Raw genomic sequence first — 144,179 nt, forward strand, 5'->3', positions numbered from 1 at the left:
ACAATCCTTACCAATTAGTTTGATGTAATTTTTGTTTATCTTCTTAAAGTTCTCGCAATACTCCAGTCTAATTACAATTCGATAAACTAGACTGAATTGTCTAAATTATCACTGACTATATTAGCACGTACCGACTGACCAGAATACGATATGGGACACTCACTTTTACCATGTAATGAGAAAGTGTAGTGACAATGTTATTTAAATAACCATTGTGTGTTTCCCCATTCTTTTGCACTTCGCAATGAAGTTCAATCTAAAACACTATTAAATTTAATAAGGATACTGCTAAGCAAGTAAATGTGACAGACACCACAATGCGAGCTAATTAAGAATTTCTTGAATTTTTATGTTTGTGCAGTAAAATAAATAATACAGACGTATATCTCTTTCAAAAATAAAATAAAATGTATATATACTTTTAACATATGATACACATTTCATAATTAATTTGGTATTGTGATGTGCATGATAACTATATGAAAATAAAGGAGAATTGTTTAACTGGATTTGTGAATAATCCTGAAAATGGGGGTGAGGGGTGGGGAGAGGGTTTATTTAATAATTTTCACTTTAAATAATCTAATAACTTACCAAGATTTGTATTGGTCATATATATATATATATATATATGTGTGTGTGTGTTTGTATATATTCACAATAGATAAGTTACGTTGATTACTATATGTCAATTCGAATTATTCATCATTGACTAAAACTTAAAAGCAAATATATATATATATATGTATGATTTTTTTCACAATTTGCTTGTTGATGTATTAGGGGATAAAATGATGTCATTATTGTTTAAAAAGCAAAACACATGAACATCTCAAAACCTATAAATCAAGTAATAATAAGATAACACATAGAAAAGCTTGTGATATATGACAAACTTTAAGTAGTTTGGATAAGTTTTTATTTTTTTAATCGTAGAGGTTATTGAAAAAGGTGTTGTGGCATAATAGAAATAAGATTCCTTTAAGATTTTCCCGTAAACTAAAATGTTAGACAAAAATATGTGTGATCGAGAGATCACCTTCAAAATAATCCTAGGAAGAATTTACAGGCAAGAATTTACGTTAGAAGACTTTACAAGGTTATGATAGCTGATCCTATAAATGTGAAAGACTATATTTTCGTATAATAAAATATTATAATGCTGATATTGTTGACCGAGAATTCTTAAAAGGTGAACTGTTCAGACATTCGAGTAATACATTTGTAAACGGTGCCCCATCAACGTGGATAGAGTATATTCTAATTGCTCCGGACAAAAATAGACAACTGAGCATGAGTCACGTGGATTCCGCTGGAGCATATGACGTAGAAAGAGGTTGGACCCTTTATATTGGATCGGGAAAGGACCAGGATCTATCATACCTATGGCAGCACAAGTGAGTCTTCATTATCATTTCCGTTTTAATCAAGCCCTTTAATTATTTCTAATTGACTCGTAGATAAAAACACGAAACACTAATATTAGAATCACTTTAACATGGATATTAATGGTTACCTTATAAATGTCCTTGTTTTCTTTTATTTTTAGTTTTTCCTAGGCAACACTTTTGCTGAAGATGTACGTATTGTGGTTGAGGATGCTTATTCCCCTTGCATGTTTCATGCGACAGTTGGTGGATATGTTAAAGGATGTGTTGCAACAATACAACATTTTTTATTTTTTTTGACGTATCAATACATATTTATAGGGATACGTGTATCCATACGGCCAATACGGCTAAATCCCAAGTTGATAATCCAAAAGTTAGATAAGCTTCACAAGGAAGCAACAACTGTCTATAGATCCTATACTTTAATAATAAAAAGTGAGATATTTTTATCAAATATTTTCTTAGAAACGGTTGTCTTTACCTCCTTTCAATACTTATCTCTAACTTCCTCTGATACCTCCTTCTCTCTAACTTTCTCTGATTTATCTCCTCCAAAACCAGTAGATACAAAATCATTATTGCACCCAAATCCTATTTATCTCAGAAACTGAAATACAGCTACTATGGGAAGTTGAGCTACAGGTATGCAACTATAGCTACATTTTAGTGAGACCAAGAAAATAAGTGCACAGTTGAATTTTACGTAATGGCTTTTTGACTTTTTGTACTGACCATACAATTATGCATGTATTTTTCTAAGTTTGCTAACTTATAGATGTTTTAATCATGCAAACACATATAGTATTTTGTTAAGTTTATATCTTATATATAATATATATTTATGTTAAACATACTGAGTATGTCGTATCGCCGTATTTTAATTTTTCAAGTTGGTGTATCATAGTAGCGTATTGGTATCATGTATCCGTATCGTTGCAACACAGGTTAAAGGTAATGAAAAAAGAATGATTAATTATTTCTTTTTCTTGATCAGCAAAATGATTTACTATTAATACTGATGTTGAGGATTATAATATTTTATTGTAAAAAAATGTAGTCTTTCTGTCGCGGCTCTTTTGTGGAAAACTTGTTCGATTGACAATTGTAATTTCACTCTCTTTTACTTCACACAAAATTCGAATGACAAAGCAATATCGAGATATATGAAGAACGAAGCAAAATGTTTGTCTTCTTCTCACTAGGTCAGAGTGCTCAGATCTTATCCTTAATAAGGTTATAGTAGTTTTTGACCAGTGTTAGCAACAGACAAAAAAACAAGAAATCTGTTGTGACGCATTTGTTACCGTAATAATAGTAATAATAATACATCTGGAAATGTAGTGTTGTAGTGGTCATTTCATTTCATGTCATTGTGATTGTTGATTGTTACCAATCCAGTGACTGAAGCGCTTTCTCTTAATTCCAATACTTTTAGTTTTTAACATTGGGATTTACTTTTTTTTGTTGGATGATATATACTTAAGTTAGAGGTGGAGAAGTTTGTAGCATGGACTCGCATTTTCACACCTAGCTCAGTTAGACCAAGATAAAATTAGGTTTCCGTCGAGATCGACGACTAGTTTTAATTTTTTTCGAGGAGTTCCTTGGTTGATGATGATGGTATATTGCCAGTTTGATGGATCTCTCTCAAGATCAAAAATGATAACATGATGCGCATAAAAAGTTAATATAGATTTGAGCATTAGAGAAAGAAAATAAAACGATGCAACAACTGTTTTCGATGGTGGAAAAGTGAGGGAGTTGGCACTAATATCAGGTGGTCACCATGTGGTGGTTACAGTGCACTATCGCACCTGTTAAGTAAGTTTCATGATTATGAAGTTATTGTATATGTTTGGCTAGTAAGATTTGGAAATGTGAGGGTACTTAGTACACCACCAACTTTTCCACCCACTGACCTGTATGTACAATCCTTGTACAATCAATATGTTTTGTTCTTTAACAAATAAGATCCTTATTCCTGATTGTAATTGCCAGGTCAACCTAGTATGTAATTGAACCTTTAAGATCTGAATTCAAACAAGACAAAGTCTAATCTGATCCATATTTCAAGATTTGAATTCAACAAGAGATAGCCTTGTTAAATCTTTACTATCTAGGTTGATTAACGTACTACTTGTGATATTTTAATTATAAAGATAAACAGTATAATGCTAGAAAACAAATAACACAAGGCACCAGAAATTTTGTTAACGAGGACACTTGCTGGCTAGCAAAAATCTGGTACCTCGTCCATTTTGAACACCAAACTGTATTAAGCCGTTATGTACAAACATTAACCTACTATCAGACCTTGATGTAGTTGAGATCGGATAATCGTAGTCGTATTTCTTACATATTTTTGGATCTCACAAGACCCTACACACTTAATTCATTTAACTGGTGTCATTTATAGGTTTAATTGTTTATCCATAATCCTTCGTGAAAATTAGTGCTACCCTTTCTCCAACATGACACCTATTTGATTTCCTTTAGATGAAATCTATTTGTTTTGAGGGATCTTCAGGTAAAAAACCAAACCTCAAATAATTAGGACTTAATCTCTTAAACCATTATAGAGATGCCTACTTGATGTTACCTTAGAAGATCTATCTAAATCAAGTTTAGATCGTAATATTGTGGAGCTAAGAAGGTTAGATATGATAGTTTCTAACAATCTTATTCATCAATCAATAGTTCTTAAATGGTCGAATAACAGAAGAGAATAACCTTTAGAATAGACAAGAACCATGATAATCAAGATAAGATTATGGATAACAAATATCTATCAGGTAAAAGGTTGTATGGCCAGGCTTTACGAATCCCAAGTGAACTTCATAGTCGTAACTTAATTATGTTTCTCGAGGAAATCTAGGCTTTTGTAGGAGGACTCTTGCAGTAACAAGATGCACATTGTGTGGGGATTCACTACACGAAAGCAGGGATTTTGTAACGTTGAAAAAACGTTAGTATCTATATATTGTAACGTCAAAAAAACGTTGGAAATGTGCCGTTATTATTAGTGTTACAATATTTTCTCAACGGTTCATTTCGTTACAGTAAAAATTTATTAAATAACGGTTTCGATCGTTGGAATAAATACACCAACGGTTATCTAGTCAGCACAAGATTTATCTGATGTCATTTTGTTGTAACAGATAGCCATTATTGTGCGGATCGTAACGGTTGGTCTGTAGCAGTTCGGTGTAACATATACTGTAATGGAAACTTTATGTGTACCGGTTGACTTACTGCCACCTGTCCTTCCTTGTGACAGATACATCAACGATTTTAATCGTTGTTTAGTTGATTGTAACATATTAGCTTTAACAGTTATTGTAACGATTCGGAACCGTGATAGCTAAGTGTAACGGATGCCGGACGACACGTGTCAATGTCTTCTAACGTTTAAAGTAACGGCTTCAAACGTTGATGATTGATTATAAAATTTCGGATATAACAGCTGGCTGTAACGATTCGATTCGTAACAGTTGACTGTAACGTTTGCCGTCTGCCACGTGTCTATCGCTTGTAACATATAGACTAACGGCTTTAGACGTTGACAATTCATTGCAACAATATTGAATTTTCCAGGTGTGCTAATTACTAACAGATATTATAACGTTGATTCGGCGCTGGTAAAAAAAAAGTTTTCAAAAAAAACAACAACGTTTTTTACTGTTATAAATAAGCTCCCATAATTGGACCCTGCAATGCAATCCATTTCTGAAGCTGCAATACAATTAGTTTATGAAGCTGCACTGCAATTCATTTTTGAACCTCCAATACTGAATCTGAAACCCATAATTCATTTCTCATTCCACAATACATACATTATCATTCTAACAGCATAAGGAATTCATTCATTCACAAATCCATACAACAACCAATTGAACCATGGTTTGTCTCCTAATTCATTCACATACGCGAGTATATACAATTGTCATACTTACATTGAAAGAACTGCTTTAGCCTAAAAAAATACATGGTTCTCTATATGGTTATTATCAAATGACCAGAGTTGCATTTTTGATCAGTTTCTAAATATAAAAGTGTTGTTCTGCATTATACCTTGGCTGAAAAAAGTTGTTATCAGCCAAAAGAAGTCATCCTTTGACATCAGAGTAGCCTTAACTATCTCATGGCATCAGCTATTGCCATCGACTCCAGTATCCTGGCAAAATAACAAAAATGAAACAGAAACTCAAATTAGAAACATCTCTCGTAGGAGAGAAAGATTCATTCAGTAATTTCGGCAATTCACTTACATGTTCATTATCATTTTGCAATACATGTATTCTCATTATAGACCAACCAATTGAACCAAGATTTTTCTCATCATTCATTCAGATACCTAAGTATATGTGAGTGAAACAACTGCTCGAGGAAAAAAACATACATGGTTCCCTATGTTATAAAAAAATGACAAGGTTGTGTGTTTTAGCAGTTTCTAATATAAGAAAGTTTCTAATGCATACATTCTCACTGTTTTTATATGAACATGGCAACCTAAGCATTAAAAGTTTATATTTGACAGACTTGTCACCGGGAATTTATATACATGGTTTCATATGTTAAATTAAGATGACAACAAACAATGCATTGATATAGCAAAACTTTACTCACAAATTAATAGAAGTAGAGAAAAGAATGTCTCGCTTGGTACAAGTTCTTTCCCTCGCTTGGTACAACTTTGCAAGGCCAACACCGTCTCGCTTGTTTAATAAGCTTCATGATTGACCCCCACACAGTGGGACTGATCCGCTTCAGGTGTTCGCATCAATGAATTCTCGAAAAACAAAGATAATGGTACCATCAGTCAACCAAATTTTCAGTAAGTAATGCAAGAAACTCTAATGTGTCAAGAGTTTACCCACCAACTGTAATTACGGTGGTAAGTTGTACCTTCTTGGCAGGAATCATGTGAAACACATACTCAAAGGGATCACAATAGGTAAAACAAACAAACCTGAGATTAAAATGACTTTTCAACTCTCTGCAGTAGGTATTCTCCAGCTTCAAGTGTTAGCATCAGTGAAACCTCACAAAACAAAAAGAGAATTGTAGCATGTAAGTGTATCAGCTGGAGGTAGCAAATGATAACAAGGAAACTAATAATTATAATAGTTCAGTCACCAGTAAAATTAGAGAGGATAATGTTTTGCTCGTCAGGTTAGCTGCATTAATCTCCTTCAATTACAGCAAACCTAACGACCAACATCCCCACTCCAAAAAATCGATGGTAGTAAGTTGTTCTTTTTGGCAGAAATCATGTAACACACATACTTGAAAAGAATGAAAAAATGTAGCTTGAATAGATCATAATAGGTAATGAAACAAACCTGATATTAAAATAACTTTCCAACTTTCTCCATAGTAGGTAATCTCCATCTTCGGGTGTTAGAATCCATGAAACCTTGCAAAACAAATAATTATCGGTCAGATTCATGGCAGCTGAATAAGAAAATGACATATTTGAAGAGATCATAATAGGTATGGGTAACAAACCTGAGCTTAAAAAGGTGACCTTCGGTATCCCATGCTAAGGGGGTTTGCATATATGAAAGAAACACAACTGATAAACTTCTGTATCAACATTCTTGTCCACACCAAAGTTCCTGAAAACAGACAAAAAAACGATATGAAATATTAGAAGAGGATACAAGGTTTCCCCTCTTCCTTCTTCCTTTACCCGGGCTAGGGACCGGCATTTAAAATGGCGGAGTTAAAAAGGGGGGGGGGACAAATAAAAGCAAGTAAATAAAAGACATTCGTATATAGATACACACAAAGGAGTACAACCCGATACACTCGGAGAAGTGTATTTTTAAGAAATGTTTAAAGTGACAGAAAACTGAAAGGAACTTTTCTGGGGTACACTCTAGGTAAAGAGTGAAAAAAGACTCCACAAAATATAAGCAACAGTATGTATGTGTTAGTTTAAGGAAAGGTGCACATAAAACTATGTTTCGAACTGATTAGTCTAGATCTTGCAGGACCAACCAGTTTGTAGGCAAGACTAAGAAGCTTTCAGAGTTACACTCTAACTAAAGAGTGACTAAATCAAAAGAACACAACATAATATAAGCAGCAACATATGTATAAAAAGTAAGGAAAGTTGCACCAAAAGATAAGTTCCAAACTGCTTAATCTACCGGTTGCAAGATCGACCGGTTTGCAGGCCAGATTAAAAATCCACCTACAACATAATCATCCAATGTGAAGCACAATTCCGGTCCTTGAGGAGCATCGGGTACCTGATGGTGCACATCATGAACATCCTCAATGCATACCTTCCTCTCGTCATGATTAACACTCACCCCGTGACATATTTCTCCATGCAAGCCGGTAACCACATAACCTGTTGCCACTGTCTCCCTTTTTATGTTAACAAGACGAACTTGAGGCTCTCCTTCAGCATGTATAATATCAGCAGCAGCGCCAGGTTGAACGACGAGAGAATGGATATCAGGGACTTGTGGTATGCTTTGACAATTGTCATTGTTCTGTTGGCTTGCCATGAAACTTAAAACAACCTATGACAAAAACCAACCCATTCAATTCAATAGTTCATTAAAAAAATTATAATCTCTAACTATAAAAATTAAGGACGTAAATGAATTACAGATTGAAGCTCACCTTTGAGAGAATACTTAATTCCTCTTGGATCATGTCCATCCTGCCTTCATTACCAGGTGGAGTAAATGAATTGGCTTTAGCACTCGCGGATATTGAAGAACCAAATTTTCCTTGTATTGCTTGCTTCTTGGTAACAGTCGATGAAAAGCCTCGGCAATAACTTCGATTAGATTCATCACCAAAAACTTGATTAACTGGATCATTGGTAATATCTACAACAGTCTCAAAACCAGCTTCGGATTCAACCTTTCTCTTTTATACGGCAGCCTTCACTTTTTCCTGAAATCCAAAAGAACCAAAACTGTAAACAATTAAATTTATTTGAACTCTGAACAACATATGATGGTCCAATACTCACATATGCTTCAACTGCACTTGGATGTATAACTCCATTTTTCCCTACATGAGCCATCATCCATCTCTCACCACGACACTCGATAACCCTACCTTCTTTTTTGGCCTGTACAATTAATATGGTCGGTAGTGGTTGTCTAAATAAAATATTTTCACAATTTAATGTTAAGACCAATATGTTAGAAAGTACTTACAACTCTGTAGGATTTGTTGGCATGGGAGAGTCTACCTAAACAATGTCGAATCCTTCTCTTCCGCTGGTTCTCAGCAGATCTAGCATACTTTTCCTGCATGCCAGGTTGGTACTCATTATGCACAAATCGTTTCCAAACGTCATCATTAACACCATAAGGGCATGCTGGATCTATTTCTTCCCGAGTCTCAAGCTTTTTTAGAATGTTAAGGCGTAACTCCCATTTTAATGAACGAAACTTCTGGGGAAATATTTTTTGGACAAATGGCCTGACAAGAGACTCATCATATGTGAAACAAAATTTGCCCTGAAACGACGAAGTATTTTTGTCAGCCATAAACAATAACTAGGTAGTTGGTCTATAAACACTGATATGTATAAGTGGAGCAAACCATAGAATGAAATGTATAGGAGATAATAAGTTACCATGAGCGTGTTCCAGACTTGGTCCTTGAAGGCTGCAAGAATGAGCCTCCAGTCTTTGTAGTCAATTGGACAGTGAACTCGAATGAGTTCCCCTGCGCGAGTTGCAAACTTTGATGCATATTCGCTAAATGGTCTTCCACATTCATCTATTTCCACCAAGATCCTGGGTGGAAGTCGTGTCTCCTCCAAGTCAGAATCAGATGGAGTTTCATCATGAGATAGAGAAGCTTCATGAGATAAAGAACCATTTTCATAACCACCATGAGATGGAGTAATACGAACATCAGATGCAGAACTAGTTTCATTGGTAGACACAACATGATCTGAAGAGTGAGAATCTTGACTTGACAACATCTTCATACCAAACAAACCAAACAACAAGCAAACCTAATAGTGAATGAAAATACAAAACCCCAAATTCTGTTTGAAATCTATGGAAGGAGATCACAACCAACAAAGGTATAATTTTAAAGTAATAAGAACAACCTATGAAGAAAAACTTCATAACCATGTAGAAACCCTGAGTTTGCTTGTAATCTATGAAAAGAGATAACAACCAAATACCAAGAATTGCAAAGCAGTAAATAACAACATACAAGTAAATCTAAAAAGGAGATACCAACCAACAAAAAATAAACTCTAATTTGAAATATATATTTGAAAGTAAAAGCTACATAGATTACCTCTGGAGAATGAACGAGGTACAAAGATGTATGCGAGGTAAGAAGTACGGAAGTAAAAAGGAGTCTAAGTGAGAATCGAGAAGGAGGAGGGTGAGAATGAAGGGAAAGAAATTAAGATCTTCATCTCCTGCTGTTTATAGAATAGGCTTAAATTTGAAATATGATCGGGTTTTTAAAGTTTTAGTAATAAAGATTCGAACTCTAAGACTTGCTAAGATTAAATTTAAATATTTAATAATAAAGGGAGAGTTACTGGGTCTATGATTCCACCGAATTCATATCATCAGGCTCAATTATTTATTCTTAACAATTATCGCTCAAAAAATAAAACAACATCAACTCTGGTTTTGCCAAGGTAGATTCTCAAAATATTAGTTATAAATCGTAAGCATGGGACATCAAACATGTAAGCAAGAATGACCCATCAAATAAAATAATAACTAATTAATTCAAACCATAATTCTTTTTTACTTAGTGCAAAAGTCATATAGAAAATAAAATAAATTCACCCATGTATGAAGTTCGGCTTCCTCCATCGACCCAGTGTTGGGGTTTAGCTTCTCATGATAAAAACACACTCAAAAATATAATTCATAGCTCAAACAGTGTTTTTGTTGAAGAAAACTAATAATACAATGAATCTGCAACGGTGTACTGGCGTTACAGAAGTCATTGTTACAAGAAATTGTTGCAAATTCAAAACAAGTGTTCCAAACTGACTGTTGCGAGTACTGTTAATAAACGACAATTCTCAGCGACAGTCAGCAGGCGTCAAATGTTCTTCTTCTTCTCTGCAGCAGCAGAGAAATCTTCTTTGCGACCCTATGTTCTTCTCCCCAACTCTCGATACCCCTCTCAGCTTCCTCGGAATCGTATTTATACACCACAAGAACTCAAATCAGGTGAGTTAATTCCCACTATCTTCTTTCCTTTTTCACTGCAAATCCCGGAGATTTTTATTCTCCATTCTTTAATTGTTGCACGTAAACATGTTGTCAAGAAAAATATTTTAATCAATGCAGAGTAAACTTCCAGGATATTATCTCTTCCAAAAAATATTTGAATTCACTTCGAAATATTCTGTTCTTACTTTGACATAAAGTTTTGATATTCTGTTGATTCCCTTTCCTCTTACGCGACTTCTAGTTCAAACCAAACTCCTCCAGGGATACAACGAAATCTCAGAGAAGATATGCTTCCATTATTTCCACGTAACTTCCAAAACTAATCCATCAGAAAACCCGTAACACTAACCTTCCCCTGTTAACATCAAATCACGAAGATATCCTTCCTTTTTCGAAACAAAAGAAATTACCAGTCCTGTTTGAGTCGAACAAGACCAATCCAACCGATTTCCGTGATTTAGTCTGACTTAAACTCCACACAAATCCAAGAAAAACTTTTCGGGATAAACCCGAGAATAACATTCCCTGTTTTCTTCCAACGGTGATTCCAACCAATTCTAATCGAATCCAAACCCATTACCAGGCCTGTGAGGCTCAATCAAGTCATCCCAATAATTTGTAGCCTTTTAGTCTCCCTTAAACGTCTTCAAATCACGAACCCTAATTTCACAGTCTGACAAGAGTTTTTTCCGCCATTTTCTGATTTTGAATTTGGGAAGAAGATGTTCTCCCCATAATCCTGTAGGGTGTCCCTTTAGCAGTTGCCTTACGGGGTGCAAATAGTAAAGAAGATGCTCCTTATAAATTGAGGTGTCCCTTAGTAATTGAGGTGCCCCTTATCCAAAACTAAGAGTACGAATAACACGTGTCCTCCGGGTGCAAATAACATTTGTCGAGTTAATTCTCCACAAGAGCTTATTCCTCCAAAACCAACTAAGAGTACGAATAACACGTGTCCTCCGGGTGCAAATAACATTTTTCGAGCTAATTCTCCACAAGAGCTTATTCCTCCAAATAAGTTTATTAGTGATAAAATGAGTCTCAGCTAATGTATTTATGGGTGAAAATGCGTCGCACTTTCGTGCTCATCAGATTCCCCCACACTTACATTTTGCTAGTCCTCGAGCAAAACATAAAATTGAGCCGCTACACAGCTGGTCATATAATAAGAGAGAAAGAGACCCGCTACACAGCTGGTCATAACCCTAGCAATCAAAATTTTTTTTTTCTTTTTCATTTTTTTAGACCTGCTACTCAGCTGGTGATAATATACCTACAACAACAATAGACCCGCTCAACAGCTGATCATGATTTGCAAGGAATTTCCTGAAAAAATAAAGTAAAAAGTTAACCGCTCCCCCACACTTAAACATTACATTGTCCTCAATGCAATTGAGTCATCCAACGCAAAATTTAAGATGGGAAATTCATAAGATGCAAAAAATAAACGAAAATATAAAAAATAAAATAAAAATACACCTACTGGAATATACAAAAAGGATCCACATAAACTAACAACCTGAAAATTTGGGGATCAACCCAAAATACAACATTTACAAATGACATCTTCACACTTATGTTATCACGATGCGGAGACACTGAAACTATCAAAAATAGAGACTTACCTCCAAACCAAGTTTTTACAACACAAGGAAGTGTGTAATGAACATAATATGGGGATATTATTGGGACTGGGAAATTTTCAATTGGCTCATGCACGGTATCAGAAATAGGCAAATCCTCTGGGTATTTAGATGCAAAGTATTCCAACAACACTTTAGAAGCACGCAATTCTAACCCTAAATTAGGCAACTTTTGGAAGTCTAGGGGTCTAGAAACAACCTCTAAGTTGGGTGAATTATCTTGTGGGATGGATTCATCTATGGAATTAGGCAAATCATCCACACAATCATCCATAAGGTCATCTATATGTTCTGTTTGGAACAGAGAGTCACTGCAAAATTCATCATCAGCATATCATCTTTGACATTCAAGAACTCTCAATCTTTGTTCCAAACTAGGCGGTGTGTGTTTGTAATACTTCTCATATATTGTTAAAGGTGATTCTTCACTTACCACATGTGGAGTAGAAACTCCATACTGTTGCCTACGCTTATATTCAGCAAGCGTCATCTCAGATGAGATTTCCTGATAATTTGACTTTCTACGCTTATATTCCGCCAGCATCATCTTAGGTGACGTCTCCTCAGAAGAAGTCATCATCCTCAAAAAGTCCCTGAAAATAAATACAAAAAGAAACGCATAAAAAGGAAAAAATAATAAATAAAAAAATCTAAAACGAAATAAAAATATTGTACAAAATAAAAATAAACATAAAATTTAATCTAAAAACAAAACCACGTCGGCGGCGCCAATATTGATCGGGTTTTTAATGTGTTGTAGTAATAAAGATTCGAACTCTAAGACTTGTTAAGATTAAATTTAAAGATTTAATAATAAAGGGAGAGTTACTGGGTCTAGAATTCCACCGAATTCATATCATCAGGCTCAATTATTTATTCTCAACAATTATCGCTCAACAAATAAAACAACATCAACTCTGGTTTTTCCAAGGTAGATTCTCAAAATATTAGTTATAAATCGTAAGCATGGGACATCAAACATGTAAGCAAGAATGACCTATCAAATAAAATAATAACTAATTAATTCAAACCGTAATTCTTTTTTTACTTAGTGCAAAAGTCATATAGAAAATAAAATAAATTCACCCATGTATGAAGTTCGGCTTCCTCCGTCGACCCAGTGTTGGGATTTAGCTTCTCATGATAAAAACACACTCAAAAATATAATTTATAGCTCAAATAGTGTTTTTATTGAAGAAAACTAATAATACAATGAATCTGCAACGGTGTACTGGCGCTACAGAAGTCACCGTTACAAGAAATTGTTGCAAATTCAAAACAAGTGTGCAAAACTGACTGTTGCGAGTACTGTTAATAAACGACAGTTCTCTGCGATAGTCAGCAGGCGTCAAATGTTCTTCTTCTTCTTCTTCTTCTCTGTAGCAGCAGAGAAATCTTCTCTGCGATCCTCTGTTCTTTTCCCCAACTCTCGACACCCCTCTCAACTTCCTCATAATCGTATTTATACACCACATGAACTCAAATCAGGTGAGTTAATTCCCACTATCTTCTTTCCTTTTTAACTGCAAATCCCGGAGATTTTTATTCTCCATTCCTTAGCCGCTGCAGTAAACATGCTGTCAAGAAAAATATTTTAATCAATGCAGAGTAAACTTCCAGGATATTATCTCTTCCAAAAAATCTTTGAATTCACTTCGAAATATTCTGTTCTTTCTTTGACATAAAGTTTTGATATTCTGTTGATTCCCTATCCTCTTACGCGTCTTCTAGTTCAAACCAAACTCCTCCAAGGATAAAACGAAATCTCAAAGAAGATATGCTTCCATTATTTGCACGTAACTTCCAACAGTAATCCATCAGAAAACCCGTAACACTAACCTTCCCCTGTTAACATCAAATCACGAAGATATCCTTCCTTTTTCGAAACAAGAGCAATTACCAGTCCTGTTTGAGTCGAACAAGCCCAATCCAACTGATTTCCATGATTTAGTCTGACAAGAAAATCCAAGAAAATCTTTCCGAGATAAACCCGAGAATAATATTCCCTGTTTTCTTCCAACGGTGATTCCAACCAATTCTAATCGAATCCAAACCCATTACCAGGCCTGTGAGGCTCAATCAAGTCATCGCAATAATTTGCAGCCTTTTAGTCTCCCTTAAACGTCTTCAAATCACGAACCCTAATTTCACAGTCTGACAAGAGTTTTTTTCCGCCATTTTCTGATTTTGAATTTGGTAAGAAGATGTTCTCCTCCTAATCCTGTACGGGTGTCCCTTTAGCAGTTGCCTTATGGGGTGCAAATAGTAAAGAAGATGCCCCTTATAAATTGAGGTGTCCCTTAGTAATTGAGGTTCCCCTTACCCAAAACTAAGAGTACGAATAACACGTGTCATCCGGGTGCAAATAACATTTTTCGAGCTAATTCTCCATAAGAGCTTATTCTTCCAAAAACAGCTAAAATAAGTTTATTAGTGATAAAATGAGTCCCAGCTAATGTATTTATGGGTGAAAATGCGCCGCACTTTCGCGCTCATCAAAATACAGACCCAGTGTTCTCGTCCGGGTTAGGTATGAGAAGTCAAATATCAGATTCGTGGATTCTGAAACCTGTTATTGAACTCAGCTTGCAAGATTACCATATACAGACCCAATGCTCTCGTACAGGTTATGTTTGATAAGTCAAATATCAGATTCGATGGATCCTGAGTGGATTCTGCAACCTATTATGGAATTAAGCTTGCAAGATTACCGTATACAGACCTAGTGTTCTCGTTCGGGTCAGGTTTCAGAAGTCAAATATCAGATCCGTGGATTCTACAACCTATTACTGAACTCAGCTTGTAAGATTACCATATACAGACCCAATGTTCTCGTCCAGGTTAGGTTTGAGAAGTCAAATATCAGATTCGATGGATCCTGAGTGGATTCTGCAACCTATTATGGAATTCAGCTTGCAAGATTACCGTATACAGACCCAGTGTTCTCGTCTGGGTCAGGTTTGAGAAGTAAAATATCAGATTCGATGAAACTTCAACCTATTACTGAACTCAGGTTGCAAGATTATCATATACAGACCCAGTGTTCTCGTCCGGGTCAGGTTTGAGAAGTCAAATATCAGATTCGTGGATTCTGCAACCTATTATTGAACTCAACTTGCTAGATTACCATATACAGACCCAATGTTCTCGTCCAGGTTAGGTTTGAGAAGTAAAATATCAGATTCGATGGATCCTGAGTGGATTCTGCAACCTCTATGGAATTCAGCTTGCAAGATTACCATATACAGATCGAGTATTCTCGTCCGGGTCAGGTTTGAGAAGTCAAATATCAGATTTGATGGATCCTCAGTGGATTCCGCAACCTATTATGGAATTCATCTTGCAAGATTACCATATACAGACTGAGTGTTCTCGTCCTGGTCAGGTTTGAGAAGTCAAATATCAGATTCGATGGATCCTGAGTGGATTCTGCAACCTATTATGGAATTCAGCTTGCAAAATTACCATATACAGACCCAGTGTTCTCGTCCGGGTCAGGTTTGAGAAGTCAAATATCATATTTGTGGATTCTGTAACCTATTCCTGAACTCAGCTTGCAAGATTACCATATACAGACCGAGTGTTCTTGTCCGGTCAGGTTTGAGAAGTCAAATATCAGATTCGATAGATCCTGAGTGGATTCTGCAACCTATTATGGAATTCAGCTTGCAAGATTACCATATACAGACCGAGTGTTCTCGTCCGGGTGAGGTTTGAGAAGTCAAATATCAGATTCGATTGATCCTGAGTGGATTCTGCAACCTATTATGGAATTCAGCTTGCAAGATTACCATATACAGACCCAACGTTCTCGTCCGGGTCAGGTTTGAGAAGTCAAATATCAGATTCGTGGATTCTGCAACTTATTATGGAATTCTGCTTGCAAGATTACCATATAAAGACCCAGTGTTCTAGTCCGGGTTAGGTTTGAGAAGTCAAATATCAGATTCGTGGACTCTGCAACCTATTATTGAACTCATCTTGCAATTACCACATACAGACCCAATGTTCTCATCCAAGTTAGTTTTGATAAGTCAAATATCAGATTCGATGGATCCTGAGTGGATTCTGTAACCTATTATGCAATTCAGTTTGCATGAGATTACCATATACAGACTCAGTGTTCTCGTTCAGGTGAGGTTTGAGAAGTCAAATATCAAATTCGATGGATCCTGAGTGGATTCTGCAACCTATTATGGAATTCGGCTTGCAAGATTACCATATACAGACCTAGTGTTCTCGTCCGGGTCAGTTCTCAAAAGTAAAATATCAGATTTGTGGATTCTGCAACCTATTACTGAACTCAGCTTGCAAGATTACCATATACAGACCGAGTGTTCTTGTTCGGTCAGGTTTGAGAAGTCCAATATCAGATTCGATGGATCCTGAGTGGATTCTGCAACCTATTATGGAATTCAACTTGTAGGATTACCATATACAGACCGAGTGTTCTCGTCCGGGTCAGGTTTGAGAAGTCAAATATCATATTCGATTGATCCTGAATGGATTCTGCAACATATTATGGAATTCAGCTTGCAAGATTACCATATACAGGCCCAACGTTCTCGTCCAGGTCAGGTTTGAGAAGTCAAATGTCAGATTTGTGGATTCTGCAACCTATTACTGAACTCAGCTTGCAAGATTACCATATACAGACCCAATGTTCTCGTCTAGGTTAGGTTTGAGAAGTCAAATATCAGATTCGATGGATCCTGAGTGGATTCTGCAACCTATAACGAAAATACCCCTGATGGAGCAGGTGCATCAGATTTTCCTTGATTTCAAATTTACGAAAATACCCCTTACGGAATAGGTGCATCTAATTTTTCGATGGCTTCGAAAATTACGAAAATACCACTGACAAAACAGGTGCATCAAATTTCCTTGGTTTCAAATTTACGAAAATACCCCTTACGGAACAGGTGCATCAAAATTTTCGGAGACTTCAAAAATTACGAAAATACCTCTGACGGAACATGTGCATAAAATTTTCCTTGATTTCAAATTTACGAAAATACCCCTGGCGGAACATTTGCATTAAATTTTTCAGTGACTTCGAAAATACCCCTGACGGAACAGGTGCATCAAATTTTTCTTGATTTCAAATTTACGTAAATACCCCTGCCGAAACAGGTGCATCAAAATTTTCGGAGACTTCAAAAATTATGAAAATACCCCCTGACGGAACATGTGCATAAAATTTTCCTTGATTTCAAATTTATGGAAATACCCCGGACGGAACAGTTGAATTAAATTTTCCGGTGACTTCGAAAATTATGAAAATACCCATGATGGAACAGGTGCATCAAATTTTCCTTGATTTCAAAAAATCCTAAAATACCCCTGCCGAAACAAGTCCATTTCATTTTTAACAATCACAAACACACACACACACTCTATAATAGTAAATATATATATATATATATGTTTTACACAGCACACACACACTATATAATAATAAATAAATAAATAAATATATATATGTTTGACACAGCACACACAAAATGTTTTCAAAGGGTGTGCTACAGGAAAACAGAAAAACAGAGATCACATCCACATAGCGACCCATCAGCAAAAAATGTACCATCGCCGTATTATCCACATATCAATTTTTCCTGTTTTGTTAACCATATACCAAAAAGTAAACAAAAAAATATATCCCTATGTATCACCACTAAGTATATATATACCAAAACATACCCGCAAAAAGTTAGTTCATCCATCGGCAGTTAGAATCCATCATCCTCATTTATCATCATCTGTATAATCTTCCTCGTACTCGTCATATCCATTCAATTCCTCAGATTCATCTTCATCATCCTCTTCTTCCACATCTTCATCCTCTTCTTCCTCATCTTAATCTTCATCGATGACTTCACTTGTCTTCCTCATAGTCTTCATCATCATCTTCTTTATCTTCAACATCCACTAGTGCTTGAGCATACTTATCCTCTTCTGGATCAACATGCCTCATGAGAAAGTCATTCCAATTGTCTTCTTCTATTTCTTCCTCCAAATCAGCTTGCGGTAGCTGCTCTACCTCTTCATCTGGTGAGTATGGCTCAGGAACATGCTGAAAAGGTTCCCAATCTGGTTCAGCCTCTGATTCAGCATCAGATGCCATCAAATCTACTTGTGGAGGATATCGCGGCATACTTGCTGCAAGTAATGCATGTGCACGACGAAACTGTTCGTCTCTGAACTTGTCATACTCCTCTTGCATAGCAGCTTCTTCAGCAGCCTTCCTCCGGTGTGCCGCGTCGTCCTCTTTAACTTTGAGCCTATTTCATGATATGTGACAAAGTGAGCTGTTTCAACTGTTCTGGCGTCATGAGATCGATCAGTTTATAAGACTCAACAAGAGGATCCTTGGAGATGCCTGCCTCTGCTTCATCATCCGAACAACAGATCTTAGGCTTTTTTCCTTTCCTGTCTCTGTCCCTCTCATGTGACGAATCAGGACTGCGGTTCCTCCTTGACGCCATACAGCAGTGTATAAAAATTATTTCTACAAAACAATTACTTTGGTGTTAAACATAACCAACTAAATTGCAAGAGAGACAACAATTTGCATTTTCAATCAGAAACAGATCAAACCCTGGAAAAAAAAAGTTAACAACCACCACAAAAATTAAATCAAACACATCTGCATAGTAGAATAATGTAATTCAAACAAAACCCATATCATGATTACACTTAATTCTTAAATCAATCACACACCACCAACACAAAAAAATTGTTCCCACTAGGTAGTCTACCATAAAACAGTGTAAAAATAAACTAAAATAATAAATTAAGTGTTATTACACTTCTTTGCATTCTCTTTGCAGCAATAAAAAAAAGGATCATTAAAAAGAGAATCCATTTTTATGCAATCATGCAGAGGAAGATGAAGAAAAACAACACTTAAAAGAATACAAACCCATACCTGTGTAGATGAAGATTGAAGAGTATGGTTTATTCAAAGATTCTGAAGAAGCTAAAATTGAAGATGATTTTGTTGTTGTTTTCCCACTTACTTCAGCTTCTGAACTATTGAAGGGCAACTAATAACTGATGGCTTTTTGTCTCTGAGTAGAAAACACAAACTACTTTCCCAAAGAAGATGATTTTGTTGGGAAAGGGAGTTTTTGTTTGGTAGTGATAAAATGAGATGTTAGGGTGGAAACAACATCTTCTAACTAAGGGCGGCTAAAAAGTGGGGCAGAAAATAAAGTAACTTACACAGGAATCTGTAAGCAAATATATGTAAAAATGGGGAGGGGGTGTGTGTGTGAAAAAACAACAAATTGTTATTCAAGACCAGCATTAATCTGATCAAATTCAAAGTATCTTGCAATTAGAATCTGCATACATTCAAGAAAAACATTATAAAGGAAACTTACTGATCGCACATATATTGGAGATTTTTCATTTCTTTGATCTAGGTAGACATTTTTACTCCAGCAATTTACGTAGATGTGGTTCCTCTTCTAAAATATCTTGAAAACTGTAGCGACCTGGTATCTCTGCTTTGTCCACATCTGGAGTCATTCCTCTCGGCGTATGAATAACAACCCACCAATTTGGATGTTTTACGTCTCTGGAGTAGAAAACTTGGGCATCCTCTTCAGCGAGAATCACGGGCTCGTCCGAAATATTGGAAGTTGATAGTAGTAATAGAGGCGCTAATAGTAGTAATGGAGGGTATCAATGTAACTTGGCATTTTAAGTTGAGGATAGGAAGGTAATTACCCACAACCCTCCCGAAACTCTGTAACAGGTTCCAATTATTGCAACGATTATCCGACGTTACAAAGTTTCCAACGTCGATACGACGTTACTTAAAAAATATCCGTTAGAAATTCGGCTATTACAAAATCCCTGATTTCATGTAGTGATTTGGAATGTTAGTTGCAAAGAGTCCTCTATTAATAATGACGAATAAAGCTAGGTTGTTTAAGGTTCAAGCAACTATTACTTGTTCATCTTTAGAATTCCTTTGATCCCAAGTAATATCTTACTGCTTAGAATAACTTTTTTACTTTGTTTCCAAGTAAGATTTGTTTTCTTAGTTAGAATACTCTAGAAATAAATTTTTTACCTTTGATAAAAGCCGTAAGAATGAAAACAAAGTACTTATGAAGGAAAGGTACTTCTGAAATATATCGTCTACTCAATTAGGAAAATAACTAACTTACTTTCAATAGGTGGTACCAAAAAAAAAACCATTAAGCGTGCGACAAGTTTAGCTTGTAATACAAACAAGAATGTGCAATTGTATATTTGTCAATTAAGAACCGTGCACAGAGTAGCTCACAAGTTAACCACATGGTATTACACCATCAATTAAATATTCAAGTTTTTACCGAACTTATCTAGCATTGCGCATTTTGCTAATGTGGAAAATTTGTTGGGAAACTCAAGTACAATTTGGATTCAACAGAAAACTCATAAAATTACGTAGTTCACAAACCAACGATTTCAATACGCTAACTCAATTCCAATTTGGATGTCAACTAAATACCACCTATTGTATAGTTTATGAACCAACATTTTTAGTTCGTGAACTCTAGTGAAAATTGGATGTCAACTGAAAACCTCTAGAATTAGCATTTTTCAGTTTGCGAACTCTAGAGCAAGATCGATTTCTCAAACATAGTTTGTTGAATAAAAGAAATATTTTCAACCTCAAATGCGGAAATTCCCTGAACATTGATTGTTTGAATTTGTGTTTCGAGATCAGTCAAGTAAAATTTTGAACTCAAAACTTCTTCATTGTATCACATCATATTCTACGACATCGTCCCAAAAGATAGAATGATAGAAACAATGAGTAAATATGATAGTCGGTCTTCACATACCTTTGTTGATGAAGTTTTTGTTGATGTATTCATGATTTCTATCTTCAAAGGTTGTGATTTATGATATTAATCTACCTAAATCTAATCCTAGTCCGAGACTGATTTTAGTAGATGATAAATCATGAAGTACGTAATTTCGGTCAACTAACATTGACAATAATCTTGACGTACCAATACTTGTGGGTTTAACTAAGAAATGATTTAACAAACTCTTTATCTACTTTTCCAGACCATGTCTAAGTTCAAATGTGACACTTACTCTCCCTTTTGAGTCTAACTAAGATTATTTTCGTAGTAACCCATATATTCAGAGTCCTCTCGAAAGAATATGAGGTAATGATTCCCTTTCTATCTTGTCCCCAGAAACTCCATCACCTTTTCCTGCTTTTCTTCCAGTATGATGCGTTCGTTCTGATATTCTCTTGACTTTTTCATTCTTAAGGTGCTCTTGATTTTAGATAACTGTACATATAAGTGATCTGACGCATTAAGAGCATTCACGAATGCAAAAATCAAGTCGTCTTCTGATGTCCAATCTGCGAGCTCCTCGCACAGAACTTCCCAACGCGCTATCAATATATTTAAGCTTTCTCCTTATTTTCTGTTCAGATTAAACAAAGATTCGACTTTCTTTGTGACTAAATTGTTCGATGTCGCACGATTGAGACGTTTTTTGCTTATCAATTTGGTCTGTCTCTTCTCTTCCTCCAGCTGATCCTGCCTTATCACCATTTGCCAATCCTTGTGTTCCTGTATTTGTTAGAGCACTTCTTGGTCGAACTCGCAAGCGTTGCTATCTCAATCTTGTTTGTCAAGTTTAGTTGCCAAAACTATAAGTCTTGATTTCTAGTCTACTTATAGCTAAGTCTCGGACTAGGATAATAAGTGTAGTCGAGCTCTAGACTCCACAACGTTCATCATGCAAAGACGAAGAACTACTCAAGGAACTGGTAGAACTTCATTGAGAAAAAGGTATGTGGAGATTTGAACTTATCTATCACTTAAAAGTCTATCTACTCTATCTTCTATCTTGAGACAAAAGTCGTATTGCTATATAGACTTCGGTTATACACATTTTCTATTTCGAACCGAGTTTATCTCGCTTATCTATTTCTCGAAATATGTGTTGGTAAGGTTTCGCTTTGGCCAAGTTCATCTTTACTCGTGACGGAAGTCATGTTGATTATTTCAATATCTTGAAAATCGCTTTGATGAAAAATAGTTTGTGAATAACAATTATATAACATCCTCTAAGAATGTTTCAATGATTGAAATGAGAATTTAGAACATGTAACCATCTTCGGATATAAGCATAGTGTGTTCTCACATTTGTGTAAAAGGCCAGAACCGGGAATCCAAAGTATGCGTACCCGTACGCGTACTGGCAGTTGTTGGAAATCCGGGACAGTATGCGTACCCGTACACGTATTGATGGAAAGTTCAGGTCCGTGAATTTCTGCTGGAGTTTGGAAGTGAAAACAAACTCAATCTGGTTACTTAAGTACACGCACCTGTTCGCATACTTAGGTAGGTTACTTTCTAAAATCGGTTTTTTCATGAACTAAAACATTTATATAATATGGAATGCAATCTTTGCAAACCTTGGCTATAATGTTCATGAATCGGTTCGAGTGAATCAAAACCGATTTTGCTTCGATTATGTCTTGTATACTTCTATGAGATCTAAGCATTTTAACAACTCTCTAACTAGTTCATTTGAGTCATTTGAACTAGTTATGGTGAAGATGAATAAGGTTGATATGAAAGTGCTCATATGGCTAACCATTGGTTAACTATTATTGAACCAACTAAGTGTACACGTTTAGGTATGGTTACTCAAACCTAAATGAAGTTACATTCCATTTGTGTATAACAAGCTAAGTCCGATCTAACGGTTGAAAGATATTAGCTCGAATCTAATCAGGTTTTCATCTAACGGTGAATATTGAATGCTTTGTTACCAAGGTAACTTAGATTGCAAACCCTGATTTGGATACTATATAAAGGAGAACTCTAGCAACTGGAAAACCTAATCCCCACACCTTGTATGCGATACTAGTTGTATAATCTAGAGTTGATTCTCTTTTAACATTATGTTTTTCTAGAGACCCTGTAGGTTAACAACTTAAAGACTTCATTTGGATTATGAAGCCAGACCCAACTATTTTGTCTGTAGTTGCGTGATTTGATCTTGTTGTTTCTATCGTGATTGAGTGCAATCGTAAGATTGGATTGAGATTTATATCTCCGATAGGCAAGATAGAAAAGTAGTCACAAACACCTTCGTCTCATCATTTGTGATTCCACAATATCTTGTTTCGCTAGTCGATTAAGATTATTGTGAGGTGATTGATATTTCTAGGCTGTTCTTCGGGAACATAAGTCCGGTATATCAATTGGTTCCTGTTCACCTTGATTTATCAAAAGATGGAACAAAATTCATAGGTATTTCTGTGGGAGACAGATTTATCTATTCTTGTAGACTTTTCTGTGTGAGGCAGATTTGTTTATTAAAGTCTTCGACTTTGGGTCGTAGCAACTCTTAGTTGTGGGTGAGATCAACTAATGGAATCAAGTGCGTAGTATCCTGCTGGGATCAGAGACATAAGGTGCGAAACTGTACCTTGAATCAGTGTGAGATTGATTGGGGTTCAACTACAGTCCATACTGAAGTTAGTTTGTAGTAGGCTAGTGTCTGTAGCGGCTTAATACAGTGTGTGTTCAATCTGGATTAGGTCTCGGGTAAGGGTGCACAGGAACCTGCTGTGTGTATGGAGAGGGTTCGAATCAATCTTCTTTGTGTTGTTAGCGTGTGTTTGAAGCATGCAAGATATAAAAAAGTTAACCACTCTCCCACACTTAAACATTACATTGTCCACAATGTAATTGAGTCATCCAACATAAAATTAAGATGGGAAATTCAAAAAGTAAACCAACATAAAAATAAAATAAAATAAATATACCTACTGGAATGTACAGAAATGGATCCCCAAAAATTAACAGCCTGAAAATTTGGGGATCAACCCAAAATACAGTATTTACAAACGACAGCTTCACAATTATGCTATGAAAATATGGTGACATTGAAACTGTTTGAAATAGAGGATTACCCCCAAACCTAGTTTTTAGTTCACATGGAAGTGAGTATAGAACAAAATATGGGGATACTATTGGGACTGGGGAAATATCAATTGGTTCATGCACGATATCAGGAATAGGAAAATCCTCTGGGTATTTAGATGCAAAGTAATCCAACAACACTTTAGAATCACGCAATTCTAACCCTAAATTAGGCAACATTAGGAAGTCTAGGGGTCTAGAAACAACCTATAAGTTGAGTGAATTATCTTGTGGGATGGATTCATCTATGGAATTAGGAAAATCATCCACACAATCGTCCACAGGGTTATCTCTATATGTTCTGTTTGGAACAGAGAGTCACTACAAGATTCATCATCATCAGCATATAATCTTTGACATTCAAGAAATCTCAATCTTTGTTCCAAACTAGGCGGTGTGTGTTTGTAATACTTCTCATATATTTTTAAAGGTGATTCTTCATTTACCACACGTGGAGTAGAAACTCCATATTGTTGCATACGCTTATATTCAGCAAGCGTCATCTCAGATGAGATTTCCTGATAATTTGACTTTCTACGCTTATATTCCGCCAGCGTCATCTTAGATGACGTATCCCCAGAAGAAGTCATCATCCTCAAAATGTCCCTGAAAAGAAATACAAAAAGAAACGCATAAAAAGGAAAAAAAAATCTAAAAAAAAATGAAAATATTGTACAAAAAAAACCCTTAAAAATTAATCTAAAAACAAATCCGCGTCGGCGGCGCCAAAATGATGAGATTTTTTGAAGTTGTTGTAGTAATAAATTCGAACTCTAAGACTTGTGAAGATTAAATTTAAAGGTTTAATGAAAATAATAAATAAAAGAAAAAACAAAAGCGAGAGATACTGGGACTAGGATTCCACCAAATTCATAACACAAGGTTCAATTATTTAATTTCAACATTTATCGCTCAATAAATAAAATAACATGGACTCTTATTTTTGCCAAGATAGATTCTCAAAACATTAGTTATAAATCGTAAGCATGAGACATCAAAAATTTTAGCAAGTATGACCCATCAAATAAAATGATAACTAACTAATTCAAATCATAATTCCATTTTAATTAGTGCAAAAGTCATATAGACAATAAAATAAATTCACCCATGTATGAAATTCAGATTCCTCCATCGACCCAGTGTAGGGGTCTAGCTTCTCATGATAAAAACACACTCAAAAATATAATTCATAGCTCAAATGGTATTTTTATTGAGGAAGACTAGTAATACAATGAATCTGCAATGCTGTATTGGCGTCACAGAAATCACTGTTACAAGAGTTGTTGCAAATTCAAATTAAGCGTGCCAAACGGACTGTAATGAGTACTGTTTATAAAAGACAGTTCTCTGCGACAGTCCGTGGACGTAATATTCTTCTTCTTCCTTTGCGACTGACTCAGGAAGTCCGTTCTTCTTATTCTTCCCTGAAAATGCAAAACTCGTCTGCAACTTCTTTTATGAACCAGAACTTCACCCCTAACTCTCCATAACCCACAGGCATCCTATTTATACCTAACAGAATCATTAAAGCTCGCCATTAACTTCAGAATAATTCTCTTTTACTCCCCTGCCATTTACGTCGATTATTTCCTTATTCTTTCTCTTCATGCGTTAACTGTCTTGAAAACTTCCCAAACTCTGTTGATATGATAAATATATGCATTCTAGGAGAATATCCTCTCTTAACTGCACTTAAGTTCCGTATAAAACTCACCAGAAACCCAACCATAAACCCGGAGATATTTCTTCCCTCTTTTATAAAAATCGTGAATATATCTTTCCTTCTTCGGAATTATGCACCTTACCAGTCCTATTATGCCTCTATAACTTCATCAAAATCCATTTGCACGAATAAATCACATAAAATCTTACCAAAAATCATCACAGAATCTTTGTGTATATCTCCAACAATATCTTCCACAATAACTCCAACAGAATCTCCAAACTATGTTTTTCTCTTCCACGTACCTTCATCTTCCCTTTTTTTTATATCTCGCATGCTTAAAACACACGCTGACAACACAAGGAAGATTGATTCGAACCCTCTCCATACACAGAACAACCTTAGTTATACTCGATTAGCATGCGAAAACCCAAGATATTATCATGTGCAATCTTCTTTTTCTTCGATTCAAAGTCACTTACCATCCCTGTTTGGTTAAAACAGGTTAGTATCAAACAAAATTCACGAAGAAGTCGCATAAAATTACGTCCAAAATCAACCCTGAAATTTCTGTATTTTGAAAGTCATTATCCGCCAAAATCTAGTAATTCCGTGAAGAAGAGGGTGTAAATAGTAAGGAAGGTGCCCCTTATCCGTTGAGATTCCCCTTAATAATTGAGATGTCCCTTAACCAAAGCTGGGAGTCCGAATAACACGTGTCCTTCAGGTGCAAATAACATTTTTTCGAGCCAATTCTCCACAAGGGCTTATTCTTCCAAAAAAAACTAAAACAAATTTATTAGAGAAATAATGAGTCCTCGCTAATGTATTTATGGGTTAAAATGCGTCACACTTTCGTGCGTATCAGAACCGAGCCAAAAACCCGGACCGTGCCGGAACCAGTTGAACCGTACCTGGTTTTATACCGAACCGAGAAAGGGGTACAAGTACCGGTTCAAAAACTAATAAACGACCTCTAGGGATACAGGTACACGATCATATTCATGTCCCGTCCCGTTCCGTCCCGTTTGTACCGAATAAAACTACCATTTCTTCATCTTTCAAATAGATTATAAAAATAAACAAAAACACGAGGCTAAGGTATAGTCATTTAATCAGTGGGACTATGTAACACGTATATATCCTTAGGGCGATTGTAGTGCGTGAGCTGAAACAAAGCTAACTTGTCTTTTACTTTGTCACACCAACCCTCATCAGAGCCAGATATGCGATAAGTCTATAGAGAACCAGCATGACAAGCATTGCTATGACAGAGCTCAATTGACCTTCAAGGCCAACCATCTGAATCATTGGGAAGGTACCCACTCTGCAACTCACATTCGGTCCACATGGATAAGTATCATTCTCTGCGTATTGAGACCCAAACAAGATCTTGAATTGGTGATGAATAAGTGATACATACTTGATCCAAGCAATGAACTTGGATACATGTTGTACTGTACATAGTATCCACCTACTAGAAGAAACGCCAACATAAGAACTCATCCAAGTGTTGTTGCAGATTTTAGGTCCATTACAAGTGCACCAATAGCCAAACCGAGGCCTTGGGAAACCAAAACACTGTAAAGAAGAACAAACAATATACAGAAGAAGTTTATTGGCACATGCTTTAGCCCTGCCATCCAGTAGGTTATGGTTACAAATACTGTGGGTAGAACAAGTACCGACTGGTACCGGAACCGTCCCTGGAACCGTACTTGTCCCGAATGGTACCAGAACCGAGGAACAAGGTACAAGTACCGATCCAAAAACTAAGAACCGAGACTAGGGAGGTACAGGTACTCGGCTCCGGCAAGAATCGGGCCGAACCGTACCGTGTGCACCCTTAGTCCCGGGGTTTTGTTATATAATTGAAATATCACAGGTTGTGCGTTGAATCGATCGATTGGTAAATCCAACATTTGGTTGTTGATTGAAATTGATTGATCCTTGAACATTGGTCTTTGGTACCGTTCAAGTTATCTCTCTTATATTCAATCGGGCTCGCAAATTATTATTTGTTTGATTGCGGATTGGATTGAGAGATTGAGATATAACTCTTTGATATACTTTTCGTAAGATTGAGTCTGACTGTCTAGTTGATTCTCTTGAAAGTATGTTGGAGTTAGTCCATACATATTGCTAAGTGAACTATTGGGTATGGTTGTTAGACCCCCGCTTTTTCAGTATGCTTTGCTTTAGGGCTCTTTGCATATTTCTTTCTTCGATATTCTCTCTACAAAATCTTTGTAATTTCCGGTTTCTCTCTGGTTCCTTCTTACTCGCTCTTCTTCTTCGTAAATGCTTCTCTTAGTGTTAGCTTCCGATCGCCAGAAGGGATTACGCCTTTTTCCTGCTATAGAATTTTTACCGACATGAAATTTTAGTCCTCTCTTTTCCGCCTTTTTCCTATCTCTCAGAATAGTTGTTTAGCGTTTCACCCTTCTTGGTGCTCTTGCCATGATCTGTATTTGGTATTGCCTTACCGTAATTGTGTGGTTCTGATATATTTCTTTATACTAAATCCCAAATTGTATGATTCAATATTTGGGATCTATGATTTACAGGGGGTTAGTCCACGAGTGAGTTGGAGGGAGTTTAATGTATTTTGAATCTTGGGGATTTTGAGGGAGTGTAAGAGAGTATTGGGAGTTTGAGAGAGTTTGGTGTGTTGAGTGTAGGGAGTTTGAGAGACTCTCCCAAAATCTATACTTTTTTGAGAGATTTGGAGTGAGGCAAAAATACACTATAAACTCCCTAAAACTCCCAAAAAAAAACAAACTCCCTATCATTCTAATTTTTACCACTAACAGGGAGTTTAAGAGTTTCTTTCAAACTCTCCCACGACTAACGGGGTTTTCTAGGGAGTTAGGGAGACTCTTCTAAACTCTCCCACGACTAACGGGGATTTTAAGAGACTCCCTCGAACTCCCTCACGACTAACGGGAAAAAACACAACTACACCCAACTTCCCCAACTCCCTTGAGGACTAACACCCTGTTAGTACAGGTGTGTCTTCCGTGCTGGTTCAAAGGTTAACATGTAGATCCCAAAGAATAATTATTCAAGGATCGCAAATTTAAAACGAAGGTGGATTTTATTGAGATTTCATGATGGACAGGAAAAGGAAGGGACGAAGATGATAAAGGAGATTTTACAGGCAATAATTCCAAATTATCGACTAGCAAGTGAGGATAAATCCTTTGTGTTTCTAGCGCCAAAATGTAGTTGTGTAAAATTCCACAACTTCACCCTTTGTAATAATAACACAAAGCTTAAGTCATATTGATCAACTCAAACATTAATGATAGTATTCACCACTTTGACACTAATATGATCTTCTCAAACACCGATGCTTTCCGTTTCCACAAAGAAATTGTGTAACGAAACCATAAAATCATCAGCATCAACTATAGGCCACATCAATGATCTTTTAGTAAACATTCTATATTTTTCACCAGTGAAATCTTTGTGTGCATTTAAAATCATATCACAACAATGGCTGTCTCTGATATCTGATCCGTACTTTGAAATAAACTATAATCTTCAGAGCTGTCGTTCTTCAATGCCTGCACTCTTTATGAAGAAAAGATCGATAAACAGGAGAGAACTGGAATTTGAAACTTTGGTCATGGATGAACGCAATGGTATTGGTTGCTTTCCCTTCACTAATCCAGTTGCTGTTAAATTAGAGCATTCTTGCAATGGTCTTATTCTTTTTGAAGTTCGAGATGAATCTACAGGCTATCACACAACTTATTATGTCATATACAATCCGTCCATGAAGCGTTGCAAAACCCTTCCTTCACCTCCATTCAGAATAGATCCTGTCATCCATAAAAAAAAAAGACAAGCTAGGTGTCACTATAGCTTTTGATCCTGCAAAATCAAGCAACTATCAGGTTGTGGGTGCATGCAGTGCAGATATCAGCAAAGATATGTTCCATATTGAAATCTACTCTTACAAGACAGACTCTTGGAGAGATGCAGGATATCCCTTTCCTTTTTCCGCACCTGGTATATTATCGGTCTTTGGTGTGTATTGGAATGCTTCATTGCACTGGATAAACCAGCTGACGAAAACTCTTCATTATTTTGATATTGATTGTGAAGCAATGAAGACAGTTGCAATGCCAAGGCAATCGTATTCTGAAGGAGATTATAGTAGGAATATTGTTTACTTTGGTGAGTGCAGGGGACATATGCATCTCATGGAGATGCTCAAGGATGACATTCCACATTTTGACATTTGGGAGATGCGAATGGACTATTCGGGATGGAACGTCAAGTTTTACGTTGAACGGCCAAAAGCTCTACTCCTGCAAAATATTCAGCAGTTGTTCAGCTAATATAGAAGTGCTTTGAGTTCAAATTTTCAGCTGCAATATGCAGAAGTGCTTTGAGTTCAAATTTTCAGCTGCAATATGCATCTGTTTCTAGTGCTGAATTGATATTTTGTAAATGCTGAATTGTTTCTAGTGTTGCACCATTAGGCAACCAACCTTTACCTTTCTCCCATTTGGAACAAAGGATAAGAATTTAGAAGCTTTGAAGCCCATATTGATCCTTGGGTTTTCTTTAAGTTTCAAGTTTCAAGTGACAAAAGAATCCGAATAGGAAACACAACTCCACTCAAATCGCTTTGTAGTTAGCACGAGCCAATGATTCACGCAGCCGAGCGTGCAGTAAGCACAAAGTGAACCATTCTTTCGCCTTTTACTAAAGAATACCGCGTGCTTGCCATTTACAAGCGGCATACGCCTATTTTTGGAGGGTTTCTCTTTCTATGAGAGGAACCCAACAGTGTTCGATTTAAAACTTTGTGTTTCCAGGGAAATCTCATGTGCTTTATTCTACCAGCTGATCTGTTTATTCAAGCTTCCAGCACTGCTGCCCATACCAGGGAAATATGCTCCAGAGTTATGTGTAAACCAAGCTCCTCTTCCATTGTATCAAAAACTAGTTTGCCATTATATCCATACAAGACCTTGCATCATTCAGGCACTGCAGTCTTCTTAAAGTATCAAAGGAGATGGTAAATAGGTCAATTCCTAAAATACAGAATCACTCACATTATCCCATCTCGAACCAGCTGGCTGTTGCACTCATAGTTTGATTCTGATGTTTATAAAGCCCTTAGATTTACTTGGAGTCCTACTTGGTTTCTGAAAAACAACTTCTTCTAAATACTGAAATCCTCAAGGGCATTTAGTCTAAGTTAGTGTGTTTCTCATTGTTTTGGGAATTTGGCCATCCATTTTTAAATTCTTGAGATTTGTTTACAACAATTGCACAAATGTTAGAACTGGTGATCTTTGGAACCTGACAGCAGTAGCTATTTTTTCGTTTTGCCATCAATATGGAATTATGGATTGATTTGCTAATAAATGTTCCGCTCATGTGATGTGATTACACTTTAATTTTCTTTATTTTGCCAAGTCCAAGAATTCTAAAAGAAAAATATATGAGAACATGGCTGATAGCTCAAACTGAGCATCTGCCACCTGAACACTGGCTATCGTCGAATCTGATTTGCTTTTGAGGAGGCACATGAAACTCTCAAGTTGTTATAGTCTCATCCCATGCCCATGGACTCATCTCAGTTCAAATATGTCCCAACTCCCAAGTAAAAATGTAAAACTCATCTTACCGAAGGCAATGAACTTAAACTTTAGTCCCACACGGATTGGTTGCAGCAGAGGAATGGAAACGACACAGTATAAATTCGGGAGTTCAAGAAGAAAACAAGCATACCTTTCTCGGCCTTTTGGCTAAGATCAAGTGTAGTATCTGTTCTTATCAGTTTAATATCTGATATGCCTTCCATCGGTTGGCACGATATTAAATTAATTTTTTTCACGGGGGAGTTCCCATCACAGCAGCTTGCTGCTGGGGTTCTCATGCGTCGCCTCTGCGTTGCACTACTGCAAAAGCCTGATGCACCCCCACCAAATCTATAAACTAAACTTATATAGCACTAGGTTCAGGTGCAGTCTGGTAAGCATCTATGCTGTTTGGATAACTCACAACAAGCCAGAAATTCTCAAAAGCTGCTTAAAATGTAACTTTTGTGCAAGGAGCTGTGCTCTTTGGTACACTTTCGAGAATGAAATATCTATCAAAATCTTAATCGCCAAATAATGTAACTGGCAGCAAGAAGTACAACAAAAAGTGTGTTTTCGTCCATATTTGGGATTTGTTCTTGGCCTCCCGCAATGCATAAACCAAGAGTGGAACATGTTGTTTGCTAATTCAATCACCAATAGTTAGCTTCACAAACATTACGCTTCACAAACCTTAAAACGAAACTTATGTTACACTAGGTTCAGGTGCAGGCTGGTGAAAATGTGTAAGCATATATATGCTGGACGAACAGCAAGCCACAAATTCTCAAAAGCTGCTTCAATGTAGCTTTGTGCTCAAGGAGCTGAGCCTTCCAGTACCCTTGGTCCATTTAAACATCTGCGAGTGAGAAATATCCATCAAACTCTTAATCGCCAAGTAACGTAATTGGCAACGAGAAGTACAGCAAAAAGTGTGTTTTGGGACATATTTGGGATCTGTTCTTGGTCGCAATGCAATCCACTTGGTTATTATTTATAAGACGATAAATACGTTGTTTGCTAATTCAATCACCACTTGTTAGCTCCACAAATATGAGCTGCGGAGGAATCTGAATCAAAAAATAAAAATGCACCAGCCGGGAATCGAACCCGGGTCTATACCGTGGCAGGGTACTATTCTACCACTAGACCACTGGTGCAGGATGATGTATCATTCCCCAACATTCAAAATAAATTTCATTCATAGGTGGATAGAAAACCAACCTACAAAATTACATTGAACCTTCATAGTTCATGGTACAAAGAAAGCTACTTGATTTGCCAGAACAAACAAAGTAAAGGAGAATCAAAGTCTTATGATATTCTTGTCGAGTCTCTTTTTAGGTTCTAGCTATATACCTCATGGAAGTTTTGCAACGATAGCTCTGCGATGGTCATGGTATGGACTCTGTCACTCAGAACTAATAAAGAATCCAAAGATGATGAAGAAAGCACAAGGAGAAGTAAGCACATGAAGAAAGCCCATTTTTGGAGGGTTTCTCTTGCCAGTGTATGGTTTGGCTAACATCTGTTAGTTCAGGCACCATTGTGTATGGTTCCACAATGCTTTGTTCCCATGTAAGAGACGTGAAAAGAGATGCTACAAATGAGCGAGACATGGGAACGTAGAAGCATACTTACCTGGACGGGGTCTATGGATGATCAAGAAGGTCCATGGCCTAGGTTAGCGACCTCCATTACACACTAAGGAGGGGTGCACCTAAGATCTCCCCATTGAGGGAGAGTCTACGTCATAATTTGTTCCTGAGGGGGAACGCGTCCGCGCCGCCCCTGCCAATTTCACTAAAACTAAACCTTGCATCCTTTACTTTCTAGCTATTTGAATTTGAATTTCGTCATAGAAAGCTGTTTGAATTTGAACTTCTTTTATCATCTGCTAGAACTTGGATTTTTTTGGCAAGGAAGAGACACGAAAGGAACAGCCAAAATTAAGAAACTCTAATCACGGAACCTATAACTAGGGGTGTCAGGCATCTCACCTTTAACTAGTGATTCAGGTCTACCCATATGCGCATTTTTATCACCAGCAGCAAGCAATGCCCTCCGTTTAGAAATGTATCTCCCTGTAACAGTGAACATATTGAATCTCAGGAACCTGACATTTAGCTCTAAAACACCAAGGAACATGTTATTACGCTACAGAAAACACTCTACCGCAACTATTTTTCTACTACAAGGTCGCCTTTACAATCATGGGGTTCTCACGCGTCACCTTTGCGTTGCACTATTGCAAAGGCCTGGCGCACCCCTACCAAATCATGGGGTTCGCCTTTTCAACCTCAACTGAACTAGCCTATACAAAAGTTTAAACATGATCACCATATCATTCACATCAATCTACTTAAAATTTCATGTAGATTTATATAAATCCTCTGAATCTAAATGTGTCTTTGAATGGATTAAGAGCTAACTAAAACACTAATGAATCCAGATTCTACATAAACCTCAAAAAATCATCTGAACAAATGCCAAAAACAAACAACTTCTAACAAAACTGAGATCTTCTTATTATTCTCCATACGCAGAAAAAAAAATCAAAAAAAATTGGACCATTTCTCGCACGGGCCATGCTAATCTTCTGTGTATCGTTCCAATTTTATCGGATGTCCCCAAAGGGACGAGCTAAAGGGGAAGCTCAGGCAATTTAAAACCTAGCTCCGTTTTGTAATATAGGCACTACGGGACTAAACGAACAACCAAAGCCCATAGTCTAGTACTGGATTCCTTTTCTAAGGCGCTTAAGAGTTGGAATCTCTTTAGTCACAAGTTTATATAACCCTGAAACAATCTTTCCAAGATCCTTGAATAGGCCTCAACATTTTCTGTTTTTCTTGCAACCGCGCAATGAACCTGTCAGAGTAAATTGTGACTTCAGTGGCATATTCAACTTATCTCACTGTGAAAACACCTGACACGCCAGCTCCATCTTGAGCCTAGCATATGAAACAAAATGCATGTTGTGACATCATAAATGCAGTTACACTTGCAACAGGATACCGAAGAGAATCTTACAGTGAACTAAGCAAGGTAAGCTCACTCCAAGAGTCATCTTGATCTCTATGACTGTGTCATTGAAAATAAACACTGAATTTACAACCTAAAATATCAAAATTTAAATGAACACTGAATTCACTTTGTTAAGAAGCAGAATATCAAGCCTTACTCGGTTACCAATAAAATCATTAGAAAAGTAATAAAAATCATACAGTGAGAAATGCTTTGAATTTACAACCTAAAATAAGCTAGACATAAGTTTTCACATTGGTCAATTAAGAGATGAATAGATTGAGAAGTTAAACATTGTTGTGTTGGCAGGACGGTTTATGCCTTGGATATTGTCGTGTATGATCTTCTTTGCAGAAATTCTCTGGTTTTTGCCAGCTCAATTTTTTGGTCTACACAAAGTAAGCTCGGACTTTCAGCCTTCGGCTTTTCGAAATCTTTCGTTGTCTATTGGCTTTAGTTGTTCGTCTTTCTTCAACTTCTCCTTGTGGTTTTTTCCAGTCCAACACAAGGTTCTCGCAGGTTTTCTAAAAACATCCTGCTTCCCTGGCAAAAAGTCTTGATGCAAATTGAATAGTATATCAGTCGCCTGCTTGGATTTACACACAAAAATATAATATAAGCATCCGAAAAAGAGATGAAGTACAAATATTACAAAATTTAGAACAAGTAGTTTTTAGTTCAAAACTGCCATGTATACCTCCAGCTTTGATGGATTTTCCCCAATTGTGTATGTAAAGGATATCCTCACCAACTGATGCAGTAGAAATTTTACATGCTCAACACTGCAGCGCCTTCTTTTCTTTTTACCCTTTAAGAAACCCGAAAACAATAGATGAAAATTTAGAACCATAATATTGGGCATACCAAAAACTTTATAGGCATACAAAGTCATTTTCCTAACCAGGGTGTATTGATAAGGGGTGTCTAATGGGTATGAATGACCTATATACCCTTAAACACTTCGAAAATATTGATTTATAGGCTTTAAGTTCGGCTGACTCGTGTTGATGAGTTATCAGCCGAACTTCCCGCTGTAGACTGAATTCTTTCGATTTTGTTTTGATCATAACTTCTTCGTCCAATGTCGGAATGGCCTCATTCTTTTTGCATTATCTTCGTATTTTCATTCTCTTGAAGATGAAGATAAAATATACTTGATTTTAATGGGATAAATCTACGATTTTCATTATATAAGCTGAACCATTAACATTTTTTATTCCTGAACTCTCAGGAATAGGTTCCGCTTACATCTATGAGCCGAACCAACCCATTGCTGAACAGTTCGGCTTACATCTATGAGCCGAGCCTCACATAATTTTTCTTCCAGATCACACAGGACTAGGTTCGGCTTTATGATATTTTTAAACAAGCCGAACTAGTTGGTTCGGCTCATAACAATAACACTTTCAGCTTGCCGAACTGTTCATTAGTTGTCAATATCCAGGTTTCAGATCAAGGTTCGGCGCATAATTTAGGTGAGTTGTGAGCCGAACCTAGGTTCGGCGCATAATTTAGTTGCGTTGTGAGCCGAACCTAGGTTCGGCGCATAATGTTGTTGTTTTTGAGCCGAACGGTTCTTCAAATTTTCAGCCTGAAAGTGTATATGAACAGTTCGGCTGATACGATTTTCATTATATAAGCCGAACCATTAAAATTTTTTATTCCAGAACTCTCAAGAATAGGTTCGGCTTTCTAGGAAAATTTTATACAAGCCGAATTAGTGTCTAGCAAATGTTCGGCGCATACCTAAACAGTTTCAGCTAGCCGAACTATTCATAAAGGGATCGGTTCGGCTCATAAATGTAAGCCGAACCTTTTCATCCTCCATTGAATCGTTCTCGTAATCTAGGAAATCAACCATTTGGGAATCATTGTTGTGGTTGATGTGTATTTTCCTAGGTTTTTTAGATGATATATGACACTCCTCATCCTCCATTGAATCAAGAATTAGAATTTTCTCACTTTCTCCTTCTCTTTCTCTCCTTCTTAACCAAACTAAAACTTTGATTTTCTTTCCCCAAATTTTTCATCTAAACAACTCTTATAATTCTGAAAATTATTTTAATCGCTAAACAAAATATTTAATCACTAATCAAGATTAATAACACTAATAAGTAAAGGGCAGATTTGCCATTAAAAATTTTTTGGGTTAAGGGGTTATCTGATTTTGCTATTTCGCAACCTTTTTTATCTTCATTCAGTATGCCTTGGAACATTTTGGTATGCCCAATATTATGATTCAAAATTTAAGTTAACATGAGTACTTCACCAAAATCAATGCAGATGCAATGACAAGTGGTGCAAAAATAAAACTACCTTGTGGCCGTATGTAAAAAGCTAGCATATCTGCAGCCATTTTATCGACTATTAATTTCTTGCTTAACTCGATGACAAAAAAGTCCGAGATACTCTGCCATCCCGTTAAAACGGTTTGTTTCAAAGTTTTCAACAGTCACCTCAAGCATTTCCCGTTCAGATTTAATCACGAGAGAGATGCCATCAACAATGAACAACATAGACTTTCGCCCCCATTTAACACAATCTTTCAAGCAAGTAGTTCTTTTTTCTCTTTTTCTGAAATGTGACATATCTTCGGCAGTAGCAGCAGTTTCCCGCTGGTCCAAGCGCTCTATATCTCCAGCAGCAGTTTCCTGACGGTCCCAGAGTCAGGGGCATCTGTGGAATTTCCAGAAAGGCTATTTTTAGTAGCTTAGCTATGTTTAAACTTCTTGGCTCCGCTGCTTTGTTTTAGTTATCGAAAAACACAAGTTACCACAATTAAATAGCTTGAAATAAATTCCCATCTTGTCTTGTTCCTCTGATTGTCTCAGATTGAGCAATTATATGAGCAAAAGCCTCATTGTTTGCTCTTTCCGGTTGGCATGTTCCTTGCCACTGACTTGCGTGTCTGTCTGTCTGTCTGTCTGTCTGTCTGTCTGTCTGTCTGTCTGTCGAGGCTATTAGAACTTCAGCGCGTGGAGATGGCTATCATTGAGCAGCCACTGATGGAGTTGTTTCATCCAGTATCTGCAAAGACTTTTTTTCTGCAACTGACATGGAATATGGAAGTATTGAATACATTGTTCCGAACATAGGCACACGTGAGCTTAGATAGAGTTCTGGACTTATTTCTAAAATTTGATTAATCCTCCTTGATATTCCCGCATGATATCAATGCCGTGTCAATAATGTTAATCTTAGTAGAAAAGGTATATGGTGCTTTATATTACATCGTTCACCCACAAGCTACTATCACCGTGCGATAGCAACAATATCATCTGCTGCTCAAGCATGGTTACCTCCAGAAGAGATTTGTTCCTTAAATCTCCAACTCCATCTCTTCAGCAGTTCCCCACTTGTCTAAGCACTCCATATCTCTAACAGCAGCAGCAGTGTCCTGCTGGTCCCAGTACTCCATAATATCTTCAACCGTACGAGCAGCAGCAGTTTCCTGCTGGTCCCGGCACTCCATATTTTCCTCAGTTTCCTGCTGGTCCAACTCCATACCTTTTTAACCAAAAGTTTGAGCTCGAAGAAGAAGACGACGACGACTTAAACTTGGTTTTCTATATACCATGCTAATTAACACCACTACTCCTTGTCACCAAGATAGTTGCATATGTGAAAATATTTGTGGTTAGGGTTTATATAGCAGCCGTTGGTTGAGATTACTTCTCCTACAACTAACTTCTAGATACTATGTTAATTAAACCCTAGTTATCTTATAAAATATTACTCCACTCCGGACGAAAATACCCAAACCTATTATTAAATTTATGGATTAATAAGAATCAGCACAGAGAGAGAGGAGATGAGAATGTTACCCGGTCCAGAGAAGTGGTTGTTGCCTTGTCGGTGTTGCAGGAATGAAATTGGAGTACAAGCAGAGCTTTGTGTTGGCTAAGGCCTTAAGGGAGACTGCGGAATTTAGATCATGTGATGTGCTAAAAATATTTTAGACTGATTGAAAATTTGTGTTGGTAAATGAGATATCAAAGAGCAGACCATGCTTTTTAATAATTGATGCAAACAACAGTACAGAAACCAAACAACATTACAGACTTATTCTGAGAACAAAAACTTTGCAAATCTTTTTTCTACACAAAGTAAGCTCGGAATTTCAGCCTTTGGCGTTCTGTAATCCTTGGGTGTTTATTAGCACTATGTGCTCTTCTAATCAGCTTTAGTTCCTCATCTTCTCCGTTTGGTCTACTCCACTCCAACTTAAGATTTCCTCAAGTTCTTCAACTACATCTTTCTTCTCTCGAAAAAAGTCTTGATGCAAAGTGAATCTTATATCAGTACTGTTCTCAGTACATAGAAATGGTGATCAAGAGAATTAAAGTAAATCTGGGTTCCTAATGAACTCAGCCTCTGCTATAAACTTCAGATATTTTTCATTAAAGAGATAAGGCAGCTGTGTTCTTACACATTTAAAGTAAATGATTAACCTAACAACAACGAACCGATACAGGACACATGTCACTATCTGACCGGTTAAACAACTACCCTATCACTAATAATTGTAAGGGCACCCAAGTAGTACTATGGGCAGACACAGGACCATGACAACATCTTAAAAAGATTTGAAGTACAAATGATACAAACTCTAGAACAGAAAGTCGTTTGAAGTTTAAAACGACGTCATACCTCTGGCGTTGATGGATTTTTCTGAGTTGTGAATGTAAAGGATATCCTCATCAACTCATACAGCAGATATTGCACATGCTCAACACTGCACCGCTCTTTTTTCTTACATGAAAAATGCTTTAAATTTACAACCTAAAATAAGCTAGATATGAATTTTCACATTGGTCAATTAAGAGTCAAAATGTTAAAAATTATGCACCAGCCGGGAATCGAACCCGGGTCTGTACCGTGGCAGGGTACTATTCTACCACTAGACCACTGGTGCCGGATAATGTTTCATTTCCAAACATTCGAATTTTGCTTGACAGCTGGATAGAAAACCAACCTACAAAATTACACTGAACCTTCACAGTTCATGGTACAAAGAAATTAAGCTACTTGATTTGCCAGAACAAACAAAGTAAAGGAGAATCAAAGAAAACAAAATTTCGGTGAATCAAAATAAATTTGATCATACGAAACAGTGGTGGAATCAAAGCCTTTTTTCTTAAAAGAGAATCAAAGTCTTATGATATTCTTGCCGAGTCTCTTTTTAGGTTCTAGCTATATACCTCATGGAAGTTTTTGCAACGATAGCTCTGCGATGGTCATGGTATGGACTCTGTCACTCAGAATTAATAAAGAATCCAAAGATGATGAAGAAAGCACAAGGAGAAGTAAGCAGAGTGGTTGGAAACAAAAGAAACATGATGAACTAGTAAGTAGTAACTATAAATCTCAGTTGAAGTGAACGATGATTAGTCACACATTCAAAATTTGTACAAATGAAACACACCCAAACAGATTATATTTGTCCCACACTGCTTGTGTCCATACAAGAGACGAGCAAAGAGAACTACAAATGGGTGAGGCATGGGAATGTAGACCTGGACGGGGTCTATGGATGATCATGAAGGTCCATGGCCTGGGTTAGTGACCTCCACTGCACATTTAGGTAGGGTACTCGCCTAAGATCTCCCCATAGAGGGAGAGTCTACGTCATAATTTGTTCCCGAAGGGGAACGCGTCCGCGCGGCCCCTGCCAATTTCACTAAGCTAAACCTTGCATCCTTTGCTTATTCAAGGTAACCCTGGCCCTAGCAGCATTTTATCACCAGCATCAAGCAATGTCCTCGTTTCGTTTAGAAATTTGTGGAAATTTTGAATGGATTATGATTTTATCACACGATTCACAACTTTATAAGCTAACAACCCATTCACAATCAATGCCATCACTTCAACAATATGGTTTGCCACCCCAATACCACCTGAAATAGAAGTATGTAGTCCGGGCTAATAATGCCAAATGCCCAAATCCAGCATTTCCTGGATTCCCTAATTATCATGTGATGATTATCATCTGGAGTCTTTTTCTTTTGGTTTCATATCTCATGACTTGATAGTTTGTAAGAGGGAATCTTATTTATGTCGCTGAATTGTTCTAGTGCTGCTATGACTATGAAGCCTAGCAGCCAGCATATATACGCATAAAACTTCACATCATTTAGGCACTGCAGTAAACAATTGAAGGAGCTAGCTGATAAATAGTCAAATTCATTGTCATTTATCGACATGCCAGTCATTCACATCTCGAACCATCTCCAAATACATAAGTAGTTTTAATACAAAACCTAACCAACTGCATTCACATCAAACAAACCTAGATAATATATCAGCATTACAGGATAATCTCACCAACTCAATCAGCAGAAATTGCACATGCTCAACACTGCAGCGCTCCTTTTTTATTTTGTGGGCGCAAAGCCTGCAGTGCTAAAATAAGAGTTCACAATAACCAATTCATATAATGAAAAGAAGAGAAGTGCAAAACCCAAACAACCTTCTGGTTGTCATAAAAAAGTATGGGTTCGTCGGAAAGAGAAGTATATCATAGATTAAAAGCGGAGTAGCTTCACAGGTTTGCCCGTACCACGTAAAATGAACACTGAATCCACTTTGCTAAGAAGCAGTATATCAAAATTTAAAGCCTTACTCGGTTACACGTTGAAAGATCTCTTAAGATCTAAAACTGAGTTATGAAGAACCGATTTATGTTGTAGAAACAGAAAGTATAATATTGAATCTTGATAAGTTGTTTTTACAAGAAAAGCAGATTAAAGCAAATAAAGAAGAAGGGACAGGATACTTATAGTATGAATACAGGACTTGACAGCTAATAATGACCGACTGTTAAAAACAGTTAGTCAGTGAGCTGTCACAGGACACATGGCATCTGTGGAATTTCCATAAAGACTAATGCCTTCTTTTGTTAGCCTTGTTTTTTTAGTTATCAAAAAACACAAGTTACCACAATTAAATAGCTTGAAAAATAAATTCCCGTCTTGTCTTATTTCTCTGATTCTCTCATATTCAGCAATTATATGAGCAAAAACCTCATTGTTTGCTCTTTCCGGTTGGCATGTTCCTTGCCACTGACGTGCGTGTATGTCTGTCTGTCAAGGCTATTAGAACTTCAGCGCGTGGAGAAGGCTATCATTGAGCAGATTAAAGAGGTATGCGCCACTTATGGAGTTGTTTCATCAAGTATCTTGATTAATCTGCAAAGGCTTTTGTTCTGCAACTGACACGGAATATGGAAGTATTGGATACATTGTTCAGAACATTAGGCACCACATGATTATGTGAGCTTAAATAGAGTTGCAGACTTATTTCTAAAATTTGAGAAATCCTCCTTGATATTCTAGCATGATATCAATGCCGTATCAGTAATGTTAATCTTATTATTACATCATTCACCCACAAGCTACTATCAGCGTGCGATAGCAACAATTATCAGCTGCTACTCAAGCATTGTTACCTCCAGAACAGATTTGTTCCTTAAATCTCCAGTAAAGCTTCCATACCTTAACAGGGAAGTTGATAGAGCAGTTTAAGAACTGATAAGATGACTCAAAAATAAAAGAAAAACACACTGACTGATGTAGAACGAATTCCCATCCAGTCGATCATGTGTATGAAAGCGAGAAATCATAATAAAAATCCCATTCATAATTTGAGAATCATTTTAGGACTCCAAAATTTCACTTATTAAACAGATGGAAGATTCATTGGTATTTCATTGAGCTCTAATAGTTTAGTCCCACATCGAGCACATTACTCATTTGCCTTCGATTTATATTCCAGGGGCTCAGTATGAATGGCATCTGGTGAAGCGTACATGATCTGTAGTTTCACTGCGTAGTTCTCTCCTTGCGGGGATGCCGAGCAATCTGGCTTTGCATGTGCCGGCAGTCATGCGAAACCAACTTTTTGTTCGTTTTCTTTTCCTTTTTGGCAAAAATCATAAACGACATACATACCTCCAGACCAAGTAGTTTGAAGTTTTAAACGACATACGTACCTCCAGCGTGGATCTTCCAGTTGTGTATATAAATGAAATCCTCACCAACTCATGCAGCAGAAATTCCACATGCTCAACACCGCAACGCTCTTTTTTATTAGTGCAGCAGTGATCTAAGAAAGGACTGCAAAAATCAAAACTGCTACCTTCTGGCTGTATGAAAAAAGCTATGATTCTTCTAGCCATTTCCTTGACCATTTGTTGCTTAAATTTGTCAGACTTGCGTTTGAGAAACTCTGCGGTCCCATTAATACGGTTTTTTCCGAAGTTTGGAACGCTCATCTAAAGTTTTGTCTGTCAGGAGGGAATCATGAGAGAGATGCCTTCAGCAACGAGCGTTATAGACTCTGGCGCCAATACAATATTAGGATCATTTCTCAAGGAAGCACCAGCAGCAACTTCTAACTCCGTGGATATTCTTGACAATATTAAAAACTCCGCTTCCTGGAACTTCTTAACCAAATTATCACCATGTCTTTCCTCTTTCTCCAACACAATTCCAGTCCCTCAAATGGTCGAGGCTTATATAGCTTCCCTTGAGTTAAAATACTAGTTGGTTTTGAAAACAATAACAACACAATCCGAAATTGTTCAGGAATTTTCATTAAACTCTAGGTACCATTGAAAACACTTAAGATTTAGTCCCACATATATTAGTTATAGTAGAGGGATGGAAACAAGACAGTATAAAAGAAGAAGTTCGACAATGGAATCAAGCATACCTTTCTCGGCCTTTTGGCTAAGATCAAGTGTAGTATCTGTTCTTATCAGTTTAATATCTGATATGCCTTCCATCGGTTGGCACGATATTAAATTAATTTTTTTCACGGGGGAGTTCCCTTCACAGCAGCTTGCTGCTGGGGTTCTCATGCGTCGCCTCTGCGTTGCACTACTGCAGAGGCCTGGCGCACCCCCACCAAATCTTTAAACTAAACTATGCTGCACCTACTGCAAGGCCCTGATGCAGAGGGGTGGTAAATGTGGTAAGCGAGAGCAGAATATCACTAATTCTATGTTAGCTTCACAAACATTATGCTACACAAGACACCACAGCCCCCTTTGACCCCTACTTACTTCTACTAATTTCTTGCGTGCAGCTTCCAAATCTTCCACCAAGTACTGTCAAGACTTGAGGCTTTAGAACTAACATCCCTCTCACGATGTCCGCGTTACTAATGATAACCTGTAGTATACCAAGAAAATATAAATTCTGAGTGGCAACAAAGTACATCAAGTAATCCCACAAGAAACCCCTACATGAAGATATACAATAACAAAATAACTATAAGTAACTTTATTTCAGAAAAAACAAACCTTCAAACCAGCAGGATCTAAAACATTAAGATCTTTGATAAGTGGTCTCGGAACCAACATATAACTCCCAATTCCAAGGAAGTGGTCTCTATGTGTGCAGTAGAACTGCAATGGGTAATCTTTCAGTGAATTGCATACGTTGTTCCAAATCCATTGGCTGACGGCGGTTCTGAGTTAAACTATCTGTTTTCATAATCGCCAGCTTCTGCGAGGATGAAATGTCAATTTGAGAATTTAAGAGAACCCATTGGTGTTCCACGCTGTTGTGCTCAGTGCAAGAGTGAAATAGCTTGTTTTTGTGAAATTAGAGTGAGATCAACTGCTTCACCAATTATGTAATGGGTTTCCTTCACTGTCGATAGATTCTCTCTCTCAAAAAATAAAAACTGCATCAAAAATTGTCCCGGGAGTTGCAGAGAAAATCAGAATCAAAATGATAACAAGGAAAAAGAAAAGAAAGATGCACCAGCCGGGAATCGAACCCGGGTCTGTACCGTGGCAGGGTACTATTCTACCACTAGACCACTGGTGCTGGATGCTGTGACTTCTCGAAAGGATCATTTCCTTTTAAATTACACAAAATTAGTCCCACATTGCTTGTGCTCATACAATGAGAGATATTTCCTGACAAGCAATTCTGAGATACTCTGTCGTCCCATTAAAATGTTCTCTTTCAATGTTTTCTACAGTCACCACAATTGCCTCCCCTTGAGAGAGAATTATACTAGATATGCCATCAGCAAGGAGCGGTATAAACTCTGACGCCAATATGATATCATCTCTTCCTTTTCTTTAATGGGAAGCAGTATCAGCAACAGCTTCCTGCTGGTCAAACAACTCCATGCTTCTTCCTGCTGGTCCGGCTCCATATCTTGTTAACCAAAATTTGAGTTTAAAGGAGAAGAAGACTTAAACTTTGTTCATACTCTTATATTGTTACCCCGCGTTGGCTTGCCATATTTTGGAATGAAAGGAGTTGATGATACTTTGGTGGAAGTTACAGGATTTTGAGTTCTTGTTTCAAGGGTTCCTGTCAATGATTTGCGGACTGGATCCTCTGGTATGATGCTGACAACATCTGCTTCATTAGAAGGTGTTAGTAAGGTATGCTCTTGTCGGCACCAAATAACACTTGATATCCCTTTTCAGTCTTTTGGGTCTAAAATTGAATATGTTTCACTTTAATGGTCATGTCCTACATAATACTTTTTTCTAGGTTTTGTGGTGGTTAGTGGTTTTTGAATATGTAAGCTCAGCTGTTTATGAGACAGGATACATAACAAATTTTTGGACTTTCCTGAATTTTCAGGAGGTCGTTTCTCTATTTAGTTCCTCCAAAGAAGATGGATATCAACATTATCTGAATCACGACTAATATGCTTGTAAAACTGTGGAATTTGGTTGTAAATTGTACAGTAATATGAATTTGTATGCCCCATCTGATACTCTTTTCTGTCCTTTAGAATACTTTTACAGAACCAATTGTTAAAGAACAAGGGTGCAGACGGGAACCCTTCACATCATGTTGTTTCAAGCAATTCCATAGTTGTTTCTATGTACACGGTGATCCACCATATCCAGTCTGAAAGTTTTGCTATGGGAGATATGTGTGGATGGACTAGGGATGCAGATACAATGTCTAGGGGCCACGTTGTTTTTCTATATAGGGGAGAGAACCAGAGTTTCAAGGCTCGGAGGATCGTTGGACCATTTACTGAGATCCCACCCTATAACTGATGAAGCAGAAGTGATTCAGAGGGAGAAGGGTGTGTGGATGATGGAGGAACAAGAATAACACGTCCAACTAGACATAAATGATGCAGATTTTACCAGAACTTTCAAATATCCAATTAGGAGTGCAGGCAAAGGATCTCGAGGCCATTGCAGCACGATTCCAGATGTTGCCACCGAGTGCAGCACAGGAAGTTTGAATGATGTCCTAGTGGACAACCCCAGTGCAAGTAACCAATCAGAATAATCAGAATACGGGTATCGATCCTTTCAGCAACTGAAGTAAGTATGCTTAAGGCTAGCCATTTGTCTACAAAAACATTAAGCGAGGAGGAACTTGAAGACACTACACTTTTGTTTTATCATTTGAGACTTGCTTCAACCTTTGAGCAGGTGAATGGCTGCATACAATAAAAATTCCTACCGAGTTCCCATTTTCTTGTTCAAGGTCACTTAATTCCTTCTAGAGCTTCCAGTGATTCGAATAAGAAATTATCCGAACAGAAAAAGTTTATCAAGAAGAGATTTTGACCAGAAACTGTTATGTTGCTACACTAATCTATTTCTGGTCTTCCATATTCTTAACTGTCACCACTTCTTTTTCTGTAGGATAATTCTTGTTCGAATGACTAGATGATATCATTTATTTATACAGCAAAGTCATTTTATATATATATTATTCATATATAATCATGTATTTATATAGCAAAGTCAAGTATTTCGATCCTAAAAATTAGAATATGATGCTACATGTGTATATATTTCAAAAGAAAAGAAGATATCATTTGTTTATACATGTTGAAGGTCAAACAATCAGTCATTATTAAACACATGGCACAATCAAAATGCATTCTTAGAACACACATGCCCAATTAAGGATATACGTGATGTCATTTCCAATTACAGAACCCTAATAAAGACCTAAATTATTGATCTAAATGTTTGTATTTCTTCATTTGGTTAATGATATTAAAAAGAAAGGGAGAAGTTTAAATGAAAAAAAAATGCGTTCAAACCAGACGCGCGCAGGACGCGTAAATTGGTGCGTCGGACATGCGTCGTGTCAGCGTCCCACGAGCATCCCGTATCCGATGCGAGTCGGACGCGGACACGGCTCAAGAAATGGAGCGTCTGTGCAGCCCTATTGTTCACTGTTTTTTTCCATGGACTAATGTTGAATAGTCCACGGGCCAGAATTTGTCTTATTACTAGGGCTGCACATGGGTCGGTTTATGTCGATTTTGGCCTCACCCACTACCCAACCCACTGATGGCGGGTAATAGGAGTTGTCACCCGCAACCGACCCAACATTACAGTGGGTCGGTTTTCACCGACCCACATTACGGCGGGTTGGATCGGGTGGGTGGTGGATATACCCGTTGTTTATTCTTGATGAAAATTTCTACGATTCATCCACCTTTTCGGTTTATAAAAACCATTTTTATACTGTGAAACCAGAAATATATTTTTTTAGATATGTTCTTAAAGAAATATTCCACTCACATCATGATTAATATATATTAGTCCCTAGATTTGAAACTAACACATCTTATATGAAATCCATCAACAGAATATCTTCACTTTCTAGGGTTTGAATTCAATTAGAGAAGTACCCATACGAACACAATCCAAATTCACGGCACAGAAAGAAAACAAAATTGTATCTTATGTTTATCAAAAATTACAAATTTCAATTTCAATTTATGATACCAAAACAATCAAAACTTAAGCAAACGATAAAACCCTCTATTCAGAAAGGAAAATGAAAATCCTTCTATTAATTTCAATGTTACTCACCCTTTTCGTCTCAAAATTAATCAATCAATAACCCGTGGCTTGGGCTTTATCTTGTTCATGTTAGGTGATTACTCTTAAGCTTTGTTAAGTGGTTGTTCTTCTCAGCTGGGTGACTGTTCTTCAGATGCTTTGTTGATGATTGTTCTTCATCTTCGTTCGATAATCGTTGAGGTTCTATTCAGATTTAATTAGGCTGGGGATGCTTCTGTATGTGTAACTTTACGGTAATATGAGGTGGTACCGAGATGGAGTGAAGAAGACTGGAGAAGATATGAAGATAATAGAAACTAAGGAAAAAAAGCGACTAGGGTTAGGTTAAAATTTTGTATTATATAAACGCATTGAACGGCTAGGATTTAGTGGTTGGGATCTAATCTAAGGGTTAGGGTATTCTAGGCGGGTGAGCGGGTTGGATCGGGTGACAGAAGTTGCTACCCGCACCCGACCCAACATACGGTGGGTTCTGATATGGTCACCCATAGTCGACCCGCGCCTAGGAGGGTTGGATCGGGTGCGGATATTTTTCGGCGGGTGCGGGTTGGGTCAGTTTTGTGCAGCCCTACTTACTACCTAAAATCTGGCCTGTGATCAAATCTCAGCATTGTGACTAAAATCTGGCCTGCGCCTAGGAGGGTTGGATCAGCATTGTGACTTTCCACCTACCCAACGAGTTAAGAAGCAAAAAGAAAATTGCAAAACAGACTTGTATCAACACCAACTCTTCCACTGGTGTGGTGTTACATTAGTAGAGCTGCAGCTAGTAGACAACTCCAGTTGTGAGTTTCTTCAAGAAAATGAATTAAAAGATGCACAAACTTTATCTCTCGTTTCTGCTGCATTACTCGTAGATTAGGTTGTCTGGAACAAGATTGAAACAACAAAGCGTTTGAACAACAATGTTGATATGGCCGAGTTGGTCTAAGGCGCCAGCTTAAGGCGCTGGTCCGAAAGGGCGTGGGTTCAAATCCCACTGTCAACAATATATTTTTTATTTTTTGAGGAAAAAAAAGTCAACAACATAATACTTTATGTTCTCGAACTTGAGAAAAACCATACTAAACTTTTAACTTCTGAAAAACACTTCCTCAGTAAATGTACTTGAGCAAACTTCCGGATGTCTCATTGCACAATGTCTCATGTCGAGCATGTCCAGTTCAACACCTCTACGTGTTTGGTCAAGAAAAACTTCTTCGAGCCATTCACTGATTCCAGTTCTAATCCATGCAGTCTTCTCTCGGGTGCTAAAGATCACCACCATGATGATGATCCACGACCACCATGATGGTTATGAGAGAGCAATATCATCTTGATTTCTCTGTTAACATCATCTTCCATTGATCTGTCACGAGAAACACCGCTAAGAATCACAACCGGAGATATAAAGAGGGTGGTGGTGGTCGTACTCTCACAATTATGCAGCCGTTGGCGTGCTGCCGATCGTGTATTGTATAAATCGATGAACTGCTGATCTTGTTCGATTAAGAGTAGCCAATGTTTGCATGCAGACTTGAATTTCATGAGCGATTCCACGGGAAGTCTTGCTTAGTATTTCCCATAAAACAGAATCACCACCACCAGCAGCATTAAAAATAGCTTGGCCAGTTTCACCAACAACAGTATCCCTTCTACAACTACCACTATGCATGTTCAGTGTCGCTTCTTCTATCTCCATGTTTTCTCCGCTACTCGTGTTCGTTTCTACCTCCATGTCTTGTGCCTTATGATATTGATAGCCCTGGGCAGCTTAGGCTATTTATATGCCTCCAATTCGTCATATAACAGGATCTGGAAACCGAAAAATCCGAAACACTGGACCCTTCTAGCTTATTCTTAATACAAGGAGTTTTACTGAATTAGGAAACCATGACAGTTTCCGAATCCGAGGTAATGCACAAAATATAAGATCATCAAATTCATTGATTGTAAATAATTTTTGACTTTCATTTTTAATGCAAAGAGGCGAGATAATATTGTAAACCCATATAGTTTTCATTATAGATTAAGTAATATTCTCTCCGTTCCACTTTAGATGATGTTTTTGGAGTTTTCACGAAGATTAAAAAATGGAAAGAGATATTAAAATTTTCTATTTATGTCCTTGAGAAAAGTCTTCAAACATTAATTGCTATTAGTGTGTTTAAAAATAAACTTATGATTCCAAGACAAAATATGAGGGTATTGATGGTAGTTTTGTGGGGAAAATATTAAAACTATCAAGTAACGTGGAACAAAAAAATACTCCTAAACACTCATCTAAAATGGAACGGAAGGAGTAATATTTTTCGAAAATGATAGACACCACGCTCTTGTTGATCAACACTTTCACGCATTCTCATGCGACAAGTTGACGTGGCTAGTTTGGGATGAATTTTCTTACACGTTAGCAATTGCAGTCAATAGTAGTGAGCAGTGAAAGAGAACCCAAACAGAACTTAGCGTTTATCATCCTTGTCCTTTCTTCATGTTCTTCTTAGATTTAGTTTCTTCAACCTCTTTTTTCTTTTTTCTCAACAAAACCAAATAATTAATAGACAGAAAACAATATTACCAATATCTCATAAAACAAACTAGGGCTCTTTCACTAATTTATAACGGCAGTGCTATTTGACTCCCTCTTTTCCACCTCCCTATTCACCTCTCTACAATCTAAACCCTACATTTGGGGAATGGTGAACCCTATCAGTACCTGAATGTGAATCTAAATCTGGATGTGTCGTTGAGATTGGAGGGAGGTGAATAGGGAGGTGTAAAAGAGGGAGCCAAATAGCATTATTATGGTTAAATAGCTTTGAGTTCATGTTGTTTCGGACAGAAGGCAATTAGTTGGAGGTGTAAGAAATATTTTAGGAATCACTAATGAGCTCTCCTATATTGCATCAATCACTTGAAAAAGAAAAGATCATGAAAGCTTATGCACCAAGCATCTTTTAATTCAAATTATCACCACATACAACAATAAAAAACCATTCAAATTGACAAAATCGAACTCTATATTTTAGAATTCAACAGATCGTAGAAGTTCCTCTCCTTTCAATTGACCAGCCAAAATCCACAGATCTTCAAATAACAAGCTTTCATGATTTGATTAGTCGATCGATTTGAAGATTATGGAGTATTATGACGATGATTACAGTGAATGGAGATGAGACGATGGTTATCTTCAAAACAACCATCAATAAGATGAAGAACGTTTACTAGATCTTTCGTCTCAGTTTTGATATAATTTTCAACCAATTTTTCGATTAATGTTTAGACTTGAAAATTAATCAAGCCCTGGTCTTGAAAGGATTTGAATTAGTAGAATATGAGAAATGAAACCGATATGAACACAGAAATGAGAGAATCAATCGCATAGGGTTCCTGCAGAAGGAAAAAGTTTTTTTGTTTTTGTTTATCTCTCTCTGACACGAGGAATCGGTATAATCTATATCACCAGGCCACATCACCGTCCCAACTCAGCGTGCGTGAAAGCAGCGAGTAAGTAGCGATGCGCCTAGCGCGAAGAGCATATGACCTCATTTGGAGGCATTTTCTTGGAAAAATAAAACTCCCTCCGTTGCACGGAATGTGATCGAAAGTATCACTTTTCCTGAACGGAGGTAGTATTATATTATTATTAAGGGTTATCTTGTTTTTGGTACTCAAGTTTTGACCAACTTTGCTGTTTGGTCTAACATTTGTCCAGCTTGGTGTTTGGTACTTGGAAATGACGTTGACCCGCGTGGACTCGGTTTGACCTTGACGTGTCCACTTCTCTGTTAATTAATTAGAAAATTACTAAAAGAAAATTAACTTTAGTAACAATGACCTGCTAAGTCCTAACGTTACACGTGTACGCTCAAAATTTCATATATCTCAACGGTGGAGAATTCTCCTTAATTTAACACTTATAACCCTAAAATCTATCGACTCAGTCAGTTCATTCTCGCCGCAGACACAAAGTTTTTAGGGTTTATAGAGACTTGTCCTTGAAATCATTGTAGATCGAAAAAAAGCTGCAAATCTAAGTGTTATTGTTGGTGTCTTGTGGATTTGGAAGTCGATCTGTAAGATTTTGGGGAGATTGAAGTGTATTTTAACCGTTCTTCATCTTTTTCAGTGGTAAGTGTATAAAATTTACATAATTTTGTTATATTTCTTCCTTAATCCATCTATTATTAGGTGGTAAGTGGTAAGATTTCAATATTTACGTTGTTTAATTTTATCTTTTTTTTTTTGATTGAATAATTTAGGGTTTTAAAAAAATTGGGGTTTTTTCGAATCTGGTATTTTTTTAATACTTGAAAAGGGGAAAATAACGTGGGTTTGTCTTTTTGATGGTGACTTTGTCGAATTTTGTATGTGTTCGACGAATTTTATATTTTAGGGTTTTGTTGCTATGCAGCTGTTTTCGATTGCTTTTTTGTATGTATACAAATTTAACTTTTAGTGTTCTATTGTATGCAGAATGGATGGGTCTGAGTTGCCAAAGTTTTACCCCACTAAAGATGGTTATCTGGTGGGTACAAGTAGGTCTAAAAGGGACACTAGTGAAAATGTGAAAAGGCCTGATTGTTTGGTTGAAGAAGAGTTAGATTGGTTGTCATTATTAAACAAGTATGACAATCCAATTAGTACTACATGACATGAACCTGAAGCAGTTACAAGTCAGGTGGGAGAAGTAAATGTGAACTTGAATGCAAGTGTAAGTGTAGATGGTGGTGATGGTGCTAATGTTGTTGGTTGTAATAAAGATGTAGAAAAGGTTGGTGGCAGTTCAAGAAAAGTTCGTAAAGGTGGTAGTAAAAGAAAAATTAGTAAAGGTGTGAATGCAGTTGTGTCAGATGCAGTTGTAGATTTGAGTTGTGGTGTAAATGATGAAGGTGGGAATGGTGATGGTGTAAATGTAACAGGGAGGTATGATGTTGATGTTGATTTGAGTCAAGTGGAGTCAGTTACTCAAGTTGAAATAGATGAGGTGCAAGCAACTGAGAAAGTGGTCCACAACATGAAAGTGGTCCACAACATTGATGAATGTAACCCTGAAGAAAAATATGTTTCTGCTGGTGAGTCCGATATAGAACAAGAGATAGAAGTCCCTGAATGTGATAAGGATGATAAAGAGGAAGACTTGACAGAGCAGATTGCAAGTGTTATCAAGAAGACTGCTGAATGGAAAGATTATGTGAAAAAGACAGGAAGAGTGTATGAAGAGGAAGAGTTGAATACTTGGAACAATAATGTATCTATTCTGGACAAGATGTTTATTGGGCAAGAATGGGCTTCAACAGATGAGTGTAGAGATTACATTAAAGATCAAAACATCTTCCAGAATTTTGATATTCAACAAGTGAAGAATACCCAAATTCAGCAACAATATAAATGGAAGCAGGCACCACATTGTAAGTGGAATGTTTATTGCTCTAGAATTTGGGATAAAGTCACTTTTAGGTGCAAGAAAGGTGAATTTGAGCATACATGTCAGGGGAAACATGGAATCCACCATCCTTTAGCCAAAGCAAGGTTTGACTTGACTGGTCACTCCTCCTTTTTTTTTTTAAGTTATTAACATTAATATAATGTACATTGTTGACTAACTCTTTAAGTTTATTATTTTGTAGGTGGGTATTCAAAGTTATGTTGGATACTTATAAAGCTCATCCTAAGTACAAACCACAGGATTTCATAGATGAAGTGTTGAGGGTTCACAAAGTGGAAATTGGTTACTGGACTGCTTGGAGAGCTTGGCATATGTGTATGGAGAGAATTTATGGTAATTATGAAGACAGTTATGCCATGGGCCCTGAATTCTGCAATCAAGTTCTGAAGAGGAATGATGGAAGTATTGCAAGTTGTGCAACAGATGAAGCTGGAAAGTTCAAGCACCTATGTATAGCTTATAAGAGTTCCTTGGATGGTTTCAAGAAAGGTTGTAGACCTATTTTAGGTTTGGATGGGTGTTTTCTTAAAGGTAAATATGGTGGTGTTTGTTTAGTTATAGTATCCTTAGATGGAAACAATGGAATCTTTCCAATTGCCATATTTATTTGTAGAAAAGAAAATAAAGAAAATTGGACTGAGTTCCTTAGGATTCTTGCTCCACACTTGAAAGAACATCCAAGAGCTCTGACCTTCATATCAGACAGAGAAAAAGGACTAATCTCAGCTGTTGAAGCAAACTTTAGTGATATGAACCATCATCATAGGTATTGTTTCAGGCATATGTACAAGTATATGAAGAGATATCACCCAGGGCAGCATTTGGAATCTCTTGCTTGGAATGCAGCCAGGTCATATGTGGAGGAAGATTTTAACATCAACATGGATAAGATGGCAGATGTAAGACCACAAGAAAGAGAGTATCTAGAGAGAGAACAGTCAGCACAGTGGGCAAGAGCATTTTTTGACACTTCTTCAAGTTGTGAACACATCACTTCCAACTTTTGTGAGGCATTTAATGCTTGGATTTTACACATAAGAGTTTTGTCCTTATGCAAGCTTCTTGAGAAGTATCACTTGATTATTACTAGGTTGATGTTTGATAGGAGAGAACAAGATGACACTTATGAAGTTGGAGGAGTTGTCCCAAGAGCAGAAGGTATCTACAAACTGAATAGGGCAATAGCACCAGCTTTTCAAAGAGTACCTACCAGTAAAGATGTATGGAAAATTCTTGATAATAAGGGAGGTTCTTGGGTGGTGACATTGTCCAAGCACTAGTGTTCTTGTAGATATTGGGATGTCACAGGAATTCCTTGTGAGCATGCTATCAATGCTTTCTTTTTTAACCAAAATGGAGATTGGAAAGAGTAAGTATCTCACTCTTTAGACTGTTCAATTTCTATTAATAGTGTTTTTTGCATATTTGTCTTGTTTTTATTATGTCTAACTTTGGAATTTGTCTTGGTTCATATCTTGTAGGTTGCTTGATGAATACCATTTTGTGGATAAGTACAGAGCCACTTATGCAGGAATGGTTGGTCCACTGGACAATGAATCTAAATGGGCAGCAAAAGCTGACATAGCTCATAAAGTTGGACCACCACCATTTGAGAGGTTAAAAGGACGACCAAGATTCCAAAGGAGAAGAGATGCAGATGAAGCAAGAGGTGGAAATGCTCAGAAGAAACAGTGTAAAATTTGTGGTGAATTTGTACATAACCAGAGGACTTGTCCTAAAAAGTATGACCCTCCTACAGTTGGTAGGGGCAGAGAAAGAGGAAGGACAACTGGCACTACAGCTGCCAGAGGTGGAAGGGGAAGTGGCATTTCAGCTGGCAGAGGTGGAAGGGGAGGTGGCATTACAGCTGGCATAGGTGGAAGGGGAGGTAGAAGGGGTGGAAGGGGGGGTGGCATAGGTGGAAGGGCAGGTGGAAATACATCTGGCAGAGGTGGTACAGCTGGAAGAGCAAGGGGAGCAGAGTACTTACTTTTTGGGGACCAAATAGAAGAACCAATAGCACCTGCTCCAGCATGGGTCCCTCCTGGTAGAGGTGTTACAAGAGCTGCAAGGGGTACAGGTAGAGGTGGTAGAAGGGGTGCAGGTAGAGGTGTTAATATGGTCCACATAAGAAGAGGTGAGATAGTTGGTTATGGGATTTTAGCAGGGGGGCTAAATGAAGTTCCAAGATATAGAAGGAATCCTACTAAGGCTCATGTGATTTCTCTACTATTTTTGTATTGTATTTGCTTGCTAAAATAGACATAGAAGAAATACTGTTGTATTTCATGCATTTGGAGACAGGTACTAACTACAAAATTTTTGTCTTTAGGTTTTTGCAGCTGCTGCTGTACAAGAACAAGATGTAGCTGCAGAACAAGAACAAGATGTAGTTGCTGATTATTTTGGTGGTTTTATGGCAGGAAAGCATAGTGGTGGTGTTGCAACTAGAGGTGGTGTTATAACCAGGGGTGGTGGTGTTAGAACAAGAGGTGGTAGTGTACCAAACAAGAGGGAAAGACTCACCCCTATGTTGTCTGAGCCAGAGATGGACCCTGAGACAGAGATGGAGCATGTGTTGTCTGGGCTAGAGATGGAGCATGTGTTGCCTGAGCCAGAGATGGACCCTGAGACAGAGATGGAGCATGTGTTGTCTGAGCCAGAGATGGAGCATGTGTTGCCTTCACCACCAAGGAGAAGCAAAAGGATTCAAAGGGCTATAGGTAAGGCCCTTAATAGAATTACAATTGATCTTACTGAAGAATGATCACCAATCACTTAACTTCATCTTTTTTGGTCAGCTACAACTGCTTTGTTTACATTTCAACCTGTTTGAACAACTTAAGTAGTTGCTTTATAAACTATTTTTAAGACTTCGTTTTCATCTTTTTGAACCATCTATGAACAAGTTATTATTATCTTTATAAACTAGTTTGTCTACCATATGTTATGTTAGATTTCTTCTTTATATATTTTCTGTATATGGATTGTTCAATAGTTGCTCAGGAGAAAATTACGCAGGAACAAAAAACTAGAAATAAATAGATTAGTACTTAGAACATCTTACTTGGTGCATACATCTTACTAGGTTAATACATCTCCTCATTCATTACAACTAGGAAACCCTTACAGCTTACTGTTTTAGAGAAACTGAACCTTCTTACATTGTTGACATAAATAGTATCTGTTGCCAATAGATTATGGTTTTCTAGATGTGAGCAGCTTCATCTTACCATCACAGCATGGATCTGTGCATGATAAGAGGTTTATTTTACAGTTATAAGCCATGTGATCAGCATCCCCACATGAGTAGCAGTAGAATTGTTTGTCTTTCAACCATTTGTCTTCATCATTCAGAGGGGGTGGAATAGGAGGTGGAATACCTTTATGTGAAGCTACATAAGCATCTAACCAGATGAAAACTCCACAGTAGTTGCACTTCAGATAAGGTTGGAAACCTTCTTCTCCTTTTACAGCTTTTCTAAGAAACAGGTAGCCTTTGCAGTTGGTTAGACTGCATTTTGTGCCTTCCCAGGGACAATCTCTGCTAACATGACCAGCTGAAATACATAGATGACACTTGATAGTTGATGATGATCTTGAACACTCCATTGTATCTTCTTCTTTGTGAAAATTTGGCAGGTGAAGGTTGTTGTTGAATAATAAGATGAGAAAGTGTTTGAATTTTGCTTTTATAGAGACCAGATCGGCCAGATAGTTCAACGGTCAAATTTTGAAAATCCAAAAAATCCGACCGTTGGATGTCGACATTCTGGTACGTTATTTATATGCAGACACGTGTCTAACGTCGAAGTTAACGGCGTTAAGTAATTACATATTTTTAAAATTGAAAAAAAAAATAGTAAACAGATGTCAAGGTCAAACCGAGTCCACGCGGGTCAACGTCATTTCCAAGTACCAAACACCAAGCTGGACAAATGTTAGACCAAACAGCAAAGTTGGTCAAAACTTGAGTACCAAAAACAAAGTAACCCTATTATTAAACACAGAATAAGATATACATGATGGTGAGTGAGTCTTGGTCCCCTGAGTTCTTCCTTTTTTTGCTAGAGGTTGAAAAGCTAGACCAAGTTATTTATTAAAGATACAATACAGATGAAACTCATTATTGATTTTTAAAACACATTTTTAGTTTCTGAATTTCGGTAGGGACTTTGACGTTTGTTTCTAACCCAAGGCTCTCCAGCAGCTTTATAATATACCATGGAATATTGAGCTGCCACCATTCGAGCCGTATCCGAGCGGAGAACTCAAAGGAATGATGATTATTGTGCCAGCCTTCTCCACTTAAGTTGATTAGGTTCACCATCCAATTGTTCTTGGATAAATCTTTGGAGTCGTACGGCCTTTTACCCCATATATGGCACACTGAATTGATGAAGAAAAAGGCATGGTGTACATACGCCATTCTAACACCCTAAAAGTATTAGACCAAAATTGTCAATCTGTTCGACCATGCTGATGAAAATTTGGCTATGATCCCAACAACAAAATACAGGTTACTGGATTTTCCCTAGGATATGTACATACCATTCCATAAATAAGGTGGGGCAAGCCTCCTGCAATGTATAACAGCAGTCCAAGTCCAACTACATGAAGAGGCATTTTCTTCTGAAGAAACCTGTAGTAAGCTTGCTTTTGTAAACCCATTACATTGTTCCGGTTTTCGCACTGCAAAACATGATGGCGTACATTCATTCCCGCTGACTTTATTTGTGCTTAGAGAGACAGGGACACCATAGAATACGATATTATGTAGAGTACTGCATAAATGCTAATATCCAAACTACCTACTTTCCACAACCTCATACACCATTAGGAGTCTTTCAGTCATGGGTTATGTAGGGCTTTCGATTTTTGTTAGATCAGGGTTTAGATTGTGTACGTCACATAAAAATGCTTACAATAGTTCTAAACAAACAACAAAATAAACCACATAAAAACCGAATGCTAAAAAGCTCTCACAGTTTTGATAAATGAAGTAGTGATAAATAAATAATATAAACAGTTATGACTAAACAGAGAACGAAACCTTTTCCCATAGATAGGTGTTTCGAAAAGTCCAATTTACGTGGCTAAACCAAAATCCTTCGATTGGGCTGTGTGGGTCTTTAACGGAATCTACGAACTGATGGTGATACCGATGAATGCTTGTCCAAAATATAGGGTCTCCCTGAATGACCAAGTTCAACAGAAACAAAACACTGAGTAAATAGACATACACGCAACAAGAAAATTTGGGTAACAAAAAAGAGATATAGGTGTAAATGCATGTAACTAACTACTGCAGCATGAAGTCCAAAGTAAGCAAGCAAATATTCAAGTGACTTTGTGAGCTTCAAAATTTTGTGTGAAAGGTTTATATGGTAACTAAGACTAACCCCTATGGGTCCTGTTAGGATACTCAATATCACAAAAATCCGAAATGCATTCCAAGTAAAATAGAATGGAGCAGCTAGTACACAGATATGTTCCAGAATTAGTATCCACAGGTTTGTGGCATCCCAGAAATAATCCAATCTTCGTATCGAAGGCGTCAGCTCATTTGCTGTTCCTTGCGGTTGTGCCACACCATAATCAGTTACCTGCATAGCCATATTTTGATCTATGTTCTCTCGTTTACGTACTTTGTAGTTTACTCCGGCTACCCCTATTTATACAATTGTTTTGAGACGCATTTTTAACTAACCTTCTCTCAGTGTTAGCTAATCTTCTTCCATTGTTGTCTATGTTATCCAAATATCTCATGAATTTCTTTGACTGCTAAATGACACCAGCTTTGATAGCTATCGTCGTCCAAATCGTACTTCTAGGGTTGTTTTTTTTTGATTGTTCGGTAGGATTTCGTTATATGCCGACGAGTTTCTAACTCAAGTCTTTGTTATCATTACCGTACGACTTTCCCACCATAACCATATTACAATGTCATCTGCGTCCTACATCTACCGTATTGATGAACCCTTTTGTGGTGAATATGAACTTCCTGGTAAATAAATCATGCCATATTACCACACTTGATTGTTGTGTGAGGCCCTAGGCGAGGCGAGGCACCAAGACCTTTGCCTCGTTTTGTGCCTAGGTGCCTGAGGCGACCATAAAAAATCCATCCCGAATTACTTGATTAATTAATCAGGGTTTAGTAAATCTGTTAAGGAATTGAAGTTATTTCCACGTAAACCTTTAATCACCCAAATTACTTGTTTAATGTACTAGTTACTTTTTAATTCCTAACTCGTTCTCAATAATCATGAAGCTTTTCTTTAAAACATGAATTAAGTTGTATAAAAAAATATATGAAAAAGAATGAGTACGTTTTTACTTTAAAGAACTTTTAAAATGGAACGGAAGGAATAGCTAAAGGTAGTGTACTAGTGAAAAGAAATTAAACTTTACGGTTAGGAAGCAAAAACATAACCTTTAGCTATTCCTTCCGGCAAAGAAATTAAATCTTTTCACTGGTACAAAGAAATTTCTAAGAGAACAAAAAGTGTCAATAAGAAACACAACTTGTGAAACCTAACAAACAAAGTGTAATTTGCAAACCCCAATGAGGACCACTGTCTAAAGACATTTAAGACCTATCAACATCTTTTACTTTGTCACACCAACCCTCATCAGAGCCAGATATGCAATAAGTCTATAGAGAACCAGCATGACAAGCATTGCTATGACAGAGCTCAATTGACCGTCAAGGCCAACCATCTGAATCATTGGGAAGGTACCACACTGCAACTCACATTCGGTCCACATGGATAAGTATCATTCTCTGCGTATTGAGACCCAAACAAGAGCTTGAATTGGTGATGACTAAGTGATACATACTTGATCCAAGCAATGAACTTGGATACATGTTGTACTGTACATAATATCCACCTGCTAGAAGAAACGCCAACATAAGAACTCCTCCAAGTGTTGTTGCAGATTTTAAGTCCATTGCAAGTGCACCAATAGCCAAACCGAGGCCTTGGGAAACCAAAACACTGTAAAGAAGAACAAACAGTATACAGAAGAAGTTTATTGGCGCATGCTTTAGACCTGCCATCCAGTAGGTTATGGTTACAAATACCGTGGGTAGAACAAGTACCGACTGGTACCGGAACCGTCCCTGGAACCGTACTTGTCCCGAATGGTAGCAGAACCGAGGAACAAGGTACAAGTACTGATCCAAAAACTAAGAACCGAGACTAGGGAGGTACAGATACTCGGCCTCGGCAAGAATCGAGCTGAACCGTACCGTGTGCACCCTTAGTCCCAGGGTTTTGTTATATAATTGAAATATTACAGGTTGTGCGTTGAATCGATCGATTGGTAAATCCAACATTTGGTTGTTGATTGAAATTGATTGATCCTTGAACATTGGTCTTTGGTACCGTTCAAGTTATCTCTCTTATATTCAATCGGGCTCGCAAATTATTATTTGTTTGATTGCGGATTGAATTGAGAGATTGAGATATAACTCTTTGATATACTTTTCGTAAGATTGAGTCTGACTGTCTAGTTGATTCTCTTGAAAGTATATTGGATTAGTCCATACATATTGCTAAGTGAAATATTGGCTGTGGTTGTTAGACCCCCGCTTTTCAGTATGCTTTCCTCTAGGGCTTTTTGCATATTTCTTTCTTCGATATTTTCTCTACAAAATCTTTGTAATTTACGGTTTCTCTCTGGTTCCTTCTTCCTCGCTCTTCTTCTTCTTCTTCTTCGTAAATGCTTCTCTTAGTGTTAGCTTCTGATCGCCAGACGGGATTACGCCTTTTTCTTGCTATAGAATTTTTACCGACATGAAATTTTAGTCCTCTCTTTTCCGCCTTTTTCCTATCTCTCAGAATAGTTGTTGAGCGTTTCACCCTTCTTGGTGCTCTTTCCATGATCTGTATTTGGTATTGCCTTACCGTAATTGTGTGGTTCTGATATATTTCTTTATACTAAATCCCGAATTGTATGATTCAAGATTTGGGATCTATGATTTAGTACAGGTGTGTCTTCCGTGCTGGTTCAAAGGTTAACATGTAGATCCCAAAGAATAATTATTCAAGGATCGCAAATTTAAAACGAAGGTGGATTTTATTGAGATTTCATGATGGACAAGAAAAGGAAGGGACGAAGATGATAAAGGTGATTTTACAGGCAATAATTCCAAATTATCTACTAGCAAGTGAGGATAAATCCTTTGTGTTTCTAGCGCCAAAATGTAATTGTGTAAAATTCCACAACTTCACCCTTTGTAATAATAACACAAAGCTTAAGTCATATTGATCAACTCAAATATTAATGATAGTATTCACCACTTTGACACTAATATGATCTTTTCAAACACCTTATATCAAATGTATATTGTTCTTATAATGGATTCAAGTTGAGATTGTACACGATAATGGAGAAATACAAGAATGAAGGGTTGAGTTCTAATGACTTATTTATTTCTTCTCTGATAAATTCCTTAGCTTATCTATCTCCACTTATCAATCTCTCACTCTATCATTTTTCAATCCTTATATAGGCAAATAGATCAATAGAATACAACCATGGTTCATGTGCTAGATCATTGTTGACTGATCCCTGTTTCAGTTTGTCTTATTCGTCCGGCTTTTAGAAGTTTTCTTTATTTATCGCGCTGATGCTTAGTCCTTCGCGCTTCTTCTGATGGAGTTAGTATCCGCGTTGTCTTTATCGTGTACCTATTCTTCGCGCTTTTCCTCTATTACCGCGTGATCATTCTTCGCCTTACTTCCCGATAATTGTTGTATCTTCGTGCTTAAGATTGTTTTGATTATAGCGAAGTTGCCTCTTTATCTTGTGCGACATTTCTCCCCTACAACGATATTAAATTAATTTTTTTCATGGGGGAGTTCCCATCTGGGGTTCTCACATGTCTCCATTGTGTTGCACTACTGCAAAGGCCTGACGCAACCCCACCAAATCTTAAAACTAAACTTTTGTTGTACTCTTGCAAGTCCCTGGTGCACCTTTTTTTTGCCCAAAAGCAAAAAATGTAGCTTTATGCTAAAGGATGGTAATTGGCAACAAGAAGTACAGCAAAAAGTGTGTTTTGGTCCATATTTGAGATCTGTTCTTGGTCGCAATGCAATCCACTTGGTTATTTTCTATAAGCTAAGCACCCAAGGCGTACTAGGATGCAAATAGTGAGGATAAAGGTTTTGACCAAGTGACAGACCCTACCCAACCTCAACTTAACCTGGAAAAGGGAAGTATAGTCGGAGTACTTCTCTCACAACGCTAGGGTTTATGATGTAAACTTTTAGGCCGCCAGACCTTCAAATATCAGGTATGAACCTTCTCTTTTCTTTTCACCATTCAAAGATGCTTTCCGTTTCCACAAAGAAATTGTGTAACGAAACCATAAAATCATCAGCATCAACTATGGGCCACATCAATGATCTTTAAGTAAACACTCTATATTTTTTACCAGTGAAATCTTTATGTGCATTTAAAATCATATCACAACAATGGCTGTCTCTGATATCTGATCCGTACTTTGAAAGAAACTATAATCTTCAGAGTTGTCGTTCTTCAATGCTTGCACTCTTTATGAAGAAAATATCGATAAACAGGAGAGAACTGGAATTTGAAACTTTGGTCATGGATGAACGCAATGGTATTGATTGCTTTCCCTTCACTAATCCAGTTGTTGTTAAATTAGAGCATTCTTGCAATGGTCTTATTCTTTTTCAAGTTCGAGATGAATCTACAGGCTATCACACAACTTATTATGTCATATACAATCCGTCCATGAAGCGTTGCAAAACTCTTCCTTCACCTCCATTCAGAATAGATCCTGTCATCCATTAAAAAAAAAAGACAAGCTAGGTGTCACTATAGCTTTTGATCCTGCAAAATCAAGCAACTATCAGGTTGTGGGTGCATGCAGTGCAGATATCAGTAAAGATGTGTTCCATATTGAAATCTACTCTTACAAGACAGACTCTTGGAGAGATGCAGGAGATCCCTTTCCTTTTTCCGCACCTGGTATATTATCGGTCTTTGGTGTGTATTGGAATGCTTCAGTGCACTGGATAAACCAGCTGACGGAAACTCTTCATTATTTTGATATTGATTGTGAAGCAATGAAGACAGTCGCAATGCCAAGGCAATCGTATTCTGAAGGAGATTATAGTAGGCATATTGTTTACTTTGGTGATTGCAGGGGACATATGCATCTCATGTAGATGCTCAAGGATGAAATTCCACATTTTGACATTTGGGAGATGCGAATGGACTATTCGGGATGGAACGTCAAGTTTTACGTTGAACGGCCACAAGCTCTACTCCTGCAAAATCTTCAGCAGTTGTTCAGCTAATATAGAAGTGCTTTGAGTTCAAATTTTCAGCTGCAATATGCATAAGTGCTTTGAGTTCAAATTTTCAGCTGCAATATGCATCTGTTTCTAGTGCTGAATTGATATTTTGTAAATGCTGAATTGTTTCTAATGCTGCACCATTAGGAAACCAACCTTTACCTTTCTCCCATTGGGAACAAAGGATAAGAATTTAGAAGCTTTGAAGCCCATATTGATCCTTGGGTTTTCTTTAAGTTTCAAGTTTCAAGTGACAAAAGAATCTGAATAGGAAACACAACTCCACTCAAATCGCTTTGTAGTTAGAACGAGCCAATGATTCACGCAGCCGAGCGTGCAGTAAGCACAAAGTGAACCATTCTTTCGCCTTTTACTAAAGAATACCGCGTGCTTGCCATTTACAAGCGGCATACGCCTATTTTTGGAGGGTTTCTCTTTCTATGAGAGGAACCCAACAGTGTTCAATTTAAAACTTTGTATTTCCAGGGAAATCTCATGTGCTTTATTCTACCAGCTGATCTGTTTATTCAAGCTTCCAGCACTGCTGCCCATACCAGGGCAATATGCTCCAGAGTTATGTGTAAACCAATCTCCTCTTCCATTGTATCAAAAGCTAGTTTGCTATTATATCCATACAAGACCTCGCATCATTCAGGCACTGCAGTCTTCTTAAAGAATCAAAAGAGCTGGTAAATAGGTCAATTCCTAAAATACAGAATCACTCACATTATCCCATCTCGAACCAGCTGGCTGTTGCACTCATAGTTTGATTCTGATGTTTATAAAGCCCTTAGATTTACTTGGAGTCCTACTTGGTTTCTGAAAAACAACTTCTTCTAAATACTGAAATCCTCAAGGGCATTTAGTCTAAGTTAGTGTGTTGCTCATTGTTTTGGGCATTTGGCCATCCATTTTTAAATTCTTGCGATTTGTTTACAACAATTGCACAAATGTTAGAACTGGTGATCTTTGGAACCTGACAGAAGTAGCTATTTTTTCGTATGTCCATCAATATGGAATTATGGATTGATTTGCTAATAAATGTTCCGCTCATGTGATGTGATTACACTTTAATTTTCTTTATTTTGCCAAGTCCAAGAATTCTAAAAGCAGAATATATGAGAACATGGCTGATAGCTCAAACTGAGCATCTGCCACCTGAACACTGGCTATCGTCGAATCTGATTTGCTTCTGAGGAGGCACATGAAACTCTCAAGTTGTTCTAGTCTCATCCCATGCCCATGGACTCATCTCAGTTCAAATATGTCCCAACTCCCAAGTAAAATTGTAAAACTCATCTTACCGAAGGCAATGAACTTAAACTTTAGTCCCACACGGATTGGTTGCAGCAGAGGAATGTAAACGACACAGTACAAATTCGGGAGTTCAAGAAGAAATCAAGCATAACTTTCTCGGCCTTTTGGCTAAGATCAAGTGTAGTATCTGTTCTTATCAGTTTAATATCTGATATGCCTTCCATCGGTTGGAACGATATTAAATTAATTTTTTTCACGGGGGAGTTCCCATCACAGCACCTTGCTGCTGGGGTTCTCATGCGTCGCCTCTGCGTTGCACTACTTCAAAGGCCTGGCGCACCCCCACCAAATCTATAAACTAAACTTATATAGCACTAGGTTCAGGTGCAGTCTGGTAAGCATCTATGCTGTTTGGATAACTCACAACAAGCCAGAAATTCTCAAAAGCTGCTTAAAATGTAACTTTTGTGCAAGGAGCTATGCTCTTTGGTACACTTTCGAGAATGAAATATCCATCAAAATCTTAATCGCCAAATAATGTAACTGGCAGCAAGAAGTACAGCAAAAAGTTTGTTTTCGTCCATATTTGGGATTTGTTCTTGGCCTCCCGCAATGCATAAACCAAGAGTGGAACATGTTGTTTGATAATTCAATCACCAATAGTTAGCTTCACAAACATTACGCTTCACAAAACTTAAAACGAAACTTATGTTACACTAGGTTCAGGTGCAGGCTGGTGAAAATGTGTAAGCATATATATGCTGGACGAACAGCAAGCCATAAATTCTCAAAAGCTGCTTCAATGTAGCTTTGTGCTCAAGGAGATGAGCCTTCCAGTACCCTTGGTCCATTTAAACACCTGCGAGTGAGAAATATCCATCAAACTCTTAATCTCCAAGTAACGTAACTGGCAACGAGAAGTACAGCAAAAAGTGTGTTTTGGGACATATTTGGGATCTGTTCTTGGTCGCAATGTAATCCACTTGGTTATTATTTATAAGACGGTAAATACGTTGTTTGCTAATTCAATCACCACTTGTTAGCTCCACAAATATGAGCTGCGGAGGAATCTGAATCAAAAAATAAAAATGCACCAGCCGGGAATCGAACTCGGGTCTGTACCGTGGCAGGGTACTATTCTACCACTAGACCACTGGTGCCGGATGATGTATCATTCCCCAACATTCAAAATAAATTTCATTCATAGGTGGATAGAAAACCAACCTACAAAATTACATTGAACCTTCATAGTTCATGGTACAAAGAAAGCTACTTGATTTGCCAGAACAAACAAAGTAAAGGAGAATCAAAGTCTTATGATATTCTTGTCGAGTCTCTTTTTAGGTTCTAGCTATATAACTCATGGAAGTTTTTGCAACGATAGCTCTGCGATGGTCATGGAATGGACTCTGTCACTCAGAACTGATAAAGAATCCAAAGATGATGAAGAAAGCACAAGGAGAAGTAAGCAGAGTGGTTGGCTATCATTGAGCAGCCACTGATGGACTTGTTTCATCCAGTATCTGCAAAGACTTTTTTTCTGCAACTGACATGGATTATGGAAGTATTGAATACATTATTCAGAACATAGGCACACGTGAGCTTAGATAGAGTTCTGGACTTATTTCTAAAATTTGATTAATACTCCTTGATATTCCCGCATGATATCAATGCCGTATCAATAATGTTAATCTTAGTAGAAAAGGTATATGGTGCCCCTTATCCGTTGAGATTCCCCTTAGTAATTGAGGTGTCCCTTAACCAAAGCTGGGAGTCCGAATAACACGTGTCCTTCGGGTGCAAATAACATTTTTTCGAGCCAATTCTCCACAAGGGATTATTCTTCCAAAAACAACTAAAACAAATTTATTAGATAAATAATGAGTCCTCGCTAATGTATTTATGGGTTAAAATGCGTCGCACTTTCGTGCTTATCAGAACCGAGCCAAAAAACCGGACCGTGCCGGAACCAGTTGAACCGTACCTGGTTTTATACCGAACCGTGGAAGCGGGTGCAAGTACCGGTTCAAAAACTAATAAACGACCTCTAGGGATGCAAATACACGATCCTACCGTCCCGTTTGTACCGAATAAAACTACCATTTCTTCATCTTTCAAATAGATTATAAAAATAAACAAAAACACGAGGCTAAGCTATAGTCATTTAATCAGGGGGACTATGTAACACGTATATATCCTTAGGGCGATTTTTGTGCGTGAGCTGAAACAAAGCTAACTTGTCTTTCTTCTAAATACTGAAATCCTCAAGGGCATTTAGTCTAAGTTAATGTGTTGCTCATTGTTTTGGGCATTTGGCCATCCATTTTTAAATTCTTGCGATTTGTTTACAACAATTGCACAAATGTTAGAACTGGTGATCTTTGGAACCTGACAGAAGTAGCTATTTTTTCGTATTTCCATCAATATGGAATTATGGATTGATTTGCTAATAAATGTTCCGCTCATGTGATGTGATTACACTTTAATTTTCTTTATTTTTCCAAGTCCAAGAATTCTAAAAGCAGAATATATGAGAACATGGCTGATAGCTCAAACTGAGCATCTGCCACCTGAACACTGGCTATCGTCGAATCTGATTTGCTTCTGAGGAGGCACATGAAACTCTCAAGTTGTTCTAGTCTCATCCCATGCCCATGGACTCATCTCAGTTCAAATATGTCCCAACTCCCAAGTAAAACTGTAAAACTCATCTTACCGAAGGCAATGAACTTAAACTTTAGTCCCACACGGATTGGTTGCAGCAGAGGAATGGAAACGACACAGTACAAATTCGAGAGTTCAAGAAGAAAGCAAGCATAACTTTCTCGGCCTTTTGGCTAAGATCAAGTGTAGTATCTGTTCTTATCAGTTTAATATCTGATATGCCTTCCATCGGTTGGCACGATATTAAATTAATTGTTTTCACGGGGGAGTTCCCATCACAGCACCTTGCTGCTGGGGTTCTCATGCGTCGCCTCTGTGTTGCACTACTGCAAAGGCCTGGCGCACCCCCACCAAATCTATAAACTAAACTTATATAGCACTAGGTTCAGGTGCAGTCTGGTAAGCATCTATGCTGTTTGGATAACTCACAACAAGCCAGAAATTCTCAAAAGCTGCTTAAAATGTAACTTTTGTGCAAGGAGCTGTGCTCTTTGGTACACTTTCGAGAATGAAATATCCATCAAAATCTTAATCGCCAAATAATGTAATTGGCAGCAAGAAGTACAGCAAAAAGTTAGTTTTCGTCCATATTTGGGATTTGTTCTTGGCCTCCCGCAATGCATAAACCAAGAGTGGAACATGTTGTTTGCTAATTCAATCACCAATAGTTAGATTCACAAACATTACGCTTCACAAAAATTAAAACGAAACTTATGTTACACTAGGTTCAGGTGCAGGCTGGTGAAAATGTGTAAGCATATATATGCTGGACGAACAGCAAGCCAGAAATTCTCAAAAGCTGCTTCAATGTAGCTTTGTGCTCAAGGAGCTGAGCCTTCCAGTACCCTTGGTCCATTTAAACACCTGCGAGTGAGAAATATCCATCAAACTCTTAATCGCCAAGTAACGTAACTGGCAACGAGAAGTACAGCAAAAAGTGTGTTTTGGGACATATTTGGGATCTGTTCTTGGTCGCAATGTAATCCACTTGGTTATTATTTATAATACGGTAAATACGTTGTTTGCTAATTCAATCACCACTTGTTAGCTCCACAAATATGAGCTGCGAAGGAATCTGAATCAAAAAATAAAAATGCACCAGCCGGGAATCGAACCCGGGTCTGTACCGTGGCAGGGTACTATTCTACCACTAGACCACTGGTGCCGGATGATGTATCATTCCCCAACATTCAAAATAAATTTCATTCATAGGTGGATAGAAAACCAACCTACAAAATTACATTGAACCTTCATAGTTCATGGTACAAAGAAAGCTACTTGATTTGCCAGAACAAACAAAGTAAAGGAGAATCAAAGTCTTATGATATTCTTGTCGAGTCTCTTTTTAGGTTCTAGCTATATACCTCATGGAAGTTTTTGCAACGATAGCTCTGCGATGGTCATGGTATGGACTCTGTCACTCAGAACTGATAAAGAATCCAAAGATGATGAAGAAAGCACAAGGAGAAGTAAGCAGAGTGGTTGGCTATCATTGAGAAGCCACTGATGGAGTTGTTTCATCCAGTATCTGCAAAGACTTTTTTTCTGCAACTGACATGGATTATGGAAGTATTGAATACATTATTCAGAACATAGGCACACGTGAGCTTAGATAGAGTTCTGGACTTATTTCTAAAATTTGATTAATACTCCTTGATATTCCCGCATGATATCAATGCCGTATCAATAATGTTAATCTTAGTAGAAAAGGTATATGGTGCCCCTTATCCGTTGAGATTCCCCTTAGTAATTGAGGTGTCCCTTAACCAAAGCTGGGAGTCCGAATAACACATGTCCTTCGGGTGCAAATAACATTTTTTCGAGCCAATTCTCCACAAGGGATTATTCTTCCAAAAACAACTAAAACAAATTTATTAGATAAATAATGAGTCCTCGCTAATGTATTTATGGGTTAAAATGCGTCGCACTTTCGTGCTTATCAGAACCGAGCCAAAAAACCGGACCGTGCCGGAACCAGTTGAACCGTAACTGGTTTTATACCGAACCGAGGAAGCGGGTACAAGTACCGGTTCAAAAACTAATAAACGACCTCTAGGGATACAGATACACGATCCTACCGTCCCGTTTGTACCGAATAAAACTACCATTTCTTCATCTTTCAAATAGATTATAAAAATAAACAAAAACACGAGGCTAAGCTATAGTCATTTAATCAGGGGGACTATGTAACACGTATATATCCTTAGGGCGATTTTTGTGCGTGAGCTGAAACAAAGCTAACTTGTCTTTTACTTTGTCACACCAACCCTCATCAGAGCCAGATATGCGATAAGTCTATAGAGAACCAGCATGACAAGCATTGCTATGACAGAGCTCAATTGACCGTCAAGGCCAACCATCTGAATCATTGGGAAGGTACCCACTCTGCAACTCACATTCGGTGCACATGGATAAGTATCATTCTCTGCGTATTGAGACCCAAACAAGAGATTGAATTGGTGATGACTAAGTGATACATACTTGATCCAAGCAATGAACTTGGATACATGTTGTACTGTACATAGTATCCACCTGCTAGAAGAAACGCCAACATAAGAACTCCTCCAAGTATTGTTGCAGATTTTAGGTCCATTGCAAGTGCACCAATAGCCAAACCGAGGCCTTGGGAAACCAAAACACTGTAAAGAAGAACAAACAGTATACAGAAGAAGTTTATTGGCGCATGCTTTAGCCCTGCCATCTAGTAGGTTATGGTTACAAATACTGTGGGTAGAACAAGTACTGACTGGTACCGGAACCGTCCCTGGAACCGTACTTGTCCCGAATGGTAGAAGAACCGAGGAACAAGGTACAAGTACCGATCCAAAAACTAAGAACCGAGACTAGGGAGGTACAGGTACTCGGCCTCGGCAAGAATCGAGCCGAACCGTACCGTGTGCACCCTTAGTCCCGGGGTTTTGTTATATAATTGAAATATCACAGGTTGTGCGTTGAATCGATCGATTGGTAAATCCAACATTTGGTTGTTGATTGAAATTGATTGATCCTTGAACATTGGTCTTTGGTACCGTTCAAGTTATCTCTCTTATATTCAATCGGGCTCGCAAATTATTATTTGTTTGATTGCGGATTGGATTGAGAGATTGAGATATAACTCTTTGATATACTTTTCGTAAGATTGAGTCTGACTTTCTAGTTGATTCTCTTGAAAGTATATTGGAGTTAGTCCATACATATTGCTAAGTGAAATATTGGGTGTGGTTGTTAGACCCCCGCTTTTTCAGTAAGTGGTACACATTTTTGTGTCTAATTTGTCCTCAATGTCCGTATTATTAGTACTTGTTTTTGTCCTTATTATGCTGTTTTGTGTGTTTTTAGGTATTTTTTGGAAATAAACAATTTTGGAAAAATCAGCTCGAAAAGTTGCCCGGGGCAACCTTGAAGGACAATTGTTATTCGGACTCTCACTATTGGTTAAGGGGCACCTCAGTTGGACACCTGCTATTCGCACCCCAGTTTAGGATAGGGGGACACCCTTCCTTCTTCTCAAATTCAAATAAAATTTTTGGCGGGAAAAATTGCACACAACGAACAGATTTTTGACTTGAATTCTTGGGCTGTTTTAACGAGATTCAATAGCTGGAAACGATTGGGTTAGTATTGAATGGAGTTAACAGGCCTGGTACGTGTGTTTTGATCGATGAACTTGGGCTAGAATAGCCGAACTGAGCTAAACAGAGAGACGGGAATATGGGTTCTGTTTTGGCAGTTACGTATGATAAAAGGAAAGATATGGGAGAAGATAACACTAGGTTTTGGTAGATATTCTCTCAGGATACTATACGACCATGTTGGGATAGTGTCGACATCTACAGACGCGTGCAAGGGAAGAAAATCGAAATAAAATACTCGAGAATATTTTCTTTCACTGCCGAGTGATGACAGGATTTTTGGAGTTATTGCGCATGATTTATTCGCCCTGTTGAGTATAAATAGGTTTCCCTGGTTGCTAAGAAGGGGATGAAGAGTTTGGGGTCGAGACAGAGCCGAGAGGAACGAGAAAGAAAAAGTTGCAGAGCTTGTCTCTGCTGCTGCCATTAAAGGAGAACACGAAGAACAAAGCACCAACAGAGGCAGTCGTTTAAGCTGCAGCAACAACGACAGCCGTCTGTGGTCATACATACTACAACACTTTTCAATTATCGTTCTTTGTAACGGTGTTTGCAATAATTAAAAACGTTGCAAACACCCGATTTTCATTATTTTCTCCTTTTCATCATTTGTACACCTCCTTTGAGCAATGAAATCAACTTTTGAGCGAGTTTCCAATATGCGGAGCTAGAACCCATCACTGGGACAACGGAGGAAGCAACTTTTCATGATTGTGGTAAATGAATTAATTTTTTATATGACTTTTTGCATAGATTTAATTGTTTAATGATTTCTATTAATTATTTGTTATTTTGTATGATGTCGCATGCTTAGTTTAAATTACTTTTGATGCGTCATGCTTACGACTTACAGATAATGTTTTAAGAAATCTAGTTTTGGCAAAGAATTAGAGTCACAACTTCTTTTGTTTGAGCTATATTGTCTAGAGTTAATGACTGAACCACAAGAATATGAAAAGTTGTGAAATCCTGCGTCCTAGTGTCTCTTCATCCTGTGACAAATATTGTGTATATATTTTTGTTTTAAAAATCTTTTCAAGTCCGAGAAACGAATCCCTTATTTATCCCTTAAAAAATACTATAACAGTATGCTTTGCTCTAGGGCTCTTTGCAGATTTCTTTATTCGATATCCTCTCTACAAAATCTTTGTAATTTCCGGTTTCTCTCTGGTTCCTTCTTCCTCGCTCTTCTTCTTCGTAAATGCTTCTCTTAGTGTTAGCTTCCGATCGCCATACGGGATTACGCCTTTTTCCTGCTATAGAATTTTTACCGACATGAAATTTTAGTCCTCTCTTTTCCGCCTTTTTCCTATCTCTCAGAATAGTTGTTGAGCGTTTCACCCTTCTTGGTGCTCTTTCCATGATCTGTATTTGGTATTTCCTTACCGTAATTGTGTAGTTCTGATATATTTCTTTATACTAAATCCCGATTTGTATGATTCAAGATTTTGGATCTATGATTTAGTACAGGTGTGTCTTCCGTGCTGGTTCAAAGGTTAACATGTAGATCCCAAAGAATAATTATTCAAGGATCGCAAATTTAAAACGAAGGTGGATTTTATTGAGATTTCATGATGGACAGGAAAAGGAAGGGACGAAGATGATAAAGGAGATTTTACAGGAAATAATTCCAAATTATCGACTAGCAAGTGAGGATAAATCCTTTGTATTTCTAGCGCCAAAATGTAGTTGTGTAAAATTCCACAACTTCACCCTTTGTAATAATAACACAAAGCTTAAGTCATATTGATCAACTCAAACATTAATGATAGTATTCATCACTTTGACACTAATATGATCTTCTCAAACACCTTATATCAAATGTATATTGTTCTTATAGTGGATTCAAGTTGAGATTGTACACGATAATGGAGAAATACAAGGATGAAGGGTTGAGTTCTAATGACTTATTTATTTCTTCTCTGATAAATTCCTTAGCTTATCTATCTCCACTGATCTCTCTCTCACTCTATTATTTTTCAATCCTTATATAGGAAAATAGATCAATAGAATACAACCATGGTTCATGTGCAAGATCATAGTTGACTGATCCCTGTTTCAGTTTGTCTTATTCGTCCAACTTTTAGAAGCTGTCTCTATTTATCGCGCTGCTGCTTAGTCCTTCGCGCTTCTTCTGATGGAGTTAGTATCCGCGTTGTCTTTATCGTGTAGCTATTCTTCGCGCTTTTCCTCTATTATCGCGTGATCATTCTTCGCCTTACTTCCCGGTAATTGTTGTATCTTCGTGCTTAAGATTGTTTTGATTAGAGCGAAGTTGCCTCTTTATCTTGTGCGACATTTCTCCCCTACAACGATATTAAATTAATTTTTTTCATGGGGGAGTTCCCATATGGGGTTCTCACATGTCGCCATTGCGTTGCCATTATATCCATACAAGACCTCGCATCATTCAGGCACTGCAGTCTTCTTAAAGAATCGAAGGAGCTGGTAAATAGGTCAATTCCTAAAATACAGAATCACTCACATTCTCCCATCTCGAACCAGCTGGTTGTTGCACTCATAGTTTGATTCTGATGTTTACAAAGCCCTTAGATTTACTTGGAGTCATACTTGGTTTCTGAAAAACAACTTCTTCTAAATACTGAAATCCTCAAGGGCATTTAGTCTAAGTTAGTGTGTTGCTCATTGTTTTGGACATTTGGCCATCCATTTTTAAATTCTTGTGATTTGTTTACAACAATTGCACAAATGTTAGAACTGGTGATCTTTGGAACCTGACAACAGTAGCTATTTTTTCGTTTTGCCATCAATATGGAATTATGGATTGATTTGCTAATAAACGTTCCGCTCAATTTTCTTTATTTTGCCAAGTCCAAGAATTCTAAAAGCAGAATATATGAGAACATGGCTGATAGCTCAAACTGAGCATCTGCCACCTGAACACTGGCTATCGTTGAATCTGATTTGCTTCTGAGGAGGCACATGAAACTCTCAAGTTGTTCTAGTCTCATCCCATGCCCATGGACTCATCTCAGTTCAAATATGTCCCAACTCCCAAGTAAAACTGTAAAACTCATCTTACCGAAGGCAATGAACTTAAACTTTAGTCCCACACGGATTGGTTGCAGCAGAGGAATGGAAACGACACAGTATAAATTCGGGAGTTCAAGAAGAAAACAAGCATACCTTTCTCGGCCTTTTGGCTAAGATCAAGTGTAGTATCTGTTCTTATCAATTTAATATCTGATATGCCTTCCATCGACGCATCAAATTTTTTTCATGCGTCGCCTCTGCGTTGCACTACTGCAAAGGCCTGGCGCACCCCCACCAAATGTATAAACTAAACTTATATAGCACTAGGTTCAGGTGCAGTCTGGTAAGCATCTATGCTGTTTGGATAACTCACAACAAGCCAGAAATTCTCAAAAGCTGCTTAAAATGTAACTTTTGTGCAAGGAGCTGTGCTCTTTGATACACTTTCGAGAATGAAATATCCATCAAAATCTTAATATGTAACTGACAGCAAGAAGTACAGCAAAAAGTGTGTTTTCGTCCATATTTGGGATTTGTTCTTGGCCTCCCGCAATGCATAAACCAAGAGTGGAACATGTTGTTTGCTAATTCAATCACCAATAGTTAGATTCACAAACATTACGCTTCACAAACATTAAAACGAAACTTATGTTACACTAGGTTCAGGTGCAGGCTGGTGAAAATGTGTAAGCATATATATGCTGGACGAACAGCAAGCCATAAATTCTCAAAAGCTGCTTCAATGTAGCTTTGTGCTCAAGGAGCTGAGCCTTCCAGTACCCTTGGTCCATTTAAACACCTGCGAGTGAGAAATATCCATCAAACTCTTAATCGCCAAGTAACGTAATTGGCAACGAGAAGTACAACAAAAAGTGTGTTTTGGGACATATTTGGGATATGTTCTTGGTCGCAATGCAATCCACTTGGTTATTATTTATAAGAGGGTAAATACGTTGTTTGTTAATTCAATCACCACTTGTTAGCTCCACAAATATGAGCTGCGGAGGAATCTGAATCAAAAAATAAAAATGCACCAGCCGGGAATCGAACCCGGGTCTGTACCGTGGCAGGGTACTATTCTACCACTAGACCACTGGTGCCGGATAATGTATCATTCCCCAACATTCAAATTAAATTTCATTCATAAGTGGATAGAAAACCAACCTACAAAATTACATTGAACCTTCATAGTTCATGGTACAAAGAAAGCTAGTTGATTTGCCAGAACAAACAAAGTAAAGGAGAATCAAAGTCTTATGATATTCTTGTCGAGTCTCTTTTTAGGTTCTAGCTATATACCTCATGGAAGTTTTTGCAACGATAGCTCTGCGATGGTCATGGTATGGACTCTGTCACTCAGAACTAATAAAGAATCCAAAGATGATGAAGAAAGCACAAGGAGAAGTAAGCAGAGTGGTTGGAAACAAAATAAACATGATGAACTAGTAAGTAGTAACTATAAATCTCAGTTGAAGTGAACGATGATTAGTCACACATTCAAAATTTGCACAAATGAAACACACCCAAACAGATTATATTTGTCCCACACTGCTTGTGTCCATACAAGAGACGAGCAAAGAGAACTACAAATGGGTGAGGCATGGGAATGTAGACCTGGACGGGGTCTATGGATGATCATGAAGGTCCATGGACTAGGTTAGTGACCTCCACTGCACATTTGGGAAGGGTGCTCGCCTAAGATCTCCCCATAGAGGGAGAGTCTACGTCATAATTTTTTCCCGAGGGGGAACGCGTCCGCGCGGCCCCTGCCAATTTCACTAAGCTAAACCTTGCATCCTTTGCTTATTCAAGGAAACCCTGGCCCTAGAAGCATTTTATCACTAGCATCAAGCAATGTCCCCGTTTCGTTTAGAAAAATTTGTGGAAATTTAGAATGGATTATGATTTTATCACACGATTCACACCTTTATAAGCTAAAAACCCATTCACAATCAATGTCATCACTTCAACAATAAGTTTTGCCACCCCAATACCACCTGAAATAGAAGTATGTAGTCCGGGCTAATAATGCCAAATGCCCAAATCCAGCATTTCCTGGATTCCCTAATTATCATGTGATGATTATCATCTGAAGTCTTTTTCTTTTGGTTTCATATCTCATGACTTGATAGTTTGTAAGAGGGAATCTTATTTATGTCGCTGAATTGTTTTAGTGCTGCTATGACTATGAAGCCTAGCAGCCAGTATATATGCGCATAAAACTTCACATCCTTTTAGGCACTGCAGTAAACAATTGAAGGAGCTAGCTGGTAAATAGTCAAATTCATTGTCATTTCTCGACATGCCAGTCATTCACATCTCGAACCATCTCCAAATACATAAGTAGTTTTAATACAAAACCTAACCAACTGCATTCACATCAAACAAACCTAAATAATATATCAGCCGCCTCCTTGGAATTACATAAAAATTATATAAGCATCTGAGAAAAAGCTCAAGTACAAATGATAGACTCTAGCATTAGACAACATATCTCCAGCATTACAGGATAAACTCACCAACTCATTCAGCAGAAATTGCACATGCTCAACACTGCAACGCTCCTTTTTTATTTTGTGGGCGCAAAGACTGCAGTGCTAAAATCAGAGTTCACGATAACCAATTCATATAATGAAAAGAAGAGAAGTGCAAAACCCAAACAACCTTCTGGTTGTCATAAAAAAGTATGGGTTCGTCGGAAAGAGAAGTATACCATAGATTAAAAGCGGAGTAGCTTCACAGGTTTTCCCGTACCACGTAAAATGAACACTGAATCCACTTTTCTAAGAAGCAGTATATCAAAATTTAAAGCCTTACTCGGTTACACGTTGAAAGATCTCTTAAGATCTAAAACTGAGTTATGAAGAACCGATTTATGTTGTAGAAACAGAAAGTATAATATTGAATCTTGATAAGTTGTTTTTACAAGAAAAGCAGATTAAAGCAAATAAAGAAGAAGGGACAGGATACTTATAGTATGAATACAGGACTTGACAGCTAATAATGACCGACTGTTAAAAACAGTTAGTCAGTGAGCTGTCACAGGACACATGGCATCTGTGGAATTTCCATAAAGACTAATGCCTTCTTTTGTTAGCCTTGTTTTTTTAGTTATCAAAAAACACAAGTTACCACAATTAAATAGCTTGAAAAATAAATTCCCGTCTTGTCTTATTTCTCTGATTCTCTCATATTCAGCAATTATATGAGCAAAAACCTCATTGTTTGCTCTTTCCGGTTGGCATGTTCCTTGCCACTGACGTGCGTGTATGTCTGTCTGTCAAGGCTATTAGAACTTCAGCGCGTGGAGAAGGCTATCATTGAGCAGATTAAAGAGGTATGCGCCACTTATGGAGTTGTTTCATCAAGTATCTTGATTAATCTGCAAAGGCTTTTGTTCTGCAACTGACACGGAATATGGAAGTATTGGATACATTGTTCAGAACATTAGGCACCACATGATTATGTGAGCTTAAATAGAGTTGCAGACTTATTTCTAAAATTTGAGAAATCCTCCTTGATATTCTAGCATGATATCAATGCCGTATCAGTAATGTTAATCTTATTATTACATCATTCACCCACAAGCTACTATCAGCGTGCGATAGCAACAATTATCAGCTGCTACTCAAGCATTGTTACCTCCAGAACAGATTTGTTCCTTAAATCTCCAGTAAAGCTTCCATACCTTAACAGGGAAGTTGATAGAGCAGTTTAAGAACTGATAAGATGACTCAAAAATAAAAGAAAAACACACTGACTGATGTAGAACGAATTCCCATCCAGTCGATCATGTGTATGAAAGCGAGAAATCATAATAAAAATCCCATTCATAATTTGAGAATCATTTTAGGACTCCAAAATTTCACTTATTAAACAGATGGAAGATTCATTGGTATTTCATTGAGCTCTAATAGTTTAGTCCCACATCGAGCACATTACTCATTTGCCTTCGATTTATATTCCAGGGGCTCAGTATGAATGGCATCTGGTGAAGCGTACATGATCTGTAGTTTCACTGCGTAGTTCTCTCCTTGCGGGGATGCCGAGCAATCTGGCTTTGCATGTGCCGGCAGTCATGCGAAACCAACTTTTTGTTCGTTTTCTTTTCCTTTTTGGCAAAAATCATAAACGACATACATACCTCCAGACCAAGTAGTTTGAAGTTTTAAACGACATACGTACCTCCAGCGTGGATCTTCCAGTTGTGTATATAAATGAAATCCTCACCAACTCATGCAGCAGAAATTCCACATGCTCAACACCGCAACGCTCTTTTTTATTAGTGCAGCAGTGATCTAAGAAAGGACTGCAAAAATCAAAACTGCTACCTTCTGGCTGTATGAAAAAAGCTATGATTCTTCTAGCCATTTCCTTGACCATTTGTTGCTTAAATTTGTCAGACTTGCGTTTGAGAAACTCTGCGGTCCCATTAATACGGTTTTTTCCGAAGTTTGGAACGCTCATCTAAAGTTTTGTCTGTCAGGAGGGAATCATGAGAGAGATGCCTTCAGCAACGAGCGTTATAGACTCTGGCGCCAATACAATATTAGGATCATTTCTCAAGGAAGCACCAGCAGCAACTTCTAACTCCGTGGATATTCTTGACAATATTAAAAACTCCGCTTCCTGGAACTTCTTAACCAAATTATCACCATGTCTTTCCTCTTTCTCCAACACAATTCCAGTCCCTCAAATGGTCGAGGCTTATATAGCTTCCCTTGAGTTAAAATACTAGTTGGTTTTGAAAACAATAACAACACAATCCGAAATTGTTCAGGAATTTTCATTAAACTCTAGGTACCATTGAAAACACTTAAGATTTAGTCCCACATATATTAGTTATAGTAGAGGGATGGAAACAAGACAGTATAAAACAAGAAGTTCGACAATGGAATCAAGCATACCTTTCTCGGCCTTTTGGCTAAGATCAAGTGTAGTATCTGTTCTTATCAGTTTAATATCTGATATGCCTTCCATCGGTTGGCACGATATTAAATTAATTTTTTTCACGGGGGAGTTCCCTTCACAGCAGCTTGCTGCTGGGGTTCTCATGCGTCGCCTCTGCGTTGCACTACTGCAGAGGCCTGGCGCACCCCCACCAAATCTTTAAACTAAACTATGCTGCACCTACTGCAAGGCCCTGATGCAGAGGGGTGGTAAATGTGGTAAGCGAGAGCAGAATATCACTAATTCTATGTTAGCTTCACAAACATTATGCTACACAAGACACCACAGCCCCCTTTGACCCCTACTTACTTCTTCTTCTACTAATTTCTTGCGTGCAGCTTCCAAATCTTCCACCAAGTACTGTCAAGACTTGAGGCTTTAGAACTAACATCCCTCTCACGATGTCCGCGTTACTAATGATAACCTGTAGTATACCAAGAAAATATAAATTCTGAGTGGCAACAAAGTACATCAAGTAATCCCACAAGAAACCCCTACATGAAGATATACAATAACAAAATAACTATAAGTAACTTTATTTCAGAAAAAACAAACCTTCAAACCAGCAGGATCTAAAACATTAAGATCTTTGATAAGTGGTCTCGGAACCAACATATAACTCCCAATTCCAAGGAAGTGGTCTCTATGTGTGCAGTAGAACTGCAATGGGTAATCTTTCAGTGAATTGCATACGTTGTTCCAAATCCATTGGCTGACGGCGGTTCTGAGTTAAACTATCTGTTTTCATAATCGCCAGCTTCTGCGAGGATGAAATGTCAATTTGAGAATTTAAGAGAACCCATTGGTGTTCCACGCTGTTGTGCTCAGTGCAAGAGTGAAATAGCTTGTTTTTGTGAAATTAGAGTGAGATCAACTGCTTCACCAATTATGTAATGGGTTTCCTTCACTGTCGATAGATTCTCTCTCTCAAAAAATAAAAACTGCATCAAAAATTGTCCCGGGAGTTGCAGAGAAAATCAGAATCAAAATGATAACAAGGAAAAAGAAAAGAAAGATGCACCAGCCGGGAATCGAACCCGGGTCTGTACCGTGGCAGGGTACTATTCTACCACTAGACCACTGGTGCTGGATGCTGTGACTTCTCGAAAGGATCATTTCCTTTTAAATTACACAAAATTAGTCCCACATTGCTTGTGCTCATACAATGAGAGATATTTCCTGACAAGCAATTCTGAGATACTCTGTCGTCCCATTAAAATGTTCTCTTTCAATGTTTTCTACAGTCACCACAATTGCCTCCCCTTGAGAGAGAATTATACTAGATATGCCATCAGCAAGGAGCGGTATAAACTCTGACGCCAATATGATATCATCTCTTCCTTTTCTTTAATGGGAAGCAGTATCAGCAACAGCTTCCTGCTGGTCAAACAACTCCATGCTTCTTCCTGCTGGTCCGGCTCCATATCTTGTTAACCAAAATTTAAGTTTAAAGGAGAAGAAGACTTAAACTTTGTTCATACTCTTATATTGTTACCCCGCGTTGGCTTGCCATATTTTGGAATGAAAGGAGTTGATGATACTTTGGTGGAAGTTACAGGATTTTGAGTTCTTGTTTCAAGGGTTCCTGTCAATGATTTGCGGACTGGATCCTCTGGTATGATGCTGACAACATCTGCTTCATTAGAAGGTGTTAGTAAGGTATGCTCTTGTCGGCACCAAATAACACTTGATATCCCTTTTCAGTCTTTTGGGTCTAAAATTGAATATGTTTCACTTTAATGGTCATGTCCTACATAATACTTTTTTCTAGGTTTTGTGGTGGTTAGTGGTTTTTGAATATGTAAGCTCAGCTGTTTATGAGACAGGATACATAACAAATTTTTGGACTTTCCTGAATTTTCAGCCCTACTTACTACCTAAAATCTGGCCTGTGATCAAATCTCAGCATTGTGACTAAAATCTGGCCTGCGCCTAGGAGGGTTGGATCAGCATTGTGACTTTCCACCTACCCAACGAGTTAAGAAGCAAAAAGAAAATTGCAAAACAGACTTGTATCAACACCAACTCTTCCACTGGTGTGGTGTTACATTAGTAGAGCTGCATCTAGTAGACAACTCCAGTTGTGAGTTTCTTCAAGAAAATGAATTAAAAGATGCACAAACTTTATCTCTCGTTTCTGCTGCATTACTCGTAGATTAGGTTGTCTGGAACAAGATTGAAACAACAAAGCGTTTGAACAACAATGTTGATATGGCCGAGTTGGTCTAAGGCGCCAGCTTAAGGCGCTGGTCCGAAAGGGCGTGGGTTCAATCCCACTGTCAACAATATATTTTTTATTTTTTGAGGAAAAAAAAGTCAACAACATAATACTTTATGTTCTCGAACTTGAGAAAAACCATACTAAACTTTTAACTTCTGAAAAACACTTCCTCAGTAAATGTACTTGAGCAAACTTCCGGATGTCTCATTGCACAATGTCTCATGTCGAGCATGTCCAGTTCAACACCTCTACGTGTTTGGTCAAGAAAAACTTCTTCGAGCCATTCACTGATTCCAGTTCTAATCCATGCAGTCTTCTCTCGGGTGCTAAAGATCACCACCATGATGATGATCCACGACCACCATGATGGTTATGAGAGAGCAATATCATCTTGATTTCTCTGTTAACATCATCTTCCATTGATCTGTCACGAGAAACACCGCTAAGAATCACAACCGGAGAGATAAAGAGGGTGGTGGTGGTGTCGTACTCTCACAATTATGCAGCCGTTGGCGTGCTGCCGATCGTGTATTGTATAAATCGATGAACTGCTGATCTTGTTCGATTAAGAGTAGCCAATGTTTGCATGCAGACTTGAATTTCATGAGCGATTCCACGGGAAGTCTTGCTTAGTATTTCCATAAAACAGAATCACCACCACCAGCAGCATTAAAAATAGCTTGGCCAGTTTCACCAACAACAGTATCCCTTCTACAACTACCACTATGCATGTTCAGTGTCGTTCTTCTATCTCCATGTTTTCTCCGCTACTCGTGTTCGTTTCTACCTCCATGTCTTGTGCCTTATGATATTGATAGCCCTGGGCAGCTTAGGCTATTTATATGCCTCCAATTCGTCATATAACAGGATCTGGAAACCGAAAAATCCGAAACACTGGACCCTTCTAGCTTATTCTTAATACAAGGAGTTTTACTGAATTAGGAAACCATGACAGTTTCCGAATCCGAGGTAATGCACAAAATATAAGATCATCAAATTCATTGATTGTAAATAATTTTTGACTTTCATTTTTAATGCAAAGAGGCGAGATAATATTGTAAACCCATATAGTTTTCATTATAGATTAAGTAATATTCCCTCCGTTCCACTTTAAATGATGTTTTTGGAGTTTTCACGAAGATTAAAAAATGGAAAGAGATATTAAAATTTTCTATTTATGTCCTTGAGAAAAGTCTTCAAACATTAATTGCTATTAGTGTGTTTAAAAATAAACTTATGATTCCAAGACAAAATATGAGGGTATTGATGGTAGTTTTGTGGGGAAAATATTAAAACTATCAAGTAACGTGGAACAAAAAAATACTCCTAAACACTCATCTAAAATGGAACGGAAGGAGTAATATTTTTCGAAAATGCTAGACACCACGCTCTTGTTGATCAACACTTTCACGCATTCTCATGCGACAAGTTGACGTGGCTAGTTTGGGATGAATTTTCTTACACGTTAGCAATTGCAGTCAATAGTAGTGAGCAGTGAAAGAGAAACCAAACAGAACTTAGCGTTTATCATCCTTGTTCTTTCTTCATGTTCTTCTTAGATTTAGTTTCTTCAACCTCTTTTTTCTTTTATCTCAACAAAACCAAATAATTAATAGACAGAAAACAATATTACCAATATCTCATAAAACAAACTAGGGATCTTTCACTAATTTATAACGGCAGTGCTATTTGATTCCCTTTCTTCCACCTCCCTATTCACCTCTCTACAATCTAAACCCTACATTTGGGGAATGGTGAACCCTATCAGTACCTGAATGTGAATCTAAATCTGGATGTGTCGTTGAGATTGGAGGGAGGTGAATAGGGAGGTGGAAAAGAGGGAACCAAATAGCATTATTATGGTTAAATAGCTTTGAGTTCATGTTGTTTCGGACAGAAGGCAATTAGTTGGAGGTGTAAGAAATATTTTAGGAATCACTGATGAGCTCTCCTATATTGCATCAATCACTTGAAAAAGAAAAGATCATGAAAGCTTCTGCACCAAACATCTTTTAATTCAAATTATCACCACATACAACAATAAAAAACCATTCAAATTGACCAAATCAAACTCTATATTTTAGAATTCAACAGATCGTAGAAGTTCCCCTCCTTTCAATTGACCAGTCAAAATCCACAGATCTTCAAATACAAGCTTTCATGGTTTGATTAGTCGATCGATTTGAAGATTATGGAGTATTATGACGATGATTACAGTGAATGGAGATGAGACGATGATTATCTTCAAAACAACCATCAATAAGATGACGAACGTTTACTAGATCTTTCGTCTCAGTTTTGATATAATTTTCAACCAATTTTTCAATTAATGTTTAGACTTGAAAATTAATCAAGCCCTGGTCTTGAAAGGATTTGAATTAGTAGAATATGAGAAATGAAACCGATATGAACACAGAAATGAGAGAATCAATCGCATAGGGTTCCTGCAGAAGAAAAAAGTTTTTTTGTTTTTGTTTATCTCTTTCTGACACGTGGAATCGGTATAATCTATATCACCATGCCACATCACCGCCCTCAGCGTGCGTGAAAGCAGCGAGTAAGTAGCGATGCGCCTAGCGCGAAGAGGATATGACCTCATTTGGAGGCATTTTCTTGGAAAAATAAAACTCCCTCCGTTGCACGGAATGTGATCGAAAGTATCACTTTTTCTGAACGGAGCTAGTATTATATTATTATTAAACACAGAATAGGATATACATGATGGTGAGTGAGTCTTGGTCCCCTGAGTTCTTCCTTTTTTTTGCTAGAGGTTGAAAAGCTAGACCAAGTTATTTATTAAAGATACAATACAGATGAAACTCATTATTGATTTTTAAAACACATTTTTAGTTTCTGAATTTCGGTAGGGACTTTGACGTTTGTTGCTAACCCAAGGCTCCCCAGTAGCTTTATAATATACCATGGAATATCGAGCTGCCACCATTCGAGCCCTATCCGAGCGGAGAACTCAAAGGCATGATGATTATTGTGCCAGCCTTCTCCACTTAAGTTGATTAGGTTCACCATCCAATTGTTCTTGGATAAATCTTTGGAGTCGTACGGCCTTTTACCCCATATATGGCACACTGAATTGATGAAGAAAAAGGCATGGTGTACATACGCCATTCTAACACCCTAAAAGTATTAGACCGAAATTGTCAATCTGTTCGACCATACTGATGAAAATTTGGCTATGATCCCAACAACAAAATACAGGTTACTGGATTTTCCCTAGGATATGTACATACCATTCCATAAATAAGGTGGGGCAAGCCTCCTGCAATGTATAACAGCAGTCCAAGTCTAACTACATGAAGAGGCATTGTCTTCTGAAGAAACCTGTAGTAATCTTGCTTTTGTAAATCCATTACATTGTTCCGGTTTTCGCACTGCAAAACATGATGGCGTACATTCATTCCCGCTGACTTTATTTGTGCTTAGAGAGACAGGGACACCATAGAATACGATATTATGTAGAGTACTGCATAAATGCTAATATCCAAACTACCTACTTTCCCCAACCTCATACACCATTAGGAGTCTTTCAGTCATGGGTTATGTAGGGCTTTCGAGTTTTGTTAGATCATGGTTTAGATTGTGTACGTCACATAAAAATTCTTACAATAGTTCTAAACAAACAACAAAATAAACCACATAAAAACCGAATGCTAAAAAGCTCTCACAGTTTTGTTTTCTTGGTCTCGTGGGCCCCGCGGAGGGCAGCAGGGGGGCGGACATCTGTGAGAGCTTTATGGCGGGTTTTTTGCTTCAGGGTTTATGTCATTGTCTGCGAAGAATTTTTGAAATTATTAAACAGCTTTGGTTTACTTTTTACTTTTGATAAATGAAATAGTGATAAATAAATAATATAAACAGTTATGACTAAATAGAGAACGAAACCTTTTCCCATAGATAGGTGTTTCGAAAAGTCCAATTTACGTGGCTAAACCAAAATCCTTCGATTGGGCTGTGTGGGTCTTTAACGGAATCTACGAACTGATGGTGATACCGATGAATGCTTGTCCAAAATATAGGGTCTCCCTGAATGACCAATTTCAACAGAAACAAAACACTGAGTAAATAGACATAGACGCAACAAGAAAATTTGGTTAACAAAAAAGAGATATAGGTGTAAATGCATGTAACTAACCACTGCAGCATGAAGTCTAAAGTAAGCAAACAAATATTCAAGTGACTTTGTGAGCTTCAAACTTTTGTGTGAAAGGTTTCTATGGTAACTAAGACTAACCCCTATGGGTCCTGTTAGGATACTCAATATCACAAAAACCCGAAATGCATTCCAAGTAAAATAGAATGGAGCAGCTAGTACACAGATATGTTCCAGAATTAGTATCCCCAGGTTTGTGGCATCCCAGAAATAATCCAATCTTCGTATCGAAGGCGTCAGCTCATTTGCTGTTCCTTGCGGTTGTGCCACACCATAATCAGTTACCTGCATAGCCATATTTTGATCTATGTTCTCTCGTTTACGTACTTTGTAGTTTACTCCGGCTACCCCTATTTATACAATTGTTTTGAGACGCATTTTTAACTAACCTTCTCTCAGTGTTAGCTAATCTTCTTCCATTGTTGTCTATGTTATCCAAATATCTCATGAATTTCTTTGACAGCTAAATGACACCAGCTTTGATAGCTATCGTCGTCCAAATCGTACTTATAGGGTTGTTTTTTTTTGATTGTTCGGTAGGATTTCGTTATATGCCAACGAGTTTCTAACTCAAGTCTTTGTTATCATTACCGGACGACTTTCCTACCATAACAATATTACAATGTCATCTGCGTCCTACATCTACCGTATTGATGAACCTTTTTGTGGTGAATATGAACTTCCTGGTAAATAAATCATGCCATATTACCACACTTGATTGTTGTGTGAGGCCCTAGGCGAGGCGAGGCACCAAGACCTTTGCCTCGTTTTGTGCATAGGCGCCTGAGGCGACCAGAAAAAATCCATCCCGAATTACTTGCTTAATTAATCAGGATTTAGTAAAACTGTTAAGGAATTGAAGTTATTTCCACGTAAACCTTTAATCACCCAAATTACTTGTTTAATGTACTAGTTACTTTTTACTTCCTAACTCGTTCTCAATAATCATGAAGCTTTTCTTTGAAACATGAATTAAGTTGTATAAAAAAATATATGAAAAAGAATGAGTACGTTTTTACTTTAAAGAACTTTTAAAATGGGACGGAAGGAATAGCTAAAGGTAGTGTACTAGTGAAAAGAAATTAAACTGTACGGTTAGGAAGCAACAACACAACCTTTAGCTATTCCTTCCGTCAAAGAAATTAAATCTTTTCACTAGTACAAAGAAATTTCTAAGAGAACAAAAAGTGTCAATAAAAAACACAACTTGTGAAATCTAAAAAACAAAGTGTAATTTGCAAACCGCAATGAGGACCACTGTCTAAAGACATTTCAGACCTATCAACATCTTCTACAAATAAATCATCGTGATTTTTTTCCAAATCGCTAAACATCTCTTCACGGTTAGTCTTCAAAGGTGGAAATTCTAATCCCCAAAAAGATTCAAACTCCACTAGTTTATTTGCGAAAACCTTGTTAGGAACTTTAGATTTATGAGGTTTTTTCTTTTTTAAACTTGAAAGAGAACCATTTGGAAACATACCTGTACCTTTAGAATTTATACTCAACTTCATACCAATACCTACAATTGACTTGTGTAATGATGGATTTGTAGTGCTTGCATTTGGATCTTTCTGATCTAACTGGTAAGTGGCTACTTCCTCCTCCTCCTCTTCTTCTTCTTCTTCTTCTTCTTCTTCTTCTTCTTCTTCTTCTTCTTATTCTTCTTCCTCCTCCTCCTCCTCTTCTTCTTCCTCCTCCTTTTCATTAAAACCATGAGACCTGTTATGGGATTCAAAACCCGGGGGGACGGCGGGCTCGGTAGGCGAGGTGCTTGCAACTTCCACAACCGGCAGAGATGTAGGAGTACGTAAGTGCTTTCCGTTTTTCTGTTTTGCGGTGCCTTTCTTTCTTTTATAGTAAACTCGCTTACCAAGAAATTTTTCTTGTTCAAGAACCATCTCACCATTCACACACATCTCTGCACTGGCATCTGTTGCAACTGTTACAATAAAACACTAAAAGAGTGTGAAGATGTTAGACAAATACCCCTATCATGCTTATCATGTGGTAATTATATAATTGACCATTCTTTTGATGGGCTACACCAATACCCCTATCATGCAATAAAAATACCCCTCTCCATCTATAAGCCCATCAGGGGTCCATTAACTTTTTTATTTCTTCCAAATTTACCCTGCTATCTATCGAGTATCAGTTTCTTCCTCTTTCTTTCGGAACTAAATTTTCTAAATATGATGTCTCTCTTTCCAGATAACAACACCGCCGCAGTCTTCATCGTCGCTACCACCACCACTTCCATCTCCTCGTCCATCGCTGCCTATAGATTCAGGAACACCTTCTATACTTCCACTAAATCCACCACCACTAGCACCACACGACATTCTATACAATCTATTTATATTGATGAATCAACGAAAAACTAACTTCTTCAATCAGATCTTAAGCATTAGAAACATCAGATTCATTTTCGAATATCAACTGTATTCGGATTGAGTAACCTAAAGTCGATGATAATTGTTAGTTCTTAAAGATCTGTTTGCATCAATTTAGGAAGAGATGAAAATCGCCACCAATTTATTGGATCTGAAATTTTAATCATTCAATAAGACTAAAGATTGATTATCTTCTTTCGATTGCTTAAGTTTATGTTGGTGGTGGTGGTATTATAACTAGTGGTGATTAATATGGAAAGGGGTCAAAAAGATAAAATTGATGATGGAGATTGTAGTGGTTTCGATGGGAATGTTTAAATTGGCGATAAAGATAGTGGTGAGTTTGATTGTTTGTTGTGGTGGTTGAGAGATGGCAGTGGTGGTGATATCTTACGGCTGCAATTAGAGCTTTGTTGCTCCATTAGAGCGTGGAAAATTTCGATTCAGGTAATTCGGTTTCTCTTACATTTTTTTCTTTTTTGTTTAGGTTATTCAATGTTGTTAATAGGAAAGGGATATTAACCATAGCTTCTGTATTGTATGGTATCTTCTTTAGGGTATGAATTCATCTAGCTTAACTTTTTTTGGTGATTTGTGTTTATTTAGTGTTGTAGTGGTGGTACTGGATGTTGTTGTAGTGGTGGTGGAGGTGATTGTGGAAGGTGTAGTTGCAGTGAAGATAATAAAGGTCTTCAATTTTTATGGATCAACAACAGTTTTTGATCCCATTTACGGGATCAACTCTTGTTGTTGATCCCATTTATGTGATCAACTCCTATTTGTTAACAACATTTCCTTGGATTAGTATAGTAATTCTTGTAGTTTAAATCATGTTTGCGACAGATTTTTTTTTGTATACAGTTAAATTTTAGAATTTTAGTCTGCTTGTGGATCATTTTGATGTTTTTTCGTTAATTTTTTGTTTCATGGTCGAAAAATCTCTGGACTTCGGTTTTTATGGGATCAACTCTTGTTTTTGATCTCATTTTATGGGATCAAACTCCTGTTGTTGATAGCATTGTACATGGGATCAACTACTGACTCCTATTGTTGACAAAATTTCCTTGGATTAGTATAGTCATGGTCGTAGTTTAAATCATGTTTGTTAAAAAAAAAAAATTCTTGATGGTTTGTGTTTGTGTATTGTTATTCGACTAATGGTAATTGTGGTGTTGTTGGATTTATAGTTGTAAAGTTCTTCAAATGTTAAAATTTTCGGTGCAACGGTAGCATGACTGACTCCACGTCATATGATACGTGTTCGACTCACGCCAAGTTCACTCATTCGTATTTGTCTCTTCTTTTTTTTTGTCAAACTTTGGTTGTTGCAGGCCAAAGATGGTTGTTGCAGAGATTTTTGATTCACTGCTTTGGCACGAAAGGACTCGATGTGTTGAAGTTGATTCACTACAGTTTTTTTCGCATCTTTTTTAGGTTTCATACTAGTTGGATGTTTCTTTTTTTATGCTTCTTTAGTTTGTACTTGCTATGTTTGTAATCACATTCATTCTGATTTATTTTCTATAAATGTTATTCTTATGTTTCTTAAGGATATATCAGTTTGCAGGTTCCAGGTTTATTGGTTTTTACAGTAAACAAACTAAGATAAATAGTGTCAACTGCAACTGTTGATCCTATATTTTGTGGATCAACTTCCATTGATCATCCCACTTAATGGGATCAACTTCAATTGTTGACCACTTAAAGGGATCAACTCAATTGTTGACACCATAATCTGGAAACTTGTTCCTGAGTTCCGAATTTTTGGGTCAACTTCCATTGTTGATCCCACCTTACATTCTTGACACAACTGAAATGGAATATTTTCTAGTTACTTGTTCTGAATTTTGATAGCGGCGATGGTGGTGGCGGCAACAACAATGACAGCATCGACAATGGTGTTTGTGGTGGTGGTGGAATATTAGTGGCGGTGGTGGCAGTGGAATGGTGGTAGCGGTGGTGGTCGTGGTGGAGTGGTGGTGGCGGCGAATCTGGTGGTGGTGGAATGGTGGTGGTGGTGGTGGTGGTGGTGGCGGCTGTTGTGAAGGAATAGAAAATTAGTTAAGGGATAAGGTTTTTAAATGAAAAATGATATTATAAGTGAGGGTATTAAGGTAATCTAATTTTTAATGGATAAGGTTTTAAAATGATAGGGGTACATTTATTCTTGTATAAGGGTATATTTGTTGGGTGTCAAAACTAAGGGTATTTAATTTATATACCCGCTTATCATCACCACCAGGAGAGTTAGGGATCTGATTCCGACCTTTACTGCCATTAGAAGCAATCAGGGGAGGGAAAACAGCAAACCCAAAACTTGATTCGTCTTCAACCATGGTAGATATGAGGAAAACAATCAAACTCCTCCAAGATCAAATCTAGAGCACAACTCCTACCTCATACATGTAGATCAGAGGAGTAAGAAGAAAGGGCATAAAAATCAGGGAATTTGAGTGAGAAAAGATGGAGAAATCGAAAATCTAAGTTATGAAAAAATTTCTCTTTTTTTTTCCTCGGAACTTTCTAATAAACTACCGATTGTGAAAATAGAGAAACACAAAATTCCACTAGTTTCTGAAAATTATAATTTGGGGCTACTACCACAATCGATAAATAGTGAACATCACGAGACTACCAATTAGACAATCGGTAGATGATAAACATCACATAAATGAGCTCTTCTTCTTTTGAAAATTTTAAAATCTCCCATGTTAAGAAAAATAGAAATAATTTAGCTGATGCAATATCAAGAAAAAGTTAGGACGGATAGGTTATGTTTAGAGAAATACATGGATTACAATCCATGGATTTAACTCTCTGTTAAACGGTTATTCCATGTTAGAACATTCTTAATTTTCAATAAAATTATTTCCTTTATCAAAAATAATATAACGAACATCACAAGACTACCAATTGTGCTTATTTATTTGAACATAACGGTATAATCGGTAGATAAAGTACTTTATTATCTACCGATTCTGAAATGTTAATGATGTTGGATATGTGCAATCGTCTGTTATCAGTATTAAACCTTGGACATGTGATGTGTTTTCAAAGTTGTTGTAGTAATATGATTCGTTCAAGACTTGTGAAAGCGGATTTTTAGATTTTTTATAATAAATAAAAATAGCGAACTAAATTAAAAAGATGTTGTGAAAATTATGGAGAGAATGGGGCTAGGATTCCACAATTGGTTGATATTAGTGATTTAATAAAACAATAATTGCAACTCAACATTCAAATTGATTCTAATAGTATTGCCTAGACATATAGATTTCCAAAAGAATAGATGTTAATCCAAGCATAGAATATCAAAACCCTAAAGCAAGCATATTCTATCAAGAGAAAATACACCTAACTAATCAAAATCATATAAACAATTTTTAGTTCAATGCAAAAATCATAATAGAGTTGTTATAATTAATTAATAGAAATATATCACTTTTACCGAAACAATGGCTTCTCCCATAGCCCCAAGGATTGGGTTTAGCTCATCATGATGTTGGAAACACGCTCAAAAGTTGATTTCATTGGTCAAAGTAGGTGTACAAATGATGAAATGGAGAAAATGATGAAAATTGGGTGTTTGCAACGTTTATAATTGTTGCAAAACACTGTTACAAATAACGATAGAAAATAAATGCTATTGTTGTAACTCTGCGACCCTCATGTGGCTGTCGTTGTCACTGTTGATAAATGACTGCCTCTGGTGGTCATTTGTTCTTCGTGTTCTTGGTGCAGCAGTAGAAACAGAGTTCTGAAAACTCTTGATTCACGCCTCCTGAGCTCTCCTCTCGACCCCAAACTCTCCTCTCCCCCTCTCTATGATCCCAGCAATCTATTGATACTCCTCAGCCTCATTTAATCACGCCATAATTCTCAATATTCTTCATTGAACTCGGGCAGTAAAGAAAATATTATGGGAATATTTTCTTCCCTGATTTAGCTTCTCACGCATTTCTACATCTGCAAAATCTCCTTATTTATCTTTGTCAAGGTCCAAAGTGTTGCTCGAGTCATCAAACATGAGCAGAACACGTTTAAATTCTCCAAAACTCATGCAATCCTGTGAACTGTTCCTTTCATGCACGCGCTGCCCTGTTTTCTTCTCACGGATTTTTCAGCCAAATTTGATCGAAACAAACACCCATACCAGCTCTGTTTGGACATATCACAACTACCCATAAAGTTTCAGCGATTGAATCGCACAAAAATTCCTCCAAAATCCGATCGAAAAATCTGCCAGTGAATGAAAATATTTTCCCGCCAAAATATTTTTTTGAAATGTTGAAGATGAAGTGCCCCTATCCTTTTCTGGGGTGCGAATAGCAGATGGGTGCTGAGGACAAATTTGGGTGCTAAGGATGAATTTGGGCGACGCATAACCTTGGGTTCCCTTAGCCAAATCTGGGGTCCGTATAGAAAATGTCCTCCAGGGGTCCAAATAGCACTTTTTGAGCAACTTTTTCCGCACAGGTGTATTTCTCCAAAAACACCTACACAAACATAAAAACACCATAATAAGTACAAATCAAGCACTAGCAATAGAGACATGAGGACAATTCAGACACAAAAAGTGTCTATCAAATACCCCCAAACTTATTATTTGCTAGTCCTCGAGCAAATCTAAATAGAAAAAAAAGGACTACACTTAGCACGTGGCAAGCCGTTAAAACTAGGTGGCCCTAGGCGGAGTGTTGTCTCCGGAGGGTTTACCAGAGGTGTACCCACAAAACCTTACTCCAGACCCTAGCTATCTACGCAGAACCTTGGAAGGCACTAAAGAATCTCCTTGGTTGGCATACTCTCATTGACTACAGGAGGAAGTACCCTGATGCGAAATTCCAATGTGTACACGAGTTTGCACTCAGCATACTAAATTCATATAAGTGACAGAGCTCTACTCAGATAGTTTCTGTACATCATAACCGGAGTCAACCAATCACATGGAAAGATAAGAAGAGGATAAAGAGATGGTTTAAAAGTGAACGGTTTTTCCATATCTGTCTGAAGGCCTCTGCCAAGGTGAACCTATCCTAATGGACTGAGATACCGGTCTGACTAATATCAACACAACTGGCATATACAAGGGGACCAGTGGTCGATAAACCTAACTCTAGGTCAACACAACTGGCATATACAAGGAACCAGTGGTCGACTTTATTGAATTTATTCCGGTTGGTCTAATGTCTGGTCTCTTTTTTTTTTCTTGTTTTATCCAATCACTCTATTCCACCCTAGCAAAGGTAACAACTTGAATCGTGTGCCCACCAAATCACTTAAAAAAAAAAAAACAGAAGGATTAGGATTCAACGAGATATGGCGAAACTACCATGTTTTTTTTTTAATTCTAACACCTGAGCTCTGTGCTTTATGAATAGACTCTTTAGATGTTTCCATCTAATCAGATTGGTTCCTCAACTCCTACAACCAAGATGTTCCATCCACTTAGATTGGTTAGTGCCAACCTTAATAAGAAAATTTCTAGGCTCTGGAGTTTATTTGTTGCAGCTAAGAGCTAACAAAAAGTTTCTTCCCCACCCCAAACTTAAATCTAACATTGTCCTCAATGTTCTAAAGATGAAATGAACAATAAGAAACTGTTACCACTTGATGGATGGAAAAAGAAATAAGGAAGGATATTACCGTAAGCATGAGTACCTCCCAGGAAATGCTAAATTTAAAGTCTTTAGCTAGACATCAAATACCTCAAAAGGATTGTCACCTTCCAAAGTCATATATCAATAGTCGAAACAATTGGGGTCCATAAGACCAAATAGAGCTGACACCAGTATGAGACAACTGCACTGATTCAGAAAAATGAAAAGAAGGAGCACGTCCTCATCTAAGGTTTCGTCAAGACAACTGGGTTTATTGCTGCGTAATTGAACTTCATATGTGTGCTCGATAATAGATTCATCCGAAAAACGGGTCTCTAATACCTGGGTTACCTCCTGGACAGTATCAGGAGGATCGGGTTGCGGAGTCTGAAAAGACTCAAGTAATATCTCAGATGTACAAGGCTCGAGTCCCAAGTTAGGGACTCTAATTAGGGATACGATACAATCACAAGAACCATCACTACCCCCGAACTTAGGGTTCACAGACAAACCTCTAACTATTTCTTGAATTTCCGGATCTTCAGAGTCCTTAAATACTCAAGAGATTCCTAGTTCTCTACCCCCCAAACTTAGGGTCATCATTATTCTCAGAAAACCTAAAAACTATTGCCTGAATTTCTGGGTCCATAGAATCTTTAAAATACTCAAGAGCTTCTTCTAAAGATTGATCACATATCTGATCTAAGAGAATGGTTTCCTCAAAATCATCTAAAGAATCTACCAGTAAAGTGTCAAGCCAATTATCCTGAACCAAATCCTGAACTAAAGTGCTAATCATATTCACTTCTTCTAAATCATCGTTCTCAGAAGGTTGTCTAGTAACATTAAAGACATTTAGTTCAGTGGTCATATTACCAAAGGATATGTTCATAAGCCCAGTCCTACAGTTGATGACAGCGTTAGCTGTGGCTAAAAATGGGCGACCTAAAATCACTGGGATTTGACGACTTGGGTCCTGAACAGGCTGGGTGTCTAGAACAACGAAATCCACAGGATAAATAAACTTATCAACCTCAATCAGAACATCCTCTATGACACCACGAGGGACTTTGACAGACCTATCAGCTAATTGTAGTGTCATTTTAGTCGGTTTCAACTTACCAAGACCTAGCTGGGTGTATACATGATACGGGAGTAAGTTAACACTAGCTCCTAAGTCAAGTAAAGCTTTATCGACCATGTGATTACCAATCGCACAAGATATGGTGGGGCATCCAGGATCCTTATACTTAGGGGGTGTTTGGTTCAGAAGAATGGAACTTACCTGACCAGCTAAAAAAGCTTTCTTATGGACATTAAGCTTACGCTTTCGTGTACAAAGATCTTTAAGGAACTTGGCATAAGCAGGCATCTGCCTAATTGCTTCTAATAGCGGAATGTTGATGTTCACCTGCTTAAATGTTTCCATTATCTCGTTGAAAGTCGACTCCTTCTTTGTTGGGGCTAACAAATGTGGATATGGGGCTCTAGGCACAAAGGTAGACCTATCAGGAATTTCTTGGGAATCCTTAGAGACTGTTTCAGTTTCCTCGTCTACGGTCTCCTCTTGGGAAGTAGAAGGTGGAACTACAGTATGTCCACTAGGCATGGCCACCTTATTGTCTACCGTTTACCACTCCTAAGGGTTGTTATCGAGTTCACATGGTTTGATGATTTCTCACCAGCTAAAGATATTTGATGGACTCCCCTAGGTTTGGGTTGTGGTTGACTAGGAAACTTTCCTTTTCTCTCAATGTCTCATTTATCTGACTAACCTGGATTTTCAACTCGGAAATAACCTGAGAGTTAGCTTGTACCATATTTTTATTTTCATCTAATCCTTGTGCAACCGATTGCTGAAATTCTAAAGTGTTCCGAGTTAACAAGGCAAGAGACTCTTCTAAACTCATGATTTTCTTATCTGAAGGGATCTGAAACTGTGCCGGAGCTGAAGGATTCTTAGTATAGCCAAAACCTGGGGGAACCTGAGCATTACTAGACTGACCTTGATTCTGGCCCTTGGACCAAGAAAGGTTTGGATGGTTTCTCCAGCCAGGGTTATAGGTTTCTGAATATGGGTCAAACTTCTGTCGGTTATCAAACCTAGTGTTGTTATAAAGAGCATTGGCTTGCTCTTCAACAGCATGGCCTTCCCAAAAAGGCTCATTTCTTCCACTACTACCACTAGAATGACCTAATTCTAAGGCTTCTAACCTTTTGGCTATAGCTGCTATTTTGGCATCTGACTCATAAGATCCTTCTACCCTATTAACATTTCCTCTACTTAGAAGAATTGTTTTTGGGGTTCCCTACTATTTTCCATTGTTGGGTCTTATCGGCGATTTCATTCAAAAATCATGTCATCGCTTCATCAACAGTTTTATTCTCAAACCCACCTGTGCATAAGGACTCAACCATGGTTGTTGTTGAATAATCTAAACCCTCGTAGAGGATCTGAACTAACCTAACCTTCTCCAAACCATGATGAGGACATTGAGATATCAAGTCATTGAACCTTTCTAAGTACCTATATAAAGATTCTCCCTCTTGTTGGGCAAAAGTACATATTTGTGTCCTAATAGACGATGTTTTATGCCTTGGGAAAAACTTATGTATAAAGGCAGAAGTAAGTTGGTCATAGGTTTCAATTGACTCAGAGTCCAAACTACAACCAAGATTTGGCTTTATCTTTTAAGGAAAAGGGGAATAACCTAAGTTTCAACGCATCATCACTTAGGTTTTTAATTTTCAGAGTACTACAAACTTCCTCAAATTCCCTAACATGAAAATAGGGGTTCTCATTCTCCTTCCCTAAAAAATTGGGAGCATCTGTAAAGTCCCAGGTTTCAGTTCATAATTTGCCTCGGTTTCAGCTAACTTGATACAAGACGGACGAGAGGTCCTAGTTGGGTTTAGCAAAGCTTTCAAAGTTGCCATTTCTGGCACTACCAAAGGACTAGGAGTACTAGGGGTACTTTCCTCACGAAGAGACAGATTCTCAAAACTGAAGTTTCCAAAAACGGGGCTCTCAAAAAAAGTCTTCGAGCTCCCCGCCTTCACAAGAAAACTACTAGGTTTTCACTAATCAAACGACCTAGAGTGTTTCTTTTCCAAGCCCGTTTAAAAACTTCGGGCATACACTAGAAAAAAAAATCAAAAAGAAAAGTCCTAAAAAGGAAGGGATGTTCTATGCAAACACAAACAAGGCTGACTCCACCACAGCAAACCTACTGATTTCTAGCAAACAAAAAGCATGATGGCTCCACTTAGATTGTTTCTAGACCAGCTTCTAATCCTTCGAACGGGAATTCGTTACAATTTAAGCAAACCCCTCTGGAATCAATCCGAGTTAAAGTAAGTTGAATAGAGGCGAGGGAAGCTCGGTGGAGCTTTGATACCCAAGGCCTCACCGGTATTACAAGGCGGCGCAGTCACGCATTCAACTTACAGAAACCGTCAAGAACTTCGAAGTATGCTTAAAAGAGTAACCAATATTTTTCGAATGACTTTCCTGTTAAGCTCGTTACCCTATCGGTCTCGTTTTAGTCAAAATTTTAGGCTTAGGTTCGCGTTAGGTGTCGTTTTCCTAAGGCGGGCAAGAAGAGAACGGTGATGAAATCCGAACCCTTATCTTGTATGGCCAGTCCTTGCCCTTTACTAGGAAATTAAAGCAGCCGTTTTCAAGTCCTCAACATATATGCATACGAAGGAAGACAGTAACTCGCTGACAGGGGATTCGCGAGTGTTTCGACAAACTTACCTCCCGTACCAGACGGGGGATGAACCTTTGTAGTCGACTCGGGCCACAACTCCTATGTCATGTACGAACCCGAGGGGCCGAGGTGATATCGTAATCACCGTCCTTCTCTGCAAACAGTTTGTATTTAAACTACCATTCCGTAGGGTTTAAAATAATGTCCCAAAATTTAAAGTCCAAAGTCCAAAAATATAAAGTGCAAAAGAAAAAGAAAGTCTAAAAAAAAAAATCTACAAAAATAAAAATCTCTCTCTTTTTTTCTCTCTCTTTTTCTTTTTTATAAAATAAAAAAATCTTCTTCTTTCACTCCTTTCGCTTTGCCTTTTACTTCAGTCTTTAAGTATTCACAAAAAGCTTTGGCAAAATTTTCTTTCGCTCCAAATTCCAAAATCTGAAAGAAAAGGACAAAAACCCAAAAACGTAAAGAAGAACAAATAAAAAAAAACCTAAAAAAAAAATCTAAAAACTCTAGCCTAAAGACAAGTCCACGTAGGCGGTGCCAAAAATTTGATGTGTTTTCAAAGTTGTTGTAGTAATATGATTCGTTCAAGACTTGTGAAAGCGGATTTTTAGATTTTTTTTTAATAAATAAAAATAGCGAACTAAATTAAAAAGATGTTGTGAAAATTATGGAGAGAATGGGGCTAGGATACCACCATTGGTTGATATTAGTGATTTAATAAAACAATAATTATGCAACTCAACATTCAAATTGATTCTAATAGTATTGCCTAGACATATAGATTTCCAAAAGAATAGATGTTAATCCAAGCATAGAATATCAAAACCCTAAAGCAAGCATATTCTATCAAGAGAAAATACACCTAACTAATCAAAATCATATAAACAATTTTTAGTTCAATGCAAAAATCATAATAGAGTTGTTGTAATTAATTAATAGAAATATATCACTTTTACCGAAACAATGACTTCTTCCATAGCCCCAAGGATTGGGTTTAGCTAATCATGATGTTGGAAATACGCTCAAAAGTTTATTTCATTGCTCAAAGTAGGTGTACAAATGATAAAATGGAGAAAATGATGAAAATTGGGTGTTTGCAACGTTTATAATTGTTGCAAAACACTGTTACCAAGAACGATAGAAAAGAACTGTTGTTGTTGTTGTAACTCTGCGACCCTCGTGTGGCTGTCGTTGTCACTGTTGATAAACGAATGCCTCTAGTGGTCTTTTGTTCTTCGTGTTCTTGGTGCAGCAGCATAAACAGAGTTCTGAAAACTCTTGATTCACGCCTCATGAGATCTCCTCTCGACCCCAAACTCTTCGTCCCTCCTCTCTATGATCCCAACAATCTATTTATACTCCTCATCCTCATTTAGTCACGCCATAATTCTCAGTATTCTTCATTGAACTCGGGCAGTAAAGAAAATATTATGGGAATATTTTCTTCCCTGATTTAGCTTCTCACGTATTTCTACATCTGCAAAATCTCCTTATTTATCTTTGTCAAGGTCCAAAGTGTCGCTCAAGGCATCAAACATGAGCAGAACACGTTTAAATTCTCCAAAACTCATGCAATCCTGTGAACTGTTCCTTTCATGCACGCGCTGCCCTGTTTTCTTCTCACGGATTTTTCAGCCAAATTTGATCGAAACAAACACCCATACCAGCTCTGTTTGGACATATCACAACTACCCATAAAGTTTCAGCGATTGAATCGCACAAAAACTCCTCCAAAATCCGATCGAAAAATATGCCAGTGAATGGAAATATTTTCCGGCCAAAATATTTTTTTGAAATGTTGAAGATGAAGTGCCCCTATCCTTTTCTGGGGTGCGAATAGCAGATGGGTGCTGAGGACGAATCTGGGCTACGCATAACCTTGGGTGTCCCTTAGCCAAATATGGGGTCCGTATAGCAAATGTCTCCAGGGGTCCAAATAACACTTTTTGAGCAACTTTTTCGGCACAAGTGTATTTCTCCAAAAACACCTACACAAACAAAAAAAACACCATAATAAGTACAAAATCAAGCACTAGCAATAGAGACACCGAGGACAATTCAGACACAAAAATGTGTCTATCAACATGATGTTTTTCACCTTCTTCTTCATACCCACATGTTTGTTGTTGAGTCAATCGTCTCTGTTAACGTCATCTTCCATTCATCTATCACGAGAAATACCGCTAAGAATCATAACCGGAGAGACGAAGAGGGTTGTGGTAGTCTGCTCAAACTATTATGTTGTCGTTGGCGTGCTTCGACCGTGTAATGTAAAAATCAGCGAAGTCTTGATTTTTTCCGATTAAGAATAGCCAGCGTCTGCATACAGACTTGAATTTCATGAGCGATTTCAAAGGAAGTCTGCTTAGAGCCTCTTCAATGGAATGTATATGAAGAAAAAAGTCTTAATCCACATACGATGCACAACCATATTTATAAAAAATCATCTCCAACCCATTGATGTGAAGATGATGTGGCAAAAAAATAGTTAGACATCCTCTAGGTGAACCTCTAGTTTTAGACATACACTTAGAGGATGTCTTCCCATCCTAGTCACACTTTTTATTAATAAAATCATTGATAAATAAAAATGGAAAGAATTTTAACCAATTATATGCCTACAATTAAGCACTGTTGTCCCGCACCGTTTTGCGGGTAGCTATCCCGCTCAAGCGGCTTCTTTGTCGTTAGATCATGCTAAAACCCAGATCTAAGACCCTTGAACCCTTTAGGAAAAATGGTGGGTCATATCCTGAATGTGGTGGGTCCTTTTCTGAATATGAATCCAACCGTTGATTTAATAATTTAACGGTGAAAATGCTCGCTTGAGCGGGATAGCTACCCGCAAAACGGTGCGGGATAGCATTTGTCAAAAGTTAATAGAAAACTTTACGGGTTGGAGATAAAATTTTATTTTTCCTAATATTTAGGATTTTATACTCAAATGATGTCTTAGAAGTGATGCCACATATGAAATGTCCACATTCACCATTGGAGAAGCTCTTAGTATTTCCCATAAAATAGAACCACGACCACCACGACCACGAGTATTAATAATAGCTTGACCCGTTTTACCGACAACAGCATCGCTTCTACCACCACCACTATGCGCGTTCTGTGTCGCTTCTTCTACCTCCATGTTTTCACCACTATCCGTGTTTACTATCGCTTCTACCTCCATGCTTTCTCCGTCGCTTAGTTATGACATCCATAGTATTTATATGCCTTCAATTCGTCTTAATTTCAGAAACTACAGGATTTGGAAACCCAAAATTGTGGAACTTTGAATCTTCCGTAAATAGCCTATGGGCACAAAAATCGGTTAACAACTCACTCCATGAGAGTCCAAGGGAAAAGGGAAAATTCACCGACTTACGGCAATTAGGGCGAAATTCTAATAATGGAATGGTACATGGGCCAAAAAAAAAAAAAAACTTTAGTACCATGTTCTTTACCATCTTATTGGAGAAGCGTGCCGGGCCGTCCTAGGGCCTAGGTCTCCTAGAGCCCAAATTCAAAGTGCCCAGAATTGGTAAAATACTCCCTCCGTCCCAAATTAATTGAGCTATTTATAGTTTGCACGATTTTTAAGGTAAGAAATAAAGGGAAGTATGTTTAAGTATTTTTTTTACAATTACACCCTTATGGATAATAATTAGTAAAAACTTAAAGTATAATTATACTTCTGAACCAACAAAGAAAAATTAAGCAAAAAAAACAACACAGTACATATTCTATCAAGTGGTAACTGGTAAAATCAACACTTCACAAAGGAAACAACCTCAAAGCTTAAAGAGATGGTCAGCGTAAGGATTTGGTCTTATGCCCATGGAGCCATAGTCTATTTGTGCATGAAAGTGGATCCAAACATCTATTCTATGCAAACTCAATACAATTAAGGACGACAGATCAAAATTAGACAAACTTTGGTTTCGGTCAATACTGAGCAGTTTCAGTCAGTATCACTGGTTTCACCAATTCGGCCCCATCGAATCAAATATGGTGAAGTGTTGATACTATAGCTATCATGATAGGCGACCATGCACTGTCTAGAGAGAGAGAGCGAAACTCATATGATGGGGAGCAGATAATGCAATCAACATAACTTGAGCTTCGGTGCAAATGTGACGAAATCCGTATATATACATAGAACACCGTAATTTTTAAGATCAAAAAAACCACAATGGCTTTTACCTTACAAGGCTCTGTACTGTATGCATCTGTCAACTGGAAGTACATTTTTCATGCAGTCAGTGACATAGAGATGATCGAAGAAAGTTTGAACTTGCGAACTTTAATAGAATTCTGTTGTTGAAAAAGCACTTCTATACTTGATTTCACTGTTACTTCCTTCCATTTAGAACCTGAAGCCCCCTGACTTCGATAATCTCGGGCTGAGTACAGCACTTGGAACTCTGAACAACCTACATTTCATAAATTACCCCATTAGAATAACAAATCTTCAAGCTTCAATAACTTCACATGTTTACTATTTCTGATGACATCATTTTGACCAGTTAAGCACTCAGATAAGTGGATTTGCCTAAACTTAGGAGTGCTTATATCAAAGTTTTAATTATAAGATTGGATTTAGAAGCAAAATCAGTTTAGAATTATCTGTTTTAAAATGAAAAGGCATGCAGGTGCTTATTAGAATATACCGAAGCCAAACATCGATGACTTTTGGATAACCAATCGACTAACTTTGGATCTCTTAATCTGTCTCAAAGCCAGTACATCCTTTCCTTCAAATCTAAGGAATTCTCCAAGAAGATGTTTATTTCCCTCCAGCTCCAACCTGTGCAAATGATAAAGAAATTTATTTCTCATGCCAAACGTTCCAGGAACGAAACTATTGTTAAAATGTGGAAATCTGATAAGAAATGGATCCTTGTCTTTCCAGGTAAATCAACTTTACAGGAACACTGCGACTCCTACAAGTATCTTACACCAGACAACTTTTTCAGGCATAAATGCAACCACAAAAATGAAAAGCAAGCAATAGAAAGTAAACAAACCTATCCCACATCGGAGCTGTGCTTAGAACAAAATGCAGCTGCTGATTGAACCGATTGATCCTATCTTGTTCTTCTTTCTTTCCTCCACGAAATGCATCCTTAATCCGACAATTCCAACCAGTAAACACACCTTTGGTTTCTGGCTGAGGCGTTATCAATTGATCAAAGGGGACAACCTCTGGTGGGAAATCCACGAAAGGAAGAGCCCTAGCACATTGATATAAAAATACAGCAAAGTATTAAAAAAATGCAAAACGAGAAAACATATCAACTCGAAATCCAGCAAGGTTATTACTGAAAACAAACAAAAACAGGAAATAAACTTAAATTGGCATCAACTTTGATATCTGCAAGCTAATTCGACTTCAATATCATTACATTGTATTTTCAAGTATTAAAAGGATGAGGGGAACTCATTTCTCCTAAATTCTAATTCTCATTATCATCAATTTTCTTCCCCTGTCTAAAGTCTTTTCCAATTACTTTCTAGCTTAGGCAAGCAGTTAGACGTGCAACTGTGAATTGCAGATTTACACCTCATGCAACCTTGAATTTCAACTAACTCACAAAACAAAGAAAAAACTATCAACATTCAGATATTTGAAAGTGGAACTCAAATGCACTGGAAGCACTATACGGCACCAAAAGCTCTAAAAGACAGCAAGACACAGCGAACAAACCTGCAGCTGGGGTTTGAAAGTACGACTCTATAAGTTACATATCCATTTGGCAGTTCAACTCCTCTTTGTTCAAAGTATGATTCAAGTACTTCAACTTGCCTTTTAGCCTCCACCACCTTAAAGTCGAACAATCGTAGAAACAACATAGCAAACAGATCCACTTGAACATCAATAGCACATTTAGAACCTTCAATCCCTTGCAAAGAAAATCCATACATATTTCCATACAAACATTTCCCAATTTTGGTTAATTTATAAAACACTTACAGGATTTGGATGATTCTCTACTTTTGGTTGTTTTTCTCCTCCAGCACAAATCCATCTACCATCTGAATCAATCTTTACATGCCCAGAAAAGTTCTTAACATGGATCACCACTATTTTCCTGTTAAACAAAATCACTCCAGTTCAACTTACAGAACAACAATTTAGAACTAAAATTGGAGAAAACAAAACCTAACTTCAACATGCAACTTACTCTTTGGTGACAACAACCATATCAATGTTTTGTCTAGAACCAGTATCATGATCAGGAATTCGAAGTCCCAAATATAATTTCCCCCCATATACTTTCTCAGCTCTAACAAAAACCCCAAAAAGAACGAAAATCAGCAAATTCTCAATCACAATTTCCAAATTCAAACTGAGTAACTGAAGAAAATTAGGGTTTGAAAACAGACCTCTCTCCGACCAGAAACTTAGCGTCGGTGTCACTCGTTTGATCTTCTAAAATATCATCATCAGCGTATAAAAATCGCCTGAATCTACGATAGATTCCGGCAGAGATCGGAAATTTAGCGTTGGTGTCGTTTCTTTCAGCTTCTAAAACAGAATCATCGTACAAAAAACGCCTGAATATCTGATAGATTAAGAGTACATATAGAACCTTAAGCCACATTCTTTTTTACTGCTAGTGTTTCAGTGTGAAATATCAGCTCAGCTCAAATTTGGTTGATGAAATTGAGTTTTCAGACTTTTGTCGTTGGAGTTGGATTGGAGTTTCTTTAATAATGTTAGTGGCTGATGTGCCCACTGCCCAATTCTCAAATTATAGTAGGTTTTTTTTAATAGGAAAAGGGTTTCCCTCATGTTATGTTACATAAGATAGAATTCTATGATCTCCATAGTTCAAGGTTCTGTCAACCATTGATTCAAATATATTAAAAAAAAAAAGTTAAGATTATCTGTAACCTGTCTAAACATGTTTAATTGAGAATTTGTTACAAAATGCTGAAATATTAGCTACCCAAAGTAAAGTTGATCTCTTAACTAGAGTAAAGAGTTGACTATGAAATTGATGTTGACTTTAGTGTTGTTGCGAAAATCCCCACTGATCTTTTATCTTTGTGGTCTTTTCTTTGCATATTTCCTTATAAGCAACAAAAAAGTAGTTCTGAATTACTTCTGAAGGTAATCGTATGTCCACTCCACTCTGTGACCTATTTGAAAGCTGCTTCAGCCCTGTTATCTCCAGTTGCTCTGTTGTTGTTGTGGAATACATCCCCCTAGCTTCTCTGGTATTTCCGGTGAAATCACACAAAGTAAGGCCGATTCCCGACTTAGCGTCACAATTCATCATAGTTATAGCTAGGCTGATTTGTATATCCATTTGTTTTGGTGTGTCCTCCGTCTTGGTCACTTTCAGCGTTTCATCATTCAAGGGGTTATAATAGAGAGTTTGCATTATGTTGTGTCCATGGTTATTCACTGTCAAGTAGTTGTTTACATATTTTACAATATTATTGGCTATATTAACATTGTTTGGGCTTACTTTTTCAAAGGTTATTTTGCATCTCGCCTTCTAAATATGTCAAATAGTGACACTACATAAAACCTGTCATTCTATACCACAATTTCCTCTATTCGGGTTTTCAAAGCAATTAATCAACCATTCATGAAAAGTAGCAGCACCATTACAAATAAACCGCATATCAAAGTTAAGGTGCATCCATACCTGGACAACAAAATTACATTCCAAAAATAAGTGAGTTAAGGTTTCTTGTCCATTGTTACACAACTTGCAGGTTGTGTTAATGTTCGTAATTACAGCCGCGGCTCTCATACTATTAGACAGTATCGAGTGCACTGCTTTCCAAATGAAAATCTTAACAGAAGGTGTAATATTCATTTTCCAAATGATGTTCCAATTTTGGGTTGGATCTCCTATTAAGTTGATATGGTTGTAAAGTGATTTAACTGTGAATTTGCATGTGCTATTAAGATTCCAATGTGGGATGTCATCTCTGTCCACAGTAGGAATTCTTATATTCCTGATTTTTTTTTTAACTAGTTGTTTTCAAAACACTTTTTTAACTTGGCAACATCCCACTCTTTAGAAGGAGTTAGGAGATCGCTCACTTTATCCAAATTTTCAGTTATCAAGTTTGGTTTATGGTAAGGGGATTTCGTGTCTAGAAAACAAAAATCCTCCCAAATATCTATATTTGTGCCATTTCCTAGCTCCCAAAAGCTATTAGTTTTTATTTGTTGAATACCAGTCAACAATCCTTTCCAGATCCAACTATCCCTTCTATTATAGGGATGGTGTTTATATGGAGAATATTCTTGTTTGGATAGTACTTTGTTTTAAGAATAGTAGCACAAAGCGAGTCTGGTTGTTCTTTCAACCGCCATCCCATTTTAGCTATCATAGCTATGTTGAAATGCTTAATGTTTTTTATCCCTAAACCCCTTCTTCGAAGGATTTAGAAATACAATCCTATTTTTTAAGAAATACTCCTTTCTTACCTTGGTCATTTAGACCTTTTTCATTTTTCCCCACCAAAAGTTTCTTTGAATTTTGGTTGGGTTGTTGCAAACTTTTACCGGTATCTTAAAATAGTTTGTTTGATAAATATACAACGATGAAGTTACGTTCTTTATCATTACTGTTTTGCCGGCATTATTCAGATTAGTGCCGTTCCAACTTTGGACTCTATGTTCCATATTTTCAAGCAAAGGTGCAAAACAAGTGATATTATATCTATTAGTGAATAAAGGCGAGCCTAAAATATTTATCAGAAGAATAACCTTTACTCCCAAGATCTGTTTCACCTTTTATCTAATGCTTGTTTCAGTTTTCGGGCTAAAAAAAAACCCTGATTTATTTAGGTTTATTAGTTGGCCCGAAGCTAAGCCAAAGTCTTTAAACATCTTAACCAGATTATGACAAGTTTTCTCACTGACTTTACAGAAAAGTAAGCAGTCATCGGCAAACAATAAGTGGCTAACTTAAGGTGCATTGTGAACAATTATAATACCTTTTATCAAACCAGTATTCTCGGTATGGATAATTGTTCTGGAGAGAGCCTCCATACAGAACAAGAATAAGTAAGGGGAGATAGGGTCCTCTGTCTCAAGCCCCTTGTTGGTTTAAAAAACTTAGTAGGAGACCCATTAATGAGGACTAATAATGTAGTTGTAGAGATTCATTGGTGTATCAGATTACACCACTTCTCATTGAAGCCAAATTAAGACATTATTTGAAGCAAGAAAGTCCATTCGACTCTATAAAATGCCTTAGACATATCAATTTTTAGACCCATAAATCCTTTTTTTGATTTGGAGTTTTGCATCTTGTGGATAATTTCATGTGTTATAGTTATAATTTCATAAATTTGTCTTCCAAGAATGAAGGCAGATTGAAATGGTGAAATCATTTTTTCCAGGAGCTTTTTCATTCTCCCTGCCATTAGTTTAGAGATAATTTTATAAGTGGTATTAGCCAATGCTATAGGTCTAAACTCAGCCGGAGTGGTAGGATTTAGAACTTTTGGGATTAAGGAGATGAAGAGGCATTCATCTCCTTAGAGATATTCCCTGAAACAAAGAAAGTTTGGATCATTTTGACTAGGTCAGGCCCAACGATTTCCCAATTTTATTGGAAAAAGTTTGGCAGGAAGCCATCTGGGTCTGGACTTTTGTTAGGATCCATCGAAAAAAGAACATTTTTTATTTCAGTCTCTAAGGGAGTGATGCACAACGTATCATTATCACTCTGATTTATGCAAGTAGGAATAAGATTTATCATATTTTGATCCATATCAGGTTTAATAGTTGTAGCTATTTGTTAAAAATGTTTTGTTATACAATCTGCGATATCAGTTATGTTGTCTAGCCATTCATTTGTTTCAGACTTAAGAATTTCAATTATGTTTCTACGAAACCTTTGTTTAGCCTTACTATGGAAATACTTTGTGTTTTTATCCCGTAGATCTATGTTTTGATCCCTGCTTTTGTCTTTGCAGAATTTTTCTTTTATGGCATACCACAAAGCTAAATCCTTTCTAAGTTTACACAAGTCAGTAGATTTACTGGGTAACCAATCCTTTTTTTTCTGAAAAACATACTTTTCATTGAAAAAATCAAAAATCCAGTTCAATTACAAGAAGACTCAACTTTAAAATCAAAAGATACAGACCTATATCAGGACTGAAATCTAGACTTTAACCTAAAATGTAAATAACTCAGGCTCAAACTATTCAGACCCACTAATTACATCTTGTTCTTCTTTTTCATTCAAATCTATAGTACACAACATTTGGCATTCCAACTCTTGGCAGACATTGAGGTCTTCCAAGGTGAATTTGTCTAACTCCAGCTGCCAAAGAAGCTCCTTTTTTTGCCATGTTATCTGCAGAAAAATTAACTTCCCTGTAACAATGTTGATATCTTATTTGGTTGATCTTCCTTATAGCAATAGTCCATCTTCCTTTAAGAAACCATGGAACATTTCCTTGAGAAAATTTTGTCATGACAGTTTTAGAATCTGAGACAATTATAATCTCCATCCTTTTCCATTGCACAGACAGTTCCAATGCATACATGATCCCGTAAGATTCTGCTAGATAGTTAGAAGCAATTCCAATGCCACCAGAGAGAGCATCTAACACCTGACAGTTTTAATCTCTAACTACAACTCCAAAGCCTGTTGACCCAGGGTTACCAAATGAAGCTCCATCACAGCAGAACATTACATATTCTTGTTCAGGAGGGAACCAATAACATGTTTTAATAAGCTGAAATCTGGACATTCTTGATCCTAACTGAAGTTTATCAATAATCTCTAAATCATATTTTTGATTTCATTTAGTGCCAGTTATTCTCAATCCACCTTCATTTACTAGCTTCATTATTCTCCTTTTGAAACTGTGTATACTTTTAATATTTTCAAAGAATCTTTTATTTCTTTGAAACCACAGTTTCTTTAGAATATTGCAGGAAGCAGTTAACCATACATGTTTAATCAGAGGACTTCAATTAGAGGCTCCCTTCCATATATCTTCAAAAGAATTTGGCTTATTGAAATTAAATATGGTACAAATCCAGCTCCAAATCTCTGTGCTAAAGCTACAATCCCAGATCAAGTGTTCCATGTTGTCCTGTGCAGCTTCACAAATGCAACATCTTGACACAAATTCATATACATTCTTCATCATTATCTGATCATCCATATATATTCCTTGAATAAGTTTCCAAACATTACTAGCTATTAAAGGATGCATAAATTGAGACCATATTTTCTTGGCCCAATGAACTGGTTGTTCTTTATGTCTCATTTTGTCAACTGCCATTGCAGTCAAGAAATATCCTTTTAAATTCCTTGTCCAAACCATAGTATCCTCTCCCCCCATTACATCATGCATTTGAAGATTGTAAAAGATCTGATGAAGTTCACTATTGATGGTCCACTCACCATTTGATAAGATATCTGATACTTTCAATTGTTTATTTTCATTGACATATCTATGATGTTCAAATCTATCTATTAATGCACCCTCTTCAATCCAAGAATCAAATCATACTGAGGTTTTTTCTCCGTTCCCTATCATCCATCTGATATCTTCTTTCATCATTTCCCAAGCCCATTTCAGTCCAGACCAAACTGAAGATTGCTGCCAATGAGTTTTCCATCTCCCGTTTTTATCTTTATATTTAGCCTGTAAGAATAAAGCCCAATCTTCTTTAGAAGTATTAATTTTCCACATCATTTTCATAAGTAATGCTCTATTAATAACCTCAAGTCTTCTAATACCCAGACCTCCTTCATTGAATGGAGTGCAGACTTTTTTCCAAGAAAATTTGTTATACTTTCTTGAATCACCATCACCTGACCACAGAAAGTTCCTCATGATTCTTTCACAAATTCTTAACACTTATGCATGCTATTTATAGACTGCCATGTTATAAACTAGAATACTACTCAAAACAGATTTTATGAGAACCAATCTTTCTTGAAAATATAATAACTTGCCCTTCCAACTAGCTACTTCATTGCATCATTTCAACCATTGGCCATACTGTTTCCACTTTCACTCTCCCTGTTGTAAGCATAACACCAAGATACTTATCAGGAAAAAACTTTTTTCCATTTGAATTATCTCCTTAATCTGATTTTTCCTTAATTCAGAAGTCCCATCAATAAACATTTTTCTTTTACTCTTGTTGATGACTTGACCAGAATTTTTTTGGTAATCCTCCAGAAGATTCATAAGATTCAAAACACTCTTATTAGCTCCATTAATGAAGATAAAAACATCATCTACAAAGAACAAGTGTGTTGGATGAATACCTTTTCTTTCCACCATAGGGCAAATCAAGCCTTCTTGCACCATCTGAGATATTCTTCTACTCAAAGCTTCCTCCATTAACACAAATAAAATTGGAGACAAGGGATCACCCTGTCTTAATCCTCTACCTACAGAGAAGAACCCACATGGTCCACCATTCACCATTATAGAGATTTTAGCTGATTGAAACAGGATAAGAAGCCAATTACACCAACATTTAGAGAATCCAAATTTCTGCAACACTTGAAATAAGAATTCCCAGCTCACTGAATCATAAGATTGGGATATATCAAGTTTAAGAGCTACATTTCCACATCTTCTCTTTTTGGACATTTCATTAACCAATTCTGAAGTCAATAATTTCTGATCTTCAATGCATCTCCCTTTAACATAAGATGCTTGTTGAGGTGATACTAATTTATTCATTAATGTACCCAGCCTTGTAGCAAGAATTTTGGTAAAATTTTTGAAGCTGACATTGCTCAATTAAATTGGTCTAAATTGTTTTGGATTCCTTGCTTCTTCAGATTTAGGAATGAGAACAAAAAAAATTGAGTTTAACCCTTCAAGAATGAACTTACTTCTCCAGCAAAATTGTATTGCACCCACCACATCTTGATGAACAACATTCCAACAAGCCTTGTAGAAACTCATAGAAAAACCATCTGGCCCTGGAGAACTATCTTCATCCATTGCAAATAATATTTGTTTAATCTCTTCTGCACTTGGAATTGCCTCTAGCATCTTTTGATCCTCATTAGTTATTACTTCTGGAATACGATTAAGCATATGGTCAACTTTTTCTACTTCTTTATACTTGAATTTGTCTTCAAAAAATTTAACCAAAATATCTTGTATTTGCTTCTGATCATAAATGACTTTTCCATTACCATCCTCCAATTCAGTTATTAAATTTCTTGCTTGTATGATCTTAAGATGAGTATGTAAGAACCCTGTATTAGCTGCACCATGTTGAATCCATTTACTTCTAGATTTTTGTTTAAGAAAAGTATTCAGATGAACTTCTTTAGAGTTAAATAAATTTTGTGCTTCTACCAAATTATTCAGAGCTACTTCATCAAATGGATTATTGTCTGAAATAACCATTGCATCTTGCACTTTTTCTTCGGCTTCCTTAATCTGAACATTAATATTACCAAAAACCTTCCAATTCCATTCATTGAGTACCTTTTTTAACTTCTTTAACTTCTGTTGGAATACAAAAGCTGGATCACCTGCTATTTGCTCAGACCAACATTCTTCAACAACCTCCATAAATTTTGGATGAGAAATCCACATTTTCTGAAAGCTCATTGGGGCATTATGTGGTTTTGAAATTTGAGTTCCTCCACCCAGCAAAGGAGAGCGATCAGATGCCACTCTTAGTCCCACTTTGTAACTCCAGTTTTCAAATTTTGTAACCATAATTGATTGAATACAGCTCTACCCAACTTACACAAAATTATTTCATTGCCATGTTGACAATTAGACCAAGAATGATGTAGACCAGTACTGGGAGCTTGTATTAGTCCACATGTACCCAGACATTTATTTAAATCCAACATAGATTTTCTATTAGGAATTTTACCTCCAATCTTCTTATCAGCTGAAAGTATAGAATTATAATCACCAATAGCTAACTAAGGCTTATTTAAGCCACTTATAACTTCCATTTCTGACCATAGGTATCTTCTTTGAACAAGACTTACATGAGCATGAATACCAGATATAAGAACATCACTAAATTCCACTATTATCATCTGACTTGACATAGACACCACTGTAGGAGTAGGTAAATTTCTATTCCAGAATAACCAAATGTTACCCTTGTTATTTGAGACTGAATTATGAATCACCATACTATGCATACCTGGCAGATTCAATTTACTACAAAAGGAAGAGGTACAATAAACTTTTGGTTCTGCAACCCAAACTGCTGAAAGATTAATTGATTTATTAATTCCCATAGTTTATTCTGAGACTTGGGTCTTTTTAGGCCTCTTAAATTCCAATATAAGACTTTCATGGTTTGGAATGGATGCCTTTTGTGCCTCCTTTTCCTTGATTTTTCTTTAAATTATACTTACTAGGCAATTGAGTGCTTGAAGAAGCTTGAGAATTAGTTACCTGACCAATTGAGATTTCTTTGTCTAATGAATCATTCTTTGCAGATGGAGGTTTTTGAACCACTCTTGACCATGAAGTTACAGGAATTTGTTAAGTAGATATTGTACCATTTTTACCATTAATAAACTTGACTTCACTTATTTCCAATGAATTATCTTCAACCACTTTAAGAATTTTTGTAGGAGTCAGAAAATCTTGTTCTTGTCTGGGACTATAATTGTTTTCAGCCACAATTACTTCATCATCCTGTAAAGAGCTAAATCTTTCACTTGAGATAGGAATTTCATTACTCACTGGAGGATCAACATTAGTAGATGTTATATAATTAACCACATTCATAGGAACTTCTGGAGGTGGACAAATATCAAAAGGCTTTTGAATATTATTAACTTTAGGTACTTCATCTTGATTCTTCACACCCTGAGATGAAGATGTTGTGGGATTAACATTTGAAGATCCTTTCTGGAATCTACATTCTGATAAGCTATGACCAACAATCTTACACTTAGAACAGAATTTTGGAAGATTATGTAGTAAAACTTCCTGAAAAAACAACCATACTTTGTAATAATCCATAACTTGTTAGGAATTGGATTGGCAAGATTAATTTCTACCAAAACATTTGTAGCAAAACCACTTGAATATTTAAGAGTAGCATTATCAACTTTCACTGGATTAACAATTGCATCACAAATAGTAAACAATGTCTGTTCATCCCAGTATTCCAAGCTCAACCCTGGTAGAGAAACCCAAATCAACGCATGAGATGTTCGTTGATTTGCTGGTCTGAAATTTGGTATCCAATTTCTAGTTCTCAATACCTGATCCTGAACATCCCAACTATAGTTTCTGATATTATTCTGATCTACTTTATTGGATAACTTGATAGTAAAAAAACCTTTGCCCAAAGGAATCAATTGACATTCCCCAGTTAACTTCCATTGATTTTTTAAGATCTCCATTGCATCACCAAATTTAATTCGAAGGAAATCCAATCTACCAATTAAAGAGAATTTCCAAATATCATACCTGTTATTATTGTTATCACCAATTAAAGAGATCGAAGGGCATTTCTGAAAGATTTACAACCCTGGAACCATTCGCAGAAGCTTCATTTTCCATTTCGTTTTCCATTACTTCTACTAAATATCCATTTTAATCTGTAAACAACCTAAAGAACTAGCTGAATTTTCACCTGAAATGAATGAAACACCTGAAGTAATTAAGATCTGAGGAAGAATTTCGAGATTTCGAGAAGAAATTTCCACCGATTCTGTCGCCCGAGTCGCAGAGCTCAACTCGCCCGAATCAATTATGGGTTCTCCAAATTCTGGTTCATATGAATTATGCTCTTATCGAATTCCTCCACACTTAGCTTTTGCTAGTCCTCCGGGTAACCAATCCTTTGATTGGTTTTATCTAATTCTTTCTTAATATTCTCAATATTGCTATGTATGTTACCAAAATTATGTTTATTCCAAAGCTTTAGAATATGTTTATCATAAGCAAGATTTCTGTTTATTTTATTTTCCGGAGAACCTTGCACTCTGAGATCCCAATTCTCCTGAATTAGGGGTTTACAGTCCTCGTGTTTCATCCACTCGCCAAAGTATCTTAAGGGAGTAGCCCATTCATTCTAATGTTTGTAAGTGTTTAATCTAATTGGAACATGATCAGAGGCCATAGGTCCTAGATGTTTTATGCTTGAATTTAGGAATTTTTTATTCCACTTAGAGTTTACTAAACCCCTATCAAGTCTCGGTTCTATATTTTCCGTACCATCCCTATGATTGTTACAAGATAGGTGTAACCAGATAAACACAGATCCATTAACTCACATTTGTTTATAAGATTATTAAATATTCTAGCCTCATTTCTTTTAAATGGAAAGTTGTTACTTTTTTCTTCTTCGTGAAGAACTACATTCAGGTCTCTAATGACTATCCATGGAGTTATCATATTAACATACAAGTCTTCAATAATTTTCCAAGAATGCAGTTTATGTGGCCTATATGGACTCCCATAAAAACAGGTGAGAGTACAAGTACTATCGTTTTGATGGTTTGTGATCATAGCATTTATGTGATTAAAGGCAGAATCTTTAATTCGTAAATCTACATTACTTTTCCATAAGAGACAAAGACCTCCCGCGCTTCCTCTAGGTGAAACGATCTGATAATTATAGACATTTATTCGTTTTAGTATGGTAATAATTTCCTTGTTTTGTTGTGAAAAGGCGAGGGTACCCAAATATACCTCAAGCTAAAAAATTTCCTACCTATAAGTCCTTTCTCCGAAAGTGATTGTCTACGGACTGAGTCGAGACAATACAACTAATCGGTTCACACTTCGTGTGATCGTCTATGGATACGAGATCGGGACAATACAACAACGAAGTATGTTTGCTTGATACAAAAGTTCGGACTTAACCAAACACAATAGGATTGCTTATCAAGTAAATAGGAATTAACGTTTGTGTAATTTACTTTAATTATAATAAAACAATTATAATGCGAAATATAAAAGTAAATGACACAACAAGATCTTGTTAACGAGGAAACCGCAAATACAGAAAAACCACGGGACCTAGTCCAGAATTGAATACTCTCACGATTAAGCCGCTACACAAAATTACACTAATTTCGTATAGTTGAGACCAAGTAACTAACCTTATAGTTCACCTAGTTCCTTCTGTACTCCCACGCCTCCAACTTATAAATAAGTCACGTACTTGGAACAATTCCTATGGTTCGTATTCCAAACAGTATAGCAACAACAAAGCTGTTTGGTATCAACTCTATTCAACCAAGTGATATGAGTCGGAAAAAGGATCTTCCGTTTATCTCAACATAAACTCCTTCGTCAGGTCCTTAGATCTATCTTATATTCAATCATCCAAAGGTAATCGATTAAGATTAAGCCAACAACACCTTTAGTACGAAGAATCGTGTTGATGCCGATCTACTCAATTAATCAATCCAATCTACCACAAGGATAAAACGATTATCAATTGGATCATCTTTAACCGAAACAAGTATTGTGCACATCAAAGATTATAAAACCCAAGTCAGATCTTCAATATCTTCTTTGTCTTCAAATATTCTTAAATCTTCGATAAAAACCTACACACAATCACTTGAATCTCTTGTGATCAATCACGCATAGAATGGAGTCTGTTAACAATGGATTATCACAAGATCATCCTTAAAACTAACAACAGTCTAAAGATCCCTGTCGAAACTCTGAACTAGTTTGAGTGAATCTTATATCAGAAGAGAAGATTCTCAAGAATAAACAAACTAGGTGCAATCAGATTTCAACCACCGTTAGTCAATCGAAAACAAAAGATAAACCGAAATTATCTAGTTTCCCACCAACGGTACACGCTAGAGCTTGTCAATCCCAAAGAAGACTTTAAACTGAGCAGCCGTAAGATATTTCGCCAAATTAGGTTACTCTCCTCTCCGAATAGGCGGCTACAACAGTAACAACAACAAAAGAGTCAATCTGTTGTTACGAAGGATTAGTTTGCTAGAAAGGAAAACTTCGAGTATTTATAGACAAGGAAGTTTGGATACCAAGGAATTTCCAAAACTGAAAATATTCTCAAGATACTCATTAAAGTACAGATTCGGTTTTCATAATTCCAAGAAATGCTCTGTCCAAAAATAACGATCGAAATCTCTCGGAAAATCTAATTAGTGAATGCACATCACTAATTATGTAATTTCCCTACAAATTTAAATTAATAACCTAAATTAAAAGATTCTTAACTTACTTATGTTTCGATCCTGGGATTCTCTTCCCTTAGACGTTAAGGAATATCTTTGAACAATCAAAGAAATAAACATTCACAGCACGTGTTCAAAGTTTGTCGACATCTTAACTTTGTAAGTTTTCTTTCACACTTACAACCTTGAAACCAATTTTCCACACTTCCAAACAAGTTTATAATTGGTTAATCTGACTTTCAATAACTATGTGATTGATCAAACCAACATTCATTCACAATCATGGTTTTACGGTTCTACCAAAACAAGTTTCGGTTCTACCTCCATGTGAGTACTGTGCATAGTCACACTAGATTTCCAAAAATTTGGTTGACTAGGTACTAGGATCGGTTCCCCACATATATATGGTATCTAACTTATATGTCTTGCACATATCCATAGGATCGGTTCCCCTTTGCCTAAAAACGTGTTGCACATGTCCATAGGATCGGTTCCCCTTTATGCTATAAACCTTGCTGCACCCCATACAAGGATCGGTTCCCTTTGATGTATTGCACCCCTTACAAGGATCGGTTCCCCTTTCCTTTTAATTGGTCAGACATAAAAAATCCGATCATACCACAGGTGATTACTTAAGATCGGTTTTACTAATAAAAGTTATACCAATACATAAGTCGGGGCTTTGTGGAATAGTTCTACCAAGAACACAACAAGTTGTGAGCGGTTATACTCTATCACACATATCGGTTGTTCATAAGATATGCAATGAATAACAAAACCAATAACACCTGGCAATTTCCTTTTCGGTCCACAAACAAGTTTATAAACTTACTTCCTTAGAACACATGTAAACATTGTTCCCTAGGATTAAATCCTCACCTCATACCCATACATAATCACAATAGTATTCAAATGATTATGGCGATGTCTTATCTACAAAGTTTAATGGTTAAGCAATAAACCTCGTATTGTATTCCTTAATACTATGTCTATCTAGAGTTTAAATATGTTTCGCAGTTATGTTTTCAATATACATGACTTGAAAGATACGTTAGGGAATGAAACAGTTGAAGTCAAATATCACTAACCTCAAGTGGAAGGATGATTGTTGTCGTTGTAGTTCCTTGCTTCTTCATATCTTCAAGACTTCGCAATACTTGTAATGTCTCATATCCTAATACTTTCAAGCTAACCTATATCGAAGTTGACTCTAGTACATAATCAAGCGACTCTTAACATGAGTTTTGATTCACTAATATATGACAACCAAACTTGACATACCAACGCTTGGTGGGTTCAACCGAGCAATGCTCTAACAATCTCCCCCTTTGTGAATTTTAGTGACAAAACTCTTACATCATATGGATAAACAAATTACAAAAATTCATTACAATCCGCTTGATTCCCGATTCAACAGCACAGTAAAACTGCTTACATCCAATCCTTGAAAATGCCGTTGTTGACATTATAATAACAAAGCTAATACTCCCCCTAAGGAAGATAGGTAGATATTCAATCCGTACGTCTTTGTTATACCAATTTATATGATATGTTACTCCCCCTTAGTCTGTGCTTTCACTCTTTCGTTAGATAAAACATTCAAGTACCAATGTTCTTTTCCCTAGCGATGTCAATCAATATAAAATCAATGCCATAATCACCTGTTTACTCCATATATTTCTCCCCCTTTTTGTCAGAAAAATGACAAAGAAACGAAAATATAAAGGACAACACGGAAAGAATCTTACAAATCTCAGAATAGACTTGCAAACCTGTAGAGTTAGGCACGAGGGTTCCACACATCACGTTCTGATAATCAATATCAAAACCGAAACTACAAGTAGTCTTATTTTGATATGTTACCAAGGAAACAATTGTACAAAACAATTTTTCCAATTTAGTTTAGCAAACCAAAAACAACTAAGCACATTAGTCCCTTTGCTAAACCGATTGTTCAAAAACAACCGCTTAGTTCCATAAGACCAAAATAAAGATAAACTCCATTTTTCTCATCAGGTTCTAATTATCCATAAACTTAGACCTTTCAATTTTAAACAAGACAAGTACTAGGTTAGTTAACTAGCATTCCTTGTTTAGGAATTCGATTAGACTTGAATAACCGAAACCTCACTTTGATAAGAAAAATTAAGATCAGAATTAACTTAGTTTCTTATCCGGAATCGAATTGGACTAAACAACTCATCCCGTACACAAATTATTTCGTTAAACCATAAATAATTCATACAAACCAAAATAAATCAACTTGCATAATTATTTACCTCAACCGGAAGCAGTTGAAACAACATAGACATTAAAAGCACCGCAATTGCACCGTAGTTTTGTAAGCTTAAACAATTGATGCCATACAAAAGCAAGATAACAATAGTTTTCTTAACTGGAACCAATTGAATCACACACACATCAATTGTACCAAAATTTTGTAAGCCTAAACAATTAATACCACACAATAAAGCAAGATAACAATAGTTTTCTTAACCGGAACCAATTGAAACACACATCCACACACACATCATGGAATAAATATCAATTGAACCGAAATTTTGTTAAGAAAAAGCAACAAATATATATAATATAAACTCGGGATTTTCTTAAATAGGAAAACAATTAACTAACAAGATTGTTATCTCAAATTTCGCGTCCACTTCTCCAATATGATAGCATCTTCGTCCAGGGAGAATTGATATCGAAATATCACCACATTGTCATCCTTATGCATAAACAAAAGAATAACAACACACCTCAAACTTTACCAGAGAAAGGTTGAAAAAAGGTTTTAACAATTGCAAGCAAAATTTGAAAACCGTCGAAACACATATGTTTTTATGCTAAACCAAAACCGATTCAACATATTGTGACTTTTTCACATATTGTTTCTATCAGAACCCCTCATGATCCTTTGATAAAGCCTACCTACTAGGGCTAGAACTTAATCCCGCTAAATCAAAAGTCTCCCAAACCATAAGGGTTCACAATATATGAGATCGAATATTAAGGTAGTAAAACCGAAATCAAACATCCCATAAACATACATAGCAATAAGATAAAAGCAATTAAGCACAGACTATGTAAACCGAAAACTATCACAGAAAAATTACTAATCAAATGATTTTATTCATAATAGACCAATACAATCAATGAAAGAAATCAAAAATTGATGTCTATTATACTAGATTAAGTATTATAGCAAATCACTTAATCTCTAGTGACCTTCTGACATGAGTTTTTTAAAGGTCATCCTCAATTTCCTCAAATTTTTCAGGATCTTCATCAACAGCATCTCGACTGATATCTCGGATTCTGCACACAGTACCTTGGTTATGTTCACAGGCTAAAGCATTAACCTTTCAATTAATATTCCTAGCATACTCCCTATTACCGATTCCAAGTTTAATCAGCTTCTTTTGGTTACGAATAACAGTTCTTAGTAATGCTGCCTGTCTATGATGAGTTTCGATGGTACTGAGAAGGACTTGTCGAAGATTGATAATATCAACCTTAGCATCCAAACTGTTTTGGACAAGAAGATGAGTCATATCATCTTTTTCATTATCGATGTTTTCACAACCATATTTCTTGAAGACATTATCAAGATGTAAATTTTCCTTAGAAGTCATTCCACTCAAGGCTTTCAGAAGATGTGCTTAAGATCTGGTTTGAGAATACATCCTTTTGTATAAGTTCTCTGACACTTTGAGTACTAATACAAGGAATACCTTTAACACATTCCAAACATAAATATCAGCCTTAAATAAATAGTTCTGACAAGATTTGAAAAAAGATTTTCGCATCTAATGTGTTACAGCAACACAATATTTTTTCAAAGAGATTATCTCCAAAATCGGTATCAATAGATACTAGCTTATCCTTTTTACACAAGTTGTTGTAAGACAACCTTTCTACACATAAAGATGAATAACAAATCCTTAAGGTAGATTGTGTAATCTCTCTATGTTGAATAAGAGATATTAGTTGGATACCAGTTGCCCGGCTATGTGTGCTTCCTTACATCCGAGGATTGGGCAAGGTAAGGATGCACACTCCAATGCGGTTAAGCACTGGGATGAGGATAATCCTCATCATACACTTCAGGAGGAGATCTTTCTCCCTTTTGAACACAATCATGTTCTTCTTCGTGGGTTCTGAACCCATCCTTTTTGTTAAGGGAATTGCGAGATACAATTTCCTTAATCACATCTTTTGCCCAGGATGGTATGTTCCTTGTACTTGAACCCGTTTTGTATAAATCTGTCAGTCGACAGTTTGCTAACGTCTCTTGTTCAAGACGTTCTATATGTCCTCTTAAGGTTTTCATCCCTTGTTGGAAATGTTTTTCTAAATGCTTGTTCATATATACCTCTTGACATGTTTCAGTAAGAAGTTTCTCAATAAGGACATTATTCCTTATATGTGAGTGTTCCAGCGAATGAGTAAGATTTTCACAATCTATAGTCTATTGATGAACTTCATTGCATAAAGCCAATTTTTGTTCCTCATAATATATCAAATTATTTTGAAGACTAAGTGTTTCTCGCTTTCCTTCACATATTATTGCATTCATTTGAACAATAAGTTCTAGGACATCGTCTAGACTGTCAATGGATTTACCCTTTTTTGAAAAAAATTCAATATGTTTGAAAAAGATTTCCATCATTTTAGAAAATTCATAACTCGGGCTAACAAGTGAATTGAATCTCTTTTCAAAATATTTCTCACAATGAATTGGAGATGAGTCCAAACCATGTTTCTTGAGTTTCGAACTCACCCCTTTTTGATCAGGAACATGATTCGTAACCAAATTATTAGTTATAGACTTTTTCTTTGATTTTCGAAAAGACTTTCGAGACCAATTTCCATTGGTTTTCCTTGAGATCTTACTCTCATTATCTTGTCTTACGTTAACTGAATGGACATTAGATTCAATTCTTATAGGTTGGATCGTACCAAACACAGATTGTTAGATCTTTCATGCTCTGATACCAATTGAAAAGGAGAGGGTACCCAAATATACCTCAAGCTAAAACTTTTCCTACCTATAAGTCCTTTCTCCGAAAGTGATTGTCTATGGACTAAGTCGAGACAATACAACTAATCGGTTCACACTTCGTGTGATCGTCTATGGATACGAGATCGAGACAATACAACAACGAAGTATGTTTACTTGATACAAAGGTTCGGACTTAACCAAACACAATAGGATTTCTTATCAAGTAAATAGGAACTAACGTTTGTGTAAATAACTTTATTTATAATAAAACAATTATAATGCGGAATATAAAAGTAAATGACACAACAAGATTTTGTTAACGAGGAAACCGCAAATGCAGAAAAACCCGGGACCTAGTCCAGAATTGAATACTCTCAGGATTAAGCCGCTACACAAAATTACACTAACTTCGTATAGTTGGGACCAAGTAACTAACCCTATAGTTCACCTAGTTTTTTCTATATTCCCACGCCTCCAACTTATAAATAAGTCATGTACTTGGAACAATTCCTTTGGTTCGTATTCCAAACAGTAAATGAACAACAAATCTATTTGGTATCAACTCTATTAAACCAAGTGATATGAGTCGGACAAAGGCTCTTCCGTTTATCTCAACATAAACTCCTTCATTAGGTCCTGATATCTATCTTATATTCAATCACCCAAAGGTAATCGATTAAGATTAATTCAACAACACCTTTAATCCGAAGAATCGTGTTGATGCCGACCTGCTCAATTAATCAATCCAATCTACCATAAGGATAAACCGATTATCAATTGGATCCTCTTTTACCGAAACAAGTATTGTGCACACCAAAGACTATAAAACCCAAGTCAGATCTTCAATATCTTCTTTGTCTTAAAATCTTCATAAATGTTCAATAAAAACCTGCACACAATCACTTGAATCTCTTGTGATCAATCATGCACAGAACGGAGTCTGTTAACAATGGATTATCACAAGATCGTCTTTAGAACTAACAACAGTCAAAAGATCCTTGTCGAAACTCTGAACTAGTTTGAGTGAATCTTATATCATAAGAAAAGATTCTCAATAATAAACAAACTAGGTGCAATTAGATTTCAACCACCGTTAGTCAATCAAATCAATCGAAAACAAAAGATAAACCGCAATTATCTAGTTTCCCACCAACGGTACACGCTAGAGATTCTCAATCCCAAAAAAGACATTAAACTGAGTTGTCGTAAGATATTTCGCCTAATTAGGTTACTCTTCTCTCCGAATAGGCGGCTACACCAGTAACAACAACAAAATAGTAAATCCGTTGTTACGAAGGATTCGTTTGCTAGATTGGAAAACTTCGAGTATTTATAGACAAGGAAGTTTGGACACCAAGGAATTTCCAAAAACGAAAATATTCTCAAGATACTCATTAAAGCACAAATTCGGTTTTCATAATTCCTGGAAATGTGCTTTCCAAAAATAACGATCGAAATCTCTCGGAAAATTTAATTAGTAAATGCACATTACTAATTCTGTAATTTCCCTACAAAATGAAATTAATAACTTTAATTAAAAGATTCTTAACTTACTATGTTTCGATCCTGGGATTCTCTTCCCTTAGCCATTAAGGAATATCTTTGAACAATTAAAGAAATAAACATTCACAGCACGTGTTCAAATTTTGTCGACATCTTAAATTTTTAAGTTCTCTTTCACACTTACAACCTTGAAACCGATTTGCCACACAACAAGTTGTGAGCGGTTATACTCTATCACACATATGGGTTGTTCATAAGATATGCAATGAATAACAAAACCAATAACACCTGGCAATTTCCTTTTCGGTCCACAAACAAGTGTATGAACTTACTTCCTTAGAGCACATATAAACATTGTTCCCTAGGATGAAATCCTCACCTCATACCCATGCATAATCACAATAGAATTCAAATGATTATGGCGATGTCTTATCTACAAAGTTTAATGGTTAAGAAATAAACCTCGTATTGTATTCCTTAATACCATGTCTATCTAGAATTCAAATATGCTTTGCAGTTTGTTTTCAATACACACGACTTGAAAGATACGTTAGGGAATTAAACAGCTCAAGTCAAATATCACTAACCTCAAGTGGAAGGATGATTGTTGTCGTTGTAGCTCCTTGCTTCTTCACATCTTCAAGACTTCACAATACTTGTAATGTCCCACATCCTAATACTTTCAAGCTAATCTATACGAAGTTGACTCTAGTACATAAACAAGCGACTCTTAACATGAGTTTTGATTCACTAAAATATGACAACCAAACTTGACATACCAACGCTTGGTGGGTTCAACCGAGCAATGCTCTAACATGTTGCTTGGTTTCCGAAAATAAGAGAATATCAGGATTCTTCTTGTTTAAATTGTCCACCAAGCTTTTTTGGGTGTCATGTTCATCAAATCCCTAGGAGTTCCAAGATATAAGACTAATGAACTTCCAGAAATAAGATATCACATGATAACTAAATTTCACTAAAACTATACAAATATAAATAAATCTTATAATGGAATCCTAGTTTACCAGCAAGCTTTCTAATTGGAGAGATTGTAATTAATAGAGAACCTTATAAATGTAAGTTACTATTTTGATATTACCATAGGCTATATCCTTACAATAAATCACATAATAATTGAATATGAGCGTACCATTTTGAGTGGAACTTGCTACTATCCTAGTTTCAGTGAAGTTATTTCTAATCGTATTTACCAAGTAATTCTGAATAATAGGTTTTAGGCATACCTCTTTGGTTGTGATCGCTTCCAAGCTTTCTGCATTCTGCCTTCCTAAAAGATCTGTTTGGGATCTCTCTATTTCCTCTATCGTCTTAGACATCAGATTCTCAGTTTGGGTCAGCAAAATGGTTTGAGATGGAAACCCTTGTTTTCTCAGCGTCTTCCTTTTTTTTTCGTTTGTAGCAAATGGTACCTGGTATCAGAGGGTAATGCATTAGACTAGATAGATATTTTAAATGCCTTTTGCAGGATTTTAAAAACTTCATAGATTTGATTTGAGATACACAAATAAAGAGAAAAGGAAAAATCAGAATCAGAGAAACAAGGGATATTGGATATACTAAAACGGCTAATTAAAAATCAATTAAAAAAAATTAGGTTTCAGAAAATAATAATCCAGGATTAATAGAGACAAATGAGATTGCTATTGAATCAGAGAAAAAAATCAATTTCAAACAACCCAATATTGAGGAACAAAGAAAGAATTTGTTTCTTTTATAGAGCAAAGAGGGATAAGCCACGTAAAAGAAAATCAAACCCAAGGGTGCTCACCCAAATTCAAAGAAAAATATTTGATTGGAAAAACAAGGGGAAGAAAATCAACACAAATAATGTTAACACTAGCAGAAATCAAAAATTAAATAATGATTAAAGGAGTTAATCGAAAGATATGAAGGAGAATTAGTGAGGAAGGTTTCCGGAGCAATAAAAATCGCCGAATCTGAAGCAAATAGGGATTCCCAGGATAAGAGCGTCGAAGCAAAGGAACCACTTCAAGGAGTCTTAGATAGAAATGGTAATGTATGAGTCTTTGGAGTTTTAGTAATCAAATCTTATTTGATGGTGTCTTAGTAACAGATGAAAGCAAAGGTGTCTTAGAGCAAAAGAGTCAAATGTGTCTTAGTTACTAATACATAAGGATTTGATAGAAATTAAAATCTTAGGATCTGAAGATGATTGAGATTTTCGGTGGCCTTCTCCGCCGGAGACAGTGGTTACTGGTAATATTTTGGTGGTTACTGGATTATTTTTGGTGGTTATAGGGGTGACGTAGAAATCGCCTCAGAGAGAGGACAGAAAACTATAGAAGTGTTTTTCAAATCATGGTTGTTAAGTTCAGTTTTTGTGGCGTGTTTTTGGATACCAAAAGCGAAAGTCAGATGCTTTATAAAAATGTTTAATTTTTTTCTTTTTGCTTCTCGTGGTGGTTTTGTAATAATTTTTATTTTAAGCATGATTTTATGATTTTATTATACTATTAAGAGATTTTTACATGGGGGTATATAATACCCCAAGATTCATCGGATACAATTTGAATGGTAAGCCAAGAATCAGCAGCAACATGATATTGGAGCAAGATAACAGTCTTCGGACCGCAGTTGGCCTTCGGTCAATGCTTTCCACAAAAAAAACTGTACTTTTGATGGACACGATAGTGTCCACAGGAGTTTAGTTCGTGATAGAGTTGTTCGATGCAATTGGTTGAAATCACTAGTACTTTGTATCTTGATCCTGCAGTGAACTGCCTGATTGATATCCGAATTATACTTCTTTGTTTCTCTACTTGATCCATAACTTTGAATTGAGCTTTTAGTTCTGGATGAGTCTTGTAGTAAAATCAAATCTCAGGCATTTAAGGATTAAATCTAAAAGGTTACCGCTATTAGAAAGGATGCTAAAGATTGAAATAAAGTTATACAAGGAAATACAGACTTAACTAGATTGAACTAGTTAAAAAAACTAGTAAAAGAAATACAAGTTCGCTTGAAGTGTAAAAAACAAAAACTTAAATAAAACTTGAGAAGTAGAGCCGAGTTCACCGGCCCATTCGAACATCAATTAGGATATTGCTTGCTGCTGAGATATGCGTTAATTGAAGCTGTGAAATTCTTATATTTTCAGAACCCAAGGAATCCAACCCGAGGAAAATGCGTATTTATGCTGCTAGCTGTAGAGATTCTATCATCTTGGTCAATATGAGAATGCAAGGATTACGACATGCATCTGGTGGGGGATTACGACATGCTTCTGGTTTCCCCACCAAAGCACCAAGGATGGTATGTCGGAACAAGGTAAGAGGTCAACTAAGAAGTTGTAGATTAGATGCCAGTCCAAATGAATTTGGGTACCACAAATTTGGTGCAGACGCTAGGATGTGTTGAAGAAATCCATTGACTATGATATTGTTTTGATTGCTCAAGTGAAAGCACAAACATGAATCATAAGGATTCAAATGGACTAAACCAAAACAGTTATAGCCTCTAAGAAGCCTAACTCATGATCATATAAAAAGAAATCCAGTAAAAAAAAAACAAAAAATAAAAACGAATCCTAGCAATGAAATCCGAGCAACTACTTCAGATAAATACAAAGAAAACTGCAATAACTGTATCATTAACCAGGGATCAAACCAGGCATTGTAGAGAAACAAAAAGGTGCAAGAAACCACCAACAAAACTAAACTTAACTGCGAGCAATAATTAAACTAGTGGTACACGAAAAATGCCTTCATTTTAAAACAATTACAACATTAAGATTTTTATTTTTATTTTTTTTTCTCTTGAGAACATTAAGATAAAATAATGGTTCTTCACTAGCCAAGGACAGGCTATGAATCACAACATGATTCAGATGCAGAAAAATCAAGGAGGCAGATTTCACCCAAGGCAATAAAAGGAGTTGAAAATGAAAGATCAGAAGGGTTTTACAGATCAAGGTTTATAGGACTCGGGTAAAAAATTTTATATTTTCTGTGAACTTAGAAATAATAGGCAAAAGGGTTCTTAAGTAATAAGGATTAAGCAATATGGATTTAAAAGACTCCTAGTGAAAGGCTTGTGAAAGATTACCTCAATATTAACACCGAGGTGGTTATTAATTGCGGCTAGATTCAGGCCGATAAGGTAGCCGATAAAGACCAGATCCGAGATAAAATCTATTAAGAACTGAATCCCAGCAGCAGCAATACAAAGATAAAGCGTGGAATCTCTAAGATGAGAGGTTGGGAATCACCAAAAAGAAGCATCAAGTGATTTAATTGAATACGAAGGGCCGGTGAATTGAGATTAGCCGATTAGATAGGAAAGAACCATGGTTGTATATGAAGGGTTTGAGGTTAAGGTTATTTTTTGAAGATTTGAAACTAGGTACTGCTCAGATATAAGAAGATCTGAGCATTTAGGGAAGCCGGATTTTCTGTACTCTCTTGTCGGAAATTGCCTTTTTTTTCACTCGGTTTTAGAGAGAGAAAGTTTTTTTTCTTTTTATCTTGTTTTGTAAAATAATAATATAATATTAAGAATAAGAATAATAAGAGTTTACAGGTCGGTGGAAGGCATCCTGGCGACAAACTGGGAACCAACCCCTTTTTGAATCGCCACGCCTATTTTATGAAAAAAGGCACTGCCTATTTTATGATTGGCATCATAGCTTCGAAGTAAGTTCCTTAATCTGTTCAAAAAAGCAATTGTATCGTCCCCCAATTCCCCAAGAGTTGAGAATGCCAGCACACCAAATCCATATCTATGGGAGGAGCATTTATCAAGGTACTTTTGTAATTTGCGGGTAGTAGCCATGGTGATAGCGTGACCAGGAGTAAAATTACGTGTACAAGCGCTGGTGAAGGGAGAGACGTCAGTGACATCAAAGCAAACATCCTTCCCATTCTCCTAGTTGAGAACGAGAATATCCGCCGGTTTAAGATCTTTGGCTGAGTTGGAACGAAGTCCAAGGGAAGCTTCCTTTCTGGCCAGAACCCCAGCTTTATAGCAGATGTCTACAAAAACATCTCGAACTCCATAGCATGAGGGATATGGTTGCTGTGCCAAAGGAATAAATCATGCTCTGTAAAAGAATAAGCTATTGGTAAAGATTTCATAATAACATCAAAGTAATTTGCAGCCAGTTTGCGTATAAACTGTGGGGTTGCGTCATTGATGTTATAATCGGAAAGGGAGACACCAACAGCTGTTGTATAAGATATCAACGCATGCTGATAGTAAGCACATGAATCCAGGGCATCATGACAGGCCAAAATGGATCTTTGAAGTTGCCACGTCTGGTTGCACGAGGCGAGGTAGCAGTAGAGTCCTGTGTCGGCCATTGTAAGGATTCCGAGGCCACCATGTTTCATTGGAAGAGTTGCAAGGCGTTGTTGTATAAGGCGTTTTGTAATAAAAATATTTTATTTATTATTATAATTGTTTTCCTTTTTTTATCATTATTTGATTGATAACAAAAATTAATTATCTAATTCATATTCATACAAAGCTTTTGGTTGGCAACCTAGCAACAAGATGGGCACCAACACCCATTTGAATAACAATATATAGTCTATGAAAAATAAAGCTACCAAAACCACTACTAGCGTCGTTACTAATTAAACAATTCTCCAGACGCTTGAAAAAACATAAAGTATCCTCACCAAGTTCCCCTAATGTTGAGAAAGCTAAGATTCCCAGACCATGTCCATGTGAAATACATTTGTCCAAATATTTAGTGTGTTTACGTGAAACCGCACTAGTTATAGCTTTTCCCGGGACGAATGAGCGAATTCCTTCACCGGTGAAGGGCGAGACACCTATGACATCCATACAAACATCTTGTCCATTTTTCCAATTGAGCACAAGAATATCCGCAGGTTTTAGCTTCTTGTCATCATCCGTCAGAAAACTGAGAGAGACTTCCTTACACGCAGGCACACCATCTTTGTAACAAATGTCAGCAACTACATCACGAACAATATCATGATGAAACTTAGGTCCTATGTCTTTGGCACAATGAAGCGCGTGATCCCCAAACATGTCCATGGATTAATTACAACTTGAGCACAAACTATTCTCAGCAAATAGAGGAAAACCAAGATGATAGCAAAGCACAGCTTTGAACTGTCTAGGTCCAAGACACTGATTGAGCCCACTAATGGGTACAACCAATAAATATTCTTGAGCATGCTTAACACGATTGCACTGCCACAAGATGAAATCTCTTGTAGACATAGTAAATTGGTTTGAGATTTGCTTCTTAACCACATTAAAATAAGTGACTGCCAGGGAGTGCATGGAAGGAGGGGAATTATCATTGACATAGTAAGTAGCAAGAAATCCACATACCAGGATAAATCTCTGAAGTGCAAACTGATAAACAAAACCTTTGTCCGTTGAGAATGAGTCACCAAGGATCACCTTCTGCACCGAAGTAGTTTGACTCTGAGAAACAAGGTAATAGTAGGTGCTGGTGTCAGCCATGGTGTAAATGCCAAGTACACCATCTTTGATAGGCAAGGTAGCTAATCACTGATGTAAAAGACCAAACCTCGCATCATCACCCGTGATTAGAGTGGATGGTTGCAGAGCTGCAGGATTGGTAGTACACATTGCAAAATATAATATTGATACACCAGTGCAATTGTGAAGTAATAACATCTCACTTTGGGGGTCTTTAAGTTTGAAAGACCTCCGTTTTCTTTATGTTGAGATGTAAACCCCTGCATGGTCCTTCTGTTTCGATAATGCTCAAGGCTTTGGATACCTCCAGAGTTTTCCAATTATTGTACCATCATCCAAGTACCAAGCATGAAAATCGAGTTTGCACTGAGAAGCAATAATCTTCACTAGGGTGAAGTGTCAAAGCGAATAACAAGGGACCACAGGGTCGCCTTGCTGAACTCTAAGAGCAGAAGAAAAAATATATTAGTCGTAATAAAGTTTAGCAGGCCTCAAGTAACAAAATTCTACCCAGCGATAAATACCTGGACAATGAAGACGAACTTCCTTGATGAGCTGAGATCTTCTCACCATGTTGAAAGCATTAGAACAGTCAATGAGAAACATTGGCATTTTGTCCGAGTGACCATGCTTCTCACGTAGGCTATTTACAGCATGTAAAATACTTTCTCCTCCCACAGGCACACCAACCCCGAACTGGTAATCGCCTAAATAAGACGACATGTCCTTTCCAACAGAGAAAGCAGCCACTTTCAAAACCAACCGATGCCAAACCGTACCAACATCAATAGGTCTAATACCACCCCTGGATTTAAGTAACGGAGTTAAGGGCGCACTAGCAATAAACTCGCCCAAACCACGGGCATTTACCAGCCAACAAAAGATTGACAACCCGCGTAATCGAAGTGAGTAACCCATCCGCAACGGCAGCTGCAGCCCCACTCAAAAAGATTGTCTTGTTTGATGGTTTTATAATAATATCGTTAAATTGATTTCTTGTTTTTGTTGTTTTTTTTATTTCTAGAAGTCAAAAAGCTTCTTTAAAATTATCAAACATACTATTAGTAAGTAGTGGCAACACTAATGATTAAGATGGCTTTTGGGGTACCAAACTTAACGGCATATACCAATTCAGTGAATTATGTGATTATAATAGTTTTAACTTATATGGATTTGGTATGTTCCCTATATAACAGAGATGATTCACGAAATAGAAATCTAATCTAATTGAGCGTTGCATGATTCACAAAATAAAATCAGTAATAGCAAAAATTAATTTTATCCCATAAAAAAACAGATTTCAAACTTTATGGGGTTTGGGTTGCAGAAATGGTGCTATGAGAAGTGATGCAACTATAATCATCAATACCCAAATCATCGTCACCCCCTTTACCAGAATCAACATCATGTGATTCATCATCGCCATCATATACTCTATCCTCGTCATCATACTCACTTTGTTCGTCGCCCTCTTCTATTAATTGGAATAAATTTGATTTTGTAAATGAAATATCGACTTTAAAATTTTGCGGAGAAATTTTTGTAAGTTGATACCTTAGCCAAGCTAACTGGGAAAATAATGTAAATCGGGAGTGGATAGATCATTGACATCCACCTAACTCTATTTCTGGTAATTAGTGATTCCTTTGTAAGTTTTGTATTTTAATATAATCGGGTTTTCTTTAAAAAAAGAAACGGTTGAGTGCGAAGAAGAGACAAGGTGAACAAAGGAATTTTGGGAGAAATAAAATACAAAAGAGTGGACCATGATTAGTTGGACGAAGATAACTTCCCACGAATAGTACAATACTCATACTTAAACCCCCCTAACACTTACCGCATGCTTATGTGCATTCTAAAATTAGACGTTTAATTTCTTTAAATTTTGACACGATTAGGTTAGCTGATTTCGAAAGATCAACATATTATAAGATCAAGCTTTCAAACAAATATTTTATCTGAAAACAAATAACAAACAATAAGGAAAATCTTTAAAAAAAAAGGAAAAAAAAGAAAGAACAACAAAATTAAAATAAGAACGAAAATGAATAAAGAACAAGAACAAAAACTAAACTTTTCTTTTTTCTTCATAAGTAATAATTTTTTGCTTAATCTTTTGAACATGTTCGTAGTTGTACTGCAGACCCTTTTTTAGGTTCACTTTGCTGAATAAAGTTGATTGTTTCTGAGGTTTACGTGTGGATTTGTTTTTTTATTTCCGGTCTTTATACTTTATTGACTTTCACACAATACTTATGAATCCTTGTATTCATTTTTGGTAAGATGTTTTAAAAGAATAATTAAATCTTGATACAATTGGATTATATGTTTCCAAAAGATCATCATATTACATACTTGACCTTTTAAATACACATTTTATCATAAAACAAACATATTAGACCGTGTTGTATTAGTTCTAGGTCTTAGATGGCTCCTCCCATGGTGGTCTATATAAACGGTGGAATTCCTTCTTAAAAACAAAACAAGTTTTTTTTTTTTTTTTCTTTTCTCTGTTTTTTTTTCTTGAGATAAGTATGGCGATGCTAAGTAGAATCATCCAGAAATCTTCATCTTCCCGCTTGTAAATACAACACAGATCATGAGAAATTACAGCTATGCAATCTTCCCTGCCCTCTTAAAGAACAATATCATCAATAGAAGTAGTAATTGTTGTGGTAATCACTTCTCCAGAAAAGTAGTATTCCCAAGGTCTTTAATGGCAACTCTTCATAGTTTCTCTTCCTTCTCTAAACCCGGACAAGCCGGTGATGATAAGCGAACAACCCTTGCAAGCACCATCGGGTCCACCACCACCACAACCACTAAGAAGATAGAAAGTACTTTTAACCTAATATCTAGGAGGTTCTCTAGCAGTCGCCGAAACACTGGTGATGGGAAAATAAAAGATGTTAAAAGTGATTTCAATGCTATTAGTGAATTTGGGGAAGTTAGCGAGAACGTATTAATCAATGGGATGAACTAACTTAATTAGGTTAGTCCAACTGAAGTTAGAGAAGTTAGCATCGATTTATATAATAATGCTTGTTATTGTAATCGTTTATTATATGAACCTGATGGCTATGCTCATTAAATGGTTAACAATGAGTTTCTACTAACAACAATTGGTCTTATTTTTCCTTTACGGTTGATGTAGCATTAGAATGCCATCAACATATTTTTAAGTGTTTTATAAGTGAATAACGAACTTTTCGAGGGTTATTATGGATGTTTTTGAGCTTTTCATATGCAATTCCAAGTTCTCGGAAAATCGTATGTGTATTATATTTCGATAAATATTTTGTTCGTATGGTGTTATTGATATGGTAGATATGTGCATCAACTGATCTCAATAAATTGTTTATTAGCTCAATTGCTCAAACCATTTGATGCGAACTTAATATTTTAGTTACCTTTTGTTCTTTTTCATGGGTATGGATAAATGATTATGCAACCTATTCAATGCAGGTGCAATTTCACAACATTGATATCAACTTTGTGCCACAGGATGATACCATATTCACAAATTTCAATACGGGTGGACACTAGTTGCAGCAGGCAAAACGTCGGCTTATATAAATCTTCCCTTTTCTTTATATTATATAAATATATATATATATATATATATATATATATATAATAGAAAGTGTATCTAAATTACTCTAATATCTTATCACATGTGGTTTTGTTTGCAGCTGTTCTATGAATAAGCTATGAATCAGAAGCTGAAATATAAATATGTGAAAAACCGGGGGTCTAACAACACCACCCAATATCTCGCTTAGAAATCTGTATGGGCACACTCGAATATACTTTTAAGAGAATCAACAAGACTCAATCAATTAAAAGTACATCAACGAGTTTATATCTCTCTCTCTTGATTTGATTTCCTCAAACAGAAACTGCGAGTACTAATCAAATACAAGGAATATCTTGGATGGTACCAAAGACCAATATCCAAGGATCAATCAATGACAATCAACAACCAAAGGTTTGATTACTCTAATTGATGACCTAACACACAACCTGTATTATTTCAATTATAAAGACAAAATAATATAATGCGGAAACTGAAATAACACAGACACCAGAAATTTTGTTAACGAGGAAACCGCAAATGCAAAAAAAACCCGGGACCTAGTCCAGATTGAACACACACTGTATTAAGCCGCTACATACACTAGCCTACTCCAAGCTAACTTCGAACTGGACTAAAGTTGAACCCCAATCAGTCTCCCACTTATCCAAGGTACAGTTGTACTCCCTACGCCTCTGATCCCAGCAGGATACTGCGCACTTGATTCCCTTAGTCGATCTCACCCATAACTAAGAGTTGCTACGACTCAAAATCGCAGGCTTTGACAATAAACAAATCTGTCTCACACAGACAAGTCTATCAAAGGATCAATCTGTCTCCCACAGAAAAACCCTAAAGTTTTTGTTCCGTCTTTTGATAATAATCAAGGTGAACAGGAACCAATTGATAATCCGGTTTTATATTCCCGAAGAACAGCCTAGATAAATCAATCACCTCACAACAATCTTAATCTTATAGTAGCGAAACAAGATGTTACGGAATCACAAACAATGAGACGAAGATGTTTGTGACTACTTTTTATATCTTTCCTATCGGAGATATTATCTCAAGCCAATCAATCTGATTGTACTCGTACGATAGAAGATGCAAGATCATATCACACAACTACGATAAAAGTAGTATCGGTCTGGCTTCACAATCCCAATGAAGTCTTTAAGTCGTTAACCTGGTTTTAGAAGAAGAAAACCAAAGGTTAAAGGAGAAACGACTCTAGAACGCAGACTAGTATCACACGTGAAGTGTGGGGATTAGTTTTGTAGAGTTGCTAGATGTCCCCTTATATAGTCTTTCAAATCATGGTTTCGCCTTGGTCACAAAGCAAACAATATCCACCGTTAGATGAAAACCTGATTTAGATTCAAGCTAATATTTCTCAAACGTTAGATCGAAAACTTAGCTTGTTATACACAAATGAAATGCACGCTTCTAGGTTTGTTAACCGTACCCAAACGTGTACATTGTTGGTTCAACAATAGTTAACCAAAAGGTTAGCCATATGAGCATTCCATACCAACCATATTTTTCTTCACCATAACTAGTTTAAATGACTCAAATGAACTAGTTGGAGAGTTGTTCAATTGCAAGGAAATCTTATGTACTACACAAGACACAATTGAAGCAAAGATGATTTGATTCACTCGAATCGGTTCATGAATTTTATAGCCATGGTTTGCAAATTGCATTCCTTAGTATTTATAAGTTTAAGTTCAGAAATCATCTTCAGATATATAACCTTCTTAAGTTCGCACACTAGGTTCGCGGACTTAAGAAACCGGGCAGAGTTTACAAAATCCAGCAGAAAATCTCGGCAAAGACTTTCCGCCGGTTCGTGGACTGGGTTTGCGGACGCAACTAGTTTGTCAACTCCAACAGAATTTCTCGAGATGAGAAGTTCGGTAGTTCGTGGACTGAGTTCGCGGACTTGGAAACAAGCCATTCTTATGGTTTCTCTTGATCAACAAAGTTCGCAAACTTTGGTTCAATGGATAGTACTTATGCACATATGTGTTTCCACGACAATAATTATGTCCATCATTGATTATGTAATCTAAACTCTCATTCCAACCATTGAAACATTCTTAAAGGACGTTATATAGTTGTTACACCATTTCTCTTCAACGCAATTTTCAAAGTGATTGAAACATATCATGACTTTCGTCACTAGGTAAAGATAAACATGGTCGAAGCTAAATGCTTACCAACACATATTTCGAGATATAGATAGGCGATGTATACTCGGCTCGAAATACCAAATATGTATAATCTAAGTCTATATATAGAATACGACTTTTTGTCTCAAGAAGTAAGAGATAGAGTAGATAGACTTTTGAGTGACAGATAAGTTCAAGTCTTCACATACCTTTTTGTCGAGAAGTTCCACCGGTTCCTTGAGTAGTTCTTCTTCTTGTATGATGAATCGTCATGAAGCCTTTGAGCTCAGCTACACTTTCTATCCTAGTCCGAGACTTAGCTATAGTAGACTAGAAATCAAGACTTGTAGTTTTGATCACTAACATTGACAAACATGCTTGAGATAGCAACGCATGCGAGTTCGAACGAGCAATGCTCTAACAATCTCCCCCTTTGTCAATTTTAGTGACAAAACTATCAATACATATGGAATACAAAAAAGATAAAGAAACTTTAGTAGCTCCTAATCCACATGTCTAATCTTTAACATTCCTCGAAATCTTTGTCACTTCCAAGTACTCCAATGATCCCAAAGGTTGTAAATTTAGCATCACCATTGTTGAAGATCCGTAGCTATAACAATGAGAAAACATAGTTCTCGATCATTGTTATACAGTGTCATGGTATTATTACAAAGTGTCAAAGTCCAATTATATCACAACTTCAACAATAATACTGTGGTGATATGTATCACTTCCCCTTAGTCAATACTCCATCTCACATGGAAACCACTCCCCCTTACACAATGATCCAAAAACCATATGTATTTGTAGTGTGAACCACATATTAATTCTCCCTCTTTTTGTCAATAAAATTGGAAAAGGTACAAGAACGGGATCATAATGAAATTTCCATAAGAGACATTTCATGACTAAAATAAAATACATACCGTCTAATTTAGATGCAATCATATAGCCGAAGCTAATAGCATTCATCAAGGAGTTTAAAGATACAAGATAACCCCTTTAAAATTCCACAGCCGCACAACCCTCAAGATATGACCATTAAGCACAAGTTCAAAAGAACTCTCCCCAATTTGATGTCATTCCCAAGGGAACAACAAGAGCGACCTTAATTTCAAAAGAGAAGAAGGATTTTTATTGGACACCAAAAACCATGAGAATGATTTTCTATATCCAAAAACTCAATCAAATTAATCACAAGTAAACCCATGATTAATTTAATCGGAATACGCAACCAAATTAAACACAAAAGTGATCAACCTAATTGATTATGCTCGACATAAGAGAACTTACGGAGCATACGACTAACACAACCATTAGAAAATGAATAGGATAGTCGTTCATATACTCAACATAAGAGGATCTTACGGAGTATGAAAATATTCAACTAGATTAATTACAAGAGAACCCATAATTAATCTAATTGGAATACACAACCAAACTAATTACAAAAGTAATCAATTTAATTGTAATTGGTTTTGCTCGACATAAAAAGACTTATGGAGTAATAACTAAATAACCAAACAAGATGATTAATTTAGTTCAAGAATGCTCAACATAAAGTACCTTACGGAAAGCTAATCAAAATATAATCAACTTGGTTGTATCGTGCTCAACATAAGACACATTACGGAGCCTCACAGTATTACATAAAATATGGATCAGTGAAGATCAATAATGTGGAATACACGAGGATTCATTCTATCTTCCATCACTATTTGCATAACAATTTTTAATAGACATAATCCTTGAACACAAAAGATTTTAACCTATCTTCTATCAAAGAGTTGACAATATAGGCTGAAATTTTGTATATGTCAAAAGTCATTTTATCCTTAAATCAATACATGAAACCGATCATGAACGACTTTACTTTTGACAGAATATGGGACAACATAGTTCACGAACGTAAATACCAATATCCCATAACAAATTGCAATATAACAAATCATAAAGATTAAATACTGCAAACCATCATCCTCCAAATATTTTTAGAATTTAATACCCAACAAACCTAAAAAAGAACAAGACGATGAAAAATAATAGTTATGTGTAGTCACAATCATTGCTATTCAAGCACTAGTTATTCTTCCAACTAAACCAAAAAGAAGACATACTAGACAACAATAAGAACACGAATTACTCATCTTCTTCCTCATCAGAGATACTCCAAGATGCTTGAATTGCGTTCAAATCTTTCTTGATCTCGGGAAACTTTGTGGAAACCAAGGATAATTGTTCTTGAACACACTTCACTCTTAAATCAACCTTACACATACCTTTATGAAATTTTTGAAGAAGGCTTATGGTAGTAGGGTCGTTAAAATCAAGAGAAGCAATTATTTGTCGCTTGCAAGCATTTTTTGAAGAAGGCTTATGGATGAACCGGTTTGGTGGTGGCTCTCTAAAAGAGTCACAAACATTATACCTGCAAGTGCACAGGGTCTAGTGTATAGAACTGGGCAAGCAGGGTCGATCCACAGAGACAAGGTGTGAGTAAGCTGAAATCTTCCTAAGCTAAAGTTATCTAAACAAGTAACTAAGTGGCAGTGAGATAGTGAACCAAAGAATAACTGTGAAAACAATGGCATGGAGCCAAAGGCAGTGAAGTAAAGAAAAATCAGTGGCAAAGGATAAGAAAAACGTAACCAAAACAGAACATGGGAGAGAAATTGTGGATGGGAATGAAGTGTATGGAGATGGATGAGAATTCCCTTCACCTAGCTAGTTCACCTAGGTTAACCTTGTCATGTGTCTAGTTAACTACCTAAAGTCCTTGGATTAACCCCTAGCATTGCCTATCTGATTAAAGCATAAACAATCACAGGTCAATTAGGTTCTAGGCCTCTAACTAATATGGATTTGTTAATCCCTCAGACTATCACTGACCCCTAGCATTAATGGTCTGTTTAAAGCACCACTAATCACAAGCCAGTGAACCCTTGGAATGTCACTAACCTAAGTGTTTTGAGCTCAACAGGATGTAACCCAAATGGCTAACCAACATGGTTCAATGGTCTTCTCACCCTAGTGGTGGATTAGAACATAACAAACATGGTGATTAACATAACATGATTAAAGTATCAAACATCACAAAATTAACAGTAACAGTAAACCCTAAAAATTAAAATTGAAGAACCCTAAATTGATTTGAAATGGAAATTGAAATTAAACATGAAATTAACCCAATTAGGGGGTATCTCGGATGACCCAAGAACCCCTTTTACATTCCCTGCAACTTGCCTTTTATAGCTTTTCAAAAAGCCCTAATTTTGTGAAACCCTAAAATTCGAAAACCTAAATTTTTAATTGAAAAAATTCCTTACTGTTCTCGCGATTTTGATGTCGACCCATGCTTTATCTTCTCTTCCTCCTGTTCCTGCTACGTTTCTAGCTTCATAGCAATCAACCTAGTTCGTCACTTTCACACGCCAACAGTGAGAAGAGGGGCGTGAAATCGACGAACTCGACTGATAGCTAGTAGGGGAGGTCAGTGGTGATGATGGGTTTTAGTTGTTAAGGTTGTAGGGTGGCTGTGGTGGCTGGTAGGGGCGGAGAAGGTGGTGGCAGGGAGTAGGTGGATCTGTTGCAGAGGGATGGGGGAGAAGATGGAGAAGAAGGTGGTCGATGGAAAATTGGGTAAGGTCTGTTTGGCTGACGGGTATAGGTGTTAGGTGCTCGGGTGTTGGGCGGTTGTAGCAAATTGGATGAACAGCGAGGATGAGCCGTGGGATGTGGAGATGATGGATCGATCTAACGACGAGATGAAAGGAAGCGAGGAGCGACCGTTGGATGCGGAAGTACAACGAAACTGACGGCTCCAGATGGAGTTAGGTGCTATAGTGTTTTTCAGGATCTTCAGATTTTGATGCACTATGATGAAGCGACCGTACGATGCTGAGATGATCCAATCCGACGGCTGAATATGAAGGCGGGTATGGATATTGGAAATGGGTTTGGGTGAGGGTTTTGGGCCTTGGGTATGCCAAACCCATATCTTCTTTAAGAACAATTCTTCTTCTTCAAGCCCATTTCTAGCCTTTTGGTCTTGCGCACAACATTCTTCGCGGCTTCCTTGTGTGATTCCTCTTGGCTTCCACCACTTTTCTGCTCTTTTTGCTCCGCTATTCATCCAAACTTTATTTATTACCTAAAAATGCAAAATTAGTTAATAAAAATATTTATTCTTGAAAACAAAGAAAATACAGAATATGGGATAAAATGTAAAATTAATGCACAAAAGATGAGTTAAATGCCAACAAAAATATAGAAATATGCACTTTTTAGGACTCATCAAATACCCCCAAACCTGAATTTTACTTGTCCTCAAGTAAAACAAAACTAAGGAAATCCTACCTATACCACTGTCGCTGGTCTCTCGAATGCATTTAGCATATGCACTAAGCCTTTTAAACCACTAAGTGTCCCTAGTGGACGAGTGAAGTCTCGTGAAGGTTTGCTTAGAACGTACCTACAAAGTTCTAGGTCAAAATATAAGCTCATATTCCATCAAATGTGACATGTGCAAGACAGTTTAAGCTCGCAGCAAAATGGAGATGTCAATCTAGCTATCAAAGGCACAATCCTAACACTGATAACAAATAAAGACATGTGATAAGAGTGTAAAGTGTATCTACACATGTGTAAAGAAAGATCGGATGTTATGACTACTAATCACCAAGAGATAGTTTCTCAGGCTAAGAACCAAGGTCGAAATCTAGCTAGCTGTCCGGACTTTACGAGAATTGTGAATGAGGTGGAGGTATTTCACAATTACTCGCGTTGTACATCAATGGCATACACCCTCCTTGCTTATTACAATGAAACAACAAAATGACTATTTACATGACTCTTATTTACATTGACTATTCTCTTTTTATTTTTGGAACAAGAGATGATGGAATTGATAAATACTTGATTTTTTTTTTTTTTTTTTTTTTTTTTTTTTTTTTTTTTTTTTTTTTTTTTTTTTTTTTTTTTTTTTTTTTTTTTTTTTTTTTTTTTTTTTTTTTTTTTTTTTTTTTTTTTTTTTTTTTTTTTTTTTTAGAACAAGGAAACACTTTTGATACAAATACAACAGGAAATAAAAATTACATGACACTTTGCAAGAGGTAGCCCTTTTTGATGCACCCAGTTAAATTCGATGGTTGTCTTTCTTAATGTAACCTCCACCTTCTATCCCAACCAACCAAAGAACAAGCTAGTCAAGTTTCGTTCAGTATTCTAAAGTGATTGGCAATCGTAACTTCCTATCAAACACCTTGAAGATCGAGGCCATACATGTATTGGTAGATCATGCGCGTGCAAATTTCTTATCACTATGTGAATTGTGCTAGAATCAGGGTGCCTAAATATCTAGACTAAGACTCCTAATAATTACATATTTGCACAAGAGTCAACATTTCAAGGTAAATGAGCTCCATTTTTATGTTTTTTTATCATTTTTTAATTTTTTATTTTGATTTTTCATTTTTTTCAAAAAGAAGGAGTTCTTGTTTTCAATTATGGCATATTATCAAAGTATCTACTTTTCACCCCCAAACCTAAACTAAACATTGTCCTCAATGTTTCAAAATATGAACAAAATTATAATACAACATATGAAGAGGATCATGTTGAGTAGAGAAAAAGGAAAGAGAATACCCGATTTCGGCGAAAGCAAGATTAGAACTCCGTTATTCAAGGAAAAAAAATCCAACATATTTCAGCCGAGATCATATTGGATTAGCAAAATATATACAAAAGGAACAAAAAGGTTTTTAAGAAATTTTATCTACTGGATTATATACAAAAAATTCACCATACACTAACAATCTAAAGAGTTGAGGATCAACCCAAAAGACAAAGTGTAGAGGTTTCAACAGCTTCACACAAATATAACAGGAAAGAAACGCAAGTGAAACTGTGAAACAAAATGAGCTACCCCCAAACCTGGATTTTTCAACGGATAAAATTTTGGAAACAAAATCTCGCAGTTTTGGAGGTTCATCATGCACAAGGTCTAGCTCGAAATGAACTTTGGTAGGGACGGGCAAACATGCTAATTCCAACTGTGTCTCCTCAAAGATATTATACTTAGATGCAAAATAGTCCAAAAGGACTTGGGAAGCACACAGTTCCAAACCTAGATTAGGGACTCTCAGAAAAGTCGGTTTGACAATATGGGTACAAACCAAATCTAGGTTGGGTGGAAGGCCATCAGATTGTGACTTATGTAGGACGATAGGCACATCATTATTAATCACATCAACATATCCTAAGTCTTCTACAAGTGTCACAACATGTTCACAATCATCAAACAAATTGGCAAGATCACAATCAGAGTCATCAACATCATCAACAGATTCATTCTCATGCATCGGCAAATCAGGAGAAATATCACAATGTGACCTAGGTAGAGAATCAGACACATCACTTATATTTTCATGCATAATAACATTAGTGTCTACAGAAGATTCAACTATTCCTATGTCATGCTCATCTTCACAGAATAATTGTACGAATCCCATGTCAATATCAAAATCATATGAATTACAATGAGTATTAGAAAAAACAACATTCATGAAGGTCGAGGGCGAGAAGCCATATGTTATTGAACCAACAGGTTCCACAATATTTTCATGTTCTTCTAACATATCATCATAATCATCATAATCATCATCATGGTAGCATGCATATTGGTCCTCATTAAAAGTGGTGGTGTCATTAGTCGATTCATGTTCCTATAAATTAGGTTCATATTCAACATCATTTACATGAATGGGACTAGACACTTCATTAGGGACAACATACATTTCCTCATGAATTTCCTCCTTTTGTAGGTGAAGCAAAATCTGATCTAAATATGCCTGAATTCGTGATGTAGATCTATCGAAGTTTTGTTCACTGAGTCTGAAAGCTTCTGTGGTGGAGTCTAAATTCATGGGAGTACAAAATTCTTCATGTTCAAATTGTGGTGATTGGTACATGTGTGCATGGTCATTAGGGTTTATAAAAGATTGATCGCAACCCTCAAAGGATTGATTATGGTCCCAATGACTACCATTCTCACAATTTATGGGCATTTCATACCTTGAATTTTCTCTAGGTTGCCTAAAATTATGCAAAATATGACAATTCTCAACAGGGTGGTCTAAACTACCACATGCGGGACATGCATAGATTTCAGGTTGCCTAAGAAAATTAGATGTGACAGATTCCTCGTGTGATTGCATTTCTAAAGCTGCGATTCGAGCTTCTAATTGATCGATCAGTGATGATTGTGTGAGTGAGGCACTAGCAAAATGTTCATTTTCACGTTGTGATGAATGATGCATGTGTGAATAGTTATTAGGGTTCATGTATTGAGGCTCGGGACTTTGAAAATGTCCATAATAATTCCTATAACTATTGACATCATGGTCTATGGGAGGTTCATAACGTGGAGTATGTCCATACGCAAGTTCTCTAAGGGATTTGTTGTATTTCCCAACTGTAGACCAAGATCTAGACATGATTTGGCTCAAAAGCTAAGTAACTATGTTACAAAGCCCAAAATTTGGTTTTTAATGGTTTTGGATTTTTGGGAAAAATTTGGTTTTTATGGGAATGAAAAACATTTGGTTTTTGATGGGAAACATTTGGTTTTTATGGGGATAAGCCCACTGTTTTGGTTGTGCTTTGGTGAGGCAATGGGTTTGGGGAACTGTTGTGAAACAGAGCCCAACTTTCGGCCTAGAGTTTGGGTACACGGCCCACTAACGACTTCAGCAAGCCCAGAAACTAATGAAGCCCAGCTGAGTTGGTAGGTTCAGTTAACCTTGTTTAGGTTGTTTGTTGCGTTTTTGAAACCCAAAAATTTTGATAGGGACAATCCCACAGTTAAGCTCAAATACAAACCCAAAAGTTAACTTAAATTACAAGCCCAACAAAAAAAAAATGGAAAAAATTATTACAAGCCCACAAATTAAAAATGGAAGCCCACAGGTTGGGTTCTCTTAATGGGTTTAGGCTTACTTGCTTAAGCACAGCCCAGCTGCTCAGTTTGGTTGCAAAAGCCCAGTTGGGCTTTGGATCATCCTAAGCTTTGGCTTCAATACTTAAGGCCCAGTTAGGCTTGGTTCAAATCAGTTCACTTCACAAGCCCAGTTGGGCTTTATCTTATACCAGCTGCAGCAGCTTCAGCAGGGACTCAGCAGCAGCAGCAGGGAGCAGCAACAACAGCAGTCTTGGCAGCAGCAGAGGCTGGCAGCAGCAGCAGCACAGGTAGGCTTCAGGCAGCAGTTCTTGGCAAGCAAGTCTCAGGAGGGGCAGTTCAGCAGCAACTCAGGGGCAGCCTCAGCAGCAAGAGGCTCTCAGGCACAGCAGCAGCTTCTCCAGCACTTGCCTTGGCAGCAGCAGCAGCAGACACCAAGGAAGAAAAGCAGCAACAGGAAGCAGCAGCAGCAGCAACACCTGTTGGCTCAAAAAGAGAAGTAAGTTTCTTGCTAGAAGCTAAGAAATTCAGCTGCACTACACAGCAGCTACTAAAACAGCAAGTTACACTAAAATGCAAGAATGCAATGCATGATGAGTATGCTAGAATGAAACAATATGCAAAATAGTATGCAATGATGCAAATAAACTAACATGCAAAAACAGCCAAGAAAAATTCAACACAACACAACCAAGTCCCCGGCAGCGGCGCCAAAAACTTGGTGGCTCTCTAAAAGAGTCACAAACATTATACCTGCAAGTGCACAGGGTCTAGTGTATAAAACAGGGCAAGCAGGGTCGATCCATAGATACAAGGTGTGAGTAAGCTGAAATCTTCCTAAGCTAAAGTTATCTAAACAAGTAACTAAGTGGCAGTGAGATAGTGAACCAAGGAATAACTGTGAAAACAATGGCATGGAGCCAAAGGCAGTGAAGTAAAGAAAAATCAGTGGCAAAGGATAAGAAAAACGTAACCAAAACAGAACATGGGAGAGAAATTGTGGATGGGAATGAAGTGTATGGAGATGGATGAGAATTCCCTTCACCTAGCTAGTTCACCTAGGTTAACCTTGTCATGTGTCTAGTTAACTACCTAAAGTCCTTGGATTAACCCCTAGCATTGCCTATCTGATTAAAGCATAAACAATCACAGGTCAATTAGGTTCTAGGCCTCTAACTAATATGGCTTTGTTAATCCCTCAGACTATCACTGACCCCTAGCATTAATGGTCTGTTTAAAGCACCACTAATCACAAGCCAGTGAACCCTTGGAATGTCACTAACCTAAGTGTTTTGAGCTCAACAGGATGTAACCCAAATGGCTAACCAACATGGTTCAATGGTCTTCTCACCCCAGTGGTGGATTAGAACATAACAAACATGGTGATTAACATAACATGATTAAAGTATCAAACATCACAAAATTAACAGTAACAGTAAACCCTAAAAATTAAAATTGAAGAACCCTAAATTGATTTGAAATGGAAATTGAAATTAAACATGAAATTAACCCAATTAGGGGGTATCTCGGATGACCCAAGAACCCCTTTTACATTCCCTGCAACTTGCCTTTTATAGCTTTTCAAAAAGCCCTAATTTTGTGAAACCCTAAAATTCGAAAACCTAAATTTTTAATTGAAAAAATTCCTTACTGTTCTCGCGATTTTGATGTCGACCCATGCTTTATCTTCTCTTCCTCCTGCTCCTGCTACGTTTCTAGCTTCATAGCCATCAACCTAGTTCGTCACTTTCACACGCCAACAGTGAGAAGAGGGGCGTGAAATCGACGAACTCGACTGATAGCTAGTAGGGGAGGTCAGTGGTGATGATGGGTTTTAGTTGTTAAGGTTGTAGGGTGGCTGTGGTGGCTGGTAGGGGCGGAGAAGGTGGTGGCAGGGAGTAGGTGAATCTGTTGCAGAGGGATGGGGGAGAAGATGGAGAAGAAGGTGGTCGATGGAAAATTGGGTAAGGTCTGTTTGGCTGACGGGTATAGGTGTTAGGTGCTCGGGTGTTGGGCGGTTGTAGCAAATTGGATGAACAGCGAGGATGAGCCGTGGGATGTGGAGATGATGGATCGATCTAACGACGAGATGAAAGGAAGCGAGGAGCGACCGTTGGATGCGGAAGTACAACGAAACTGACGGCTCCAGATGGAGTTAGGTGCTATAGTGTTTTTCAGGATCTTCAGATTTTGATGCACTATGATGAAGCGACCGTACGATGCTGAGATGATCCAATCCGACGGCTGAATATGAAGGCGGGTATGGATATTGGAAATGGGTTTGGGTGAGGGTTTTGGGCCTTGGGTATGCCAAACCCATATCTTCTTTAAGAACAATTCTTCTTCTTCAAGCCCATTTCTAGCCTTTTGGTCTTGCGCACAACATTCTTCGCGGCTTCCTTGTGTGATTCCTCTTGGCTTCCACCACTTTTCTGCTCTTTTTGCTCCGCTATTCATCCAAACTTTATTTATTACCTAAAAATGCAAAATTAGTTAATAAAAATATTTATTCTTGAAAACAAAGAAAATACAGAATATGGGATAAAATGTAAAATTAATGCACAAAAGATGAGTTAAATGCCAACAAAAAGATATAGAAATATGCACTTTTTAGGACTCATCAAATACCCCCAAACCTGAATTTTACTTGTCCTCAAGTAAAACAAAACTAAGGAAATCCTACCTATACCACTGTCGCTGGTC

At 37.0% G+C, this 144,179-nt stretch overlaps 3 protein-coding genes, 1 long non-coding RNA gene, 19 other non-coding genes and 2 pseudogenes across 24 annotated transcripts; 13 read left to right on the plus strand and 12 right to left on the minus strand.

Moving 5' to 3' along the window:
• The first annotated feature begins 30,536 nt into the window (after nucleotides 1-30,536).
• Nucleotides 30,537-30,656, plus strand: LOC113291978. The gene has a single exon (XR_003331673.1). It is a non-coding gene; the product is annotated as a U5 spliceosomal RNA (small nuclear RNA).
• Nucleotides 30,657-31,610: 954 nt separating this feature from the next.
• LOC113292309 lies at nucleotides 31,611-31,808 on the plus strand. Its single transcript, XR_003331789.1, has one exon. It is a non-coding gene; the product is annotated as a U2 spliceosomal RNA (small nuclear RNA).
• Nucleotides 31,809-32,552: 744 nt separating this feature from the next.
• On the minus strand, nucleotides 32,553-32,623 carry TRNAG-GCC. Its single transcript has one exon. It is a non-coding gene; the product is annotated as a tRNA-Gly (tRNA).
• A 473-nt stretch (nucleotides 32,624-33,096) lies between these two features.
• LOC113292118 lies at nucleotides 33,097-33,258 on the plus strand. The gene has a single exon (XR_003331699.1). It is a non-coding gene; the product is annotated as a U1 spliceosomal RNA (small nuclear RNA).
• Nucleotides 33,259-34,009: 751 nt separating this feature from the next.
• On the minus strand, nucleotides 34,010-34,103 carry LOC113291991 (annotated as a pseudogene).
• A 646-nt stretch (nucleotides 34,104-34,749) lies between these two features.
• On the minus strand, nucleotides 34,750-38,874 carry LOC113286922. Of its 2 annotated transcripts, none has more exons than XR_003329576.1 (3): nucleotides 36,807-38,874; nucleotides 35,188-35,298; nucleotides 34,750-35,045 (listed from the first exon to the last, which is right to left on the minus strand). It is a non-coding gene; the product is annotated as an uncharacterized LOC113286922 (long non-coding RNA). The 2 variants fall into 2 exon arrangements; XR_003329577.1 differs by having other exon boundaries at nucleotides 34,750-35,076.
• A 460-nt stretch (nucleotides 38,875-39,334) lies between these two features.
• TRNAG-GCC lies at nucleotides 39,335-39,405 on the minus strand. The gene has a single exon. It is a non-coding gene; the product is annotated as a tRNA-Gly (tRNA).
• A 593-nt stretch (nucleotides 39,406-39,998) lies between these two features.
• Nucleotides 39,999-40,162, plus strand: LOC113292141. Its single transcript, XR_003331700.1, has one exon. It is a non-coding gene; the product is annotated as a U1 spliceosomal RNA (small nuclear RNA).
• Nucleotides 40,163-43,198: 3,036 nt separating this feature from the next.
• On the plus strand, nucleotides 43,199-43,396 carry LOC113292290. The gene has a single exon (XR_003331773.1). It is a non-coding gene; the product is annotated as a U2 spliceosomal RNA (small nuclear RNA).
• An 859-nt stretch (nucleotides 43,397-44,255) lies between these two features.
• TRNAG-GCC lies at nucleotides 44,256-44,326 on the minus strand. The gene has a single exon. It is a non-coding gene; the product is annotated as a tRNA-Gly (tRNA).
• Nucleotides 44,327-48,220: 3,894 nt separating this feature from the next.
• TRNAL-AAG lies at nucleotides 48,221-48,301 on the plus strand. Its single transcript has one exon. It is a non-coding gene; the product is annotated as a tRNA-Leu (tRNA).
• A 15,107-nt stretch (nucleotides 48,302-63,408) lies between these two features.
• LOC113291979 lies at nucleotides 63,409-63,528 on the plus strand. Its single transcript, XR_003331674.1, has one exon. It is a non-coding gene; the product is annotated as a U5 spliceosomal RNA (small nuclear RNA).
• Nucleotides 63,529-64,482: 954 nt separating this feature from the next.
• Nucleotides 64,483-64,680, plus strand: LOC113292311. Its single transcript, XR_003331791.1, has one exon. It is a non-coding gene; the product is annotated as a U2 spliceosomal RNA (small nuclear RNA).
• A 744-nt stretch (nucleotides 64,681-65,424) lies between these two features.
• TRNAG-GCC lies at nucleotides 65,425-65,495 on the minus strand. Its single transcript has one exon. It is a non-coding gene; the product is annotated as a tRNA-Gly (tRNA).
• Nucleotides 65,496-67,151: 1,656 nt separating this feature from the next.
• LOC113292310 lies at nucleotides 67,152-67,349 on the plus strand. Its single transcript, XR_003331790.1, has one exon. It is a non-coding gene; the product is annotated as a U2 spliceosomal RNA (small nuclear RNA).
• Nucleotides 67,350-68,093: 744 nt separating this feature from the next.
• On the minus strand, nucleotides 68,094-68,164 carry TRNAG-GCC. The gene has a single exon. It is a non-coding gene; the product is annotated as a tRNA-Gly (tRNA).
• A 5,610-nt stretch (nucleotides 68,165-73,774) lies between these two features.
• On the plus strand, nucleotides 73,775-73,919 carry LOC113292317 (annotated as a pseudogene).
• Nucleotides 73,920-74,654: 735 nt separating this feature from the next.
• TRNAG-GCC lies at nucleotides 74,655-74,725 on the minus strand. Its single transcript has one exon. It is a non-coding gene; the product is annotated as a tRNA-Gly (tRNA).
• Nucleotides 74,726-75,231: 506 nt separating this feature from the next.
• LOC113292153 lies at nucleotides 75,232-75,395 on the plus strand. The gene has a single exon (XR_003331702.1). It is a non-coding gene; the product is annotated as a U1 spliceosomal RNA (small nuclear RNA).
• A 3,133-nt stretch (nucleotides 75,396-78,528) lies between these two features.
• On the plus strand, nucleotides 78,529-78,726 carry LOC113292302. Its single transcript, XR_003331783.1, has one exon. It is a non-coding gene; the product is annotated as a U2 spliceosomal RNA (small nuclear RNA).
• Nucleotides 78,727-79,591: 865 nt separating this feature from the next.
• TRNAG-GCC lies at nucleotides 79,592-79,662 on the minus strand. The gene has a single exon. It is a non-coding gene; the product is annotated as a tRNA-Gly (tRNA).
• Nucleotides 79,663-80,780: 1,118 nt separating this feature from the next.
• TRNAL-AAG lies at nucleotides 80,781-80,860 on the plus strand. Its single transcript has one exon. It is a non-coding gene; the product is annotated as a tRNA-Leu (tRNA).
• Nucleotides 80,861-83,532: 2,672 nt separating this feature from the next.
• LOC113290480 (acyl-CoA 5-desaturase AL21-like) lies at nucleotides 83,533-87,309 on the minus strand. Its single transcript, XM_026540081.1, has 7 exons — nucleotides 87,189-87,309; nucleotides 86,838-86,906; nucleotides 86,208-86,447; nucleotides 84,947-85,314; nucleotides 84,697-84,837; nucleotides 84,045-84,185; nucleotides 83,533-83,931 (listed from the first exon to the last, which is right to left on the minus strand). Exons 1-7 carry the CDS (start codon nucleotides 87,307-87,309, stop codon nucleotides 83,620-83,622), a joined length of 1,392 nt encoding a protein of 463 aa, XP_026395866.1. The 3' UTR covers nucleotides 83,533-83,619.
• A 13,444-nt stretch (nucleotides 87,310-100,753) lies between these two features.
• LOC113286923 lies at nucleotides 100,754-103,465 on the minus strand. Its single transcript, XM_026535567.1, has 7 exons — nucleotides 103,058-103,465; nucleotides 102,856-102,957; nucleotides 102,645-102,762; nucleotides 102,378-102,493; nucleotides 101,698-101,904; nucleotides 101,341-101,477; nucleotides 100,754-101,103 (listed from the first exon to the last, which is right to left on the minus strand). The coding sequence occupies exons 1-7, from the start codon at nucleotides 103,273-103,275 to the stop codon at nucleotides 100,922-100,924; spliced, it is 1,080 nt and encodes a 359-aa protein (XP_026391352.1). The 5' UTR covers nucleotides 103,276-103,465; the 3' UTR covers nucleotides 100,754-100,921.
• Nucleotides 103,466-109,432: 5,967 nt separating this feature from the next.
• Nucleotides 109,433-112,035, minus strand: LOC113290481. Its single transcript, XM_026540082.1, has 5 exons — nucleotides 111,688-112,035; nucleotides 111,181-111,616; nucleotides 110,656-110,816; nucleotides 110,535-110,552; nucleotides 109,433-110,389 (listed from the first exon to the last, which is right to left on the minus strand). Exons 1-5 carry the CDS (start codon nucleotides 112,033-112,035, stop codon nucleotides 109,433-109,435), a joined length of 1,920 nt encoding a protein of 639 aa, XP_026395867.1.
• Between the last annotated feature and the right edge of the window lie 32,144 nt (nucleotides 112,036-144,179).

Source organism: Papaver somniferum, chromosome 6 (assembly GCF_003573695.1).
Source record: "Papaver somniferum cultivar HN1 chromosome 6, ASM357369v1, whole genome shotgun sequence".
Taxonomy (NCBI): Eukaryota; Viridiplantae; Streptophyta; class Magnoliopsida; order Ranunculales; family Papaveraceae; genus Papaver; species Papaver somniferum.

Excerpts from the sequence above, each read along its gene's own strand:
- LOC113290480 (XM_026540081.1), bottom strand. The coding sequence starts at position 87,309 with ATGTCGTGTGGTGCTAGTGGTGGTGGATTTAGTGGAAGTATAGAAGGT. Across the intron at positions 86,907-87,188 it reads CGACGATGAAGACTGCGGCG|TTGCAACAGATGCCAGTGCA; the intron begins GTGTTGTTATCT and ends TTATTGTAACAG. Across the intron at positions 85,315-86,207 it reads AGACAGTGGTCCTCATTGCG|GGGTAGCCGGAGTAAACTAC; the intron begins GTTTGCAAATTA and ends TTGTATAAATAG.
- LOC113286923 (XM_026535567.1), bottom strand. The coding sequence starts at position 103,275 with ATGTGGCTTAAGGTTCTATATGTACTCTTAATCTATCAGATATTCAGG. Across the intron at positions 101,905-102,377 it reads CTTTCAAACCCCAGCTGCAG|GGCTCTTCCTTTCGTGGATT; the intron begins GTTTGTTCGCTG and ends TCAATGTGCTAG. Across the intron at positions 101,104-101,340 it reads GTCATCGATGTTTGGCTTCG|GTTGTTCAGAGTTCCAAGTG; the intron begins GTATATTCTAAT and ends TATGAAATGTAG.
- LOC113290481 (XM_026540082.1), bottom strand. The coding sequence starts at position 112,035 with ATGGAGATCTTAAAAAATCAATGGAAGTTAACTGGGGAATGTCAATTG. Across the intron at positions 111,617-111,687 it reads GTTTTGCTACAAATGTTTTG|GAAGTTTTACTACATAATCT; the intron begins GTAGAAATTAAT and ends TTGTTTTTTCAG. Across the intron at positions 110,817-111,180 it reads GTTTATTAATGGTAAAAATG|GTATGCATAGTATGGTGATT; the intron begins GTACAATATCTA and ends TGAATCTGCCAG.